Here is a 103,962-nt window from a genome sequence, read left to right as displayed (position 1 = left end):
TATATATTATATTAGATTAGTTTTTTATTTTGGATTAAGTTTCATTTTATATTTATTTTTTAATTATTAGAGTGTTTAATTTTGGATGAAGTTGAAACGAGTTGAAAAGTCAAAACAGGACTAATATTGAGTTGAAACGAGTTGAAAAGTCGAAAGAGGACTAATATTCTCTTTTGCAATGGCCAATTCCTTTACAATAGAGACATCTTGATGTGGATTTGACCTGCTTTGTCTTATTTTTGGGAACTGGCTCAGAATTGCCCTTGGACTTTCCACTTCTCTTGAAAGGTCTCCCTTTAGCCTTGAGTAAACTTACCTTTGGCTTCACTTTCGAGTACTATTTCAACATTTTTAACAAGCCGAATAAACTCACCAATTGTTTCTTCTCTTGGTTCACTCATATAGAATAGCTTGAAGTGTTTAAATCCATCCTAAAGAGAGTTGAGTAAGATGGAGACAACCATCCTTTCGCTTATTGGTGAACCTAACAGACTAAAGTGTTCAAACAATGATAACATGTAGTTCACATGATCTCTAAGTGGTTTACCAACTCTTTGCCTAGAGCGAAGGACTTGAGCATGTGTTTCTTGGACTTCAAGCCTGAAACATTTGTTATGAAGATTAACCTTTAGCCCTTTCATTGATTGAATCAATTCATGGACATTTAGGTCTCTTTCTTCTGTGCTTCTACGACAGATATCCCTTAGATGCCCGAGAAGCATATATGGTTCGTAAGCTACAAACCTTCTAGGCCAATCACTAGGGATGTTGCTCAGCATGAGACTCATGACCTTTTTGAGATCCGCTTCCCAGACGGCATGTCTTTCAGGAGTCATGTCTCTTGCATAGGAGCTTGGCATGGAGTAGAACAGTGCATACTCAATGCCATTGAGTTTTAGCACTTCCATCAGTTTCCTTTCGCATTCAAGAAAATTTGTTAAGTTCAACTTGACCATAAGTTCAGAACCCTTGATGATGTTTAGATTGTTGTTGTTTGCCATAATTAAAACTGCAATTGAAAAGAATAAACAAATAAATAACTATTCATAAATGCTCTTAATAAACTTAAATTCAGGCAATCATGCATAATTCGAAATTTATTAATAATTTTATTCTAGTTTATGTGTTCCGATGTGAATAAAATGAATCTAAGATCCTCAAAATCATTGAAGAATTAAGCACATTATTTGTTCGACTTAATTCTAAAACATTTTAGGTAAGCAAATCCGTTGCTAATTGTCTAGAAACTATTCTTGGTTGATAGGTACGTCTAAGAACTTATTAGGAAAACCTATCCCATTTGCCAACATAAAAAGACTCTTTACTTATACCGTTGAGTTCAACCAAAATCAACATGTAGTCACAACTAATGTGTACCTTACCCCTTTGAATCAATAACTAACACCTCGCTATGGCGGAAAACTATTACTAGTTGATTTAAAGGTGAGAATAAGTGTTATTTTGGAATGACACCTTATAACTCAATTTTACATTTTGGAACTTAAAGCTTTTACTATGTTGGTTAGATTTTAAGTGAACTGAAATCCTTAATCATGCAACATAATCAAGATTTGAATCTCATGCATAATATCAAGACATATTTAAAGCAAGAAATATCTCAAAACATGCATAAGATTTAAATGTGATCTAGTATGGCCCGACTTCATCTTGAAGCTTCAACTTCAAACTCCGCCTTGAAAATGGATTGGAAACTCCGTTCTTGAATTTCACCATGGGAGACGCCATTTTCATCAAATAGGATTTGCAATAATTAAAATTAATTACAACAAATTAATGGTACGTAAACCATATTTAAATAAAAAACCATGGTGCATTAGACCATATTTTACATTCAAATTAATGATACACATACCATATTTACTATCCTATTTGGGCCATACTAGTCACTTTCCGCAATCTGTAAAATAATATATTTGCAATATACCATTCACCCATTCATTTATCAATTAATGATCCACTTAGCAACTTAGCAGAAAAATATGCATCACATAAACATTTGCAACAACTAATCAAGGCTCAAGAATCTACGAATTCTTTGACCTTATTAGATCTAATCAGGTTGTTAACCTTAAAGGAATAAGGATCTAATCAAGAGTTTAATAACTATGAATAAAAGTTCCCACTCAAACCAAGAATTATATGCTTTACCAATTTTAAACATAAAATGTATTTCTTAGTCCAACCGAAACTACAAATTCAATTAAAATTTAAAGCTCATATAAGATAATTTTAAATCCCTTGATTATTTTTCAGTTGATTAAAATTAATTATTTATATTTTATCAAGGTTTTAATTTTATTAAATAATTAGTATAAAATTAATTATAATAATTAAACTGACAAAATTAAATTCCGAGAAAATTATAAGCACGAAATGAAAATTAATTAAATTCGTCGCTCAACGAAAAATTAAAACAAACAATTGGGCCAAGGAAAGGCACACAGGCGCAAGGCTCATGCCTCACCCATGTAGCAGATCGCAGGCAAGTGCACGCATGGCCCAAAGCCATCGCACAACCTCGCCTAGCTGGCTCGCTTGTTCGCTCCAGCGCTCGCTGGCGTGCAAATACTGTTGGGTGTGCGCGCATGGCACGAGGGCATCTCTTTATGCCTCGTCGCCATCGCTAGCTGGGTGCGACACAGTACGTGCAGGCAGACGCACATGGCACGAGGGCATCACTCGATGCCTTGTTGCCAGCGCTCGGTGGTCCTGTGCGCGCGCTACCCCTTTCACCTTGCTCGCTCACTCGCACACAGCACACATTGCTCAGGCCCGTAGCCCTTGTGCGCGCGCTTGTGCCTTGCTCGCTGCCATAGCACTGCATGGGCGATGACCTCCCTTTCTCGTCGTCGCATGCCCGCACCATTGCAACACCCGTTAAAGGTGTCACTAGGTTTTCCGTTGCTTCGTGCGTGCAAGTTCGTGAACGTTTTATACATAAAAATCGAAACTTTTATAATTTTAAATTTCATGACAAATTAATAATTCATATTAATTTCATAAATTTAGGCGAAAATCGAAAGTTTATTAATTAAAACAATTTTCGTTTACATGATCTTTAGGGATTAAAATCCAGGTTCATGAAAAATTTAAAATTCCAATTTAACAAATTTCTATGGTGGTTTTAATCCTAGGATCCCAATTAAATTATCAATTAATTATGAAAATCAAAACAAATTCCAAATTATTTGAAATTAAACAAATTAATTATAATTACAAATTAGGTTGCATAATTAACGAATTTAGTCCTTAAATCTGTTAAACATATGCAGTACGTCAATTATTAATTTAAGATTTACAAGATTCACAAATATTTAATTTAACATCATAAAAACTACAAATTTTGCGTTCAAAAAACTGAAACCTCCGTAAAGTCATAGTTAGGTTTCGAATTAGGGAATTTTGGGTCCGACATAATATTTTTGTCAAAATTTTAAAACGCCATTTACATGCGGAATTCACTATAAAAACATAAGATTCAGATCATTATTGACAAAACTGCCGAAAATCCTGCGAACATATAATTAATAATCGCATGAATTTGCAATTAATTACACCAAATTAATTCACCCCTTTAATTCTTTGCAAATTTATAAAATTTAATCCATGTTAACTATAATTGATTATGGAATTAATAGAGGCTCGTGATACCACTGTTAGGTATGAACAATAATATTCATGCGAAAAAATCATAAAGTCAAGAATCCAAATTAATTGCCACATAGTCAATTAGCATAACTTAGTATACATACTATGTGATGCGTTCCTTCCCTAGCTGCTCCCGAACCGAACAAAAACAAGTAAGAGATCCAAATATCGTCCCTCTGTAGATAGTCCACAGCACGTTCGCATCCGCCTTAGGTTCAACCAACTAGGATATTCTCTAAGTTTTATGTACTCGAGAACTCACAATATGTGATAGGCAAAAAAATATTAATCTCAGTTGAATTCAATATATGTTATATATTATAAATTGTGATCATGAACCACATATTTATAGAGTGGGAAATAGGGAAGTATACTCCTACTAGGAATCGAATAACTAAACCCATTAGGATTATAATTAAACATAACCAATTAGTATTTTAGGAATAATCAAACACTAATTAAGTATTAGATCTATCCTAGAATTCTAATTAACGTAGGATTTAGGAAAATGAACAACTTATGGCCCATGTAACTTGGTGCCTAAGTTGATGGCTAGGCGTGTGGGCTTGTGCCTTGGCGCGCAAGGCCGGCATGCCGCCCACGCTGCCTTGTTGCCCACGTTGCCTTGGCGCGCACACTGCAGGCCCACGCTTGGCGCTGGCCCATTGCTGCTATGCTGCTGGCACTAGCCTGCTGGGCGCTGGGCCTTGCGTCTCGCAGTCGCTCGTCGTGCTTCCGATTCGTTTTTCGATTCCGGAATTTATTTTCAATTCGGACAATATTCACGTTTTAGATAATATTTTCGATTCCGACAATATTTCCTATTTCGGCAATATTTCCGATTCCGATAATATTTCCGTTTCCGGCAATATTTCCGATTCCGACAATATTTCTATTTTCGTTAATATTTTTAGAAACGAACCATATTTCCATTTCTGGTAATATCTTCATTTCGATAATATTTATATTTCCGTTATGAACCATATTTCCGTTTCCGGTAATATCTTCATTTCCGGCAAATATTCTTTCTTTGCCTTTTGATGATTTTAGCTCCCACTGGAACCGAGATCCACCACTTTCCGAATGTCCATAAATAGAGTATTTACTGAATATTATATTCACCTAAATACTTGATCTTTTCACATACTATTTGTGTGACCCTACGGGTTCAGTCAAGAGTAAGTTGTGGATTAATATTATTCATTCCACTTGAACTGAAGCGGCATCTAGTTAGGCATTCAGATCACTTGATCTCACTGAATTATTAATTTGTTAATTTATACTGAACCACATTTATTAGACTTAGCATTAAATGCAAACTTGGACCAAGGGCATTATTTCCTTCACAAGGATGTTGGAAGAAGTACGTGAAAACCCTTATTCAAACTAGAACTTATAAACACAAAGTTTCATGTTCAAGTTTTTAAGTTTGGGGATGTTTAAAGAAGAGCAAACTTTCTTTAAACTAGAATATTTTCAACATTTGGAGCACATTAAAGTTAGGATTTTTCTTGCTTGAATCATCCTTTCTTTTAACATTAAGCTTCCTAATTTCAAGTTCTAAACCCAAGTTCAATTTCCAACTTCGATTTTCAATTTCAAGTTCAAAATCGATGATACTTTTTAGTGAGTAACCTCACTTTAAAGTAAGATTCATACAACTTTGGTACCATTCAAGGGAAAAATATGTCATACTTGAATATTATTTCTCCCTTTGAATTCCAAGTCTCCAAACATGCAAACTTCAATTATTCATGCAATTTCGATTATTTATGCTCTACATTGCTTATTTAATCGATCGTCACACCCTTACAATCCATTCACTTTATTACAGCTAGTCCTTCTAGGACTAGGTGGTGTATATTTTCATCTATGCACCATTCTCTTGTGATGATTTGATTAACTTGTTTATTATTTTCATCACCTCACATACTAAATACAACAATCTACAAAAATAGACCAATCACGTTTAACAAGATAATTTTTGGACAAACCGGGCTAGGTTCCCGTTAATTTGATTAAAGCAAAGCGATCACCATACTTAACAAAGTCGATATTCTAATATGCATGCAAACCCGCCAAAAGTAGCTTCATGCTAGGATTTTCTATACGAAAAAAATTCTTGTTTGAATATTACCATGCTCAAATCACTTCTAAATAAGTGTCTTGTTCCCGAATCTGGATCTCTATTTGGTTTCGATTCCTTGCCTTATCCAAAGAGTCATGGCCTTTCCAAAATGTTTGGTGCCGACTCCATCGAAATTCAATGTTCTAATTAAGCCGTAGGGGCACCATTCCCTTTCGATTTCCTAATGAAAAACCAATTAACGTCACTAAGCTAGCGCGATTCTCGTAGTTGGCTCCCCTTGGGGTTTGGATAGTCAAAATTCAAGTCAATTCTTACCTATCACCTTTTTCGATATATTGGTCAAAGTTTGATGCGTTTAGTGATTTTCAAACGAATTTCATTAAACCATTAAAACTTACTTTACAAAAACGATCTTTTTTTCCCATGCAAGTCCGGAAAATACAAAAGGGGAAAGGGACGTCTGTACGTTTTTAGCCCCCTACAGTTAGTATTGAAAGTCTATGTATGCTACGTCTCATTGTCTCAAGTTCTAGTGGTTAGTAACTTAGTAATGATAGTCTATATATGTACTTTGTATTTACCTTGTAGCTCATGAGAACATAATAATAATAATAATAATAATAATAATAATAATAATAATAATAATAATAAACAAACAAACAATCTACGACATATAATGTCCATCACTTACTAAACATTTTGAACTTAAGACCTATCATATACATTACGTGATCTCTATTTTAACCAGTAGATCAAGACATCCTTCCTTAAACATAAAATGATTTTGATAGTTGCTATCACTCGCTAAACGTAGGGTTAGGAAACACAAACATATAAGAACCATTCACTTGGTTTAGAAGTACACCTTGATTTTTGTTTGATGCCATTGATGCCACATGGACATATAAGTATGAAAGTAAGTGGCTGTTAATATGTTATTGATTCTTGAATATATCCTCAAACATAATGGTACAGAGATTTTTATGATTGAATTAATTAAGTACTACGTACAACGTAAGTTTAACTAATAACTGGTTAGCTAGTGAACCAGACAATGCCCCGGATTTTATTGTGTTTGTTATTTGGTCAACAATTGTTTTCCTTGCAAAACGTAATGTATTTTTTTTATTTAATTTGTTGCCAATATTAGAGAATACTCTCCTTGTCCCTTAATACTTGTCCCGATTTGATCGGCACAAAGTTTTAAGCAACTTAATTAGCTTATTAATTTATTAGGTGGTAGTTGATAGTGGGGTATTTTTTAAAATATAATTAGTAGAATATGTGTCAAATAAAGGGGTGGGATGGATTGAATTTTTTAATATTTTTTAAGAAATATGAATATATATGGGTCCGTGGTTAAGTGAGAAAAATAATATAATATTATAAAAAGTATGTCATTTATAGAAACAGCCTGAGTAGTAAGGGATGGAGGGATTATCCTCTAAATATATGAGGGTTTTCAGAATAGTTCATAAGTGTAGATACTTTATTTTTTCAAGTCTTACTTGATTGGTACTTCGTATGAAACTTTGGTTTTCTAATTAGCTTACAAATATAAGAAATTTCTTAAAGTATCAAATATTATAAATTGAATGACAAAAAATATACGAAGTATATTTTTGGAAAAACACACAATTGATTAGCTAAAGAAATAGTGCAACAATTAACTTTTTTTTTCTACGTATGATTTGAGTAATTAAGAAAGATTAAGTAAAAAAATTGTAATAGGTTATTATTCAAATATATATCGGGCATTAAAGTTTTTAATATTTATAAGAATGACTTTTGTCGTTTTTCATTACTTTAGAGACATATGTTATATCATTGTAGAGATGGTTATCACTTTACATTATAAATAAGAGGTCATGTGTTCGAACATTAATACTAACATTTTTTGTAATAAATAAAATTGAGTAATGCATTTGTACGTGCGCACATGACATGTCATGTCATTTCACTTGCCAAATCACAAAGACAACATGACAACGTGGCAATTTTTGCCTTGGAGATTTAATAATATTATAGATAAGGATAATGAATGAACGGCTAAACACATGAAGATCAAAATGATAATTAGTTTTTTTTTTTTTTTTTTAGGAAAAGATGATAATAATTGTATATATGTAACATCAATGAGACTTTGTTCTACGGTTTTGTTTTAGTTAAGTTTTATAAGTTCAATTTAGTACTCCATCTGTTCTGAAATACTTGCACCGCTTTCCTTATAAAGCCGTCCTAGATTACTTGTACCATTTCTATAATTGGTAAAATTTTATTAATATTATATCAACTACTCCCTTGACACATCACTTTGTGGTCCCATGCACCTTCCCCCTACCCCTTTTAAAAAGTTGACACATATCCCTATCTATATTAAAAAAAGGCAAATTTTCGAAAGACAACCTTTTATAACCACAAGTTTGCGAAATACAACTTTTTATAAATTTTCTTGCGAAAACAGACCTTAAACTAAATTAAATTTGCGAAAGACAACCTGAATGGATTTTCAGGCGTTGACCCACCTATCTCCGATTTGACTTGGCCGATTTTACTAACTACACCCTCTCTTCCCTCCCTTAAAACTTAGTTGGAGCCAAAAAAAATTTAAAAAAACCCTAATTTTTTTTCCTCTTCTCTGTTCTTCCTTCCCCAAAATTTGCGAATAATTCAATCTTGTTACTGATTCAATATGAGGAAATTGCTTCTCAATTAACTTGTTTTCGACACTCTACAACTTAATTTCGATAAGTTTTGTTCTTTAATTTTGTGTAATTTTAATGAAGAAAAATTAGGATCTTTTCCCCCAAATTTGTGAATTGATTCGATTTTGTGGGTGAAATGGGCTCTACAACTCTATCGTATTCTTCCTCCTTTTCCTTGATGTTGATTCCTTCCTCTTTCCTTTTTTGGGTGCCATATATTGAAGTATAGCAGAGTAAGAAAAATCAGAGCAAAAAACGGAGTGAAAAGTGTTCAGAATTTTGCCCAGAATTCACCCAAAAATGAAAAATAAACATCATTTGAAGTAGTTGAAGAAAGTGACGTTTGTAATTGAATGACTTACAACATATAATGGAAGTTCCTTGATGGCTGAGCTTCATTAATGGCGTGCGTATACCTTCGTTTTATCTTCCCATTTTTTTTTAAGGTTTTAAGGAGCTTTTATATGAGTGGAAAAAAAGGAGGGAAAAGGGTGGAAATAAGCAAAAACCGCCTCACATGACCGACACATAGCAAGTTAAACCGGAAAGAGGTGGGTCAACGCCTGAAAATCCATTCAAGTTGTCATTCGCAAATTTAATTTAGTTTAAGGTATGTTTTCGCAAAAAATTTTATAAAAGGTTGTCTTTCGCAAATTTGCCTAAAAAACGGAGTACCATCTAATTAAATAATAAGTCAATTACTTTGTATTAAACTTTGTGTCGGTCAAATCGGTTCAATTATTTCGGGACGGGGGAGTACAAGCTAGGGAGTATTTAGTTGGTGAAAATTTGTATGACATTGGAAAAAGGATCAATATTTCGTTGTAATTAGATGAATCATATGAAAATATTCTTTATCAAAGGTACTCTCTGTGATTAGATGAATTATATGAAAATAATCTTATCACAGGTACTTGTTGTAATTAGATGAATCATATGAAAATAATCTTTATCACATGCACAAGTGCACAACGGATGAGGATCTATAGACTCTCTGTCTGAAAAAGGTTATAAATTAATAAAATGATCGTAGTTTTAGTTTAGGAAAGTTTTTATTTGACTCAATTTCAATTATTAAGTATTTGTTACATTCAAATCGCTGTGTAGAACTGTAGATATTATAAGACTTTTCATCGATGAATAAAATCAATGAGACCAAGAGGTCCATCTTCCCTTGTTCGAATGATATACGTAGAGCCGTAGATACGAAAGTTCTGTTTTCTTCACCTTATTTTCACTTATTTTAGGTCTAATAAGATAAGATAAAATAAAATAAGTTCAGGGTCAATAAGATAAGAATAAGATAAGATAAATATTACATAAGGTAATACTATAAGTTTCAATAAGATAAGATAAGGGTTAATAAGATAAGGGTCAATAAGTTCAGATAAGATAAGATCTTATAAGATGAGATAACGGTCAATAAGATAAGATAATACTCCGTATAAAATAAGATTAGTTTAGGGCCAATAAGATAAGACACCTGAAATTCAGGTGAAAATAACACTACCGAAGTATACTTTAGTGAACTAGGGAAGGGAAGCGAACTAATTGAAAGGATCAATTTCCATTATCTTCTCTCTCTTTCTCTTCTCCTCCATTCATTCTACCATAGTTATCCAAACACACTGTAAATGTAGGACATTGGGACTATCAGGACGGCGTAAACGTATATGTTGATTTATGTTTGATGATGGCATATGGAAGTACATATGAATATATGATCGAGTGTGAAAAGTAATATGTGATTGATTGATTCTTGAATCTTAAATGAACGGTTATAAGATATGAAGAGCAAGATGATGATTAGTTGTATGTAACATCAATGAGACAATGACTAAGCTAAGGTACTTATATGTAATATTAGTACATATTCTCTCTGTTTCGATATAATAGTTACGTTACACTTTATTAACTGAGATCTTGGTTTATTCATTCGTCTCTATATATATACTTTCTAAATATCAACAATTTTTTAAACTTTACGAATACAAAATTAAAGATATTAGCGTTGAAATGTTTATATTAACAAACATAAAAATAAAATAAAGTATAACCATATATTTAAATTGAAACAGAGGAAGTAATGGAGGTGAGAATGGTAAATCTTAAATAGAGGGAGGGAGTATGAGATATCAAACGAATATAATCCTAAGGAGCATCACACCTGCTCAATTGTGCTACAAAAGTTAAGACACTTCAAAAGTAGGGAAGATAATTTAAAGAGATAAAGGAAAAGCTTGTACACTAATTGTAGTCATTCATTTAATTGCTACTACGTTTAATTAGAGGATAAAAGATAAGGGATCAAAGCATATCTGTAAAAACCAAAAGGGTAAAAGTACAGCGAAGAACAAAGCTAGGGATTAAAATTTAAAAATATACGAACTAGTACTAGTTAATTAGCTAGGCGGCCGGCGCAAATTAGACCATACACACGAGTGCATGATATGAATGACGCACTTGTGTGTAGCTTCTCTCTAAGCATGGTGATCATAATCTTCGTTAGAAAGTTGGTATTCAACAATATCATATTACGGAGTTTATAATGGTCAATAACATGTCATGTCAAAATTTCAATAAAACTTATAAAAATTAATTAAGTTAATTAGGTCTACAACATACTCCATACTTAAGTTCATAAGTGCCTTTTAGAGTTTAGACTCTATAAAAATACTACCGAATCAATAAAATATTGTAGTAGACTACATCATTCAAACTTCATATTGTACATGTCTCAATCAAAATGAACAATAACCCAATTCCAAAAATCGAACAATTTATTATTTATTACTTTACTATATACTAAAACAGACACCAGGAATTACACATGTCACTTCCTGGTGTAGAATTTTCCCGCCTAAAACAACTTCCTAAAATATATTTTTTATTTTATTTTATTCTCTACCCTTTTTATAAACTACTCCGTATCTATGTATGGAAAAAATATTCGTTATAATTATTGCAATAATAGATACCACGTAATAATAATTTTGCTAATTTTTTGTTTTTATAATATTTTATTCAAATCGGTACATTAGTAATGGAAATTATATTCACTCGGTGTGTCGGTCAAAGTAGCATATTACACATATATACTATACATATTAGATGAATAAATATAAATGAGTATGTTTAATTTTTTTTATAATTATGCATTAGTTTGAAGATATTTAGTTAAATATTTTGTAAAAAAAAATATCATAATCCGTGCGTGCACGGAATCTAATCTAGTTTTATCATATGTTTCACTTTTCTAGAAACGCCTCATACTTCTGTATGAAGTTAGAGAATCCTCAAAACGCCTTTTCACCTCCCGCATTCGGTACTTAACAAACTCGCTTAAAAAATAGGACACTATTAAGCCTCTTTAAACGACGGCTGAATTAGTCAATAAACACAATTATCACACTAAACAAGTTGTCCTTGTCCCCAGCTGAGTTAAATTTTACCCGGGAAAGTTGGTTGAAATTCAAAATCCTCCATTAAAACTCTGCTTTTCTTCTCTCACAGAAATGATTCTCAAGAGAAATCCTTTTCCAGTTCCACAGAAAAGGAATTTTTTAGCCTCGACTCCCCCAATCTCTCAGCCATCCGAACCACCTTTTTTGGGGATCATCCTCCTCATCAGATTCCCCCCTTTTTTTTCTTTTTTTTCTTTCTTTTAATTTTTTCTGCGATCAATCTTAACTTTCTTTTCCAAGCTAAGAATCTCTTTCGTTTTTCTTCCATTTTTTTAAAAACAATTTCTGCGGTTTTCTCCCCTTTTCTACGATGCCAAAATTGCCAATCTTCTCTCTAATTGCACATCAAAAACCCCCTTTATTTCCCCACCCTTTACTTCTTCTCTTTCTTTCTTTCTTTCTTTCCCTTTCTCTCTTCTTCCCTGTTCTGGGTCCTTTTCATTCCATAAAACCTCCCTTTCTCGCTTTTCGAAATCCCGGCAGACGACTATCTCTTATACTCTTATACATACACAAATATTGACATAATACATATACATACACTTCCATTTTCATGGCTGATGCTACTCAAATACACCACCTTTCCCAGCCTTGCATTTATGGTAAGCTCCCCTTCTTCTGTCTCCTTTTTTCTCACTTTAAGCAGCCCATGTGTTCGATAAAATGCCTAAATGAATCGTAAAGCTTCGAGCTTGATCCGGGTCTGTTTAATTCTGTTGGACTTTTTATTTTTTATGTTTACTAGCTTCTGAGGTTGGTAATAATGATTAACAGGGCTTTCTGCTCCTCCAAATACAGAGAAGAAATCGCGGTTTATGAAATGGCTGAGTAAGATATTTAAAGGCAGTGGTGGTAGTGGTGGTGGGTCTAGTCGCAGTTCATCAGCTGGTGGTCGACATCCGCAGTTTCTTGAGGATGAAAACATGGTTTGGCGGGCACCTTCTAGATCATTGGTAAGGATTGTGCACACAACTTTTACTCGCTTTGGCAATTCAGTTGATCTTGATCTTTGACAAGTCATTCTAACCAACAAATTATTATGAGCAAATGATATATCTTTCTAATATATTATGTAGAATAGCATCATCAATTGAAATGAAGCTGGTTTATTGCCTACATCATTTCTTCCAAAGTTCAATTTTGTTAGGTAGGCACTAGTTGATGCTATTGCACTTTTTCATTGTTTTTTATCATTGATGAAACATGATAATTGTTCCATAAGAAAGTGGTAATGGCATCTTTACTACAAGAGTTGGACCAAAAAGCTTTTTTTTTAAACGGGGAAAAATTCGTAATTTCTGTAAAGTTTACTTTTAACCTGTATTTTGCAAGGATATATATTTTATTATTTTTATAAAACATTTTTACTATACTATAAGATAATTAAGGGTGACCAAGAAAAAGATCATACAGGGATTCCTTTTCTCTTTTGTTCTCTTTTTCTGCTTTTTTTGGGTTGGGGGGTTGCTTGTAGTCCAGGCATCCCAAATTCTCTGTGCACCTGCTCCAAGCAAAAGATAACTCAGATCATGAGTCCATGTATATTTGGAGCAATATGATATCAGAGATCTTTAATTGTTTGATAACTTCTTGTAATGTAACGAGAACCGTGTTCAGTAAAGATCCCCTACTCCCATATCCGTTCATAAATCATAAATGTTACATGGGAATCTTCATCGTACCACCAAGGTTATTTTTGGCACATGTGCTCATATGATACAAGCACATGGGAGAAGAAATAGCCTTGGTTGTACTGTGCACAAGGTACAACCGGTTATACATAGAAAATTGCCTTATTACACAAACTTAGTCAACATTAATTACTATGAAAAGATGCAGCACTTTAGCGCGTAGGCTCCATTGTGGTAAAGAGTGAACTATGTTTTTACTACATCACATCACATGTTTACCTATGGATAATGACAAGTTGACTTCAACAATTAAAACCACTAAGTATGGATGGAAAAGAGTTTCAAACACCTGAATTTGAAAGGAGGTGTTTTTTTCTTGTCACATAGTAGACCTTAATTGTAGACCAACTCTTTGCCTTGGTTTCTCATCAACTAAACTGATGAACAAACATGTTACTAAAATCAACACATCATTTATATAAAAGAGAAAATGATGTGTTGATTTTAGTAACATGTTTGTTCATCAGAAGGATAGAATTAGTCTCTTTTATATTAATGACAGATTCTGATGCCTACATGCAATAAATTGTGGGTGCAGACCTTTTACTTCACTTATTTGCTGTTAGAAACAGGTTTTTTTTATCTTCTCATCCATGTTGTTTGAACTTTGAAATCTTAAACAACTGTGTGTATGTTTAGTTACCAGGAAAAAACTTGCGCCCCAGCATAGAACATGATTTCATTTTTCAATATCACCATTTCTTATATTAGACTCTATTTTGGCTGCTGGATTGATTATTTTGCGCTTCAGATTAGCAAGTGTAAAAGACTAAACTGTATTTGTGATGCCATTAGGATGATCGTCCCAGAGCAAGTAAAGACCAGGAAGAGTTAGACCGTGCACTTGCGTTCTCTTTGTCAGATGACTTGAAAAGACCAGGTAGTAGGTATTGTTGAATAAGAATTGAGCCCTACTGGTTTGCTCTTCATTCCGTAATTTCTCTTTCTAATCCATATTTCCTAACTTGACACTTCTTCATCCATTTCTCTATGATCCTTTCACTGAATGAGTTTTATGTTGCATTTCCAGGCTGTAAACGGCGCACAGACAATGATGAAAATACTGCAAAGGGACTACAAGATAGCCTCCACAGACCTTCCTATACACCCTATATGCCCTCTTATCCTGATTATCCTCCTTATGATCCAGTCCCATTTTATCCTAGAGGATATAGGTACAGAATATCTTTTATTATTTTTCCACCTTGTTTTTGTCACACAGTCTTCTGATTTCTGCAACTGTCCATCAAATCTATATAAACTTGAGAGCTAGTTTCCATTGGCTTTTAGTCTTCATTCTAATAAAGTTTAGTCAATGTAATGGACATCTACATTCTTGAAATGCATATGTTAACTTGTCGTTAATGCTCTGGATTGCAGATTATGCAGCGGATGCAATGGTGAAATTGGGTATGGCAATTATCTTGGATGCATGGGGACCTTTTTCCATCCAGAATGCTTTTGTTGTCGTTCTTGCAGTTACCCCATCACTGAACATGAGGTACTCCAGTTTTCCTTTGTAACTATAAATTGTTGTTTCCTGTCTTTCTTTACTATGGTTGTACTTCTGAATTTCCCCTGCTACAAACATGTATACATTTTTCTGTCGAAACTATTATCAAATATTTCTTTATATTGAAACATATCTTACTTTTTTCTGTTGATTCAAGTTTTCTTTGTCAGGGAAGGATCCATACCACAAAACCTGTTTCAAGGAGTTAACCCATCCGAAATGTGAAGTTTGTCATCAATTTGTAAGGAATTGCCAACTAATATTGGTATTACTAGAGCTTCCCATCAGAATGAGCTTTTATACCTGAATTAATAACTGTATTATGTCTTATCTTCATTTGCAGATCCCAACAAATACAGCTGGATTAATTGAGTATCGGTGCCACCCATTTTGGTCGCAGAAATATTGTCCCTCACATGAGCATGATCAGACAGCCCGTTGCTGCAGTTGTGAACGTTTAGAGGTACGTTATAGCAATAAAACTTGTGCCTTTACCAAACAATATTAACATATTAATAGAACACTGCATGCTAATGGCAAGATCTGGTTTATGTGACTATTCCTAATTTTTTCCATTTTGAAGTCTTGGAATACAAGGTACATTGCCTTAGGAGATGGAAGGAGTTTATGTTTAGAGTGCATGGAATCTGCCATCATGGATACCGGTGATTGCCAACCTCTCTATCATGCCATTAGAGATTACTATGAAGGGATGAACATGAGAATTGATCAACAGATTCCCATGCTTTTGGTTGAACGGCAGGCCTTAAATGAAGCTATTGTAGGGGAGAAAAATGTAACTCTAGTATTTCTCAACCTACTTTTGTTTAACTTTATTTTTTTTATTTGTCAATCTCTTAATCTGATGATTGGTTGTATTTTAGGGCTTTCATCACATGCCAGAAACCAGAGGTTTATGTCTTTCTGAAGAGCAGACAGTGACCAGTGTAAGACCTTATGACCCGTGTTCACGTTTTGGATATAATTTTATTCGCCATTTATGTCAACTATATAGCCTTTGCCAAATCAACAGATACTCAGAAGGCCAAGAATCGGAGGACATAGATTGGTAGGAATGAGAACACAACCTCAGAAACTAACCCGAAGATGTGAAGTTACAGCCATTCTTGTTCTATATGGTTTGCCAAGGTAAGCCTAGCAACAGATAGTTGTTACAAAAATGAATCTAGCTCATAGTGGAGGCTGATTGGGTCAGTTGCTGGCTACACGCAGGTTGTTAACGGGTGCTATACTTGCTCATGAGTTGATGCATGGATGGTTACGTCTTAAAGGTAATATCTTTATTATAGAACTACTCAAGCTTTCCCTGAAGTTGGTAATGCATTGAAAATGAGAAACATCTGTGTTTTCTGGAAGCATCAACCATTTTCATAGATAGAATTATCTAGTATTGATTTTATAAAATTGTGCAGGGTACCGCAATCTGAGTCCTGAAGTTGAGGAGGGAATCTGTCAAGTGCTTTCATATATGTGGCTTGAGTCAGAGGTGATGCCTGGTTTTAAAAACATGGCATCCACATCAACAGCTTCAACATCTTCATTTTCAACTTCAAAGAAGGGAAAGACTTCTGATGTTGAGAAGAAGTTGGGGGAGTTCTTCCTTCACCAGATTGCACATGATGCTTCTCCAGCTTATGGTGGAGGTTTCAGATCAGCAAATGCAGCTGTCAATAAATATGGTTTACGCCGTACATTAGATCATATACGTCTTACTGGAAGTTTTCCAATCTAAAACAAGAATTAAGATCCCTCCTTTCCTTGCCTATTTCATTCACACTCTTTGACACATACAGGATAGTTCCTTCATTTCTTCGATCTCAACTCTCAAGAGTATTCAACGTCAACTGACCATGGAAATCTTAAAATGAGTTTCCACCCTTGGTTTTTATGGGGTCATTTACATATCACATTTATTAGATTTTACGCGGTTATATAATAATCTGTCAAATACTACCATATATTTGTTGAGAAATCATCTTTTTATTTTATGTTACTGTTATCAATTGAATTACCATATCATTATATGATAAAATGTAATTTTGACCTTGAGTTCTCGTTGGCTAATCTATCCACCTCTCCCCTTTATTTCTTCCCAGTTCATCGGCTATAGCCACTATATTATACTACCTTCATTTTTTAAAGTTCTTTACACTTTAAAATACTAGATTATATGTCTGAAGTATTAAAATTTTGACCATAGCACTTCTGTAATGGCGGGTTTGTTTCAATACAGATTAATCAAGTTTGGCCCAACCATAATGGAAAGTCGGGTTTAGCCTTTATTTCCCTGCAAAACGTACAATTAAACATTACAGAAATAATGAAACTACTTACTGACTTACAACTTAAAAGCAAATCTGTTTTACCAATTGAGGTTAGCATGATGACCCTTAACCAAGGTCTCGGGTTCGAGCCTTGAGAATGGAAAAAACCTCAACTGAGAAGGATGCTGCCCATCGAGGTACCCATGCAAACTCCCACTGTAGATTAGTCCACTCGTCGATGGCGTTGGAAATTCCTCGTAGTAAAACCAAAAAAAAACAAGCGAATCTGTTTTGGGGAAGTTAAGATCAATCTCAAAACAAAGAAAAACCAACAATCAATACGATGTATCGAGTAACAAAATATTTTTCTTTACAAACTCTACAGAGAAAGTGTTTAAAAGTACCATATACAAACAAACAGAATGAAATATTAGAGAAAGTGAGATGAGCATATCTCCCACAACCTTCTGACATTAATAAACATTTTCAATGTTGTATACAAGTAAAATTTCTAAGGGTGACAGAAGCAAAATTTGCCACCAGTCTAGGCCAAGGGAAAAGAGTGATAATGGCATCAATGAGAAAACTTCTATGTCAATCTGAATACATCCTTCCGGATTTTTTGTATCCACCAGGAAAGCTACTACTCTACAGAATTATTCGACAAAAGCTTCTTCATTGTCTCGTACGTCATGAAAACAATGCCTACACTGGGGACAACCTTGTAGAACTCCGGGAGTATCCCTCTGTACAGTCCTTTTAATCCTTCTGACCGGATGATATGCTTAAATGTACCTATAATACCCGTGTTGTATACACGTGCACGACCACCAGCTCCTTCCAATTGCATCCTTCTTCTTACCAAATCAATGGGGAAAATTGCTGCGTTTTCAGCAACATAACATCAGTAAGTACAAAATCTCATGCCTTTAGGTTTTTCAAACAAAGATATGTGTTTCAACAGAATCAAATTACCAACAAAGATGACATGAATCACAGATTCACAGGTGACATTGATCACCATTACTTATGTACAATTTAAACAGTTGCTATCGCTAGCATTGCTAATGCCCAACATTGGAAGAGGACTAATAATTTTCTCAAGCTACATGGAAATATAAAAAGTTACGTAAAATTGAAATATAACAAGTGAACTTGCAAGACTTGGTCTTTATAAACCATCCACCACATAGGAAGCCTAAGTGAGAAGCATACCTCACTAGAGGAAGCCTCTCACATTTGGCATAGGAGAACAGGTTTCACAAATCATCTGAGAGCTGTGCTTCCCTACAAAAGGGACCAACTGCAATGCTTGGCAGACTTTCGAAGATGAGTTAATCCAAGCATGACCCTTTTGAATCAAAAGAGTCAAATAAATTTCAAGTATTAGGATAAATTTTAATTTAATTCCCTGAAAAATCATAAGCGCAAATTTAACAACTTCCTGGTTTCTGGCTCTAGTGTCAGTCTTGTTAGACATTTAGTGCAGAGCCAGCACCTCAACCTGTTTCTCTGCATCAAAAGCATAATAACTTGAAGTATCAACTTCTCCATAATATGCAGGCGTATCTAAACAACGAACTCTAATTAATCTAACTAGTCATCCGGAGACCTCTCTTCCAGGCTGGCATTCTCCAGGAATCAGGAGACAATTCTCAGCAAAATGCAAAATAGAAACATGTTAATGTCAAAACATTGACAGCCACACATTTCTACGGGAATGAAATTCCATTTAGGTCAATTATCATACCAGGTCAAGTGACAACACCCATATGTGTTAGTAGAACATGCTTCATAAAACACAGAAGTGGTACTTGACTAAAAATATATTTTTTAAAAAAATAGCTTCATAGAGTAGAGCAAGTTTAAAGTAACTCACCAGTGGATGACGCAACGCCAGAAATACTTCCACAAGCAAGACTCACAAGCACAACGGAATCCTGAGGCCTGTGGTCCAAAAATATGGAAATAACTCAGTTTGACATGAGATAGTTGAAAAACAAGGCATATTGATATCAGTTAAGACTTAAGAGTAAAGTTAACATAGTAAGCACCTTTTCAACTGCCACTGAGACCTCAAGGTCTCGTACACAGTAAAGCTGATTGCTATGTTTGGCCCCACACTCTACAAAAGAAAGTTGGTTAATCAACCGTTAATAGGAAAATCCTTCAACAGCATAGAATAGATGTTGGACAGACAAGAATGAGAGTATACCAAAAGTGTTGCCCCAATCCCTTTATAAAGACCAAGCAAACCTTCTTCTTTACTTATGGTACGTAGCGAATGCCCTATACCTTTGTAATATGTCACATTTGTCTGCAAGAATGTCATACAAAGTTATCAACATATGTAAGAGTTTCTAAGTTGAGAAAAAAAATGAACAGTGCAATCTAAGTTGAACTTCAAAGATTGAAATAACACATACATTTTGCCGCTTTTGTTCTCTGCCAAATAATTCTTTTGGGCAGGATTGCCATAAAACACATTGTTATTATTTCAATTTTTGACTATTTTAAACAACACATTTATCGTATTGGATTTTCTTAGCGGGTTTATGTTCACCCCACCAAGTAAACGGTCTTGAGGTTGAGTTTGTCGGTTTCGGGTTGAAATATTCAACCCAAACCAAACCCACTTAATTTCGTGTCAGGTAAATATCAATCCAAATTATAAAAATGGATCCATAGCTCTTGACCCAAACTCAATTATTTCATGCCAGGCTATCGTGTTGTGTGAGCTTTGCTAGACCTAGTTCATACTGTATAGTTTGAAAGGGGGTAAAATCTACTACCTCTGTTTTATAATGATTTTTACAGTTACTAGATAGCACAAATATTAAGACAATTGTGATGAAATGTGTAAAAAGGTGGATGAGTATAATAAAATATAGATAAAGTAAGAGAGATGGTGTAAAAAAAAGCGGATGGGTGTAAGAAAAAAAACGAATAAAAAGTAAGAAAAAAGTGATGTAAATCGTGTAGGGTAAGGAGGGGTAAGGTGGTACATTTTCATATCCAAAAATAGTATAAAGCACAATGTAAATAACAGTATGAATCGGAGTAAAACAGAAAGTGTAAGATCATTATGAAATGGAGGTAAGATCATTATGAAATGGAGGTAGTATTAAAATCATGGGAAAAGTGATGATCTACTTATCTTTTTGCTTTGTCACTTTTATTTGTGGGAATTTGAAGCCTTGATGGAATTCTGTCTGAAAGTAGTGGTAGCATTATAATTTCATGATGTTTCTACTTTTTGAATCTGTATGGATGTTGCTTAAAAGTGGTAGTAATGAGAACAAGTTAATCAACCGATTTTGACCTATTGTTTTCAGATTTAAGTCATGCTAGCCAAACCATGAATTTTCCATTACATATTTTGTGCTTCATTAGTTCAACATAATAAAGCACATTTCTAAGTGAACCTATCCATTAAAAGCTACAGACATAAGTTTTGGTGTGTTACAAAATACTAATACACACAAACAAATACATACAGCAGAAAAGTAGCCCGACAGTCCAGATTAGAAATGAGATGAAGAGGAGAAAAAACAAAGTTCAACGTAAGACATGGATGATTGAGCAAATGAACACCAATATCTTCTCCCAACATTTTAATGCTATGTCTCTCTCCTCTCATGGTAATCTTTCTCTCTCTCCCATTGTCCCCACACTTATACAGCTACACCATCAAAATATATAACTCCCCACTATCAACTTTTTTATTAACCCATTACTGCACTTGCATATTAATTTATTAAATTCAACTCAAACCTCTCAAGAGTATGTGCTAGTCAAAGTGGTACACTTAAAAAACCCCGGAGGGCGTGGAATTCGGATAAAGAAACTTACTTGTGCAGCAAGCCGTGTTCTCACCAAATCTAGAGGATAAGTAGCAGCTGCAGATGTTACTCCAGCTAAAAAGCCACCTGACAGACGCACAAAGATATGTGCACCTATATTTTCACTAGTACTTTCTAATCCGGGAAATGACTGCAGAAGCTGCAAGACATATTAGGAGAAAATGTCAGAACAACAATCCAGCACCCAAATAAGTTTTGTGAGTATGAGAATGTAAGCTGTAAGCTTATGGAACATGGATACCAACATTCTTGTATCGCTCGTATGAATAAAAACTGACAGCAGAATAAGGAAGGCGATGTGCTATTGTAACCAAGTTCCCTTTCCAAAAGGCTCTTATTCCTTCCTCGTTAATAATTCGTGAAGCCTCCCTCCAAATGCAAGCTTTCCTCAATGTTGCGCCATCTGAGTGCATGCCTTGCACCTAAAAACACAAAAAGTAACCATCTTAAAATGAATCGATACATCTTTCTAAGCAGCCCAATCAAAACACGAAACGACCTCAGCTGAAAAATAACTACTCATAAAATATTAAAACAATCACCTCTAAGGACCAAAGATAACCAGTAAGGCAGTAAAGACTAAATGCATCTGGTGAGCACCAATTAGAGACAATAAGGATAAGAAAAGCACCAAACAACATGGGAAAAAAAATCATACTAAAGAGCTCATGGTAGCAAACATTACATTAGGGGAAAAAATTACTAAATAGCCACCACTATCAGCTGCCAAATACATTCAAGTTATCACCGCCTGACTCTAATGGGAAAATTCTGAATCCAATTAATCCATTAAATCATTCAACTCAACACTAGTTACCAAGCAATACTACATTTCAGAAATAACACATTCTACGACTTGCTACATTGGTCAGTTCTATCAATTGTTTAGTGTTCACTGGTTTGATACTCCATAACACGTTTCAGGCGATTTTTACCTCTTAATTCCAGCTGCCTACAACGCTTCCTATCATCTAAAAGTTAATTTTCAATTAAACCTAATAGTCTGCATCGTGTTCAGCTCAATATTTATCAGCTATAACACAGAAAACCATTGCACAAAATTTATCAACTCAACATTTTCACGTGCCCACCAATAACAGGGAAAAACTACACCAAAAAACCCTCAATTAAATACCATCAAATTAACAAAAATAAACCCCGTTACAAAAAATTCACAATTCGCACTCTCCCTCACCTGAAAGGGTACGGAAAATTAACCAACCCCAATAAAAAGGGTACCCAAATTTAAATCAAATTAAAAATACATATTGGGAAAGTATGGAAAAACAAATTCTTTCCCACCTAAAAATTAATCAAGTTCAGATTCTCTCACCTGAAAGAGAATGGTGAGACGAGCAAGCGGCGCGGTGCAAGTTTTACTAACGGCTCCGGCAATTCCACCGGCGAGAAGCTGAGAAATCGTGCTAATTTGGGCTTGTTGCTGTTGCTTCACCTGTACGTATTTACGCGCACATCCATCTCTTTGTCCTCCATCTACAACTACACCTACCCTCGCTTCCGTCTGCATTACGAATCACTTTCTCTCTCCTCCCTCTCTTCTACAACCAAAAAATCGCGGATTCTTTAGGACAATTCAAAAGAAAGGAAACCCTAAATTTCCATTAACAACGAAAAATTAGAGGTTTTTAATGAGCTAATTTGGGGATGAAATGCAAAAATAGTAATCTGGAATTGAAAGTATAAACCCTAGAAATTGAAAGTTTTTGGGTGTATTTTTTTCCTGCGTAGTTTGAACGAAGAGGGTGAAAACAGGTGGTCTAGGTTTATATTGAGGGGGTTAAAACGACTTCGTTAATCGTAAACCGACTATGACATTTTTACTCTCCTAGTAAAGAAAGGAAAGTGTGAGAATATCTTTAAAGAAGGGTTTATGCGCTTGTGTTTTGATTATCGAATATGCTTCGTTAACTTAGGGATATTATGGTCTTTACACTCCATTCGGAGTGGAGTACGAGGTGGGCAAAGGATATCCACACGCTGTCAATTCATATATACGGAGTTACTTAGGTTGCACCCTCGTGCGGAGGGGCTCCTAAGCTCTTTTTCCTTACCTTTTATAAAAATAAAAAAAAAAAAAAAAAAATTCATATATACGGAGTATATAGGATCTCCTCCGTATTCTCTTGGATCGAAATTATCTGAACTGAATTAAATGATTTTGATGTGAATTTGAGTGGCTTTGTTATATTTAAAGTCAACATCAGTTGTTTTAAGCGTGCATGGAGTCTACCGGGCTTATTCCTAGCTCTGTTAGGATAGTCATTTTAATGCTTTAGTAGGAATCCTACATGGTTTAGCTAGATATGAGTTTACGCGAAGAAAAAAAAAAGATGTATTTTATTTTAGTAGGAGTCCTAATATAATTGGGTGTTTGTTTCCTACATAATTTAGAATTCTTATAGGGTAAATTTTGTGTTAGACCGTCTAACAAAAACGCTAAGGAAATATTGTTCGCGTCAATGTATTAACGTCATCATTTAAAAAATTTACTTTGGTGTCTAAAAAAATCAGAATTTTTCTTTTACTAAACAAACTAGTGTAAATCTTAACTAAAACCACAAACATCTTAACTAAAACTACAAAAATCATAACCAAGATTCGGAAAACCATAACTAAACCCCAGAAAGTCATAACTGGACTTCTGAAATCTTAACTAAAGTTTAAAAATAAGTAACCAAAGCTCAAAAAATCTAAACTAAAACTCATAAAATCTTAACTAAAACTCAAATTAACAATCTTATCTAAAACTCAAACAATCTTAACTAGAACTCAAAAATACGTAATTAAAAACTCAAAAACTCTTAGCTAAAACTCAAAAAATAGTAACTATATAATACTCATAAATTTGTTTTTATAGTATTAACTAAACTAGTGTAAAACGTAAAACAAAACTAAAAGCAATAAAATTGTAACTAATTGAATAATAAAATAGTTACACTTGCGAGTTGAGTATTTATGATTTTTAAACAAACTTTATACTAACTAAAATAATTTTAATCTCCACTAACCTTAGAAACACGTAAAACTTCTGAAATCATAACTAAAACTCATAAAATCATAACTAAAACATATGAAATCATAACTAAAACTCAGAAAATCATAACTAAAACTCAGAAAATCTTAACTAAAACTTTTGTAGCCAACGAAATTGCAGCCCAACCCACTATAAGGTGGTCTTTACCCAAAAGACCATCTTATATAAAAGTTTGTGATTCTTATTGCCTTGATAGAGGGTCTTTTGTTATTTTCTTAACATTGTGATAGAGATTAATAGAGTTTTGAGATGAAACATATGGAGAATTGGTGAGATACTTATTCACCCTAGCGTTTCTAGTTTGGCCCATTAGATCAAATTGTTAGTTTAGGTCCGTTTGATTCTAAATTAACACCCAGGTTTTTTGAATTCAGTTTGACTGAGCAAAATCGTTCATAGACTGAATTAAATGAAGTTGGAATTAAGTGGAAAAAATGGGGCCTAAGTCTTTCAATGAATTTGATTAGTCATTTTATAAGGTGCATCCGAGTGCACAAAAATTAAAATTGGCTTAACCATAATGGTGCAACGATCGTTGTGACACGTGGAATTTGGTCGCACTTTTGAGTACATATGTACAGTTTTGTTACTGTTTATACTCGAGTTAATTAACTAGGAAAAATTAAGGCTTTATTTTGTTCATCTTATTTGCATTTATTTTAGGAAATACAAATTATTATTTATAAGTGGTGTACAATAAATATGTATACCGGAGTAAATATTAACTCAAAATGTTTTAAAGTTAAGCTTCTACGAAATATATGTAAAAGTTATATATTTTTTAGTGATAATTTTTTTTCATATTAATAAAATAAAATTCTTCAAAATCACTAATAATTTATAAAATGAATCATTTAACACTTTAAAAATTTATCTATCATTTATTTTATATAATATAAAAGTTAATCAAAATAAATTATAAGTTACAAAAAACAAGGTAGAAGTTACAAACAAATGGGTAGAAATTATCATGATGTACAATAAATTTATTGTACACCTTACGTGTGCAAAACCATTTGTTCAAGAAAAACATGTTTAGATAACACTACAAGAATTTGTATCTTTAACGACAACCTAATGACGACGGGTCAAAAATCCCGTCGCAAAATCCTTTTGCGACGGGGCTAACAACCAAACAATGACGGGAATAACCGTCGCAAATGTCTTTTACGACGGGTTTACGACGAATTTACGACGGAATTTTCTATTAACGACGGCCCCCTTTTATGACGGGTTAACGACAGGAAATCCCGTCGTTAATCAACGATTATTGACCTTTCGCGACGGGATTTCCCGTCGTTAATAGTACAATTTCTTGTAGTGTAAGTTTAGTAAAATAAACCGAAGTACTACTTATAACTAAAATAAAATTTGTTAAATTTAAAAAAAATAAATAAAAAATTAGGTGAACACAACAAATGTGTAAATAAAGTTTTTATTTATCCGGGTACATGCAATTCTTGTGTAATCTAAATTATATTTTGAGACAATTGACGGTGCTAATTAGTTGTTGACGAGACTACATGTGAGTGGGTGACCATGTCTATAGCCCATAGATTATTGGAGTGGATGGTATCCTCTCATTCAAATCAGAAAATGACCACCAATTCTTTTCTAGTCAATCATTCACCTTTTCACCTCAAGCCTCATCTAATTTTGATTCCATATTTATAAAAAATGATACTCCCTCCGTTTCTAAATATGTGTCCAGTTCCCATTTATGGCGTTCCCTTTTATGTGTCCACTTTTCGTTTTTGGACATACACCTTTTCCCACTTTTCCCACTTTTCCATACACTTTTCCCACTTTTCTATACATCATTATTACCTTTTCTTACACATTCTACACTTTTTCCACTTTTCAATCACCATCTCCACTTTTATTTATACTTTATCAATAAACAATTATCTACTTTTTCCTTTCCAAAAAAAAAACATTTCCAATCATTACCTATTACACACCATTCAATTTTATTAATTACCGTGTACATGTCCAAAGTGGACACGTATTTAGGAACGGAGGGAGTAAAAGTTAGGATTTAAAATAAAAAGTACTATGTGTATATATTGAGACAAATCTTACAAAATCTCACATTATAATTCCTCATTCTTATTTACATGACATAATTGGATTTTGGACACTATTCATGCAAGTTCTTTTGACTTCCTTTGGTGGACTATATTTAAGAAAATACACAATCGTATGAGATCTTATTAGATTTGTCTCAATAAATATTTTTTAAATATCAACATTTATAATTTTTCTTTATCCATATTTGAAGTTATTAATGTTTGAAATCTTGCATTAGCAAACGTGCCTAAATAATTGTGTCATTTAAAAAAGAACGGAGGAAGTATAATTTTAATCTTATAAATTTGTCAATAAGATAATATATATCAAACCAACCAAACCAAGAAACATGAAGTATAGAACAAAACACCTTAGTGTAGGTGAACAGAAAAATGCTTTGATAACGTATTTTTTAGTCAAATGATCATATCCCGTATAGGCGTATAGGCATATATGGAGCTAGATTGGAGAACATGTGATATGGTCAGGGAAAACTGGAAATGAACTAACCAAACTAGTATCAAACATTTAATGTTAAAATACAATGAGGGAGTTGAGGGGGGTCATGGCCTCCCCTATGATTCTCTTTAAATATTACAGAATACTTGTATATATAGTTATCACATACTCTTGGTAGCCAGTTGGGTTTATTGGCTTATTCTAAGTAAATGTTTTTGCATGGTCTGAAATTCGATTCTCTATCATCATCATGACACACTTTATTTTATTTGTCATTTTTGTGTTATTAGTCTTTTCATTAAACAATGGTTTTTGCTAGTAAATTTGACGTCAAGTTATAGTATGATTTTATACTCCTGGAAATTTACCATGGAATTAATTAAATGGTTTTAACTAAATCTTTAAAAACCAAACTAATATAGCTAGTAGGGAGTACTTTAGAACAAGACTAATTTACGATTTACGACTTACGACTTACGAGTACTCCTACCAGCTAAGTATCCGTACGTATTGAGAAATGAGAATGCGTGTTCCAAGTAACTTAAAAGTGACGGCCAAACTATTAGTCAAAATCAAAACAGCAAGGCAGCTACAAATTCTCAACCAAATCTATGCACCTCATGTTTCATGTTTCATGTTTCATGTTTCATGTTTCACGTTTCTAAATTACTATTGCTATGGCCCAGAGTAGACCGGCCTACCGTCTACTCCGTAACAAATACCGAATCGCAGAGATTGGTAGAAAACACCATTACTTCCCAGGTTCATGGCCCAACTCATGGAAACAAACATTTGGGCCTGCCTGGATTTAGGTGAATACTCAAGGAAGTAATGGTTAAGACTTAAGAGTTAAGAGGGTATTTATTAGGGGGACTAAATCCTAATGTAAAGGAATTATCACGGGAACTAAAAACTAGCAAATCTCTATTTTATAAAGGAATAACTGAGGTTAATTTAGTAATCATGTTTTTCGTGTCCCTATTCCTATTAAAAAGACAAAAGTACTCTTACAATTACATATTACTGTAAATCAAATAATTTATTATTTTAAAATACTGATTAATTACTGGTTTTAAAAACTGAAAATCTATTTTTGGCTAATTAGATGTTTAAACTTCAATTTTGGTGCAATCAATCACATTCAATCAGGCAAGGAAGATGAAAAAGAAACGGAAAGAATCCTGTATTTTATCACGCCATAATTGTATCAGAATAATTGAACCACAACCATAATCATTAATCACAATATAATTTACTGCTTAGACCCAAAATCACGCCATTATTGTATTAGAACAATTGAATCACAACAAACTGACCACCTAATTAGGCTAGAAGTATGTCCAAAAAAAATAAAAATTAACATGATTTTGAACATCATATCAGCAACAGAGTGTGTACAAACATTTTTTGGATCTATAAAATCACTAATAAATCAACATAAAAATAAAAAAAGTCGGTGCCAAAATAGAAAATAGATAAGGAAAAGATGTTATACATTGTCGTCAACGACGAGAACAACATCGGCAGAGAAGGAGAGGTGGATGGGAGTCCCCCAAATCGAAAATCAACAATGGGAGCGGCTGCGGCACTGCCGATTAGAGGTGGTATACAACTAAAACACGGTGGTTATGTTGGAGGGTTTTAATTGGAAGAATCGGAACAAGGGAGGAAATGAACAACTGCGACTCTGGGAGGTGGAGTTTGAGAGAAAATTTTCATTTGGGGGTTTTCTTTCTTATTTTACCTTTTTGTAGAAATTTATTTTTCTTTCACCAAATTATTTTAATTTCCCCCCTCAAATTAATAAATAAGAAGTACTATTGTACTACCAACAAAATAAGCTCTTACTCAGTTACTTTACTCCCTATGTCCCTTTTTATTCTTTACGTTTAACATCATGCACGTGATTTAACAACCAATTAAAGTTAATAAAGATTCTTCCTTTTTTATTTAAACATTGCAAATTACGTTTAATGATAATGTTTCACTTTTATCCAAAATATGACATTGGGAAAGTGTGAGAGAAACATTGTCATAATGGGAAAATTTAAAAGGTTTAGTGTCCTAATTATTTTAACTAATTAAAATTATCAATTACACGATTTTTGACAGAATATTGAGGACTTATGATACAATATAAAAAGAAAGATTATAAATACAACATGATGACTCATATTGTATTTATAATACAAATACAACTTTTACATTTATGCAGCCTAATGGACGCACTCGGATCTTGGAAAAAATAATTCAATATGTTTTAATACATCTTTTTTCGTGGGTGTTACTCCAAAAATTGAAATTTTAATCTGGGACATTCTTATAATATTAGTTGTTACAAAACGATAGGGTGGAGGAATATACGTGGTTACGCAACATTGCAACCAAAATAAACAAGTGATCGTAACACTACTATGTTCAATATCTTTATGTTGCTTTACAATTTAGATTTTTTTTTTTATCATGTAAGGGCATGAGTGGGTTACATAGTTGCGCTTTAGATATTTTTCATACAAATGAATAGATGATGCATAATACGAATTATTTGTTTAGATAAACTTTGTAAATAATTTTTATTGCCTATGTAATAACAAAACTTTTGGTTTTATACTCACGCACACATCACGTGCATATAAGACTAATTTTGTATAAGGTAACTTATTAGAAGGATAATGTATTATTGGGTTTGGTATTATTTTGGAACATGTTGTTCCTTCGTAAGTTCGTATTACTCTCGCCCCTGCTCCTGTCATTCCAATACGTTTAAAGCCACCTTCAACTTTTCATTTTTCATCAGAATTCATTTCCACCAAAAACTGAACCAACATTGCATCATCTTCACCGGTCCATCTCCTTGGAGCATTTTATCATAAATTGGTCCAATTTTATAACCGAAATTGCTCAAAACTCCAATTCACATACTGAATTAGGAAATGGTCGGCAGAACTAGCGGTAGCGGATAACGTTTTAGCTGTTGAGTAGCGGGTAGCGGTTGGAGTAGCGGGTAGCGGTCAATAGTAGCGGGCAACGGTTAGCTGTCAAAGTAGCGGGTAATAATATGCATGTTTGGTAAAAGTAACGGTTGAGATTGTAAATACAATGAAAAGTATATAAATGGTTTAGAACCTTATTATAATTTTTATCAAACGCTACCCGCTACTTTTCAAACACTCCTATTTTTAACATTTGACAAAAATTACTCAACCGCTACCTCTACCGCTAACCGTTACCTCACCCGCTACCACACCAAACACTTAAAACTTTTACAATTCAAAACGCTACCCGCTACCTCAAACGTTACCGCCGAACACACCCTTAACATAAACCCAAAACCCTAGAAATTAAAAAAAATTGGTGAAATTTACCTCAATAGACAGAAAAAGTTCGAGGAGGAATAGGTTAGATTTGTACTCGATAAGTTGATTAACAAAAAAATTATTATTGGAAGGTAATCGTAGATCCAGAAAGACCAAATTTGGGATAAAATATGCAAAAATGATTGATAAACAACAACAAAATTTACCAAATTACAATGTTGAAAAGTGATTTAGAAGGAAGAGACAAATAGAAAGAGAGAGAAAACTTGATTAATCGTACTCCGTAGGTCTGCAATTTGAGAGAAGAGAGAGATCCCTTTGGAGCAGTGAGGGAGAATGACGCGAAAAATTAAGAATTTGAGATGGGTAAAGTTTACCCGTGGAACATTTAATCTAGGGTGCTAGACTGCTAGGGCAACTCATTACCCTCTTATTTGGGGGAATAATTTCAGGCACAATTCATTAACCCCAATCCATGCAAATTTCTTTTTTCAGCACATAAAATTTACCCTTTGAATTATTCCGGCCCATTCTATCCAATCCAGGCAAGCCCAGGTAATGCACGCAAATCCACCCCACAGCCGCGAATCAAAATTTCAAGTCCAATCCGGCCGGCACATGCGTGTACATCAAGACCGCTTTCTCACTTTCATAAACGAGTAGTGTACCAACCCCCCACTTTATAAACAAATTAAAATGACAATTTTCTACCAATGTGAGACAATTCCTAGTGTACACTTTTTCACTCTTTCCTTGACTTTTTCTCAACTCGAATTTCGAACTATTATAACCTTAATATAGAAAAGAGTAAAAGACCAAGAGAGACACAGAATTTAGGATGTTCAATTAATACGGTCATAATTGGGAGTGTTTTTTTGATAATATAAATTCTTTCCTCCACAGCCCACAAACGTTTGGATCATCTAGAGTTCTAAAATAATATCAACCATTGAATGAAAAATCAATGGTTCAAATATTATCTTTCCAAAAGTTCTCCTATTTTTTCTGATCAATATGAGCCATTGATTTTAAAATGTATGGTTTAGATAAAAATCTACCTTGTAGAGTTTTATTAAAACTCTAGAAGATCCGGACTCAGTCTACAATGTATTTCTGAATTAAGCTTTTCCTGAGTAAGGGGCCATAACTCAGATAAGAGTTCCTTTGTGGCAGATTATGTGACCCCGAATATTTCACATACAAAATACAAATATTCAAACAAGGTTTTATCGGCGAAGGAAGATGGACGAACATATCCATGGATTATACGGAGTATTTAACAATGCTAAACCTGAAGTTATCTAATACCTCTAACACAAGTTATTCTCACCTTTCCACAAGCTACACACGCTCGCATCTGGAGCAATCTGAATTCTGAACCCAAAGATCGAATTCCAGCCACTCTCAAAGTTGAGCAGAGCAGGCAGTTACATAAAATTTTCCTAGACAAATTTGAGTAAAAATACTCTTTAAATTCATATGAGATTCCACTTTTGCACTTTCAAGAACCAAGATCGAATTGTGAAACTCATTGTTTGGCAAGCCAAAATGGTACAATTTGACCATGATTGGACCACGACAACCCGGTTGTATTATCTTGATTGCTGCCCATAGCAGAAGAATGGCTTAAATGTTGTTGTCCGGTGTGACTTCCTCCTATGTCAAGAACCTGGTTGCTTGGAAGACGGTTGCAAAGCCTGCGAAGTTGTTCCTTTCCCTGCTCTGCTCTTGCAAAGGCTTCAATCCTACTGCGCTTACATTGACTATTATCCTCTTCTCTATGTGAGTATGTAGTCTGAAAGTCCTTCTCAGAAAGCTGGGAATGTAGTGAAGTTTGATGGTCATTTGACAAATTAACAATTCTCTCAGTATCTTCTGCCTTTGAGCATTGAGTTTTCCTCTCAAGCGCGTGCATTTCTTCCACCATCGGCTTCCACAGCCTCACTCTTGCATTGGTGAACCAGTTAGATACCTGCGCGTCCATAGGAAAAATGAAGACCTTTTCAATATGATTTGTATTTTACCTGAAAAACCTTTATCTGGATTTAACTGAACTCATTCAATTATTTAAGGTTCATGATTCAACGACAGATGGGTGAACTTGAACCAGTACTCTGAGTCTGAATAAACACTATATTCTGAGTAAACACTATATTCTGAACTTGAACATAAACACTATATGGCACACTTAAGTCTGAATAACAGATTAAAATAGACAAATTTGTGAACTTGAACCAGTATTCTGAGTACCAAAGGCTCGTGTATCTTTTATTTTCAAAGGGATGTTTCAATGTTGAAACACAGATTTGTAACTCATATGATCAACACAAGGCTATACTCAAACAAGAGCTAACCTGACTTCTTGATAGGCCGGTCTTCTCCGCCAACATTTGCTTGTCAGAATCAGTAGGATAACTGAAATCAAGAGGTCAACAGCATCAGAAAACAGGATTCATGAACATAAACGACTAGAAGCTTCTTGTCTCATGAAGTAAATGCAATATTGAGGGGCGAATTAAGTTTTTTCTTACGGGTGCAGAAAGTGCTCAAATAGCCAATTTCTGAGAACAGCAACTGCCTTATCAGGAAAACCTCTTTGGGATCGCCACACAGGATGTTGAAGAAAGTTAGAAGCCGGACCACCTTTGTCTTCTGAGCAGGAACCTGGAGTAGAATCTCTCCTGGAGTCTACATTACCAAAAGCTTTACTAGTAACGCGAATTTGATCTAGGATGGCGTTCTTTAAGCACTGGAAATGCCTAAACATGGCTCTAACAGCAAAGCATAAAAATGGGGCAGCATTTCCAAGTCCCGCGACAGATTCAAATGATGTAACAGCTGATTGCATTTGTTGGCAATACAGTTTATATCTCTTGTAAACCTAAACACAAATTAATAACAAGGATCAACATCAAAAGAGATACAATGTCAAACAGGACAGACACTCAGGATACCTATTACATACAAACTGCCATTTGGGTTTTTATTTTCAAAATTTGCAACACTGCAACAGTGTAACAAACAAATATTACTCGTAGTACAACATTATAACCAATTGTTATGCAGCCCTCTAAGTCGTAACTTCTCCAAGAAAAAGGTAGTTGTTTTCAGCGAAGCAACAAATATCACCATTATGCTATGCCACATATAATTTAAAAAATCATTGAATATCCACGTACAAGAAAAATATGAGTAGAATCTTAAAATCTACTCGTATTAAGGATCAATAAACTACGACTAGTCTAGAAAGAGGGTGCTAAGTTTTTGAGTATCATTTTGCCTCTGCTTGAGCTAAAAGACTATGTACTATCTAGGGTGATTTTATATAGTGCCATTTTTGGTTGTAAATTCTGCTACCATTTCAGAAGCTAATAATTTTTCATTAAGCCTATGAGCAAATTTATTTGACAAGAAGCCCGTCTAGCTCAGTTGGTAGAGCGCAAGGCTCTTAACCTTGTGGTCGTGGGTTCGAGCCCCACGGTGGGCGAATATTTATTTTTTCAAAACAACATTTTCGAGATGCTAGTTTTCTGTAACAGATTCTGCAAATTTTAAAAGCGAATTTGAACTGTTGGTCATGATTAAATTGCTACGTCACTCTATTGATCATAAACAACAAGCCCGTCTAGCTCAGCTGGTAGAGCGCAAGGCTCTTAACCTTGTGGTCGTGGGTTCGAGCCCCACGGTGGGCGTAATCCTTTGTTTTTCTTGATAACATTATCAACAACAGAGTTGGATTTCCAATATTTCTAATACTAGTATTTTACTTTAAGCATTTTCTTGTGCTTCAAACGACAAGCCCGTCTAGCTCAGTTGGTAGAGCGCAAGGCTCTTAACCTTGTGGTCGTGGGTTCGAGCCCCACGGTGGGCGTTTTTTTAAAAAGAGATCCACACACACTCATTAACTGCGTCTCGAATCCTACTAGTGCATCGGATAGTTCACTACATTACTATAGGCATATTGTTCAAGTTTTGCAATCATTATTACTTCAAAGTTCCTAGACCATATACTACACGTCTACACCCAAGCCTTCAAACTTTCAAACCTTGGTTGCACGGATAAGGATTACAAGAAATGAGCATCGCGTATCCGAAACATTTTGGAAACAATTAGACTCATATCTTTACCATGTTCGTGCATCATAGTTTAAACATACAGGAAAACCCTATAAAGTGATTGATGGGTAGGCTTTATTTATTTTGACCGAATATACTTTTTTGAAAAGTAACTTTTCCATATTCCTTTACTTTGTTTTGTCGATGGTAGAAAATAATTTTCCCAAAGGTTGAAAACAACTTTCTCCAGAGAAAAAACAATTTTCCTTCTGAAAATGTTGAATGTCACATTTCCCTCTCCATCCCTTACATTTTATTTTCTCTTCTCCTATATATCCATCTCTCATTTCTACTTCTATGATTTTTTCCTTTATAACTTTTCTTGTAAGAAACAAACAAAGAAAAACGATTTCCCCTCGATGTTTTCCATTCAAAAATTGGTGTAATTTAAACTAATAATGGTTCCCTAGTTACAATGGACGTACGCCCTACATTTTATCACGGAGTACTCCCTCCGTTCTTTGATTTGCCCATATTCTTATTTGGGATGTCCTTTTGAGATGGCCCCATGCCTTAATGGTAGGTTTTCTCACTTGGTATCTCTCTATGCCGCTCCGCATGATCCCACTTTACCCAATTCTTAATTAAGTAAAATTTAGCAATAGAGCAATAAAAAAAAAGGGACGGAGACACGTAGTAAACAAAAGAGTGATTGAGCATGATGTTAAAAAGAAGATTTCACTAATGTTTCTTAACGTTCTTTGTGATTAAAAAGTTTCATAATCAAAATCTAAACTACTGATCAACTTGGTTCCCCTAGCTAGTCTACTACCTCCTCTAGGATCTAATGTAGCAAACCAGGAAAATCTTATCAGACTGACCATTCTATAAATACAACTTATACACTTTCTTAAAAAACAGAATAATTAATTCATTAATACAAGTAATAATCAATTCCTCATCAACTCAATCATAGAGCTAAAAAGGGAAAAAAGTGTAATTAAGAAACATATTTATATAGGTGGAAAATAGCTACTCCGTACTAGGTAAAAAACATATTTATACAGGTGGAAAATAGCTAAAGGAAAAATAAAAAAGAATATTTAGAAAGTTGGGTGGGGAGGATGTGAAGGAAATGATTTGATTAATAAGTTTTGACAAGACTTGACATCTTTATGTCTCACTGCCAGAGTGCCAGTGCACCAGAAGAGAGAGATACATGATTTCATTATTGTTTTTTATTTATATATTTATCCCAAGAAATACAAACTAGTCCACAGTGTCAGCAAGTCAGCAACTATCAATCAACGCATCACTCTCATTTGTCATTACGGACTACGGAGTAGTGTGGTACTCCGTATTAAATTTCTAATGACAATTACGGAGTACAAAATTAAACATATATGGAGTATTCCGTACAAATATATCAGATCATTAACGTATCACTCCATTTGTTCGAAATTAATTGTTACTCCGTACAACTTATGATGCATACTTCGTAGTAGACAACTCCGTATTAAATTAGACTACTACTTTGTATCATGATTATTGATTTTGGACAAATATACGACTGTTAGTTCAAATTACACTATCACATCTTCCCGAAAAGCTCTAACTCAAGAACTAACACCAAAAAACCTATTGTAGTATTGTTACACTTTCTCTGTTTCAAATATACCCTTTAGTACATAATTACGGAGAAGATTAGAGAAAGTATACGGACAGATTAACTAAAACAATTTGATCATGAATAGGAGGAAAGGATTAGGTAAATGGTCGGCCATTTACCTTCTCTAATCACTTATTCAAATATCGTGCCAGAAAAGTGTGGTAAAAAAAACGGATAAAGTAATTTTGTAAACACCATCCCATAATCACACACAAACTAGAATGTAAAATGTTAAAAAATGCACGCACGTCTTTAGGATAAACTAAAGTACGGAGTACTAAAACAATGCATGGAGTATAACACACTAATATACTCCGTAGCGTAATTAATTTGGCAAATAAAAAAAAAGCAGTTAATTAACGATGGTACGGAAGATTAGATAAACACAGACGTACCTCATGAAGCATGGAAACGAGGTTAGGATTACTACACCGGAGAGACAAATCATCATCAGTGTCGTTAAACAAAGTTCCAGAATCTTCTAGAATGTTGTTATTAGGACGACCGTGTTTGTCGAGGGGAATTCCACTTACACGGGAGACTTCTTCCAGAAGGTCCTGAGCGGGCCGGAGGAACCTAGATCGGCCCAGAATGGAGGCGTACCCCGTGAATGGGCCAACTGGAGAAGGAAGGTACGCGCGCGCGTGGGTTGAGGAAGAGGAGAGTGATAAGTTGGTAGATGCCGCCGCCATTAGTGATGGGTGATCAGCTGATGTTGAGGCGGAGGAAGTTGATTGGAGTATTTGGAGAGGAGAGAGAAAAGGGTGGTGTTGGGGGTTGACGATGACATCGTCGTCTTGGTGGTTGTGGTGGTGGTGGTGGTAGCGGAGTTTGTGTCTTCTGCTTTGTTGAGGGACGTGGAAAGGGTCATCCATGGAGAGAGAAAATTAACGGTGGAAGAAAATGGAAAGAATTAAGAGGGAGGCAAAGGAGAGATTACTATATTTTGAGGGGTTATGTAAAAAAGAAGGTAGAGAGGGTAGTAGGATGGGAGTTGATGATTTGATGGGAGGTAGGCAGATGAATTGGACTATTGGAGTAAAGATGAGGAGAGCTGTTCTTTTGTACACAAATGGACAATCACACTTGTATAGTGATAGTGCCATGCTATTCTATTGATATCCCGTCTTAAAATAATTGCAACACGTACATTTTTTTAGTCTATTTTGTTTAATATTAGTACACCATAATTCGTTTTTATGTTTATATAAATGAACATTTATAAATTCGACACCATCCTTATAAGTGCACGCATCATAACAGAGTTAAGCTAATAAATGGGGTCTAACCTTTTAAATTTTTCACCGTTTAGGGCCTACACCTTTTTTTTCACCGTTTGGGACCTCATTCCCTTTTTCCAGCCAAATTTAACTAGAGTACATAAAAGGTTAGACCCTTGGGTTAAAAGGTTAAAATAAATCAAAAGTTTGAGGACTAACCTTTTCGTTTTTTCCCCCTTTTAGGACCAGGACTTTTTTTTTCACCTTTTGAGACCTCATTCAAGTTTTCATGTAATTCCAATTTAATTATTAAAGTTTCTAATCATTAACATATAATAAGCTCAAATTGAAATAATATGTAACTTAATTCATAAACTTAGCCCATATGTAAATTGATTTGGGTATCAAATAATCTAATGAATAAAGAAGCAAATAATTATTTACAAGCTGATCATATTTTATATATTCGGTTATGGTGTCCAATGACAATAGAAGAATTAAGCAATTTATATAGTAGAGTACGATATTCATACAATTATACTCAAAGGTTTACGGGGATGGTGGAACTAAAAATACACTACGAAATTTTCTGCTCCGGGACCCAAGTTGTTAGGAAGATCCGCCATTGATGGTATATCCTCACAATTGTTTGTGGTTTGTTTGAAGAATATTAATAATGCCCACACAAAAACGTAAAAATAATAAAAATAGGTTAATTTTAAACGAATTCTGATTTTGATCACAAGTTAATATATCATACTAGTTCTTGATTATTTTATGAGAGTAAAGACAATTGGATTATTCATGCTCATATTTGATGAGGTACTTAAATGATTTATGCTTAACTCGATCAAAATTAATCAGCAATTTCCGATCGAATTAAAATTTATGACCTTAAATTTTCTATAAACATATTCAAATCAGTTGTTATGGGATTCCGTAAATTAAGTTTCAACTATTAAAGGTCTTATGAATGAGTAAAGATTATCTATGATGTTTGGAGAAGAGTATTATGTAGTTTTAATTGTATGATGGGGCCGGGTTTGGGAAAGGTGAATTATTATTATTATTATTATTATTATTATTATTATTATTATTATTGTTAAATATATTAATAACAATTATTACATAATAATTACTAAAAATAAAAATATTAGTAACTATTATTATAATGATTAATTTGAGCGCTAATTTTTTTTTTATAGTAAATAACGTTGGTATACAAAAAATGGATATGAGGTCCCAAAAGGTGAAAAAAAATATTCGGGTCCTAAATGGTAAAAAATCAAAAAGTTAGACCCTAACCTTTGTCTTAATTTATTATTTGAGTGATAGTATGGTTAACGGTGAGTTAAACTATGGTTAAGTGGCCGGAAAATGAATATGAGTCCCCAAAAGGTGAAAAAAAAAGGTTGAGGTCCTAAAGGGTGAAAAAACAAAAAGGTTGGACCCCATCCTTTAACTTAACTCCATCATAACATTTTAAATAAGCAATCCAAGACTTATTTTGTTCAATCTAAAAGTAAATTTGTAGGTTTCCTCTTAATCCACTTTCAAATTTTCAATACTTTCATGGTTGAATTTTAAGCGATGTGAGTAACATCTTTTGCCTTAAAAGCTAAACTTATGTTATGGGTGGCTTCTTTTCATTGGATGTACTTAAAATTTTCTCAATATAGTAAAATTTGTTGAACTTTTCTTATTTGATGGTAATTGTTTGGCCGGAACTTACTGGAGTTGATCAAATCTAAATGTTTTATAAGAGTGTAAATTTATTGGATATGATTGAAACTTATTAGACACGATTAAACTTATATTTAAGCGATGAATAGGTATAAAGAGACGAAAAGAGTACCTCTTACGAAATCAGTGATTGTTAACAGAGTATGTAAATTTATTAGGCACAGGCCTAATTAAAACTTAAAAAATCTGATTGTATTCCCTCCGTCCCTTAATACTCGCACCGGTTTGACCGGTGCGGAGTTTAAGACATTTGAATTGACTTATTAATTTAATGAGTGTTAGTTGATAGTGGGGTATTTTTTTAATATAGTTAGTGGGAAATGTGTAAGAGGTGGATAATAGTGAGTGAGGGGTGTGGATTTTTAAATATTTTTTGTAGGGAGTAGAGGTGTAGGTGGGGTAGTAGGTAAGTGTGAGAAATAATATAATATTGGTAAAGATATCCATTTATAGAAGCGGTGCAAGTATTAAGGGACGGCCCGAAAAGGAAAGCGGTGCCAGTATTAAGGGGCGGAGGGAGTATATTTTAAGAACGGATATAATCCGTATTTATTATTGGTCATATAACGAGTGTATAAGTCTAAGATTCGCGTAATGATAGTTGGGATAACAGAGGTAGATTATGTCATGATTTGTATAGGTGTTGGTGTTATACTGATCGACTGACTGTTATGAAGAGGAGAGAGAAAGAGACTGACGAAGTGATGAGTGATGGGACTAATCAGCAAAAAATAAAATTGGACTGTTATTACTTGTACTGCCACTACCAATTCACTTTCTTCAATTTGTTTTGACGTACTCGTAATTGAATTAGTCTCCTTCCAAGTCTCAAAGTCCCACTCTCCAGTCTCCAGTCTCCCCCCATGTGTGTGATTTACTGAGTAGTGACTTCCAAATCTATATCATTTTCATTTTTGTACTTTACACCCCCGGATTTACGAGGGGCGTTAATTATCACTCACCCATTCAGCATTCACCTACAACCACAAAGACAAAATATTTACTGAGGACTGAGGACTAGTATTTGTGAAAATGTGTTACTGTTAAGATATGTTAAGATATTAGATATTATTCTGTGAATATTCTGTAGAGTCCTAACTATGGTGAGTTACCTAATGTGTACCTAGGGTTTAGGTAACTGAGTTGTACTATATATACGTATGTTATTAATGAGAATGAGACGAGATTACACAATATTTGACATGGTATCATGAGCCTAGGTTAAAAACCCTAGATTTTTTTTCCGCAAGAAATTTGAGAGAGTGTAGCCGAGTATTGAGAACAGCGATTTTCTTCGCTTGTTGAGTATTGAGATTAGGAGTTAACAATTCCTTAAGTATCACCATGAGTTCCGATGAGGAGGCACCACCAAAGGTCATCGCCGCCGCCGTCGACCTAGACTACTATCTCGGGTCAGGCGACGGCCCCGGTATTGTTATCACCCCTGTGAAACTGAGAGGAGCATCGAACTACGATGAATGGGCCAAAGCCGTTTGTCGCTCGATGATTTCAAAATTCAAATTTGGTTTTCTTGATGGGTCTGTGAAGGAGCCCATTACGGACGAGACGAAGATGAAACATTGGATTGCGGTCAATTCGATGGTGGTGTCTTGGATCACAAACACCATTGACGAGAGTTTGCGTTCGAATCTGGAGGACTTTGATATTGCTCACGAGTTGTGGAGTCATTTGAGGACGCGGTACTGCGTCGTGTCGGGCACCAGGGTCTGCCATATTAAGATGGCTCTGAGTGGTTGCAAGCAGGGCACGTCTGAGGGCGTCATGGAGTACTATGGCCGCTTGTCGAAGGTGTACGTATGCACGAGTTCCCAGGTGTGTATGTGCGGGTTGTACGTGTAATATAGCGAAGCAGGTGGGGGACATTCACGATGAAGATCGTCTGCACTATTTCCTAATTGGCCTGGATGATCACTATGAAGCCATTCGTGCACAACTGTTAGCACGATCGCCGTTGCCAGGACTCGACGAGGCGTACCAGACGGTTATGAATACCGAGACCATGCGCGCCAAGGCTGCGAGAGGTCCGGAGAGTGTCATGGCGTTCAAGGTCGAGACTAAGGCTCGGTCGAGGTCGGGAGATGTCAGTGGCAGATTTTGTGGTCATTGCAATCGTGAGGGTCATGAGGAAGAAACTTGTTATCAGCTGATTGGATTTCCTGAATGGTGGGATGAGAAGAAACGAGGTGGACGAGGGCCTGGTCGAGGAGGCAGGACGTCGATTAGAGGAGGCAGAGTAGCTCGCGGGGCAGCGTCGTCGACCAGTGGTGTCGCTCGTGCCAATGCCGTGAGCAATGCCACAGGAGGGGCGACAACCACTGTGACGAGTGGAGACGGATCGCATGGTGCAGTGACGACAACCAATCATGAGCTTGTTGGGGTGACGAAGGAGCAAGTCCAGCAAATAGTTGACATCTTGTCACGACCTTCAACCAAGTTGCAAGGTAATCTTGATTTACGTTGGATTGTTGACAGTGGGGCATCACGTCATGTGACGGGTGATATTTCAATCCTGAGAAATATCAAGACATCAAGAACTCAACAGGTTGTGTTGCCGGACGGTCAACCTGCAAATTCAAACCAATATGGTTCGGTGGTCTTGGAGGATGGTTTCGTGCTCGATAATGTTCTATTTGTGCCTAAATTGAACTGCAATTTAATTTCTGTAACTCAATTAAGTGACGAATTACATTGTGCTGCTCAATTTACTAACAAAATGTGTGTTCTTCAGGACTGCTCGACGAGGATGGTGATTGGCGTAGGTGATCGACAGGAAGGACTATATTTTTTCCGTGGGGCTCCAAAGGTTCGTGTGCTAGCAGTGGAGTGTGTGGTCGACTTGTGGCATCAACGGATGGGGCATCCGTCGAAAAAAGTGTTGCAGTTACTTCCTCATGTGAGTCATAAGATTAGGAAGAATAAAACAATTTGTGATGTATGTCCGCGGGCGAGACAATGTAGGGAGAGTTTTCCAGTTAGTGTTAGTCGTGCTAGTCGCACATTTGAATTGGTTCATCTTGATTTATGGGGACCCTACAAGACTCCCTCGTCTTGTGGGGCAAAGTATTTTTTTACCATTGTTGACGATTATTCTAGAGGTGTGTGGATTTATTTACTGAATAATAAAATGGAAGTTGCATCGACATTTCTTAATTTTGTTGCCATGATTAAGTGTCAGTTTAATAGATCCCTTCGGGTAGTACGCAGTGATAATGGTACTGAATTCAATTGCTTACAAAATTATTTTCGTCAACATGGGATTCTGTTTGAGTCGTCGTGTGTTGGGACGCCTCAACAAAATGGGAGAGTCGAGAGAAAACACCAACATATTTTGAATGTTGGGAGGGCGTTACGTTTTCAAGGAAATCTTCCAATAAAATTTTGGGGGGAATGTATTTTGGCCGCCTGTTACTTGATAAACCGTACACCTACCCCGATCCTTGACAATAAAACACCTTATGAGATGCTGTTTGGTAAACCACCATCGTATGTGCCTATCCGAGTGTTTGGGTGTCTGTGTTATGCATATAATCTCCGGTGTAAAGGGGATAAGTTTGAGTCTCGGAGTCGCCGATGTGTGTTTTTGGGTTATCCGTTTGGCAGGAAGGGATGGCAACTTTATGATCTAGAGACACATGAGTTCTTCGTCTCGCGGGATGTCAAGTTTCATGAAGGGACGTTTCCTTTTGTAGATGAATCGGATGTGTTGCCACCGGTGCATGATGGTCATGGGGGGCTTGACCATTGGAGTTTGGATGAGAGTGGGACTACGGGTCCTGAGACCGTGTCGTCGCCTGCAGGTGATACTGCTGGGGTTTCGCCGCCTACAGGTGATACTGAGGGAGTGTTGTCGCTTCCGGGAGCTGATGAGGGGGTGTCATTGACCAGTGGTGACGACAGGGGAGTGTCGTCGCCTGTGAGGGAGGAACAACAACATGAAACACCTAGTCGAGTGGATTCAGACGTCGTCTCCTCACAGACAGGTGTAGAGGAAACGACGGGTAGTGACGAGAGTGAGACAAGGCAGTGTGTGGAGGATACGGAGTTAGGAAGGGGGAAGCGTGTGAAGTTTCCGTCGACAAAGCTGAAAGAATGTGTGATACATACAATACGGGAAAAATATAGTACTTCCGACAAAACACCTACGGCGTCATCACTCTCAGGTACTCCTTATCCTATCACATATTTTGTTAATTATGAGCGTTTTTCGTCAAAGCACAGGCATTATATAGCAGCATTGCAAGAAGGGCAAGTTCCTAAGAGTTTTAAACAAGCGATGCAGCATGAGGGGTGGCGTCAGGCAATGGCCGCTGAAATCGACGCGTTGGAGGAACAGGGGACATGGACGTTGGAAAATTTACCGGAAGGGAAGAAAGCACTGGGGAGTAAATGGGTGTATACTGAGAAGCGTGATGAGGATGGGAATTTGTTGAGACTGAAGGCTCGATTGGTATGTTTAGGGAATCATCAGGAGGAAGGGTTGGATTATAATGAGACATTTGCTCCCGTCGCGAAGATGGCGACAGTTCGAACTTTCCTAGCTGTCGCAGCTGTCAAACAGTGGGACGTGCATCAGATGGACGTCCATAATGCGTTCTTGCACGGTGACTTGGAGGAAGAGATCTATATGAAGATTCCTCCTGGATTCCAGAAGAATCACTCTGACAAAGTGTGTCGAATGAGAAAGTCGTTGTATGGGTTGAAACAAGCACCTAGATGTTGGTTCCAGAAGTTGTCGACGGCATTGACGCACTATGGATTTCGACAGTCGCTGTCCGATTATTCGCTCTTTACTCTGTCTAAAGGTACGTTGCAGCTGAGTGTGCTCATTTATGTGGACGACATGATTATCGCGGGCAATAACAAGTTTGCGCTTGAGAGTTTTAAGGCATACTTGAAGGAGTGTTTTAAAATGAAAGACCTCGGGGCTCTGAAGTACTTCCTTGGGTTAGAGGTGGCACGAAGTAGTCAAGGGTTCTATGTATGTCAGAGAAAATATGCCCTCGACATCATCTCAGAGGCCGGATTGTTGGGAGCAAAGCCTGTGGACTTTCCCATGGAACAGAATCATAGGTTGGCATTGGCAGACGGGCCAGACCTGTCGGACGGTGAGCAGTATAGGCGTCTGATCGGACGTCTGGTTTATTTGGCTGTCACGCGACCAGACGTTGCCTACTCTGTACATGTCCTATCTCAATTTATGCAAGCACCAAAGGAGGCACATTGGGAAGCAGCTTTGCGAGTAGTGAGATATTTGAAGAAGTGTCCGGGTCAAGGTATACTACTTCGGTCGGACAGTGCGTTGCAGTTGGAGGGGTGGTGCGACTCGGATTGGGCAGGGTGTCCAATGACGCGTCGGTCGGTGACTGGATGGTTTGTGTCACTTGGTATGTCGCCAGTTTCTTGGAAGACCAAGAAACAGCATACTGTTTCTCGGTCGTCTGCTGAGGCAGAATATCGGTCGATGGCAGCTCTGACGTGTGAGTTGAAGTGGTTGAAACAACTACTACGCGACTTGGGGGTGACACACGACCAAGGCATGAGGATGTATTGCGACAGTCAGTCTGCGTTGCATATTGCACAGAATCCGGTGTTCCATGAAAGGACAAAACACATCGAGTCAGATTGTCATTTCATTCGAGATGCAATCAAGGAAGGGATCATCAGTCCGTCGTACGTGTCGACGAAGGTTCAGTTAGCAGATATCTTCACCAAAGCGTTGGGGAAGGCGCAATTTGAGTTTTTTTTGAACAAGATGGACATTCGAGATCTACATGCTCCACCTTGAGGGGGATGTTAAGATATGTTAAGATATTAGATATTATTCTGTGAATATTCTGTAGAGTCCTAACTATGGTGAGTTACCTAATGTGTACCTAGGGTTTAGGTAACTGAGTTGTACTATATATACGTATGTTATTAATGAGAATGAGACGAGATTACACAATATTTGACAGTTACCGAGTAAACACGGCAAACAACATAAATCTAAGGGGTCCAGTTCATTTATGTGTGAGGACTGAGGAGCGACGGACGACGTCACGGCACGGGTAGCCACAGTCACTCGTACGAACAATTTCAAATGATTAAACGTGGTAAAATTAACTAGTCTGAATTAATACTACGTAGTGGGAGGATAGAGAGGGACAATCATATCAACCAAAACAACTTTTGTATGATAATGATTTTCCAACCACGTTAAACAATGCTAGTCTAAGTGGGTGATGGGTAACGGTCGCAAAGGCTACACATACCCTGGGGCCTGGGGGTATGTGAGTCCTTACATACCCTATTTTTTGATTGGTTTATTATTGGTCCCACCTCCAAATAAAATCCATCTTCCTCCAAAATGAAATTTCTTTAAGCTAATTTGGACCAATAAAAGACCAGGGTATGTGTATTATCTCCCGGTAACGATCCGCCCATCGAGAAAATCAAATATACGTGGAGTATGGACCTAAGGTAGGAGATCAAACTGAAAATCAAATTACTTGACCAATCCTCAAATGAGTAGTCTTACGTCTTGTACTCTTGTTATTCTAATCTTCTTGCCCTAAAATACGGAGTATACAATTATTCAGTTTTTTACTGGAAAAAAAAAAAACTTCCTATATTGAACTTAACTTTTGGATGTTTAGTGCATTTTCGTATGCCACTCTAATATAGTAATTGTAAACTATTAACTTGTATGACAAGAGCCCGTCTAGCTCAGTTGGTAGAGCGCAAGGCTCTTAACCTTGTGGTCGTGGGTTCGAGCCCCACGGTGGGCGACTGGTTTTTTTTTAAACATCATTTTCGAGATGCTAATTTATACGTTGTATGACAAATTCTGCAAATCTAATTTGAATGCTTTTCGAGATGCTAATTTATACGTTGTATGACAAATTCTGCAAATCTAATTTGAATACTGTTACAAAGCAAGAAGAATTTTATTAATTGTTTGAAACTACTTATAATCTTCTGATGAGAAGAGAAACTACTCTTACAAAGCAATGTATGCTAAAACAGAAATAACAACTGAAGAATCAGTTAGAAATTCTGTTACAACAGAATTTTCCTCCAAGTTGAAAAGTCAACATGATAAGTCAATTGTAGGATTAGTTTGACCTTATCATACCACCCCCTTAAAGTCTTAGCAACATCTATGGAATAGGAAAAGAAGGAAATCTGTGAACAAAATCTTTGGCTCTTTCCCAACTAGCTTCATGAAGTGGACAATGATACCACTGGACCAGATACTGAACTTGATCTTTGTTTTGGAATTTCACCACCCTTGTATCCAAAATAGCCTCAGGTTGAATGATAAGATCCTCTTCTTGACCCTGTAACCAAGTAGGAACTTGAGTAGCAACTGGTAAGGTTCCATGAAACTTCTTGAGTTGAGACACATGAAATAATTGTGGATTTTGCTATGAACAGGTAACTTAAGTTTATAGGCAACCTTCCCAATTTTTGTATCCACCTGAAATGGACCAAAATACATAGGAGCCAACTTCTGATTACTTCCGTGTTGTACTTTATTCTGTCTGTAAGGTTGCAACTTAAGTAACACCCAATCACCACAATTAAAAGATCTGTCAGACCTATGTTTATCAGCCTGTGACTTCATTTTGGACTGAGCTCTAGTTAAGTGAAATTTGATGAGGGCAAGCATCTATTCCCTTCTTTGTAAACTTCTGTCTACCACTTCAATGGGAGAATCACCAGCCAGATATGGTAGATACACTGGTGGAGGTTGGTTATACACCACCTCATAGGGTGTGAGTTGGATATCAGACTGAAAATGGGTGTTGTACCACCATTCAGCCATGGGTAGCCATAAACTCCATTCCTTGGGTTTTTCACCACACATACATCTCAGATAAGTTTCCAAGCACCTGTTAACTACTTCAGTTTGGCCATAAGTTTCAAGGTGATAAGCAGAAGAAAGAAGAAATTCAGTGCCATGCAAAGAGAACAACCCTTTCCAGAATTGACTTATGAGAATGGCATCTCTATCACTGACAATACTCTTTGGCCAGCCATGTAATTTAAAGATGTTAGCAAGATAAGCCCGAGCTACCTCAATAGCAGAATAGGGGTGTGCCAAAGCAACAAAATGTGCATACTTACTGAGCCTGTCAACCACCACAAAAATGACCTCTTTCCCATTAGATTTAGGCAATCCCCCATTAACATCCATTGAAATGTCTACCCAAACTTCTTCAGGAATTGGTAAAGGCTGTAGTAAACCAGGTTTAGCTGAGGTGTCATACATAGAAAGTTGACAGATGGGACACTTCCTGGCAAATTGCCTAACATCTCTTGACATTCCTCTCCATGAAAACAATGTCTTTAGTTTCTTTAAAGTAATATCTCGACCAGAGTGCCCACATTCAGGTGAGGCATGATACCAATTCATCAGCTTGCTTCTCGAATTCTCATCAGGACCAATCACCAATCTAGCATTCTTATGTAACAAAACATCCCGTAGCTTATAGTGAGCAACAAATTGTCCCTGTTGTAATTGAGCTATAATATGAAGAATATTGTTATCAGCAGCATAACTACTCTTGATTTTCTCATGTAAATATGAAGAGACCAAAGAGATAGCCATGCATAGTACCTCAACTCCTTGTACCCTAGATAATGCATCAGCAGCAACATTCTCCTTACCACTCTTATACTGTATTTCATAGTCATAACCCATCAACTTTGATAACCAAAATTGCTGAAAATGTGTAGAAATTTTCTGCTGCAGTAACCACTTTAAGCTTGTTTGATATGTTCTGATGATGAAGTGACCAGCAATCAAATATTGCTCCCATTTCTGCACAGCAAAGATAATAGCCAATAGCTCCTTTTCATAAACAGATAACCTCTGCCATTTTGGACCCAAAGATCTACTTATGAAAGCAAGTGGGTGATTATCTTGCATTAGAACAACTCCTATTCCAGTTTTGATGCATCTGTTTCTAGAATCAAAGGTTTGGAGAAATCAGGAACTGCCAAAACAGGAGCACAAGTCAAAGCTGTTTTCAATTTTTCAAAGGCAAGATGAGCATTATCATTCCAAGCAAATACCCCATTTTCAATAAATTAGTCAACTTCTTACTAATGACATGATGAGTCATATTTGTATAGGGTATTTTAGGCGCATTTAGGTTGCATTATTAGGCATTTATATCATTTTAGTTGCATTTAGGATCACATTTGCATAAGTTATCGTTGTCGTACTCTATTACGCCCCGTTTGTGTTTTCTTAATGTTTCAAGTGATTTTACGGTCATTTGGATGCTTTCGGAGTGTTATGAGTTGATTTGGATGATGAACGGATGGAATGTTGAATCGAGGATCATTGCATATCTCTAGGGATAATTTTGAGTCAACAACGAAGCTAAACGCTATTTTTCTAAGCATCAAAACGGACAAGCGTTCACTCTTTTGATGATATCTCAAGTTCTACATGTCGGAATGAGGCGATTTTTATTGGCCTAGAAAGTAGACTTCAAGAGCTTTCCAACGACAGGTCACACGTCCTTATAGGCATTGTAGAACAAGAGTTATGACATAAACAAGATGGCTTGACTATCCGCTTCGCCCGAAGCCCAAAATGATGGCCCAATCTTCCCCTTGGGCGCGAAAACCAGCGACCCACCAGCGGGCCCGCTGGTTTCTCCGCCCAGCTACTTCCATGCGGGTTCGTTGCGTCGTTTCTCGTGATCGTTCAATTTAATGATAACTTATGTAATTATTATTATTATTTTCCTTTTTTGTTTAGAATTTAGGAAACACTAAAATACCTCAAGGGAATCAATGTATTCCCTTATGCTTTATTTTCCCTGAGGTTTTAATTCTCTTGGAACTCCTCTTTCACGTTTTTTTCTCTCTTTTCTTTTTCATGAACCATAGTTTTTCTACAAACTCCATTAATGTAATTCTTTGAGGTATTATTGATTTTCGTTTTTATTTTATTTATTGCTTTTAATTATGTTTTCATTCTTAGATTTGATTTTCATTGTTCGTTTCATGATTGAGTAGTTCGCTTTCTAGGGTTTGGGAATCCATGTTTATGTTATGAATCTTTATTATTATTGTTGATGGTTTAATTATTCATTGATATTCTAGTTGATTAGGTTTATATTGTTAATCTTTGCAATCTGATCAATTGTTTGATTAAATCATGCTAATAGGATTTAGAATCGAAAGATCGAATTTTAGAGGCTTACCTACAACTAGCAATTCTGATTATGTTAGCGATCGTACTGCATATGTTGAATTGAGAGTGTTAAGACCCGACCGTAGGATTAACTTGTGCTCTAGATAATTTGAATATTTGAGTTGTTGATGATGTTTTGATTGATTCTGAACTATGAACATGGTGAACCGTTGCCCTAGATCTTTTAGTTTATTTTTCTATTTATTTTAGTTTAAACATTGAATCCTAAATTTCGTGACATTATTAGTTTCGCCATACCTTGAAAGCTAGATTTAAGTAGCCATCTCTCTGTGGATTCGACCCTGCTTACCCTACTACATTGTTAGGAGGTTTCGTTAGGATTTTATTTTTGACGGGTGTACGACAACCTATCAAATTTTGGCGCCGTTGCCGGGGAGACGGTTTTATTTTTCTTTTTAGCTTTTGTTTTTGGTGAGGCTACATTGTATATAGTTTTTTTGGTTTGTGTATAAAATTCCTTTTTTTTAAAATATACATGGCTTCTATTTGTTTTCCTCAATTCGAGAATGAAGTGTTTTGGAGGTATTATTATAGGCTCGGAGATTTTCTTGGTCCAAATCATCTTTTTGAACAATGGGATCTATGTATGGTGATTTATGAGGGATTGAATGAAGATACAAGATTGGTGTTGGATTCCATGAGTAGTTATATATTTGTGGAGAAGACTCCAGAAGAGTGTTGGGCGTTGATTGAGCAATTAGCTAGGGATACGTATGAGTGGGAGATGACAATGTTTGTGGAACCTACTCTGCAAAATTTCTCTTTTCCTATTCCCCAAACTCACACCCCTCCCCCGTATTATTGTTCTTGTTGTCATTGTCATGACCATGATACTTCTCTTTGTCCCTATAACGAGTCATATGTTAGTAATGTCAACCCTTTCCTTCGATTTGATATGCAAAATTTCCAACTCGAACCATCTTATTGTGACATGAAAATCCTTTATAATGATGATGATGGTGGTGGTGGATTTGTTGAGAATGTTAGTTCATTAGAGGAAGGTTATCATTTGACTTTTGGTACTGATGAGGAAAAGTTGGATATAACGGAGACTTTGGAGGATGTAGAATCGTTGGTTGCGAAAATTTTGGTTGACGATTTTAGTGACGAGTTTGTTCACGAGGGTGGAATTATAGGTAAAAACATTAATGTTGAGCCTATATCTCCTCCCGCCTATGTCCCGTTCTCGCGGAGGCTTGATCTTTTTCCTACATCCCCCATGTTAAGTCTTTCGCACTTTATCAATAGGTCTCCATCCCATGATACATTTGACCTTGTCGACCTTGATGCTCATTCTGAAACGTTTACATTGCCCGAGGAGCAATTAGAGGGAAGTTGTAAATATTCTCCTTTTTCTTTTTCTTTTGATTTTTTCTCTACTTCTGATTCTGATTCTTTTTCTTTTAGTTTTATTTTTTTGTTTATTTATCTAATACCCTATTTGCGAGGATGAATTTGGTTTTACTCAAGCCATACGTAGTGCTCAATGACATGTTTGCAGGGGCATTTGATAAATTACTCAAAGCGTTGGATTCTTCTGATTAACAATTTCAGTGGAGTCAAGCTAATGACTTAAAACGAGCGCTTATCGGGAGGCAACCCGATTCCTAACTTTCCTTCATTTCAATTTTCTTCATTTATCTCCATTTTAATTTAGTATTTTATTTCCATTCGCTTAATTTATTGAAAAAAAAATTAAAAAAAAAACAACAAAAGCACAAAAATATTTCCCCTTGAGTTCACTTGAATTCATAATTTTATTTTATTTTTAGATTAGTTTTCGTTAATCTTATTTACTTGTTTATTCATTTTGTGCGTTTAATTTTACTAACGATTCTAACTTTTGAAGTTTAGTGGTGTTTGATTTTTTTTTTTTTAGGATTATAGGTATAAGTTCAAGTTAATTTGAAAATTCCGACAAATTGCAATATGGCAATGTATAGCTCTTCAAATGCATCAACAAGCTTAGCAATTCCTGCAAACTCTGAGCGTCAATGTGCTGCTGTGCATACGGGCCTGCACGCAACGGATCAGCGTGCTCGCTGGCCTTTTCCTACAGCGCGCGAAACGCAGCGCTTGCGCAGCGGGCCCGCTGACCTGTGAGCATCCAATACTTGAACTCTCTGCCTTGCCCGCTGGCGAACCAGCGACCTAGCTGGATTTCCCGCCCACCCCTCTTCAAAAAAAATAAATTAAAAATAATAATAATAATAATTCAACCAGCCTCCTCCTTCACCCACGAGCACCACCACCCCCCGCCCCTCCTGCCACCATCCCCGTCCCAATACAACCACAACCTCCGCCGCCGCCTCACCGGCAGAACGCCGACCCACCAGCACCTTCACACCTTCCCCCTCTGCCACCATCACCTCCCCTCCTCCCTCACCCACGCAAACGCACCACCTCCTTCGCACCTCCCTCTCCCTCCTTCGAATTCCTCCCTTCGCCATCCACCACCATCGCACCATCGCGTCACCAGCCAGCCGACCATTGCACCTCGGTGGTCGGTGCACCACCTGCCCCACGCGCAGCCAACACCACCCGCCATTCTCCCTCACCCACGAAGCCCATCCAGCCAGCCTTCCCCTCGCCCCATCTTTCACCGCGCCACCAGCCCTCCACCTTCTCTCTTCCTACGACGTCCACCACAAAATACTTCCGCCGGCCACCTGCACCATGGTGGTCGGCGCACCACCGCACCACCTTTCCTCCTTCTCCACCTCTCCAATCTTCCACCTTCACCATTATTCTATTCATTAATTTTAAAACCCTAACTTTTGAAATTAATTTGGGGGTTTTTGGTTCTTTGTGGACATTGGTAAATTGTGTAGTATTGTGGCTCGTTTGCGGAATTCACAACTAAATTATGGTCTTTGTGGTGCACAAAAGATATTAAAATTTCAATTTTTCTAAAGTTTATTCACTTGAATCATATTTTGAAAAGAAATTTGGAATTTTGATGACAATATTGGTTGTTGAATTCAAATGGTTGTCGTTGTGAATATTATATGAATTATTTATTGAGATTGGTTAACATTTGTTGATTGTTGAGTTCAAATTGTTAGCATTGAGAGATAATTGATTATTGCTTGAACTATTCGTTGGGATTGATCGTTGAATCTTGAAATATGCACCGTCTTGGTTGATTGGAGTATTTTAAATCGTGGTTGTTGCATCATGAAAGCAACTAAACCAAATAGCTTTCACCCAAATCCACCACATCTATGGAGATTGGTTCTTTGCGTCGTCAGTTTGAAGCTTCTGGCCACACCGCTTCTACTGTCGACAGTTCTACCGAGTCATCCTCGGCAGACGAGGCTCATCACGAGTGAGCACTTTCCATCTCTCTCCCTTGTTTGAATTATTTTGTTGCTATTTGCACAGTGAGGGCACTGTGTTTGGATTAGCTTGGGGGAGGGATATCTATCTTTATTGCTTTATAGTATAGTTTTATTGCTTTTTTTAGGTGTTGTACGCTTTGTACCATCCATTAGGGGTGCGAGTTTACGTGCAGCGAAAAAAATGTACTGCTTTCCTAGTGTTACTGTTCAATTTAGTTGCATTTTTTGCATTCATATGTCTTTATACCCTGCATTGTGCAATTGACTTTCAAACTATGTTCGGGCTTTATTTGACTCTTTTGAGCTTCTTTTTAACTTAGTTATGATTCTGAAATTCAGTCGGTCATGCTATACATTGATAACTGCTTGGCATTGTGTGAACCAATTGAATGGTATGCGGTAAGATGTTGGTCTCATGTCAAGAATAGCTAGCCAATTATCTTGTAGGTCACCTTACTATGTGTTTGTGTGATTGATGTGACTTGTTATCGTATGACTTTGGCTTGAGATTCATTAGTAGCTCAGTTGCAACTCACGCATGCCGCGTATGACAGAGGCCATTCTCTTAGGAAGCCTTCAGACGAATTTAGAAACATCAGTTCCTGCCTTTCATACCCATGTTGTAGCCTTGTCCTTTTATTGTTTTAACTCCACAAAATTGAGCCGTATTAGCCTCGTTGGTTACTTGTCCCGAGTCTAGCTTGGGGGAGCTTCGGTGTTCGTAATGGCTTCATTAATGTTGATTGATTGGCACACTAAGCCAATAGATCGTGGTTCGAGGCTATGTTCGGATTCGTGGTTCGGAAATGGTGTATATTATTGTTGGCACCCAAGCTTGTAACAGTTAACATTAGTATTTATTTTTGTACTTTCATTTTCATCAATTTATTTCATCTCAAAAATAGAAAAAAAAATTAGAAAAAAAGAAAGGAAAAAGAAAAAAAAAAAAGAAAAATCAAAGAAAAATCAAAAACATGTTTTTCGTTTTTGCATATAGTTTGAAGGCAACGAAAGGGGATTGAACAAAGATCATTGACATTATATTATGTTCTTCCCCTTGGTTATAACTTGGTTGATTGTTCGGGTTTCATGGTTCGATGGAGTTGGATTTTCGGTATTATCACGCCGACGCATTTAGTTCACCTTTGCTCCCCAAGTTGGACCTTAATCTCACTTTATCCCAAATTGTACCCTACCCTTTCTTTTTACCTAGCCCCATTACAAGCTTATTATAAAGACCTCTTGATCGACATGTTTATTTTGTGATTGAATGAAAATTGTTTCTTGCTATTGTCATCTTACCCAATGTTGCATCATATATTTATATTCTACAAGGTATGCGGCGACGACTAGCTTGATTGAGAATTGTTTGTGTCTAAGCTTGGCTGTTTCAATTGTGGATCATGATGCTTTGTGGTTCTATTTGTATCCGAGCTAGATTTCTGTCTTAATAACTCTGTTTGATTGTCTGCTTGAGAGTTGGGTTGGTCTTACCATGGTTCTATGAAAGTCATGTGCGTCTCATTTCCCTATCTTTGGTTTAGTGTTGCTTGGGGACAAGCAACAATCTAGCTTGGGGGAATTTGATGAGTCATATTTGTATAGGGTATTTTAGGCGCATTTAGGTTGCATTATTAGGCATTTATATCATTTTAGTTGCATTTAGGATCACATTTGCATAAGTTATCGTTGTCGTACTCTATTACGCCCCGTTTGTGTTTTCTTAATGTTTCAGGTGATTTTACGGTCATTTGGATGCTTTCGGAGTGTTATAAGTTGATTTGGATGATGAACGGATGGAATGTTGAATCGAGGATCATTGCATATCTCTAGGGATAATTTTGAGTCAACAACGAAGCTAAACGCTATTTTTCTAAGCATCAAAACGGACAAGCGTTCACTCTTTTGATGATATCTCAAGTTCTACATGTCGGAATGAGGCGATTTTTATTGGCTTAGAAAGTAGACTTCAAGAGCTTTCCAACGACAGGTCACACGTCCTTATAGGCATTGTAGAACAAGAGTTATGACATAAACAAGATGGCTTGACTATCCGCTTCGCCCGAAGCCCAAAATGATGGCCCAATCTTCCCCTTGGGCGCGAAAACCAGCGACCCACCAGCGGGCCCGCTGGTTTCTCCGCCCAGCTACTTCCATGCGGGTTCGTTGCGTCGTTTCTCGTGATCGTTCAATTTAATGATAACTTATGTAATTATTATTATTATTTTCCTTTTTTGTTTAGAATTTAGGAAACACTAAAATACCTCAAGGGAATCAACGTATTCCCTTATGCTTTATTTTCCCTGAGGTTTTAATTCTCTTGGAACTCCTCTTTCACGTTTTAATTCTGAACTATGAACATGGTGAACCGTTGCCCTAGATCTTTTAGTTTATTTTTCTATTTATTTTAGTTTAAACATTGAATCCTAAATTTCGTGACATTATTAGTTTCGCCATACCTTGAAAGCTAGATTTAAATAGCCATCTCTCTGTGGATTCGACCCTGCTTACCCTACTACATTGTTAGGAGGTTTCGTTAGGATTTTATTTTTGACGGGTGTACGACAGCCTATCATGACAACATAGTGCCTCACAAACTTTCTGTAATATCCAGCCAAACCTAAAAATCTTCTCAAATCTTTGACTGAAGAGGGAACTGGCAAGCTAGAAGTAGCAGAAATTTCTTGGGATCTGTTACCACCCGTTTAGCAGAGATAAAATGACCTAGATACTCTACTTTGTCAGTAGAAAATATGCATTTGCTATCCTTCGCTGCCATCAGATTCTGCTGCATTAGTTTAAAGACTTCTTCCAAGTGTTGTAAATGATCTGAAATGTTGCTGCTGTACACCAATATACCATCAAAGAATATCAGTACACACTTCCTTAATAAAGGTATAAAACATCATTCATCCAACCTTGAAAAGATGCTGGTGCATTTGTTAGCCCAAATGGCATCACCAGAAACTCATAATGACCAGTATGGGTTTTAAATGCAGTTTTGAACACATCCCCTTCATGTACTCTAAGTTGATGGTAACCAGCTCTCAAGTCTAACTTAGTAAAGACAATAGCTCCTGCTAGTTCATCTATTAGCTCATCAATGACAGGAATATGGAATTTGTCTTTCACAGTTCTCTTATTCAATTCTCTATAATCCACACACATCCTCCAAGTGCCATCTTTCTTTCCAACCAAAACCACAGGGGAAGCAAAAGGACTAGAACTATTTTGTATTATCCCTCTTTCTAACATCTCTTGAATAAGTTGTTCAATAACATCTCTTTGTTTAAGGGGATATCTATAAGGTCTGATATTAACATGACTAGCACCAACTGTCAAAGGTATCCTGTGATCAAACACCCCTCTTTGAGGAGGCAAAGAAGTTGGATCCTCAAAAACTTTTCTGTATTTTAACTTCAATGCATTAATTTGAGTCTGAACATGAGACTAAGAACTTTCCATTGACTGAAGACTGATCTCAGTATACTACTTATCTATGGAAGTATCCACCACTTGTAGCAAACACAAATGAGCTGCTCCCTCTAACATCTTCATGGATGGACTACCTTCAATTACCCTAATTTTCTTAGGTGGAACACCCCTCAACCTACATTTCTCCCCTTCAATCATGAACTCCATCAACAATTTCTTGAAATCCCAGCATATAGATGTAACACCCCGACCTCTAAATCACTTATTAAAGCATAATTAGCAGCGGAATTAACCTAATTTGGTCGGGACATTACCTGCCGTAATTCCCTTTTGGAAATTACAAGGCAACATTATACATAAGCAATAAAAACCTCCAATTTAATATAATAATCCTTTATATTCCCAAAATACAAGTACATAAATTACTAAAAGTCTTTAATTAAACTATTAAAAAATTAAACATGAACTAGGTGAATTTTATTAAAGTGAAATTCCTCGCCTCTACTCGTTTCCATCGATCCCCGCAGTACCTAAAATGGAAAACAAAACGGTGAGCCGAAGACTCAGTAACGACTACCCTAGCAACGTAAATTCATTTCAACTCATTTTATTTAATAACACAGGGAGAATAGAATGGGTAAAACATTTAATAAAACATCATATTTAATTCATTCATAAACTTTTAATGAAAAATGTCATTCATAAACTTTTAATTAACATGCTAGTTGTCGGCAAGTACGAACCGTGAAGGAATTCTCCACTGGGCCTGGGCCCTGAGCCTGGGCTCATCATCGTAACATGGGCCTGGGCCCTGAGCCTGGGCTCATAAACCATGGGAGCCTGGGCTCTGATCCATGGGTGGACAGGTGTCCGTGGTGCATGCATGACCGGTAGATAGGAAGATGGTAGTTTATATACCGCCAGACAAACCAGGTCTTTCACTTTCATTTATCATGTTTTGTATAATTTTACCAAGCCTTGGCTTGTATTTCAGTTGAAATCACATAACTCTTTCATATAATAAAACATCATTTTGATCCTGGGATCAAATAAAACATCATTTCATTCAACGCATCATATAAACATCATTTTATGAGAAAACTCAATCAAATCATATTATAGGAAACAATTCAATCAAATCATATTTTATCCCACAATCCATAAAACACATCAAAACATTTAATTCATAAATTCAATCATAACGTCATATTTTCATAATACATTTATAAGGGGATTGCGGGTACTAGCAATAGCCGTTACCTCAACCGTAGCTTATACTTCCCGTCTGATGGATCGTTCTTCCTGAGCTCCAAGTTCGATTTCTTTTAGAATATTAAATTACAGAATTAGTACTACAACGATGAATAATCTAAAATCAATATATTATAAATAATAAATGTTATAAGTAATGAAATTATAATTAACGAATTTTAATAAAAAAAAGTATAATTTCAAAATTTAATGAAAACATTATTATTAAACGAAATTCTAATCGAAATATATTTATATATTTCATAAGTCGATTTACATCAAAATATTATATAAATTCGGTTTTTGATAATTAAAGTCAGTAATTTATTTTATTAAAATCGATAATTAAACCTGAAAATTAATAACAATTTATTAGCAAAAATTTATATTATAACAATTTAAGACATGCAAATTCATAATTTGGAAATCTGAAATTATAATTTCATTTTAACTTACCAAGGCCCAAATTAAAATAGCCCAACTCAATATGGGTTTTGGAAAATTTAAAACCAAAATTTGTTTTTGGTTTCTGGGAAAGGAGGCACGAGCAGGGGAAAGCTCGAAAAGGAGGAGAAGAGAGGAAAGGAGAGGAGGGAGGAAGGGAAGCAACTGGCTGGGCGGCGCAGCGCCGAGAACCCGCGCCAGAGGCGTCGGTGATGGTGGTCGTTGGTTCACGGCGGCTGGGTACGTGGAAAGGAAAAAGGGGAGTGCGAACAGGGGAAGTAGGGGAGATCGAGGGTGGGGTGTTTGCGGTCAGTTCTGGGCGGCGCAATAACAGCTCGCCGGGAATTGTGGGCGGCGGAGTTTGGTGTACAAGGTGGTGATGGTGGACGGTGGTGGTAGTGTGGTTTCGCGGCGGAGAAACAACAAGGGAGGGGGAGGGTGGTTGCGCGAAACAGGGGAAAACAGGGGAGTTGAGGGAGGGGTGTTTCGGGCCGGTTCTTGCCGGCGGCTCGCCGGGGATTGGGGCGAAGATCGATTGATGATGGTGGTTGTGGTTGGTGTGACGTGGTGCAGCAAAAGGAGAGGGAAAGGGGGAAAGGCATAGGAGGGGCAGGGGAGACACGAAGGTGGGGGAGGATGAGGGATGACGGTGGTGCGGTGGTGCTGGGGGCAGACGGTGGTTGGGGTGGTAGTCAGAGGTGGTAGACAGTGGTGGTCGATGGTTGAGGTGGTGGTCGGACGGTGGATGTTGGCGGTGGTGATTTGAGTCACAGAAGAACAAGGAGACTGATATTGGATTTTGTGGTTTGTTGGTTTATTGAAATTGGGTTGAGAAATTTGATTTTGTAAATAGGTAGAGTGTAGGAGAAGGAGAAGTCCTTGCTCCCCAAGGCATGAATTTAGACTCATTTTTAGGAAAGGGAGTGAAGAAATACGTGGAGAGATGCAAGAAGAAGAAAAATGGAACTTTTTGCTCTTTCAAGGGCATTTTAGTAATTTTCACTAGTTAGGCAAATTTCTGAATTTTAATTGCTATTTTAGGAAACTACTAAAAATAGAAATGTTTAGCTAAATTAATTCTTTATATAAAAAAATATATCGTTAACGAAAAATAAATTTAGTTTCCGAATAAAAATAAGAACGTTAAATAATTAATTTAGTTTCCGAATAAATAAATTTAGAAATCCGAAAATAATTAAAATTTTAAAAGGTCGTTAAGTTCGTAAATATGAAATTAAATTATAAAATCCGAAAAATATATCGTGTAATCGATATTAAAATTCAAGTGAAATAAAATTTCGTTAATTAAAATAAAGTTAAAAATTAGGATTTAAAACGGTTTTAGCTAAATAAAAATAATTAAGCATAACTAATCGAGTTTTAAAAATTCGGGGTATTACAATAGATCCCAAGGTTGCTAACCATTGCACCCCTAAAACCATATCACAAGACCCCAAAGAGATCAACATCACATCTGTAGTAAACTGCCTCCCTTGCATTGACCAAGTTAAAGCTTCACACTTATGTTGACAGGATATATGGTTTCCATCAGCTATTGTCACTGCTTGGGTCACTGTGGACTCAACTTTACACCAGGGGCGGAGCCAGAAAATTTTAATTAGGGGGGCCAAATATAGTGCGATGTATCATATACAAAATTTATTCATATCATTTCGAGAATAAAAAAAAATATCGCGGTTTCAAAATATACTCTTTAATCCTTTTTTGACATTTAAAATACTTTGTTAAAGTTGGCCATTAAAATGAAGTTGTCAAAGCAAAGAATTGGAAAAAAAAAACATAACAAACAATGAATGAAAGTAGAAACACAAAAAGCAAAGGAATAGGCAAACTAAAATTACATTTACTAGGGTTCGATCCTGTGATTTGCTGATACCTTATGTTATGAGTTAAGAATTACCATCTCAGCTACTGCTTGGCTTGTGTTCATAACTGCAGCATTTAATACTTATTTTAGCCATAGGGGGGGCCATGGCCTACCCTAGCCCCCCTGGCTCCGCCCCTGCTTTACACCATAATTTAGTGGCCATTGACAAATCCAAGAAATTATGTGTGCTGCCAGAATCAATTAGAATATGTATTGGTAATCCATTAACCATTCCCTTCACCCTCATGGTTTGAAAAGACTGATTCCCAGATAAAGCATGCAGAGATATCACTGGTTCAGGTGTTCCTTCAATAGCCATGTAATTATCCCAAAATTCATCCATATCATCATCATCATTATCAAAACTAGACCCAGCAATCTCCACTATAAACAGTTGAGGTTCTTTGAAACTGCATTTATGATTTCTGTCATAAGGCTGGTCACAGTAATAACACAAGCCTTTTGCTATCTTTTCTTGCCTAACATCTTCATGAATGTATTTATAAGGCCTTTTTGGATTTATCTTGCCAGGATTTGGCAATAAAGGGGTTTTGAGTTAGCTAAAACATGTATTACACTGCCAGTTTTGCCACCACTACAGTCAGAATAAGAAGGTTTGTGTAGCTTAGAGTGATTTGCAGTCAAGGTTTCTTCCTGATATCTAGCATATTGAATGGCTTCAGAGACTGATGTGGGTTTGAAAGCTCGAACCATAGGTTTAATTGTCGGTTTTAGACCTCCCACAAAGCTTTCCAAGAAATAGGAATCAGGCAAGACATGGTTCTGTTGAAGCATTAATGACCTTAATTCTTCAAAATCATCAATATATGTTTCAATAGATGTCAACTGTTGTAGTCTATTGAACTTTTCTACCACATTGCAACCAATTTCATCCTTAAATCTAGTAGACACATCCACAATGAAATCAGACCAATCCACATTCCTTCTGATTGACAAGTAATCAATGTTCAACTTTATCTACCATGTTAAGGCTAGCTTAATCAACTTTTTGTTCTTCCTCAATTTTACACAAACTGAAGTATTTGTTGCATTTCTTAATCCACATTCTTGGGTTTTTCCATCAAACTTAGGAAATTTTAGTTTAGGAACATACCCTCGTATTTTGGTGGATTGAGATCCATCATTCTGTGAACTATTCCTTGAAGATGATGAAGATGAAGAAGAATCTGAACCCCTCTTGTCCTCAGCTGTCTTGAGTCTTTCATTCATTTCTTGCATAGTGATTGTAGACACTAAAAATTTATAATGTATTACATTTTAAATAAATTAATTATTTTGGACCGATATCATAATATTAATCCATCTTAATTAATTTAGCCCACCCAAATTAAATATCTGAATTACTCAAATACAATTTGGATCATATATTTTTGGGCTAGGTCATATTGTTAACCCGAAATAAACAAACCAAGTGGACCAGGTTAAAGACTCTCAAGTCACAAAATGGGCCCGAGCCTAAACCTATCAAGTCCAGTAAAGAAGTTTTCATCTACTATAAATACTTCTCGTCTACTTCAGTGGCGGGAGATCGGAAATTCATTATTCTCAAGAGTCCATAAATTCTCTGGGAATTCTCTCTGAAAGTAGTCAATAAACACATCAAATTTGTGTCGACTGCTTAACCAAACTCAAACTCAGGTTGACATCATCAGACGATTGTCACCCTAAACTCAAACTCAGGTTGACGTCATCAGACGACTGTCACCCTAAACTCAAACTCAGGTTGACGTCATCAGACGACTGTCACCCTAAACTCAAACTCAGGTTGACGTCATCAGACGATTGTCACCCTAAACTCAAACTCAGGTTGACGTCATCAGACGACTGTCACCCTAAACTCAAACTCAGGTTGACGTCATCAGACGACTGTCACCCTAAACTCAAACTCAGGTTGACGTCATCAGACGACTGTCACCCTAAACTCAAACTCAGGTTGACGTCATCAGACAACTGTCACCCTAAAACCAAATTCAGGTGTCATACACGTGTCACCATCAGCTGCGGAACAGAATCAGAGGACTTAGTTTATTTTCTTGTAAACTGTCAATTACAGAGATTGTACCCAAAACATTCAAATATCAATAAAAATATTTTGTTACATTATTTTCTATCTTATTTTCCTAGACTAGAAAATTTGTGTAAACAAATTTTGGCACGCTCGGTGGGACATTCTCTGCCTCTCATCTCTGTTTCCATGGATCCAAAGAAAATTGGCTCTCAACCCGCTGGCGCGACATCTGTCACAGTTCAGGAGCGAGCTGCAGCATTGGCTGCAATGTTCCAGAACACTGGTATCATTACGAGAGGAATGCGGAAGAAGAATACTGCCTCTGCTGTAGCAGATCTGCAAACTGCATGCGTTCCTACCAAGGCGCGCAAACACCATGCTTTTCCCTCAGTTCCTAAGGTGTTTGTCACACCTTCCTCTCAAAGTTCACATGAAGTCCGTGTATTCGGTTCATTTCCAGCTGAACTGGAACAACATCCTGTTGCTTCTCTTAAACTGAAGCAAAACTTTCTTGGAGCTTATGACAAGATGGTCATCCACAATAGCCCACTCTTCGAATTTTATGACGGAGAGAAAAACTCTGAAACTGGTAGTGTTTCTCCAACTGCGACATTCGAAGAGGTACCTGGTTCCGAAGACCCCTTTGAGTTCTCACATGCAGATACTGCGTCTGTAATGGTGATTAATGCGAAAACTGTGGAGGATCAACTTGCTGAGATGAGGGTTCTTCTCGAACGGCTAAAGGCAGATGGAGAAGAAAAAGATGCTAAAATCAAGCATCTAACTAAGAAGCTTAACAAACGTCCTACAAACACCCCTTCAAGTCACGGGAGTTCTGAGAGTGATGGTGATAGCTCTGACTCTAGTAGTCATTCAGGTGGCTCTGTCAAAGTCAATGCCAAAAAAATACAAGACATGGTAGCCAAAGCTATCAAAAGTGAACTGGGAGGAGGCTCTCACGGCAATCAGCGTTACGTCAAACCTTATACGAAGAGAATTGACAAGCTGCGGATGGCAACAGGTTACCATCCACCAAAATTCAACCAATTTGATGGGAAGGGTAATCCCAAGCAGCATGTCGCACACTTCATAGAGACGTGTAACAATGGCGGTACAACAGACGATTTGCTCATTAAGCAATTTGTCCGTTCTCTCAAAGGGACTGCCTTTGATTGGTACACTGGTCTGCCCGCGCAATCCATTGATAGTTGGGATCAAATGGAGACGGAGTTTTACAAAAGGTTCTTTAGCACTCAACGCGTAGTTAGCATGACAGAGCTAACGCAAACTGAACAATGGAAGGATGAGCCGGTCCTTGAGTACATCAATCGTTGGCGCGCGTTGAGTCTGGAATGCAAAGATCGTCTGACTGAAACTTCTGCTGTAGAAATGTGCATCAATGGAATGGACTGGGATCTTCTTTATATCTTACAGGGTATAAGGCCGAGATCATTTCAAGAGCTGGCAACGAGGGCTCATGATATGGAGATCTCCCTGAAAAACAAGAAAAAGGGGACTTCTTCGGAAGCAAAGAAAGAGAAGAAGGAATACACTAAGGTTGAGAAACCTTTCAAGAGTCTGACTAAGGAGACCATGTCAGTAACTACTAGTTCAGCGCCTATCAAGATTTCAGGAAAGGCAAAGGAGGAATACAAAGCCTCATCTTCCAGATTTGTCAAGAGTGACAAGCCTACCTTGAAAGAGTTGCAGGCTAAGAAGTACCCCTTCCCAGACTCCGACTTGCCTGGCATGTTGGATGACTTGCTTAAAAATAAAGTCATAGAACTTCCCGAGTCCAAGCGACCTGAACAAATGGGAAGAACTTCCGATCCTAAATACTGCCCATATCATAGGCTGGTGAGTCATCCTATCGAAAAATGCATAACTCTTAAGGAGAAGATTATGCAACTTGCTAAAGATGGGAAGATTGTACTTGATCTTGATGAGGCGGTTACAACTAATCACGCTTCAGTAGTTTGTGAATCACTTCTGCAGGCTCAAACCCTACAATTTGGAAGTTTAGAGCCAGTAATTGTCTACGTGATCAGACCAGCAGTTCAACATGATGATGTGTTGCCAGTTGAACACGAGGAGGATGACGGAGGGTGGACGGTCGTCACAAGGAAAAGGCCGAGAAAACAAGTACACAGGCCACAACCGCAACCCCCTCGTCACAAGAAGAAACCACAAAAGAAAAAGAGCGACAAGCGCTCGAAAGGAAAAAAGAAGTTTAGGGGTGCTAACAAACAGACTGTGCTCCCTATCGATATGCTTGAACAGGAGCCTTTGGATCCTGTAACTTTGGAAGAATTTTTTCCAGAAGATTACTTTACTGCAGTGACTGTCAATACAGTCTCATTCATTGAGGGTGAGGAGGAACTAGTCGGTGAAGAAGCGACGTCCATAAAATTGACCTCACCACATTCTGAACCAGTGGTAGATTCAAAAGTTGCCGCTATCTTAGAAGCGTTGCCATCACGTATGGGCTGGAAGCAAATTTTCCATTTGCCTAAGGAAATGTGTCAACAGGTGGCCCTTGCCCTCCAACACCCGGAATTATATGTTGACAAGGTAAAGGATGCTGGGGATCCTGCGGAAAATTCGGCCAAATGTTTGTCCTGTAATACAGCTTTAGCCTTTACAGATGATGATTTGCTCATGGGGTCAAAGCCCCACAATCGACCTTTGTTTGTGTCTGGCTATATTCGTGAACAAAAAGTTGGTCGTATCTTGGTCGACGGTGGATCCGCTGTCAACATCATGCCAAAATCCACAATGATTGATTTAGGGATAAAAACAAATGAATTGTCAACCAGTCGGATCGTCATTCAAGGATTTAACCTTGACAGCCAGAGGGCAATAGGCATAATACGCCTCGAACTCACCATGGGGGAGTTGACATCATCTACCCTTTTCCACGTGATTGACACAAAAACGTCTTACAAGATGTTACTTGGACGCCCTTGGCTTCATGAAAATGGTGTCGTCGCTTCGACCCTCCACCAATGTCTCAAATACTATCGTGGAGGTGAAAAGAAAATCAATGGGGATGTCAAACCTTTCGCCAAGGCCGATTCCTACTTCGCTGACGCAAAAATTTTTGAAGATGAAGGGGCGTCAAGTGAGATACTGCCATCTCAAATCCTCTCTACAGGCAAGAAGGATGATAAGAAGAAAGTTGATTCATCCTTAATCCCTAAGGAGCCGCCGATTCAGAGGATAGAAATTCAGAAGGAAAAGGTGACTAAAGAGGTTGTCACTCAACCCACCCAAAAGGCAAAAGCGTCGTCGACCGCCCCTATCCTGCGGTACATCCCAAAGTCGCAACGCAAAGAAGGAGAATCACCATTTGAGGAATGCCAGGACTCTAAAATTGAGGGAAAGGTGGAGAAGAAAGTTGATGAAGTCGCTCTCCAAGACTTGAAGAGTAAAACAATCTTTCCCCTGGCTAAGGGTAAAAAGAATCGAATCATCAAGTCGCCTACAGTTGAAGAACCTTCAGGAGTCAAGGAGCTAAACAAAGAAAAGTTTGACCCGAATGCATATAAGCTCCTGGCGAAGTCGGGATATGATTTTGAAAATCCAACACCTATGGGTAAAGTCATTGATGCTAAACCTCATGGTCTCAATGACACACAAAAGAAACTTCTGGAGTACGGTGACGGGTTTCAAGAATCCAAGACGGGGGTAGGATTTAAACGCCCTACACCAGTCAAAATCTCGATATGGCGAAAAGTGAATACCTCATCTTCACAGTATATAACTGCAGAAGAGGTTGAAGAAAGTAAAGTTGAAAGTGATGGTCGGCCAGAAAAGACTTCTGTTTTTGATCGACTGTGTCCACCTGCAACTAAGAACCAGGCATCTGTGTTTGACAGGCTTGGTGAACATGATAGTATGAGGAAGATATCATCAAGTCCTTAGACAAAGAGGAAAGGATCCGTCTTTAGTCGTGTCGGCGTGTCATCCATGCCTGACGACCAACCAAGACGTTCGGCACTTAGTCGCATCAGGAAGAGAAATGATGATGCAAGAAAAAAAAGACGACGCAAAGGAAAGTGATGACGCAAGAAGTGTGGTTCCCTCCCGCATGAAACGTACTCAAGACATAGACATCACCGAACAACAACCTCTTAAAGCATGGGTTCGTACTGTGGTGTTTACCAATCAGGAGAAGTCATTTGATAATTTTGCGGAGGACGACCGAGAGTTTGTTTCCTCTAATCATGTGACAGCGCAAGAAGTCTCAAATTCTGATGAAGAAATAGAGACCGAGGTGGCTCCCAAAATACTTGAAGATGGGGGGCAGACGACTGTGGACGAACTAAAAGAGTTAAACCTTGGAACTCTTGAAGAACCACGTCCTGTGTATGTTAGCTCTCTTCTCACTCAAGAGGAAGAACATGAGTATGCTGAATTACTCTCAGAGTTTAAAGACGTCTTTGCTTGGAGCTATAAAGAAATGCCTGGTCTCGACCCGAGAATTGCTGTCCATCGCTTGGCGATAAAAAAGGGTGTTAGTCCAAAGAAACAATCTCAAAGACGTTTTAGACCGGAGTTGATCCCTGAAATTGAATCCGAGGTAAACAAACTTATTGGTGCAGACTTTATTCGTGAAGTCAAATACCCCACATGGATAGCAAATGTAGTCCCCGTGAGAAAGAAAAATGGACAATTACGGGTTTGTGTGGACTTTCGTGACTTGAACGAAGCATGCCCGAAAGACGATTTCCCGCTACCAGTCACGGAAATAATGATAGATGCTACGACTGGTCATGAAGCATTGTCTTTCATGGACTGTACAGCCGGATACAATCAAATCTGCATGGCTCCCGAAGATCAAGAAGCGACAGCGTTCCGCACACCGAAAGGGATATTTTGCTATAAAGTCATGCCCTTTGGATTGAAGAACGCAGGAGCCACGTATCAACGTGCGATGCAGAAAATTTTTGAAGACATGATGCACAAGATAGTGGAATGCTACGTTGATGACTTAGTAGTCAAGTCCAAAAAGAGGGAGAGTCATTTGTCTGATCTCCGCAAAGTCTTTGAAAGATTACGAAAATGTCAACTAAAAATGAATCCCCTTAAATGCGCATTCGGTGTCACATCTGGAAAATTTCTAGGTTTCATTGTCAGGCATAGGGGTATCGAAATTGATCAGACAAAGATTAAGGCAATCCAAGAAATGCCCGAACCTCGAAACCTTAAAGAACTTCGTGGTCTTCAGGGGCGTTTGGCATACATTCGAAGGTTCATCTCCAACCTTGCTGGGAGATGTCACCCATTCAACCATCTCATGAAAAAAGATACTTCGTTCGACTGGGATGACTCGTGTCGAAAGGCATTCGAAAGCATAAAAAAGTATTTGTCTTCTCCACCAGTGTTGGGGGCACCAGTCAAAGGAAAACCTCTTATCCTTTACATTGCTGCACAAGAGCGGTCGTTGGGGGCAATGTGCGCTCAAGAAATAGAGGATCGCAAAGAGACGGCTCTTTACTACCTGAGTCGGACTTTGGTGGGTGCTGAATTGAACTACTCACCCATTGAAAAAATTTGTCTTGCTTTGGTTTTTGCCATCCAAAAGTTAAAGCATTACATGCAGGCTCATACAGTCCATGTCATCTCAAAAGCTGACCCAATCAAGTATATCCTTTCAAGACCAGTTCTCTCAGGACGACTTGCTAAATGGGTTGTACTCATAAAACAATATGACATTGTGTACGTGCCGCAAAAATCGGTCAAAGGTCAAGCAATAGCAGATTTCTTTGCAGATCATCCAGTGCCACCTGAATGGGAGCTTTCTGTTGATTTGCCTGGGGAGGATGTGTTCTATATTGACGTACTCCCACCTTGGGAAATGTATTTTGACGGGGCTGCTCGTCAAGATGGCGCGGGAGCTGGGGTTGTCTTTTTGTCTCCAGAAAAGCATGTTCTGACTTACTCGTTTGTGTTAACTCAGTTATGCTCAAATAATATGGCCGAATACCAAGCCCTCATTCTAGGCCTCCAAATGGCTGTGGGACTAGGATTAAAGGACTTGGATATTTACGGAGACTCACAGCTAGTGATTAGCCAACTCTTAGGAGAATATGAAGTCAAGAAAGAGGATTTAATTCCTCATCACAGACATGCAACAAAATTGCTTGAGAAGCTTGACACTGTTAAGTTAAATCATGTCCCAAGGAGTGCCAACAAAATGGCTGACGCACTTGCAGGGCTTGCAGCCACTTTGGCACTGGGGGCAGAAGAAACCATGTCAGTACCGGTTTGTAACCGTTGGGTCGTTGCGTCAGACATAGACGAAATTGAAGATGAGGAATATGAGGAAGTCGACATGATCACTGTTCATCAAGTTGACCAAGAAGATTGGCGTCAACCAATTGTTGACTATCTAAGTCATCAAAAATTGCCTAGTGACCCAAGGAATAGAATGGAGATTCGTCGTCGAGCCCCTCGATTTATACTTTTTAATGGAACTTTGTTTCGACGATCTTTCAACCACTCATGGTCGAGATGCATCGGAGACGAGGAAACAATGAAAGCCATGGAAGAGGCTCACGCTGGAATTTGTGGTGCACATCAATCAGGTCCTAAATTGTATGATTGCCTTAAAACAATGGGCTATTATTGGCCAACAATGGTGCAAGATAGCATGGACTACGCGAAGAAATGTGAAGCTTGTCAGTTTCATGCTAATTTCATCCACCAGCCTCCAGAACCATTGCACCCTACGGTCTCATCTTGGCCTTTTGAAGCATGGGGACTTGACGTGGTTGGTCCAATTACACCAAAGTCGTCTGCGGGTCAAGCATATATCTTAGCAGCAACTGATTATTTCTCTAAGTGGGCGGAGGCCATTCCTCTTCGCGAGGTCAAGAAAGAAAATGTCGTCGACTTCATTCGTACCCACATCATTTACAGGTACGGTATACCTCGACGGATCATCACTGACAATGGGAAGCCATTCTTCAACACATTGATGACAAGTCTTTGTGAGAAGTTTAAATTCACGCAGCATAAATCGTCCATGTACAACGCTCCTGCAAATGGCCTAGCGGAAGCCTTCAATAAAAAACTTTGTAAATTGTTGAGCAAAGTTGTTTCAAAATCAAAACGCGACTGGCATGAAAGGATAGGGGAAGCTCTTTGGGCTTACAGGACGTCATACAAAACAGCAACACAATCAACCCCATACGCTTTGGTGTATGGTGTCGAATCTATTTTGCCTTTGGAACTTCAAATTCCATCATTGCGAGTAGCTATTCAAGAAGGGTTGACTAATGATGATAATGACAAACTTCGTCTAGCAGAGTTAGAGGCACTTGACGAGAAAAGACTGCAGGCACAACAGAAATCGGAATGCTATCAGGCTCGTCTGTCACGCGCATTCAACAAGAAAGTTCGACCTCGCTCTTTTCAAGTGGGGGACATAGTTCTAGCAGTGAGACGACCTATCATTACTTCACGTAAGACTGGAAGTAAATTCACTTCAAAATGGGATGGTCCATATGTTGTGCAAGAGGTATACACTAATGGGGCTTACAAAATCGTTGACGCAGAAGGACTACGCGTGGGGCCTATCAACGGCAAGTTTCTAAAGCGGTACTACTCATGAAAAGTGGAATCTTTGTAAACTCCTAAGTAAGAGGATAAACTGCTCGCCCAAAAGAAACAAAAAAAAAAAGAAAAAAAAAGAGATGGGTGTTGAACTACGTTGGCTTGATCTTGTAAAGTAAATCATCAATTATTTTGCAAGTACGTAGGCAGCTTGAGTAACAAAAAAAAAAAACTATTCAAGTGCAGACACACCAAAAAAAAAATCACAAACATTACTACACTCCTGGCCCGCAAGAGTCTAAACTGTGAACGGCAAAATAATTATTCATTACTACACTCCTGGCCCGCAAGAGTCTAAAACTGTGAACGGCAAAATAATAAACAAAATATGTTCATGTGATAAGTATGAGTAATGACAAGTATTTAGACAATACATCAGACAAAAAAGAAAGGAAAGCAAATAAAAAAAAAGATACGCCTTCACTCCATCCACTCATAGGGCTTAATCATGGATTGAAGCTCTTGTAGGTGCGTCTTCTGTTCTTCGAGTTGAGAGATCTCTTCGGCACTCACAAAAGGCGTTGATTCCAATTCGTCAAGACTTTGCTTCGCAACCTTTACTTGATCCTCAAGAGATGCCAAAGATGTACCACTAGTCGCCAAGTCACCTACCAAGTAACTCTTGATCTCACGAGCTTCCTTCAATTCAACTTCAAGACTGTTTATCTTCTTCGTGATCGCGACATCCTGTTCCTCCAGCTGTTTCTGCCTTTCCCGTGCCTCGGCAAAGTCAGACTCGACTTGTCTAATCACCTCAGCTTGGGCGTGTATCTCACGCTCCACCTGGTCAGATCTCTGTCGCTTCGCTGCAGCCTCTTCCAACGCAAGATAAGACTTGACAGACCAAACATAGGAGTCTACCTTGCGTTTCAACAAACTTGGATCACCTCTAAGTTGTTGGATTCCCTTATACACCATGGAAGCTTCTTCATATCTTTGGGTAACCTCGAGAAAGGGTGTGCTCTGCAATAGGCGTAAATATTCTGCACCTATCAGTTTTACTGCATTATTGAAGATAGTAGAAGAATTTGGACCCGGACGAAAAGAACTAACAGACATGGCATGGGTATGAACAGTCTTCGATACATGATTAGAGACATTCACGGGAGAAGGTCGAACGCCCAAAGCCTTAGAAGCAACTTCAAGAGAGTTAGGGCCGTCGACTGATTGTTGACTTTTGGGGGAAGATGATAAGTTGACATTCGAATTCATCTGCGCCGAGCCTAGGGGAGCCAAGTCCTTTATGACAGTCAACCCTTTCCCTTTTCCAGGAGTTGATCTAGGGAGAAACGGGTCGTCACCCTGTGCAAACAGATAGTCAGTCGCAGTATTCCCTATATCAACTTCGAAGTCGAGATCACCGTCCTGCAAGTTAAAAATAAATAAATTGAGGGACGATTATTTTGTTTGGTTGATAGGGTGTTACTTTCTTTACAAGATATGCTAGACAGAAATGTTAAGGAAAAATATGACAGTAAGTAAATAAGAAGTACTCACTATTTCAAGGTTGGATGGTACAACGGATGATTCGGGAACGTCCAAGAAAAACCTATCAGCGCCCAAGTCGTCGACGTCCATACTTAAGTCATCAGAGTTTTGTCTTACCCTTCGTCTGTGTTTGAAGTCGACATCAGACTCGGCATCGCTAGCAGTCTTATCATTGTTGTCAAGTCCAATCAACGGGCGTTGAGCACTGTCTATTCTGGAAGAACGTCGTTTACGACTGTCGTCAGTCCCCTCCGGATGCATGACATCACTTCTTTGACGAAGTACCCCTTTCTCGTTACCTTGACATTGTTTAGGCTTGGACGTGTCAGACACTGCACCCGAACAAAGAACATCAACACCTTTTCTCAAATCGCCTATACTTATTGTAGGCCACACCTTTTTGAACTCAGGTGTCACCAATTCCTTCCAATTGAGAGACTGACTTGGGGTGAATACTCGAGATCGACTGTCTTTGAAGAGTATGATTGACCAATACCTCAATGCCTCATAGTAAGTTACACTTCGCTCGTCCACACCACGACGAAGTACACCTGTGATCTCTTGACAAAAACCGAATTGTCTACCAAATCGATGAGGGGAATATGGTTCAACATAAAAATGACCATCATGAGATTCACGGCGCAAAACAAGATAACTTGAGCGAAGAGCCATCATGTAACTAAACTTCACTTTATCTAAGTTACCATCGTCAAACAAACGCTCATTCCTATTTTTGTTCAACATCATGCAACCCACATTCATTTTCGCCCCACCATGTATAAGAGTGCGTGCATCACCGTCATTGAAATATTTTGACCCCTGCGCCCCTGAATATATGACCATTAAAGGCCCGAATGGAACAGGATCAGCATCGTGATGAGTGTTGAAATAATATGCAAGCCAAGCATAGAGATAATGAGCTGGGAAGAAAGTCTTGGAATAGGAGGGCTTCGAATTGCTTGAAATGCTATTTAAACCACGGTAAATGCTGGTAAGCACAGGCACCGCAAGACTAAACGTCTCACCTCGCGCCATCAGAGTAGCAGTCTCAAAGGTTCCCGGTCTAATCAGCCTGTCCTCAGACTGAGGAAGCACAAATGTACACAACCAGCACGATAAAAAGGCTCCAACATAAGTGATTGCTCTCCTGTTAGCGCCAACAACTCCAAGAGATTCAAACAAGTCATTTTCTTCTTGTGACCAAGATATTGGTTGAGCTTCAATGTTCACATCAGGGTTGTTAGTAACCTTCGGGCGACTCTCGGTATACCTTCGTCTTTTAAGAGGGACTTTGTGAATCCTTTCCCTTTTGCACCAAAAGTCAATCCATAACTGAGCGGTAACCCCTTTCTTTGACTTAGGATCCTTTGCAAGTCGATGATAGACTGTAAAGAGAATTACGCAAGCTTGAGATATTTGTCGATTACCATTCTCATCTCGCGCTCCAAGCATATGATAATCAGGGATCGTCTCATCATATATTCCTCCAAGAATGGGCAACCCCCCAAGCTTATAAATATCCCATAGAGAAACGGACCATTCCCCAGTCATGGTATGGAGTGTGTTTGTAGTGGGGCTCCAGCTCTCACAAAAAGCACGGATAATGTTGGGGTCTTTATCGTATAAACAAAGAGAAGCCTGAACTGCCTTGTACACTGAGCAAACACGAAGAATGTCTCCAAAGCGGGATAATACATCTTCTGTCCACTCCCACCAGCCAGGAAGAAAAGATGCCTCGCCAGAGACCCTTAAATTTTTGGACTTCCAGCCCACTGAACCCGAAAGAATACGACGACCAAGCATTGAAGACAAGGCATCTAGTTGATACCTATCAGGGAGAGTGCTTTTGAGAACATAAAAAGGGGGATCACTAGAAGTTCCTGGAGTCACTTGGATCGCCATCTCACTGCGAAAGATTGACTGATCAAGAGATGCTCTCATGCCGCCAGTAGGGCGCCGAAGTGACCTTTGAATGATAAAATGGGTTCCAGTTTTTGGATCATCTTCCTCAGCGTCTCTAATCGAAAGATGAATGTCATCACCTTTCTTGAACTCTGAAAGATATACCATTCCTGCAATGACAACAAGAAAGGATGAGAAAGAATCAAACGGGATTGACAAACAAAAAACTTGGTTGCTAATGACATTAGGCGGTCTTCAAACGGATCATCTGAGGATGACAGGTTCACTGTGCAAACACGATGACCTGACACCCCTGATGGGTTCACTGAGCAAACACGATGACCCATCACGATAAATCCTCCTTCAAAAGCATCCAGGTCTTCAAACGGATCATCTGAGGATGACAGGTTCACTGTGCAAACACGATGACCTGACACCCCTGATGGGTTCACTGAGCAAACACGATGACCCATCACGATAAATCCTCCTTCAAAAGCATCCAGGTCTTCAAACGGATCATCTGAGGATGACAGGTTCATTGTGCAAACACAATGACCCGACATCCCTGATGGGTTCACTGAGCAAACACGATGACCCATCACGATAAATCCTCCTTCTTTCCATTTGAGCCTCCACTAAGTTGCAAAAAGAAAAATACGCATATACAAAAAATAAAGTGCAAAAAAAAAAAAGAGTCTAAAAGGGTGTACAACAATCACCTTACTTAGTCTATATCCCTGACTGTGTCTCAAGTACGAGGCGGTGAAACAATAAGTCTGTCAGAATTGAAGACCTACACACACAAAATTCAAACGTATCAAGGATACACCCATTCCCACCTCAATAAGAATATATACGGAGTAATAATGCCAAAATTTGAATTAATATATACTTCGTATCAAACTATTGGTATAGTTATTTGAGGTTCTTTCGACAAACGGCACGCGAGTATCTCTAATTACACATTGGCAAATAAACGCGAACAACAACATACAAATGAGACAACATTGCCGAACAAGAGTCGATGTCGATATTTTTCTTGAAAATTTACAGGATGATGATATTGGGTATGCAGAAAAGTCGATAAAATGCTATTGTAAATAAAGATATAGAAAGTTCGACTTAGTACGCTAAAAAAAATAATGACCCTGATTATTTGACTTTTGATCCTGCGGATGAGATAAATAAAAGGGGCCTCATTATTACTAATCAAGGATGTTGCAGATGGTATGGATGCATGTCAAATGTCCAAGTTCAACAACTACGTCAATCAAAGGATAAAGGATAATTACTCTTTTGATTTAATTAATTACTTATGATGATGATGACTACGATGCCGACGCATTTATCAAATGCAATGCAATGCAAACGGATACAATACACATATCTAATTAAGTCCACTGTCATGAGATTTCAGTTTGGCGGTTTAAAAAAGAAAATTCATAAAATCAGATAAACGCCTAAATTGTCATAAGAGGGCAGCATGTATCAAATATTTAAGTTGAGATATATTACTGGGCATTACAGGTCGTATCAAAGAAGTAAAATGCTTACCGGTTCCGAGTCGAACGATTGATATTTCGTGTAGAAACTCTACTTCCGGTTGATATCAGGAAAGGGTGTACAAACACCTGCTACAAAACAGAAGAAAAGGAAGATTATAATCACTTAGTGGCTTAGTTGTTGATCTTTCAATTAAAAATGAAGAGAGAATCGCTATTCACAAAGTTAGATGCTTGCTTGGGGTTTACTTTGCATATTATGAAAAATATATCATGCGTTCAGTGTGCAAATTCGAGGTTAAAAAAAAAAGGGAATCACAAACCATAGCAATTGCAGTGGCCATAGAAATACCAAGTACGGAGTACACGGCAATGGCATTACCAAAATAAGCCCTAACTATAAAGACGATAATTCTTTGAGAATGAAAGAAATTGATATATTGATAATCAATGTTTTAAGGGTGGAGGGTGACTCTCACCGGGAAACACAAAGCATATTGTTTAATGTGTCAAAACATATCATGTCTTATACATCATCAAAAAAAATACAAGAGGGGATGAAGTGATATTAATTACCTCTGATGAAGCACTACTGTCGACCAAGAGCGAAGATTTATAGATTATTGGGCTTTCGTGTGTGCTACTACACTCCCTGTATTGTAGTTGTGGGAAAGGGATGAGTCCTCTTGTTTTTATAAGTTGTGGGGGATCTCTAAGTGCAAAGTACAAAACCTAGTACAACTCTAATTTACAGATGACAAGGATTTTGTTTGACGTGTTATATACTCCGTATTCTATAAGTTGAACATAAACAGGAAACATAGTTTTGGATGCAAGATGGGTGCAAGCTAAAAAAAATAATTAAAAAAAAAAAATCCTATTACGATTAGGATTCTTGGATGTCCAGGCTCTTGTATACTGCCGGATAGAAATCAAGTGAGATATAAACAGGAGATTGTCAGACTGTCAAGTCAAGCTTAAGCTGAGAGACTGTCAAGTCATGATGGTTCGAGACCACGTCACGCTCAAACACTTCAAGTTGTATGTGTGACATAGTCTCGAGGGGGCAATTTGTAGACACTAAAAATTTATAATGTATTACATTTTAAATAAATTAATTATTTTGGACCGATATCATAATATTAATCCATCTTAATTAATTTAGCCCACCCAAATTAAATATCTGAATTACTCAAATACAATTTGGATCATATATTTTTGGGCTAGGTCATATTGTTAACCCGAAATAAACAAACCAAGTGGACCAGGTTAAAGACTCTCAAGTCACAAAATGGGCCCGAGCCTAAACCTATCAAGTCCAGTAAAGAAGTTTTCATCTACTATAAATACTTCTCGTCTACTTCAGTGGCGGGAGATCGGAAATTCATTATTCTCAAGAGTCCATAAATTCTCTGGGAATTCTCTCTGAAAGTAGTCAATAAACACATCAAATTTGTGTCGACTGCTTAACCAAACTCAAACTCAGGTTGACATCATCAGACGATTGTCACCCTAAACTCAAACTCAGGTTGACGTCATCAGACGACTGTCACCCTAAACTCAAACTCAGGTTGACGTCATCAGACGACTGTCACCCTAAACTCAAACTCAGGTTGACGTCATCAGACGATTGTCACCCTAAACTCAAACTCAGGTTGACGTCATCAGACGACTGTCACCCTAAACTCAAACTCAGGTTGACGTCATCAGACGACTGTCACCCTAAACTCAAACTCAGGTTGACGTCATCAGACGACTGTCACCCTAAACTCAAACTCAGGTTGACGTCATCAGACAACTGTCACCCTAAAACCAAATTCAGGTGTCATACACGTGTCACCATCAGCTGCGGAACAGAATCAGAGGACTTAGTTTATTTTCTTGTAAACTATCAATTACAGAGATTGTACCCAAAACATTCAAATATCAATAAAAATATTTTGTTACATTATTTTCTATCTTATTTTCCTAGACTAGAAAATTTGTGTAAACAGTGATCATCATGTTTTCCAATGATTCTTGGAGCAATTTGTTATGGGCCTGTTGTTCTTCCCATTTCTCCTCTTGAATCCTTAGTTGTTCCTCCAATGCAGACACCTTTCTAGTAATTGCATGCGCCAGGTTGTTCTATTGGAGTTTCTTTTAGTCTGAAAATGTGTCAAACAGTTGATGTGCAGGGCTGGATTGAAGCTCAATCAATGGCGGAACAAAGAGTTCAAGGAGCAACTGCTCAATGGCTCTGATACCAATGTTACAGTCAAGGCAACCTTTAAACTGTAAGAGCAATTAGTTGAGTTCTGAAGAACTCAAACCATAGCAGAAGCTAGGATAACATATGAGAGAGAGAGATTGAGATGAGAGAAAGAAGAAGAATTTTATTAATTGTTTGAATGAATTGATTACAGAAGCTTGCAATCTACTTATAATCTTCTGATGAGAAGAGAAACTACTCTTACAAAGCAATGTAAGCTAAAACAGAAATAACAACTGAAGAAGCAGTTAGAAATTCTGTTATAACAGAATTTCCCTCCAAGTTGATAAGTCAACATGATAAGTCAACTGTAGGATTAGTTTGACCTTATAAAATACATCTATGGCCTGTTTGGATTCTTGCATTTCATTTGAAAATCTGGAATTGGGCCAAATGACATGTTTGGCTAACTTTTGTTTGTTTTTTCTCTCTCTCTCTCTCTCTCACCTTTTTTGATATTATTTTGGATCAAATAAATTTGATTTTTTTTAGTGTCACGTGTATCCAATCAAATAAGAATAATTTTTATTTTATTGCAATGAACGATTTTTTTGACTTTGAAGACCTTGCAAATGTGGTAATTTTCGGGTTTTTTTTCATGTTTTTCAAGCCTTTTCATGCAATTTGTATGAAATTAGCATTTATATTTTGTGCAGATTGAACATAATATAATTAACTATTTCGTACAGATTGAACAAAGTGTAGTTAACCATTTCGTATAGATTGAACATAATTAACTTCTATATATATGTTATGTTCAATAGGTATGAAATGGTTAATTATATTTTATTCAATTTGTACGAAATAATTAATTATATTCTATTCAATCTATACAAAATAGAAGTATTTATTTCATACAAGTTGAATGAAAAAGCTTGAAAAACATGAATAAGAACCCGAAATTACCTCAATTGTAGGGTCTTTAAAGTAAAAAAGAACGTTCATTGCAATCAAAATATGTATTCTAATTTGATTTGCTACACGTGACACACACAAAAAAAAAAAAAACAAATTTACTTGAACCAAAATAATTTCAAAGATGGTTAAGAGAAAATAATAAAAGTGAGGATGAGGGTTTTATTTAAATGAAAGTAAAAAGTGTTGCATCAAGTAAAATCAGAATGCTTTTAGCATCCGTATATAAGCGATAATGTCTGAAATATTATTTGATATTTTTTATCTTTTTATTGTCCTTAATTTAGTGAGAGATTTGAAATTGAGGAACATTACAAGATAGCGCAAAATCGCCTGTTAGAACAATGGTATATATTCCACGACGCAACAATTGTCCATCCAAATCTTTGCATCATCAAAATAAGTGCTACAGTTTATAGAATTGACATTGCTATAATCTTGTTTTTTGTACAATGTATGAAATTAAGACAGAGCATCTCATACTCCGTACTGTACAAATGATGTGATAAATCCTTAATAACAAATTACATGAAGTTTTCCACCATCAAATTATTAGTAAGAGGTCTCTAACATTAGATTCTCAAGGTTCATCTTCAAACACTAGCCAACTCTACCCTTTTCTCATCCATCATCACAAATAGTATCACTTATAGCCACACCTCTTTGAACACTTTTGTACCTATAATTCTTGGCCAACATCACAAAAACACACAAATTCAACACAAAAATGAGCGATAATAGCCAGTAAAAATAGTCAAGGCGACTATCATTCAAATCCTTGCCTATCCATCTCTTCCTACCATTCAGCCCTGTCACATAATCCACTATTATAATCAACAACGTTGTAACAAAACTTCCAATACCAGTCACACTTAGGTAAAACGCCATCCCTAAGCTCCTCATCGAGTCAGGAACTTGTTCATAAAAATACTCTTGTAATCCTACTAGAGAAAACCCGTCTCCTATACCAATGATAAAGATTTGAGGCATAAGCCAATACACATGAATGATTTCTCCTTGTAATGATGCTTTCCACCTTGCCCTCTCAACCAAGGCTGAAATCATCATTGTTATGATTAAGATAACCATGCCAATACCAATTCTTGTAAGGATGTTGATGCCTCTTTCGTTTCCCGTGATTCTCCTTAAGTATGGGAGGAGGACTTTGTCGTATAATGCTAATGAAGCACTCATGCCTATGGCTGATAGGATGGCTATTGAGGCTGCTGGGATTTCAAAGTGGTTTGAAATATTCCTATTCATTGCGTTTCCTTGCTTGATGAAGAACGTGGGGCCCAGGGCATTGCCTATGCCAAACACTAATGAAGTTAACCATATTGGAAACATGGCTATTATGAGTTTTAATTCCTCCACTTGTGTCACGGTTGCTAGCCTCCATGGACTTTGCTTATTCTTGGTTACTTCATCATTGCTTTCGATTATTGCAGCTTTGTCAAGAAATCTGTAACACATCTATATTAGCACGTTGTTTTTTCAAATTTTAGTACCACCTCCGTTTAACAATGATCTATGCAGTTACTATTCGACAAATATTAAGAAGAAAGGAAGAGTGTGTAAAATGGTGGGTGAATATAATAAAATATGGATAAAGTAAAGAGAACAATATAAAAATGTGGGTGGATGTAATATTGTGGGATAAGAGAGGTAAGACAGTAAATTTTCATGTCAAAAAGCACAATGTAAAGGACAGTATAAAACAGACTAAAACGAAAAATGTGAAGCGGAGGTAGTATGATTGTATGACTATTAAACATTGTATTGCATTTGAATTTACCTGAGTCTATTAGTATGACCTAAAAGTCGACCCCGGAGCTTCTCTGAATTGAGAGCCTCATACAACAAAGAGGGATCAGAAGGACAGGGTAGATTTCTCTTAGCCAAAGCAGCAACAAGGACTTGCACCAATGGTGTAAATGGGCTTCCAAGGGCGGTCCAGTACCGATAAAATGGTCTTCCAAGAACAAATATAAAGACTGTAACACCCATAGTTATAGTTAGTGTTAAAAATCCAATGCCCCAACTTACATTTAACTGTACGTACACTATCAAAGTAACCCCAACGAAAATGCCACAACAAACGGCGATGTTCCACCAGTTGAAAAATGACATCTTCTGCTTCCTTTCTTTAGGGTGGTTGTCGTCGAATTGGTCACCACCAAAGCTCTCTAAGCATGGCTTGTAACCACCTGTTGCTAGGGCCATCAGGTAGGCCGCTAAGAAGTAGACCGCCTTGTGCACCTTGCTAACATGTTGGCATGTATTCGAACTTGTGCTGCAAGGTTTAAGGCTTGGTATGTATTGTGTCATGGTAAATATACCTAGACTCTGAAAATTTACATATTTGTTAGACATCTAAACCAGTGGCGGTGCCAGGATTCTATGCATAAGGGTTCGAAATTTTCAAACGCATAACAAAATAATCCGAAATTCAATTTACAACTAACAATTCGGTGGTACACGTGTTCTATTACAATAACACTAAAAAAAACTATAGTTGAACTCCACGAGTTTTCATTTTCTTGTATTAGAGGTTCATTTTGAGGTGTTGGAGGTTCACTTTGAGGTGTTAGATGTTCATTTCAAGGTGGTTAAAGTGGTCTTGAATTTGGTAAAAAACAAGCAGAAATTTTTTTTTGACTTTGACATACGATCTTTTTTCGAAAGAACTTCAATCTAAACCTTCATCTCATGTCCATCTATTCAAAATCATAAATTTTAATTTTAATTCCAAGTTAGCAACTTTTTTACACCAAAATATTCAAAGTATCAAACCTCAACTCTTTAAATTCATGAATAAATTTGCAAAAAATAATTTGCAAAAAGTAATTAGTAAACAAGAAAGTTACTAAAGTTTTTCTTCAAGAGTAAAAGGAAAACCAAAAAAGAGGAAAGCAAAAATAAATCAATAAAATGCTTTTTGAAAGCAGCACGCTACACAAGGGGATCAAACCTCAAACCTTTGGGTAAGATACTGATCTCAAAGCCACTGCGCTACTTAGTTTATTTATGATACATTGTAGCGATAAAAATATATAACAGTTTTCTCTGTCCAGTAAGGGTTCAGTTGAACCCGCTGAACCCTTACTGACACCGCCCCTGATCTAAACATTTTCCATTAAGGGAATTCTGTTTTCCATTTTCTAATTCGTCAGACCAACTATAAGTTAAAAAAAAATGATTTTATACTAAAAAGTTTTTTTTTTTTTTTGGTGCGATTAATACTAAAAAGTTAATTAGTATAACAAAACACTTTCGAGTTACAGGGCAATTTAGAAACGGTTAGTGGGCCAATACGACCCACGCTCAGGCTGTTAATGCTTTGAACAGGCGCAAGTTTATTGGTGGGTTTAATTAAGCCGAACACCCACCCACAAATGTGGGATAGACGGATAGTCGGATAGCAATAGCATTACTCTAAACCGGTGGAGTTTGGTGGGTTTGATTAAAGTCCAGGCCTAGTTGCTACTCCACTCTTTTTATAAAAAAAATTATATTTTGAAAATATAAATTCACGAATATCTAACACTATTTTAAATATTATAAGATAAATTTTTTGTGAATGTCAAATTGTTGCGTATACTTGATATTTAGGAACGGAAGAAGTATGGGTAGCTCCTTGGCCGCCTTTAGCCATCATGATTGACTAAATGATTCACCTTCAACATTTTTAGTCTTAATTAATAAGGGGAGTGGGACAGCAAATAGTGACAACCTTTATGAGTTTTGGTTGACAACCTTTATGAGTTTTGGTTGTAGATTTGTCAATTATTTGAAGCTTAATTAACTAGATTGATAAAAAAAACAGACCATCGGCAACAATTTGCTAAAAGATGACTATTATTTTGGGTGTGAATAAGCCACGAGGGAGGGAAATTAGATCATGTGAACTATCATAATAAGAAAAGTATGCATGGCTTACCAGAACATAGAGGATGGCGGAGAATAGAATCATGAAGTAACGACCAGTATATGCATCGGCAAGAAAAGCACCGAGAAGAGGCATTAATGTGGTAACTCCAATCCATACATTTACACTGTTCGCCGCCGTTTTCAAGTCTTGCTGCATCACTTTTGTCATGTATATCACCATATTTGATGCTATTCCAAAATATGTCATTATCTCACTGAATTCCATTGCTGCATTTTAGTACTACAATTTTGTTAACATATTTTCCGAAATCAAATACCCCTCTTAAATTCAGGGTGAAAATTCTGAGCCAAGTCAAGTACAGCTCTGGTAAGATCTCCAGATGAAGTTGAGCTAGTTCGTTAGTACTATAAGCAAAATAGATAGTTTTACCTAAAATGAAGAGGGATGCTTTCCATGAGCCAGTTGAAGATCGATGAGGAACCCTTCCTTTGTAATCAAATGATGAATCAACAACTTGTGATTCTTCCTCGACATTTTCAATTTTGACTTTTCTTGTCGACATTTCAGACTCATCTCTTTCACTCTTTCTCTCTGTTTCATTCATTTCTCTGTCTTTGTGTTCAATGCAAAAATATTTACTACACCTGATAGTGGCATATGTATAAAACAAATTCCATTATGAAACAGAAATATTCACCCCTGTTTCTTTTTGTATGCCCCATTTAACAACTTGGTCTTATCACTAAAGATTATGGAGTACTTTTCATAATCGGCCATATTTTATTAATCGATTTAATTTCCATTTACAGAATTTTTTTTTTTATCTCAAGGACCCCACTAGTAATATTTTATCATTCTTTTCATTTTAGTACCTCCACTATCTTTTATTATAATTGCTTATTTTTTATTTACCCCACTTAAAAATCAACTCACCTTTATTAAAATTCTTACCGATCAAAGTGCACCAATTAATTATATATAGAAGGAGTACAATTGAACATGAGGACCACCGCTTTATGTTCACATAAAATATATTTAGTCCCACTACTTTTGTGTTTTTTTTAAAAATAATTTCGATCATTTTAAATTAGGAAAATTTGGTAATATTAATCCAACCTTTGGCCAATTTTCTTTTATTAAGCCCACCTACAATTTTTTTAATAATCCCACATTTACTACCCAACGACTTTTATTGGGCCCAACACGTCATAAGCCTATTGTAGGCGGTAATATGTCCCTATGTGGCATTACTCTCTCGATATATTCAGTCATCATCATCAATTCATCACCATCACGATGACTTTTTTACCGATTACCGGTCACTTAATTCTAATAAAAGTCGTTGGGTAGTAAAGGTGGGATTATTAAAAAATATGTCGTAGGTGGGATTAATAAAAGAAAACCGCCAAAGGTTGGATTAATATTACCAAATTTTCCTTTTAATTATTAATAAGGCACTTTTGATACATTGGACAAATAGTGAAGGATAAAGAGAATATAATTAATATTCGTTTAGTAAAGAATAAGGGAAGGAAATACACTAAATAAGTTTGTCAAAATTCAATTTTCATTGGAAATGTCGTATGATTATTTTATTAATAAATTGATTTCACTACGAAGTATAAAAAATATACGGAGTAGTAATTAATGTTTTAAGGCTTGATCAGTAACAATTTTTATTTTCAGTTTTCTATTTTTTTTAAACCTTAAAACAAAAAATAAAAAATAAATCAACAAAAAGTAATATCCAATTGTTGGTATTAATTTAGAAAATTAACATAAATAATATAGGTATGATTATATTATAGTTCATTCACAGCATTGTCTCCATTACTAAGTGAAATTTACGCTTATTAGTTGCACGGTATTTAAGAAATTTTGGTGAAACTGTGATGGTGGGGATACAAGTGGGAAAATGATAGGCTATAAATTATTCAACAATGTAAGTGGATTAAGATTAATATTAAAGTATTGTGAGTGGGACACAGAGCTGTCAAAACAGGTCATCGGGTCGGGCCTGGGTGGGGTCATCTTGGGTCTTGATCAGGCCGGGTCGTGTCGGGTCGTTTTGTCACTCAAGTTCAGGTCGGGTTGGTTTCCGGTCGGGTCATGTCGGAATGTTTTTCATTCTCGATACAAGTCGGGTACGGGTCGAGTCATGTTCAGGTCCGGTTCAATTTCGGATTCGGGTCTTATATGGTCGGGTTTGTAGCAGCTAATCTTAGGTTTGGGTCAATTTCGGTTCGGATATATTTTCAGGTCGGTTAAAATTCAGGCCGAGTTCACTATGGGATATTGGTTAAGATCAATTTCAATAACAATCTTTTGAATCGAGTTCAGATCCGTGCCGGGTCGGGTTCACTCTCGGACACGGGTTTGTAGCAGTTAGCTTTTGCTTATTTAAATAATAACGTTAAGATGTTCAACAAGTTTCTATTCTTCCAGATCAAGTATGTAACACCCCGACTTCTAAACACCATTAATTAGGTTAATTATCTTTAATTAGCAGCGGAAACCCTAATTTAGTCGGAGCGTTACTGCCGTATCCCCCTCGTGGGAAATACAACGCGACATAACCTTTTTAAATTACTAAATAAACTTTAATAATAAATACTTCTAGCATTAATTAAACATTAATATTAAAATCTAACTCAATACTTGAAATTAAACTTAGAGTTTAGTTAATACATCCATTATTACTAGTGAGACATAGTTAACTTTACTAAACATCGATCGTGAATTTGATGGTTGCATCCTCACTCTAAGGCATCCCATGATCTTCTTCGTACCTCAATTGTAGTTTATACTTCCTGTTCGATTGATCGTTCGTCATGAGCTCCAAGTCCGATTTATTGGGAAATCGGGCTAAGGGAATTGGGCTTGGATTGGGATATAAATAAAAACAAAGTTCCTAAATGGAACTTGTTTTCTGGAAGGAAAACACGGACAAGGAAGCACGAGGAACAGGGGAGAGCAGGGCAGCAAGCACGCGATGGGGAGGAGAAAAGGAAGGAGGGTGGACGGCGGTTCTGTGCGGCCTGGGCGGCGGCAGAAAGCCGGCGGTAACGCTAGAGAGCCAGCGCGGTGGTTGTGGAATTCAGAGAGAAAACAGGGGAGTCGAGTGAAGAGAGAGGCAGGGCGCGGTGGACAGCGAAGGTAGGGGTGGCTGAGTGGCTGTGCGCAGCTTGCGCGGAGGAGATGGAGGGTGGAGAGTGGCAGCAAGGCGGTTCTGGTGGCTGGGCGCGATGGAGAAAAGGCAGGGGAGGGGTGCGAATCCCGGAAGCAGGGGAGGGGAATATACGGTGGGGTGCGGTGGTTCTGTGTGGCTGCGGTGGTTGTTCTGGGTGACTGCGATGGTGGTTTTGGGTGATTGTGGTGGTGGTGGTGCAGCGAGGAGTGCAACGAAGGAGAGAAAGAAGGCGACAATGGTGGTGGTTATGGGTGGTGATTTCCAATTCTGTTTACTGGTTCTTGGTTGGAGAAAAGAAAAGAAATGGGCTTTGTTTATATTGCTAAGTAGAGTGAAGAAGAAGCATCCACTCCTTGAGGACCAAGGCATGAATGTGGACTGAAATAAGGGAAGGGAGGAATGAAGACAAAAAAAAAAAATTCTTGTACGTGAAGAGAAGAGTAGAGAAATGGAAATTGTGTTCCTTCGGGGTATTTCGGTCATTTCACAAAATTAGCCAAAATTTCTGAAATTCCATTGTTATATTTAGGAGTTGACAAAAATAGAAATCCTTAATTTAAAACAAGTTTTGAGATAATTCTTTATAAAATATCGATAACATAAAATAAATTTAGTTTTCGAATAAATTAAGAAAGTTCCGAAATTATTAAAAATTCGAAATAAATAAGATTTTAAGCTCGTGAAATTAAGTTAAAAATAAAATAAAAATTAAGGCGTTTAACGATATTAAAATTCAATCGCAATAAAACTTCATAATTTGAAATTAGGATTTAAAACAGTTTTAAGCTAAAAATAATTTAGCATAATTAATCAAGTTTTAAAAATTCGGGGTATTAAATTCTTACCCCCTTCGAAAAGTTTCGTCCTCGAAACTTGAAAAATAAAATGATGGTTGAAAATCGAAAACATTCGAACGAAAGTATGATATTTCATTTTAAAACCAAAATCTCACAATTTCATTCCGATTCCGACAATGTCTAGCCTTTATTTCGCCATATTCTTGAATGACTCCGCTTCAACTCGAGACCTAGAATCGAAGAGTAAAGAATACAAAAGGGGCAAAATCATATATTGATCTTTAATCGTCATTAAGGTCAATTACATTCCGCCATCGTCTTTCGTATCTCCACTTTACTTCATAAAATAGGATCGAGGAGCAAAGAACATAAAAGGGGCAAACTTGTTAGCTTAGACTAGGCTCCCATTTTACTTTGTGGTATCTTGTTTGAAAATATTTTTCTTACCAAAAATAGTAATATTTAATGCAAAATTTATGATTTTCAAAATGAGAATAAATATTTATCTAACAATTGCAATACTCAAATAATTCGTAAAAGTCATTTATTATAACAATCTCGTACTTTGAGCTCAGGAGAACGTCCACCGAAGTCGGCTTCCATGTATAACGATTAGATTACCAATACAATCATGTCAGCATAAACATAATCCATAAAGCATATCATAAAGACATAATTCATAAATTGAAAATTTTCACATTCAACAAGCATAACATTCATATCATAATCATTTGATCCGACACATGAGCATGGTTGATTCATAACATGTTTACATAAAACATCGTGATTCGAACATTATATCATTCTTAGGCGACTAATTGGAGATATTGCGTTTTCGTTTGCCCTCGAGCTTCTTTGTTGCAGGAATCTTGTCGTTGAATTTCTTTATTGATTCGTTTTGATTTCGATCTCCGATCTTTTCTTCGACGTTGAATAACTTCGTTGACTACGTTCGTTGCAGGGGTTCGAGTCCAATCATGTGACTAGAAATATATCGTTAGACATACGACTTCATTACTTATTCTTAGTATTTCAGGTAGACAACCCTCGTATTTTGCGGATAATGCTAAGCAATTAAGTGTGCCTTTATCAGAAACAATATATCTTCCAGAAAACTTAGTTCGTACTACCTGGTTTTATAGACATGTCATTTTGTCGATTTCTTATTCTCAATTCCATTGCATTCCTCAATCATTCATAATTCATTTCGAATTTCATAACATTCATTGATATCATCAACCTGATAGACAGACTAATTCTTGATAACTTATTTTGGTAAGGTCCTCAAAACTTTATATGCAAACCCACTTTCATATTTTCACCATAAATCGTGCTCGATTTCGCATAATATTCTTGCATATCCTTTAAAATGTCTAGCTTGGCCTCCTTAACAGAGGCATATCAATTATCATTTAGATAGTAGACTCGTGTACTTATAAACACCAAAATATTCATCATGACTAACACAGGAAGATAACCCTAAAATCAATTTCATTCTTAACTTTGAACACTTTAAACCTAGAATAACCTTTACTTAATTAATGATCCACCACTCACGAAATACAATCTTATGCTCGTTTAGTACTCTAACATTAATATCATCCTTAAAGATTTCATAACCCTAAAAGTTCCTCAAAACAATTCATATCCACAAATTCTTTGAGTTCGTGCTTAACTTAACTTCTTCCAAGAAAACAGTAATGCTTAAACTTTGTGTAGTCTGTCTAGGGTAGGAAACTCGATAAACATGAAATCAAGGGAAGTTCGATTACAGAGTGAGAGATTAAAATACTATCAGCATGGGCGTCATCTTCGTCTTTTATCATGTAAGCTCTTACATATGTTGGTGGTCGTGATGGATTATGATTAACCTTAGCATCGTTGCTCCTTCCGTGATCGGTCGAGGTTGCTCCTCCTTTATTCGTGAAAGGTAGTTTAGGACAGTCTCTGACGAAATGATCTTTCCTCCACATCGATAACACGTATTCTGTTTCTGCACGATACTTTCTTCTTATTCGTCGGGCATTGCAAAGTTTCGAATAGTTGATCTACCTGGTTGATCCATTCTTCAAGTTCCATCGAATCGGGCTTGTCGTCATAGATTGGTGGATTCGAGGGTGAAATTTTCTCGAATAGTGACGCATTTTCGTTCCCTTTAGTGTCTTTCGTTTGCCGAAAATCTTTGAATAATTCAGTTAACATCGTACTTGTCGTTCCTAATCGTTCCATCATCTCTTGTGGTCTTCTATAGATTGGTCGTCATAAATATCATCATGGAAAACATCATTGTGAACGACGTCATCGTGAATATTGCGCTTGTGAGCTTCGTTCGTGGCATCGTTAGTAACCTCGATAGTCGATATTTCGCATAACATATTCAATCAAGAAAACATAAATAACAGAAGAATAAACCCCTTTAATCCCGTTCCTACACTCACACTCATTCCATTTTAACTTGACTTGATTTTAACATTTCTTTTTTAACTTATTTCTTAAAATTCTTGCTTAAAGCCTAATGAATTTTTATTTCCTGCAAAACCCGTAAGGTTTAGCACTTATGGCCGCAGAACCTTGGCTCTGATACCAAACTGTAACACCCCGACTTCTAAACACCATTAATTAGGTTAATTATCTTTAATTAGCAGCGGAAACCCTAATTTAGTCGGAGCGTTACTGCCGTATCCCCCTCGTGGGAAATACAACGCGACATAACCTTTTTAAATTACTAAATAAACTTTAATAATAAATACTTCTAGCATTGATTAAACATTAATATTAAAATCTAACTCAATACTTGAAATTAAACTTAGAGTTTAGTTAATACATCCATTATTACTAGTGAGACATAGTTAACTTTACTAAACATCGATCGTGAATTTGATGGTTGCATCCTCACTCTAAGGCATCCCATGATCTTCTTCGTACCTCAATTGTAGTTTATACTTCCTGTTCGATTGATCGTTCGTCATGAGCTCCAAGTCCGATTTATTGGGAAATTGGGCTAAGGGAATTGGGCTTGGATTGGGATATAAATAAAAACAAAGTTCCTAAATGGAACTTGTTTTCTGGAAGGAAAACACGGACAAGGAAGCACGAGGAACAGGGGAGAGCAGGGCAGCAAGCACGATGGGGAGGAGAAAAGGAAGGACGGTGGACGGCGGTTCTGTGCGGCCTGGGCGGCGGCAGAAAGCCGGCGGTAACGCTAGAGAGCCGGCGCAGTGGTTGTGCAATTCAGAGAGAAAACAGGGGAGTCGAGTGAAGAGAGAGGCAGGGCGCGGTGGACAGCGAAGGTAGGGGTGGCTGAGTGGCTGTGCGCAGCTTGCGCGGAGGAGATGGAGGGTGGAGAGTGGCAGCAAGGCGGTTCTGGTGGCTGGGCGTGATGGAGAAAAGGCAGGGGAGGAGTGCGAAGCCCGGAAGCAGGGGAGAGGAATATACGGTGGGGTGCGGTGGTTCTGTGTGGCTGCGGTGGTTGTTCTGGGTGACTGCGGTGGTGGTTCTGGGTGACTGTGGTGGTGGTGGTGCAGCGAGGGGTGCAACGAAGGAGAGAAAGAAGGCGACAATGGTAGTGGTTATGGGTGGTGATTTCCAATTCTGTTTATTGGTTCTTGGTTGGAGAAAAGAAAAGAAATGGGCTTTGTTTATATTGCTAAGTAGAGTGAAGAAGAAGCATCCACTCCTTGAGGACCAAGGCATGAATGTGGACTGAAATAAGGGAAGGGAGGAATGAAGACAAAAAAAAAATTCATTCTTGTACGTGAAGAGAAGAGTAGAGAAATGGAAATTGTGTTCCTTAGGGGTATTTCGGTCATTTCACAAAATTAGCCAAAATTTCTGAAATTCCATTGTTATATTTAGGAGTTGACAAAAATAGAAATCCTTAATTTAAAACAAGTTTTGAGATAATTCTTTATAAAATATCGATAACATAAAGTAAATTTAGTTTTCGAATAAATTAAGAAAGTTCCGAAATTATTAAAAATTCGAAATAAATAAGATTTTAAGCTCGTGAAATTAAGTTAAAAATAAAATAAAAATTAAGGCGTTTAACGATATTAAAATTCAATCGCAATAAAACTTCATAATTTGAAATTAGGATTTAAAACAGTTTTAAGCTAAAAATAATTTAGCATAATTAATCAAGTTTTAAAAATTCGGGGTATTACAAAGTAATAGATCGAATTAATAATATAGACTTATAGTTGAAGTTACTATTTGATCGGTTCAAAGACAGGTCGGGTTGTTAAAATGTCGAGTAAAATCGTGTACCGGGTTGTCACATCTCGGGTCAATAATAAGTTTCTTTGAGTTACAATCAATTTTGGGTTGGTATCGAGTCAGGTGTTGAATCGGTTCGAATCAGTGTCGGCTTGTCGGGTCGGGTTAATTCGGTTATCGGTCATCTTCAGGTGGAGTGCCGGGTTCGAGATTGGGTCATACAATACCAGGTCGAAATTGATAATCGGTTTTATCGGGTCGGGTACAGCTCGAGTTACGGGTTTTTAGTTTTATCGACATTTCGGGTTTTAGTTGGCTACAGATACGGTCAGTTCGGGTCGGATTTTCAGGCCGGATTAGTTTCACTACAAGAAATTGTACTATTAACGACGGGAAATCCCGTCGCTAAAGGTCAATAACTGTTGATTAACGACGGGATTTTCCGTCGCGAACCCGTCATAAAAGGGGGCCGTCGTTAATGGAAAATCTCGTCGTTAACCCGTCGTAAAAGACATTTACGACGGTTGTTCCCATCTTTTTTGGGTTGTTATCCCCGTCGCAAAAGTCATTTTGCGACGGGATTTTTACCCGTCGTTATTAGGTTGTCACAAAAGATACAAATTTTTGTAGTGTTTTTTACAGCTCAAGTTATGTTTGACTCCCATAATAAAGTAGAAATTTGTATATTGTAGTGGCCCAAATAAGAGTATATATATAAACTTTATATGCCAAAAATGAATTGTAGGTTAAGTTAAGATACAATAAATTAAGTAACAATCTAGCTAGGCATACTCATATTAAATTTACAACTAAGTAAATTTGGTGTAAGTTTTGACGAGTTCTACTGTTCTAATCATAGTTCAACTTTGAATAATATAGATAAATGAAAAACAAGGAAATATAAGTAAAACTTTTGTCGAAAACAATTCACTTTTTGAAATAGAAAAAAATCCACTGAAATTAAGATAATCTTCCAGACTCAAGAGTCAAGAGTCTCAAGAGCCAAGACTATCAAATCTCAACCCTTACCCACGTAAAAACAATCGAAAAAGATACGGCGGTGCATATAAGACAAATGTTTAAATAATATTTTCAACTTAAATTTTTAATGGAGTACAAAGTAAGGTGGTGTTCGTTCAAAAATATAATAATGTTTACTACAATTATGAAGTCCACTAGCAAGTAGAGCAATTTCAAACCCTCTTTCTAAAATACAAGTGGCTAGAGTTTCATACTCCGTTGGGTTGAGAATTTCGGATTGATGATAAAGGTTGCAAGTTGCGACAATATTTAGTTGTCACAATCTTACGTGTCGCAGTTTAATTGGTACATATAGGCGCCACATAGGCTATGTGTCATCAGAATATTTTTACTATCAATTCAATATTTTTACTATGAAAATATGTAAATAAGGTAGACGATATAAATAAGGAAACAAATTAGAACATTAAGATTTTCCTACCTTTTTTGAAACATGTATAATATATTATATAAGTTAAATATTTTAGTTTCCAGTTGAAATCATGACACATAAGCATGTCATGTCATTATTGTGACACAACTTAAAGGTCGCATGTTGCGACCTTTATCATTTTCGTTTCGGATTAACCCGATATGATGAATGGGTCTCGGATAATTCACAAGATAAGACACATGTAATGTATTGGTATTGTAATGTATTTTATTAGTTCTATTTTGGTATCTTTTGAAAATATAGATTGAGGCAAATTGATTTGTTATTAGTCAAACTATTTGTTTTGATATACGAAATATTTTTTTTAAAAAAAAACTTATACTCAAGATAAATTGACTCACTCTTTTAGACTGCTAGTAATCGTATATGATAAAACATTTCATTTATATGCATACAAAGCTAAAACTAGATACATTATACGATCAAACATTTAATGACAATATTACATATTTTTCTCTCTAAACACCACCGAAATCCATTTTCTTCTCCCCACCACAAGAATCATGTACAAGAAGCACAATTTTTTGAACACTTTTGTACCTATAACTCTTAGCCAACCACACGAAAATGCACATATTGAATACAAAAATGAGCATCAAGAGGCAGTAAAAACAATCAAGACGACTGTGGTTCAAATCCTTGCCTATCCATCTGTTTCCTCCATGCATCTTTGTGACATGATTCACAACCGTAATTAAAAAGCTACTTCGTAGTAAGGAAGCTCCCAACACCTATAATACTAAGGTAAAACGCCATTCCTAAACTTCTCATGGAATCAGGAACTTGGTCGTAAAAGTATTCTTGCATCCCTACTAGGGAAAAACCGTCCCCTATACCAAGGATCAAGTATTGTGGCGCTAGCCAAAACACGCTTATTATTTTCCCATCAAGTGACGCTTTTAACCTTTTGGTCTCAACCAAGGCCGATACCATCATTGATATTATTAAGATAACCATACCAATACCAATTCTTGTAAGGATGTTAATGCCTCTCTCATTTCCTGTGGCTTTCCTTAAGTAAGGGAGAAGTACCTTGTCGTAAAATGCAATTGTGGCTATCATACCTAAGGCTATTAAGGACCCCATTGAAGCTGCTGGGATTTCAAAGTGTTTGGAAATTTTCCTATTCATTGCACTCCCTTGCTTAACGAAGAATGTATTGCCTTGGGCAAGGCCTATGCCGAACACCAAGGAAGTTAGCCATATTGGAAACATGGCTATTAAGAGCTTCAATTCCTCCACTTGTGTAACGGTTGCTAGCCTCCACGGACATTGTTCCTTCAAGACTTCTTCATGCACTCTTTCTTGATTTTCAACTATTGCTGCTTTGTCAAGAAATCTGCAATACATTTATATAAGCTATATATGTGGTCGATATTTTCTCATAAAAAGGTGGGTGAATGTAAGGAAAAATGAATAAAATAAGAGAAACTGAGTGAAAATAGATACTCCGTAAATGTTATGGGGTAAAATAGTAAATAATCATGTTCAACAGTAAAATAAAGCATAATGTAAAGAACATTCTGAAAGGGACTAAAACAAAAAAGATAAATATTAATTTGAAACTGAGGTAGTATATCAATAAAAGTAATAGTAACTCCTTGATCTTATAAAGTTGGAATGGGTACGAAAGCCTTCACCTGAGTCTAATTGTATGACCCAAACGCTGGCCTTGGAGCTGCCGTGCAGTATTGGGAGGCTCATACAACAAGGATGGATTCGAAGGAGAAGGTAGTTTTCTATTGGCCACAGCAGCAACCAAGACTTGCAACAAAGGGGTCAAGGGGCTTCCAAGAGCGGCCTTGTAGCGATAAAATGGCCTTCCAATAACAAAAACCAATACACTAACAACCATGGTTATGGTTAGGACTAAGAAGTAAGAACCCGAGACCCCAACTAACGTAGTCCTGCACATACACAATCAAAGTCACCCCAGTGAGAAGGCCACTGCAAAGGGCTATATTCCACCAATTAAAAAATGACATCTTTTGCTTCCTTTCTTCTGTATGGTTTTCATCGAATTGGTCTGCCCCAAAGCTCTCCAAGCATGGGTTTGTAACCCCCGGTTGCTAAGGCCACTAGGTAGGCTGCTAAAAAGTAGACCAACTCATGAACCTTGCTAACATGTTCGCATGTAGCCGAGGTTGCACCGCAAGGTTTAAGGCTTGGAACGTATTGAGACATTGTGTAAACACCTAAACCCTGAATAGTGAATATATAAATTAGCAAAGACGTACTGAAACCCACAACATCTCAATTAAGTACAAGTACGTCTAGCTAGAAGAGTGTAGGTAACATATAGCATTATAGCTAGAGAGATTTTATGGAGTGATGAATTGAATTCTTGCCAGAGCATAAAGGATGGCAGAGAAAAGAATCATAAAGTAGCGACCAGTACACGCATCTGCAAGAAATCCACCAAGCAAAGGCATCACTGTCGAAACTCCAGCCCATACATTTACGCTGTTGGCCGCCGTTTCGAGGTCCTGGTGCATCACTTTGGTCATGTATGTTATCATATTTGCTGCTATTCCAAAGTGACTCATTCTCTCGCTGAATTCTATTGCTGCATATATACACCATCATTATCTCAACCAAATTTAGTATTTTGACCTAATCCATCCGATCCTTTTAACACAATTCATTGTCTAGAAATCTAGAATTAATAGTCGTGCATACTATATATTTATAAGAAATCCATTGCTACTTAGTTATATAACAAATATATATATATATATATCCATTGCTACTTAGGGATCCGGTAAGAACACCTCCTTATGTAAGAACACTTCTTATGGTAAGAACACTTTTATACTCTCCGTGTTCTAAATCTGTTCAACTATGATCTAAATTTGTTCAACCATGTTCAAAATTTGTTCAACCATGTTCTAAATTTATTCAACCATGTTCTAAATTTTCAAGCTCATGTTCTAAATTTATTCAACCATGTTCTAAATTTTCAAGCTCATGTTCTAAATTTAATCAACCAAGTTCTAAATTTATTCAACGATGTTCTAAATTTGTTCAACCATGTTATAAATTTGTTCAACCATGTTCTAAATTTGTTCAACCATGTTCTAAATTTATTCAAGCATGTTTTAATTTTATTCAACCATGTTCTAAATTTTTAAGCTCGTGTTCTAAATTAATTCAAGCATGTTCTAAAAATATTCAACCATGTTCTAAATTTTCAAGTTCATGTTCTAAATTTATTCAAGCATGTTCTAAATTTATTCATACGATGTTCTAAATTTGTTCAACGGTGTTCTAAATTTATCCAAGCATGTTCTAAATGTATTCAACAATGTTCTAAACTTAGAACATGAGAACCTAGTCAACACATATACATATATATGTTCTAAATTTTCAAGCTCATGTTCTAAATTTATTCAAGCATGTTCTAAATTTATTCAACGATGTTCTAAATTTGTTCAACGATGTTCTAAATTTATTCAAAGGATGTTTTAAATGTATTCAACAATGTTCTAAATTTATTCAAAGGATGTTTTAAATGTATTCAACAATGTTCTAAATTTAGAACATGAGAACCTAGGCAACACATATACATATATACATGTTCTAAAAATTCAAGCTCATGTTCAAAATTAATTCAAGCATGTTCTAAAATTATTAAACATGTTATAAATTTATTCAATCATGTTCTAAATTTATTCAAACATGTTCTAAATTTATTCAAGCATGTTCTAAATTTATTCAAGCATGTTCTAAATTTATTCAAGCTTTCAGCGTGTTCTAACTTTATTCAACCGTATTTCAAAATTAATTCAAGCATGTTCTAAAATTATTAAACATGTTCTAAAATTATTAAACATGTTATAAATTTATTCAAACATGTTCCAACTTTATTCAAGCATAATCTAAATTTATTCAAGCATGTTCTAACTTTATTCAAATATGTTCTAAATTTATTCGAGCATGTACTAACTTTATTCAACCGTATTCAAAATTTATTCAAACATGTTCTAACTTCATATAACAGTGTTCTAAATTTATTCAAAGATATTCTAACTTTATTTTCGACTTGATTTTGCAATTGGAGTGAGTTACTCTGTATGGCATGAGAAATTAGAAGTAAAACTTTAAATTAGCATTGGAATATACAGCAAAACCATGACGATCTCCAAAATTCAACAATTTCTATCATCTCTTCAATTTAATACACAATCGGCTTATCCAAAATTCACTCAAAATAGCTGCAACTTTGAAACAAATTCAGAATAAAACGAGATATTAATGATGATATATGCTCAAAGATGTAAATCTTGATATACGCTCAAACGTCTAATTCGCCGCCCCCAAAATTGAAATCAATTTAATTTTTCAATTGAGAAATCGATTGAAATCGATTTTTATTTCAGAATTGATAAATCGATTGAAATCAATTTCGATTTCGCAAAATCTTACTGAACTGCCGATCGATTTGATTTTCTAATCGATTGAGAGCACCTGCGATCACTACTACAAAACGCGTTGTTTCTCGACGCTTTTCTGGCTATTTTTCGACGCCAAAGGGCGTCGAAATTTTTTTTCTCGACGCTCAAACAGACCGTCGAGAATTTGGGCGTAGAGAAATTCTCGACGCTGTTAAGCGTCGACAATCTCGACGACTTTTGGTGTCTAACATTGTTTTTGGCACGTCTTTGCGTCGAGAATGGCGACGCTGTATGTAGTAGCTATAATTATTCTCGACGCCGTTTAGCGTAAGGATTATTTTTGCGGTTTATCAGTAAAATTTTGCGGGAAATATTTTTGACACTCATAAGCGTCGAGAATGTAGGCTTTCTTTTCTTTTTTTGTTGGCACCAAGCGAAATCAACAACCTGAAACCTAAAATCAAACACCACTATAGCTGTATAGCACAAACACCTTCATCTTGAAATGACAACATGATGATGACGAAAGCGATGCTAATTATATTAATTTATATAATAATACGTACTCACTTTATATATATCATCGAATTAAATTTACACATTATCGAAACTATTTATTAGCTAGTATCTCCAAAACAAAAATTTAATACCAAAACATCACGTCTGTTAGATAATTCCAACTTATTATTCTAAAAGTCATCTTCAAAACAAAGGAAGGTCACTCAAAGCCTATAACTTCAAGAATATGAGCTTCATAGTTGAAGGAGCTATGCATGCATCCCTTGATTCTTTTCTTCCACCACCATAATCTTCAAATGGCCACCTTAAATAAAGAAGAAAAACGGTAAGTAATAGTTTCTCCTACAGTGTAAAAATAAATTAAGAGAAGTCCACGCCCTGTAAAGAATATAATGTTCTAGCAGATCATTAGAAGTCCCGTAAAGAATGTTCTAGCAGCCTTAACACAGTTAGTACACGAACAAGAACTGATGATAACTACACTAGAAGATCATTAGAAGATGCATATACAAGTTAATCTAAAGATCAGAACCCAACTCAACCACTTACCCCAAGCACATCAGTTGCTGCGGAGAAAGTGCACCAGTTGCAAATGACTAATAGCCTTAGTCTTGTTCGAGAAAAACTATGAATGTTTAAGCGTCTTAAATAGAGTTATAAAGTAAAGGATAAAATTATCAGACAAAACAAACTCGCTAAATTCCTGGAGAATTGATTAAAAATATTAAGCAAATATAGAACGACAATAAATTATTTGGAAAAAATGTAAGGTTTGACAGTTCATACAGTATCAGGAAGTGTACTCCAAAAAGAGAATCCTTCCTAAAAGAGGTAAACTGGGGAGACTATTAGGGAACCCCTGCAGACAACATTATTAGGCACTCATACAACTGAACTTGACAATTACAATAATTCTTGTTTGTACAGTACACCACTTCATATTTCAAACGAACTCCAGACCGTAACCCTTCAGTTTCCCTACTTATTTGAACTTGACAATAGACGATGGCACACAAAGCCCATTCTACACAAATAAAACCATTAAATTTTGCGCAATGAAGCTTTTGAAACTAAAGAACGTTAACCTCTACTTCCCACTATTACCCAAAAAGAATCTACAGAGACAGCTTATTTAACAGCAGTTTCTCATGTCAAGATAGATTTTGGTGACCAGGTTTATCAACTAAAGAAGGATCGCTTTACCAGTCCATTTATCATCTCACGGATTGAGTCAAAACCAACTTGGGAGATGTTTGACTTGACACCAATAACCTGCATATGCACAAAAAGTAAACAGAAAGTAAGACATGCATGCGAGCCAAGAGAAATTTGTGATAGTAGTTTCATAGTTCATATATCAAGAAATAATAAAAGAATACTATCAAACAAATAGATACATATCTCAATATTTTTCAGCAGCTTATCCATGAATCATGACATTTAACTAACAGAGCTATCTTAAGCTTACAGTATACCAACAGGAAAGAGTTTAACTAACTAAGCTCTCTTAAGCTCATGTAGTCATCGGCAACTAAGATTAGTGAATTGGAAACAAGTCTAGTACAAAACTCAAAGAATTTGGAACATGGGATCTAACTGAAAGACAGGAAAGTAGGTGGCAGGAAAAAGAAACATGAACTTTAAAACTGAATGAATTAATAAGCTTGTTTACTTCCTTTTAGACTCAAATTGATAGAAAATCTTGTTTACTTCTTTTTAGACTCAAAATGATATTGTTTACTTCCTTTTAGACTCAAATTGATAGAAAATCTTGTTTACTTCTTTTTAGACTCAAAATGATAGAAAAGATTGTTTTCTAAGCTATTCATCTATTGTAAACAACAGTTAGGTAATGAATTTAAAGTCCAAAAATTGATAAATTTTCCGCCAGATAAAAAAAATAGAACAAGGTAGAATGGCAGAGCTTTAATACATAATATGTAGCTCAAGAAGAGTAACACAAGTTAGACTATTATATAACATGTGATTACACGGCACTAGATGCTTCAAACTATAAAGTCTGAGTGAGAAACGAGCTAAACTGATTCTTAGAATAAACACGATATATTGAATGAATATTCTGTTGTCATCTGACTGAAAGTATCCTCAACACAAAGCAGTATCCTCTACAAAAGAAGTATTATCACCATGTAAATACTGCTACTACACTCCACTTATTCAGTATCCTCTGTCATAGTGTCATCTCAACAATATGTGACGAAAGTGTCCAAAATTATTAAATAAATTAGAAAAAAAAAACACCAGAATAAAGAATTTGTATACAACACTTATATTACGGTATTACTCAGAGATATAACAATTGATGCTCTAAACTATGAAATACAAAAGAAAAACTCAATGCAATGAACCTCATACATCAGATAATAAATAATTTTCATACTCAAATCTGCAAAAACCAGAAATTTGCGAATAATTTTTATTTAAATAGTTTGTGTAAACTAGAGGATTAAGATACTAATATAAGATATTCTACAATAAGAATCTCTATCTTCTAAGTATCATGTACTTTGCATACAATAAGAATCTCTATCCCTAATTGTTCAAATTTAAACCCAAAATATGAACGAACGAATTTCAAACAAACGAATTTCAAACAAAAGATTTTTGACGGATGAATTAATATTACCTTACCTTCCACAAGACCTAAAATTGCAAAATAGAAGATACAAAATCCACCCAGATGGTCGAACAAGGTCTGCAATCTGAGAGAAGTTACATGTGTTATAACATTGGAGAGGAGAGAGCGGTAGCGAGATAGAGTAAGAGTGACACAAACAGCAAGGGAAAACAAATTAGCAGGTGATGAAACTTGCATCTCCATTGAGAAATGGCAGAATTTCTTAGCAGTACAGGTAAATGAAGGAGATGGAGCCTGAAGGCGGTGGTAAACTTGTAGATCAATGTATGTTTGCACATTAAGAACACTCAGCTAATCGCCATCAGTATCTATTAGTGTTGGAAGTTAACCATCTGCATTATATTTCTTATCTAAAGTTTGAGAAGTTCAACATTTTGATCTATGTCTAGCTCCTAAACTCTATGCCTTTTGGTTTGTTCTATGACTTTTACCTTTTCAGAGCTATTGATAACCAGGTAGCATTACTCTATCTTCAACCCTGCCTAGCTATTTTTCTTCTCTGTATCTAATTGGTGGTAGTGACCGAGGATGATTGATTTCAGTTTATTATCTTGTAGATGTGTGTTGCTGTTTGTTCACCAAGCTGGGATTCTGCTGGATCTTATATGATTTGGGGTCATTCGATGCTAGTTGGTCCTGTAATTTACCAAAGATTCTACATTTCTTTCGTCATACATGAAACATGATATTTCCCGATTCCCATGTTATGCAAACTCTTTTAGCTTATTTGGACTAGCCAACCCTTCGAGAGCAATGGCACTTTCCCAAACAACAACTCATCTGCTTTATTTATAGAGCTAACTATCTATTTATAGAGCTAACTAGCTAGCTTATTCTAAAAGCCACTAATAAAAAGTAATGCTACTCCCTAAAGTTCCCTTTCTCCCCAATATTGATGAATAGCACAATGTTAACAAGTTACTGGGCCAACAACAGCAATTTTCCAACCATCATCCTCTTCTACCGAATAAAAGAAGGAGAAGAAAGGGGAGGTCATCACAAAAATGAACGAAAAAAGGTAGTCAGTAGATAACAAAGTAGGAGTCTAAAGGCATTCAGACATCCAAACTCCAAATACAAAGGTAACTGCTAAAAACAAAACTTCAAATTTCAAAGTGAGAGGAGGGTGGGACTTTCAAAATATTCAAAAATACGTTTACAAGCACATATAAAGCACCAATTCTGCTAAACTTTCCAATTTTGCACAATGAATAAGTGATGAGAAGAATTACTTACTATTTGATCATTCAGTAGCAGACTAGCAGCTAGCAGAAGGCCCAAGGCTGCAATTCTATAATAACGAAACAAAACAAAATTACCACACAAATATAAGACTCTATCGAAGATTAGACAAAGCTTGTATATATGGAACTGTGAAGGACTATGTGTGACCAAATAATTAGTAAAGAAAGATGCAACCAGTTGCCTACCTGAGTGAGGCCTACCTGAGTGAGGCCTGCAGTCAAACTCTGCTGCTGAAAAGGGCACCAATAGCAAACTTGAAAAGACTATCAACAGCCTAGCACACAAAAAAAACAACCTCAAAACACCTAACAATTGCAAATTACTTGGAAGCAAAATAAAGAAAGTTAATAATCAACAAAGCTACATACACTGAAGATATTTCAGCCCCTGCAACCCCTGCCTTCGGACCCATCATACGTGACCAAGACTTCAGACCAGACCAGCACCCCAACCCTGACCCTAACTCTACAATCCAAAAAACAACCCATATCTAACCCATCAGCCCCTGCAACTCCTGCCTTCAGACCGATCATCCCCTAACCTTGCAATAATTTGTTCAGTTATATATATACTCTTCATTTTACAAAGTCCAGTCCAGTATGAAAAATAGTTATTCTTGAAAGCAAAGGACCAAAGACAAGTTCTTAAATATTGAAGAAAATCCCAGACACTTCCAGCCCCCTGGTTGAGATAAAACCTTCACATAAGTATGCAAATTAAGAGGGAACATTATAGGTTTCGATTCTCAAACCCTATTATAACTCGAACACACCACATTATTCATATCGCAAAAGAGGACAATATAGTTTAGGAGTAAAGAAATTATACATAAAATTCGATGTACTTATAGCATAAAATTCTGATAAATCCGAAGTAATTAATACCTCTTTGACCTTATTCATCCTCAAAATTCAGATGCAAACCCAACTTAACCCCAATTCTCATCAAATTATAACCTCTTTCTGTTAATTTTTTACCAATTTCCAATCAAAATATAAAAAATACATATCAATTAAACTAGGACACCATATAAATAAAAAATCCGATGAAAAAAAAGGTAAATACCACATATCTGATGAAAATAACTCAGAAATTAAGCTTGTCTTTTCCGTACACAATTTCTTGATCTCTTGATGAGATGGAACGAAAATCCTAGAGTGGTGAGATGAAACGAAATCTGAGATGGAACGAAGATCGAATTTGAAGCTTGGTAAATGAGAAGACTGCCTCCGAGAACTAATTGAATTTGGTTTTTTTTAGGGTTTTTTTTAGGGTATTTCTTTTGTACGTGGGAAGGGCGGTTTCCAAATAATTTGGCTAAAGTTTGAAATTGCAGGATGTTGAAATTTAAATCACGTGCATGGCACGTTGCTATATTCTCGACGCCTTTAGTTGTTGAGAAATAAGCTCGACTAATTCCGCTGTCGAGAAACTACGGAGCCTAATTTTCACGCCCAGCGGTCCAACGCAGCGTCGAGGTGATAGAGTCGAGAAACAACGTGATTTGTAGTAGTGGATTGAATGGTTGCGAGCAGCGGCGACGGCGAGAGGTGAGCAGCGAGGGCGGCGAGAAGAGAGCAGCCACGGCGGCAACGACGAGAGGCCACCAACAATCACGTGTTCTTATTCGCAGATCTTATTTGTGGCCACCAGCAACACCGACGATCTGATTCGCTGCCACTAGAAATACCTTTCAAAGTTCGATTTCGTTCAATTTTGGTGCGATTTTGTTCGAATAACAAATCGAGAATGCCGGTGTTCGAATAACAAATCAATCAATTGATGAATTGGAGGAGCAAGGTGTTCGCCCGTCGCTGGATTTCGGCGAAGGAATCACCACCGCAAGCAGCGGCCGGTGAGAAATGACCGGCGACCGCCGAGCGTTGGTGGTGGCTACGACAGGAGAGAGAAATGAAGAGAGAGAGAGAGAGAGAGAGAGAGAGAGAGAGGGAAGAATAGAAGAGAGAGAAAGAGATTATAAAATGAAAAAAAAAATGGCGTTGAAAATAAAAATTGGGTGTATTTGTTAATTATAATTACGAAAATGCCATTATTAAAAAGTGTTCTTACCGTAAGGAAGTGTTTTCACCGTAAGAAGTGTTCTTACGGGAGCCCCTCACGGGAGCCCCTCTCTCTCTCTCTCTCTCTCTCTCTCTCTCTCTCTCTCTCTCTCTCTCTCTCTCTCTCTCTCTCTCTCTCTCTCTCTCTCTCTCTCTCTCTCTCTCTCTCTCTCTCTCTCTCTCTCTCTCTCTCTCTCTCTCTCTCTCTCTCTCTCTCTCTCTCTCTCTATATATATATATATATATATATATATATATATATATATATATATATATATATATAGTGTTATTACAAAAATCAATCATGTTTACTAGCTTATTGCTAATTCGTTAATAGCAACAAAATCTTACCTATAATGAAGAAGGATGCTTTCCATGAGCCAGTCGAAGATCGAAGAGGAAGCTTTCCTTTGTAGTCCAAAGATGAGTCATCAACTTGTAATAAATTTGAGACATTTTCATCATGTGTATCTTCTCTCCCCTCCATTTTTAATGAAAAACTAAGGGAAATGGTGTTTCAAATGATACACGTTAACCCAATCATGATATACTATGTATACTATATTAAAAAAATAAAATATTAAGCAAGTATAGCATTTCTATTATCTAATGAATATAGCCATATACTCTGAATACAAGCAAGCTAGTATCATACTAGTGCATTATTTTGGTTAATATAGTTTCTCTCATGATTCTGCCCTGAATAAAAAAGAGAGCCTCCAACTACTTCCGATTCTCTCACATCTACTACAAAATACTACGAGTAGTGTTTAAATTAAATAAACGATGTGTGCTTGACTTTTTATGGGAGTAAATTTTATTTGATTTAAAATGATATTTTCCTGGACCTAGATACATTTTACTTAAATCAGTTTGACATGACGTTAGTAAGGTAAAATAGAAGTTTCACGAAGGAGACATCAAACCCTCAAAAAATCCCTTTAACGAATGGAGATTTGACAATAACGATAAACGATGTTCTAACTATGAATTATGGATTCTGTCTTGCATTGTTATCATGTTACTTTAGGGAACGTAGCTAAGTACGAAGTGGAGTATATGGTCGCTGATTTTATGGCCAACTATAGGCACAGTCGACAAAACCGTTCTTTCTTTCTTACTACTATCTTGTTAGATACGGAGTACTGTGGTTCACAAACTTATTTACCTCCGTCATATTGAAATCAAACTTAATTATCAAACTTCAGTCTATATAAGCTCGGATAGAAGTTTGATTCTGTTGTTAGCGACAATGTATTAGGTTGGAATATATAAGGTCTTTGTTATGTTACGTACTTGATCGAGATATTTGTTTGATCAATAGGCCAAAGCTAGGTTGGTTGGTCAAGTACTCAACTAATTTTTAATTAGTGTAGCTAGCTGTACGTACGTCATTATAATTATGGAGAGCATATTATCCGACAGATTTTTTCATTATACATACAGAGTATTAATTTTAATAGTCTAGTTTTAACATGTATTTCTGGATTCTTTGAACAAGTCAATCTATGATTATTCGAAATCTTGTTTGAAGTAGATGTGTAACTACCTCTGTAAAGGATTTTATCAGAAATCACCACTTTGGGTTGATTTCTTCACAAGCTGAATATCAGCTTGCTGATTAGAAAGAGAGAGAGAGAATAAGGAAACAGAATTTAGCTAAAGCTTTCTTTTTATTGAATTGAATTAAACGATTTACAGCAAGCATCATATATATATACAAGTGTGATGATGTGGCTCAACCAATAAGATTGCCTTATATGTACACATCAGCTGTTACAAGCTAGGAGAGAATCAGTTACAAGAATGATGTCATTACATGATGCATAACAGAATCCATAACTGAATGAGAAAGTTGTTAGAGCTGTGATGTCATCATGAAGCTTCTAGAATGTTGCATTGCTGTTGTGTTGTTGCCTCGAGCTGTTTAGATGCTTGTGGTGTAGGACTGCAGAGAGCAGAAGGGAAGCAGTAGCAGTAGGTGAGTAAACACCAACACCCCCCCCCCCCCCCCCCCCTCAAACTTGGGGTGGGAAGAAAATTCACCATGCCAAGTTTGGAGGATAAAACCCTATGCTGTAGACCAGGAAGGATTTTAGTAAAAATATCAGCTAATTGATTAGAAGTAGGAAGATAACTTAGATGAATTGAGCCCTCAAGAACCTTGTGTCTAGTGAAGTGACAGTCAACTTCGATATGTTTAGTTCTCTCATGGAAAATGGGATTCTTGGCAATATGCAAAGCAGATTGGTTATCACAATGAAGGTGAACTGGTTGTAGATCATGAATACCCAATTCTGTAAGCAATCTAACAATCCAAGTCACTTCACTAGCTGCTTGAGACAT

At 36.8% G+C, this 103,962-nt stretch overlaps 5 protein-coding genes, 1 long non-coding RNA gene, 4 other non-coding genes and 1 pseudogene across 19 annotated transcripts; 6 read left to right on the top strand and 5 right to left on the bottom strand.

The window, feature by feature from the left end:
* Window positions 1-11,920: 11,920 nt before the first annotated feature.
* Window positions 11,921-17,201, top strand: LOC110785486 (protein DA1-related 2). 3 transcript variants are annotated; one of them, XM_021989933.2, is made up of 12 exons: window positions 11,921-12,529; window positions 12,726-12,880; window positions 14,414-14,501; window positions 14,649-14,793; window positions 14,999-15,119; window positions 15,289-15,372; window positions 15,475-15,594; window positions 15,715-15,927; window positions 16,016-16,078; window positions 16,165-16,280; window positions 16,365-16,423; window positions 16,565-17,201. In XM_021989933.2, the coding sequence occupies exons 1-12, from the start codon at window positions 12,481-12,483 to the stop codon at window positions 16,882-16,884; spliced, it is 1,533 nt and encodes a 510-aa protein (XP_021845625.1). In that variant the 5' UTR covers window positions 11,921-12,480; the 3' UTR covers window positions 16,885-17,201. The 3 variants fall into 3 exon arrangements, with proteins under 3 accessions (XP_021845625.1, XP_021845623.1, XP_021845624.1); XM_021989931.2 differs by having other exon boundaries at window positions 11,923-12,529; window positions 12,702-12,880; XM_021989932.2 differs by having other exon boundaries at window positions 11,926-12,529; window positions 12,702-12,880; window positions 14,414-14,498.
* Window positions 17,202-17,769: 568 nt separating this feature from the next.
* LOC110785488 (uncharacterized) lies at window positions 17,770-23,130 on the bottom strand. Of its 2 annotated transcripts, XR_002532624.2 has the most exons (8): window positions 22,613-23,130; window positions 21,525-21,701; window positions 21,269-21,418; window positions 19,632-19,733; window positions 19,471-19,541; window positions 19,296-19,363; window positions 18,632-18,928; window positions 18,160-18,298 (listed from the first exon to the last, which is right to left on the bottom strand). XR_002532624.2 is itself a non-coding variant. In XM_021989934.2 (7 exons), exons 1-7 carry the CDS (start codon window positions 22,805-22,807, stop codon window positions 18,060-18,062), a joined length of 1,002 nt encoding a protein of 333 aa, XP_021845626.1. In that variant the 5' UTR covers window positions 22,808-23,129; the 3' UTR covers window positions 17,770-18,059. The 2 variants fall into 2 exon arrangements, 1 of the variants encoding a protein (XP_021845626.1); XM_021989934.2 differs by lacking the exon at window positions 18,632-18,928 and having other exon boundaries at window positions 17,770-18,298; window positions 22,613-23,129.
* Window positions 23,131-31,423: 8,293 nt separating this feature from the next.
* Window positions 31,424-37,034, bottom strand: LOC110785489 (BEL1-like homeodomain protein 9). Its single transcript, XM_021989936.2, has 4 exons — window positions 36,301-37,034; window positions 32,712-33,061; window positions 32,535-32,595; window positions 31,424-32,152 (listed from the first exon to the last, which is right to left on the bottom strand). The coding sequence occupies exons 1-4, from the start codon at window positions 36,778-36,780 to the stop codon at window positions 31,709-31,711; spliced, it is 1,335 nt and encodes a 444-aa protein (XP_021845628.1). The 5' UTR covers window positions 36,781-37,034; the 3' UTR covers window positions 31,424-31,708.
* TRNAK-CUU (transfer RNA lysine (anticodon CUU)) lies at window positions 33,595-33,667 on the top strand. Its single transcript has one exon. It is a non-coding gene; the product is annotated as a tRNA-Lys (tRNA).
* Window positions 33,800-33,872, top strand: TRNAK-CUU (transfer RNA lysine (anticodon CUU)). Its single transcript has one exon. It is a non-coding gene; the product is annotated as a tRNA-Lys (tRNA).
* On the top strand, window positions 33,979-34,051 carry TRNAK-CUU (transfer RNA lysine (anticodon CUU)). The gene has a single exon. It is a non-coding gene; the product is annotated as a tRNA-Lys (tRNA).
* An 8,549-nt stretch (window positions 37,035-45,583) lies between the features above and the next one.
* Window positions 45,584-45,656, top strand: TRNAK-CUU (transfer RNA lysine (anticodon CUU)). The gene has a single exon. It is a non-coding gene; the product is annotated as a tRNA-Lys (tRNA).
* A 19,858-nt stretch (window positions 45,657-65,514) lies between these two features.
* LOC110785446 (uncharacterized) lies at window positions 65,515-69,111 on the top strand. The gene has a single exon (XM_021989889.2). The coding sequence runs from the start codon at window positions 65,515-65,517 to the stop codon at window positions 69,109-69,111; it is 3,597 nt and encodes a 1,198-aa protein (XP_021845581.2).
* Window positions 69,112-77,562: 8,451 nt separating this feature from the next.
* On the bottom strand, window positions 77,563-81,755 carry LOC110785491 (protein NRT1/ PTR FAMILY 5.6-like). The gene is made up of 4 exons (XM_021989938.2): window positions 81,493-81,755; window positions 81,112-81,329; window positions 78,967-79,517; window positions 77,563-78,633 (listed from the first exon to the last, which is right to left on the bottom strand). The coding sequence occupies exons 1-4, from the start codon at window positions 81,665-81,667 to the stop codon at window positions 77,793-77,795; spliced, it is 1,785 nt and encodes a 594-aa protein (XP_021845630.2). The 5' UTR covers window positions 81,668-81,755; the 3' UTR covers window positions 77,563-77,792.
* A 9,442-nt stretch (window positions 81,756-91,197) lies between these two features.
* Window positions 91,198-92,932, bottom strand: LOC110785448 (protein NRT1/ PTR FAMILY 5.6-like; annotated as a pseudogene).
* Window positions 92,933-95,692: 2,760 nt separating this feature from the next.
* On the bottom strand, window positions 95,693-102,208 carry LOC130470292 (uncharacterized). Of its 7 annotated transcripts, none has more exons than XR_008930333.1 (6): window positions 101,968-102,208; window positions 99,742-99,830; window positions 99,548-99,602; window positions 98,300-98,375; window positions 96,856-96,924; window positions 95,693-95,956 (listed from the first exon to the last, which is right to left on the bottom strand). It is a non-coding gene; the product is annotated as an uncharacterized lncRNA (long non-coding RNA). The 7 variants fall into 7 exon arrangements; XR_008930338.1 differs by lacking the exon at window positions 101,968-102,208 and adding an exon at window positions 101,627-101,729; XR_008930336.1 differs by lacking the exon at window positions 101,968-102,208 and adding an exon at window positions 100,622-101,609.
* Between the last annotated feature and the right edge of the window lie 1,754 nt (window positions 102,209-103,962).

The sequence above is a fragment of the Spinacia oleracea genome, chromosome 1, assembly GCF_020520425.1.
Source record: "Spinacia oleracea cultivar Varoflay chromosome 1, BTI_SOV_V1, whole genome shotgun sequence".
NCBI classification, from domain to species: Eukaryota; Viridiplantae; Streptophyta; class Magnoliopsida; order Caryophyllales; family Amaranthaceae; genus Spinacia; species Spinacia oleracea.
This window is presented reverse-complemented; position numbering and strand designations above follow the sequence as displayed.

Coding starts and splice junctions, on each gene's coding strand:
- LOC110785486 (XM_021989931.2), top strand. CDS start 12,481: ATGGCTGATGCTACTCAAATACACCACCTTTCCCAGCCTTGCATTTAT. Junction 15,373..15,474: donor GTGAAGTTTGTCATCAATTT/GTAAGGAATTGC, acceptor CTTCATTTGCAG/ATCCCAACAAATACAGCTGG. Junction 16,079..16,164: donor AAGAGCAGACAGTGACCAGT/GTAAGACCTTAT, acceptor CCAAATCAACAG/ATACTCAGAAGGCCAAGAAT.
- LOC110785488 (XM_021989934.2), bottom strand. CDS start 22,807: ATGCAGACGGAAGCGAGGGTAGGTGTAGTTGTAGATGGAGGACAAAGA. Junction 19,542..19,631: donor GGATTGGGGCAACACTTTTG/GTATACTCTCAT, acceptor TTTCTTTTGTAG/AGTGTGGGGCCAAACATAGC. Junction 19,364..19,470: donor TCTCAGTGGCAGTTGAAAAG/GTGCTTACTATG, acceptor TTTGGACCACAG/GCCTCAGGATTCCGTTGTGC.
- LOC110785489 (XM_021989936.2), bottom strand. CDS start 36,780: ATGGATGACCCTTTCCACGTCCCTCAACAAAGCAGAAGACACAAACTC. Junction 32,596..32,711: donor TTTGAGCACTTTCTGCACCC/GTAAGAAAAAAC, acceptor TCTTGATTTCAG/TTATCCTACTGATTCTGACA. Junction 32,153..32,534: donor CCGGCCTATCAAGAAGTCAG/GTTAGCTCTTGT, acceptor ATGGACGCGCAG/GTATCTAACTGGTTCACCAA.
- LOC110785446 (XM_021989889.2), top strand. CDS start 65,515: ATGATGATGCAAGAAAAAAAAGACGACGCAAAGGAAAGTGATGACGCA.
- LOC110785491 (XM_021989938.2), bottom strand. CDS start 81,667: ATGAATGAAACAGAGAGAAAGAGTGAAAGAGATGAGTCTGAAATGTCG. Junction 79,518..81,111: donor CCGCCATCCTCTATGTTCTG/GTAAGCCATGCA, acceptor GTAAATTTTCAG/AGTCTAGGTATATTTACCAT. Junction 78,634..78,966: donor GGTCATACTAATAGACTCAG/GTAAATTCAAAT, acceptor GATGTGTTACAG/ATTTCTTGACAAAGCTGCAA.